This window comes from Eriocheir sinensis, unplaced genomic scaffold, assembly GCF_024679095.1.
Source record: "Eriocheir sinensis breed Jianghai 21 unplaced genomic scaffold, ASM2467909v1 Scaffold219, whole genome shotgun sequence".
NCBI lineage: Eukaryota > Metazoa > Arthropoda > Malacostraca > Decapoda > Varunidae > Eriocheir > Eriocheir sinensis.
This window is the reverse complement of record NW_026111520.1, coordinates 79,401-223,579: the sequence shown is the minus strand read 5'-3', so window position 1 is coordinate 223,579 and position 144,179 is coordinate 79,401.

Here is a 144,179-nt window from a genome sequence, read left to right as displayed (position 1 = left end):
CTTTTATCGGAATTTTATTTATTTATTTTTATACGAATTTTCTTTTTTTTTAGGAGTATTTGATATATATATTTTTATACTTATTTACATAATTTTATATGTATTTTGAATATATATTTTCATAGAAATTTACTTTATATGTATATGTATAGAAAATACACATGAAATAATCTAAATTCGTATCGAAATAAATGACCAAAATACCGATAAAATAATATAATTTTGAATGAAAATATATATAGAAAATACACATAAAATAACGTAAATACAAATAAATATATACACATAAAATGATTTGAATTTCAATGAAAATAGATATAAAAATAAACTTAAAATAAGGCAAATTTATAATGAAATATATATACAAAATGCAAATAAAATAATGTAGATTTCTTTCAAAATACATTTACGAATACACATAAAATAACGTAGATTTCTATAGAAATATATATACAAAATACACATGAAATGTTGTATATACGTATAAAAATATATATACAAAATACACATTAAATAATGTAAATTCGTGTCAAGATAAATAATTAAAATATCAATAAAAGAATGTGTATTTGTATGAAAATACATATACAAAATACAAATAAAATAACGTAAATTTGTATAAAACTATATATAAAAATACACAAAAATGAGTTAAATTTGTATGAAAATAAATATACAAAATACACATAAAATTAGGTAAATTTGTAAAGAAATACATATACAAAATACACATAAAATAAAGTAAATTTGAATGAAAATATATAAACAAATACACTTAAATTGACATAACTTTGTATAAAATATATATAAAAAATACTCATTAAATAATGTAAATATGTATAAAAAATATATATACAAAACACAAGTAAAATAATGTAAAATCGTATTAAAATAAATACACAGAATGTAAATGGCTGGAGTAGGTAGGAAGACACCTACCGAACGGGCGCAAGCCACTCCCGGTGAGGTATATATGGGAGGTGAGAAGGGAGCTGAAGCCCTCCAAAGACCCTTCCCATGTCCTCACTAACCGTTTCCCTATTGTCTCACCAACACCGGAGTAGTTCAGCATGCTCTCTAAAGACAGATCCTCTCTTTATCCACACCACACTACATTCACATAACATATACACCTTTTTCCAAAATTCAAAATTCAAAATGGCTCAATTAAGCAATGCCTCGGAGTCCCCGCCTGGGGGGGGGACCACAAATTCCCCCAGGGAGGACTCCCCTTCTGGTTGCCGACCCGAGAGGTGTCTTGATAACTCCTCGAACCTCTTTCTTCTCAATTTCTGCAACATTCGCGGTCTTCGCTCTAATTTTCATTCTGTGGAACATCATCTCTCCTCCTCTAAACCTCACCTTCTCTTCCTTACCGAAACACAGGTTTCTGAGGCTACTGACAGCAATCTCTACTCTGGTCCCTCCTACTCTCTCTATCCTAAATTTCAATCCAAAGCTGGATGTTGCGCCTACGTGCGCAACGACATCACTTGCTCTCGTGCCCACGACCTTGACTCTTCTGAATTTTCCACCATCTGGTTAAGACTTCACTGTCATTCTATTACTAAATACATCTGTGCTGTTTATCTCTCACCTAGCTCTACCAACTATGTAAAATTCTTTGACTATTTGAATTCTAAAGTGGAGCACATCTTGACCCACTCTCCCTTCGCTGAAATCTCCATCCTAGGAGATTTCAATCGTCCCCACCAGCTTTGGCTTTCATCCTCTTTCACTGACCATCCTGGTGAACAAGCCTACAACTTTGCTATCCTCAACGACCTAGAGCAGTTGGTCCAGCACCCTACACGTATTCCTGACCGTCTTGGAGATCGGCCCAACATTCTAGACCTCTTCCTTACCTCAAACCCTTCTGCTTATTCTGTCAAACTGTTCTCTCCGTTAGGCTCCCCTGATCACAACCTTATTTCTCTGTTATGTCTTATCGTTCCTGCACAGCCTCTGGGCCCACCGAAGAGGGCGATATTTTTGGCATTTTGCTTCAGGTTAGTGGGATTACCTGAGGATGTGCTTTTCCGATTTCCGTGGAAAGACTACGACTTCCAGGAGAGAGACCCCTCTGTGTGTGCTCAGCGCATCACAGAAGTGATTGTCTCTGGAATGGAGGCATACATTCCTCGTTCTTTCTCTACTCCTCACGCTAAAAAGCCTTGGTTTAATCACGCTTGTTCTCGTGCTGTCAATGATAGAGAGGTAGCTCACAAAAGATACCAGAGCCTTCAAACTAATGCTAATTATGAACTTTACATTTCTGCCCGAAATCGTGCCAAATCTATTCTCCGACTAACCAAAAATTCTTTCATTAATAGAAAATGTCAAAACCTTGCTTTCTCTAACTCTTCCCGTGACTTCTGGCATCTAGCCAAAAACATCTCCTCCAACTTCACTTCTTCATCTTTCCCTCCACTCCTCAGTCCTGACGGCAACACTGCCGTCTCATCTATCTCGTAGGCTGAACTCTTCTCTCAAACTTTTTCTAAAAACTCCACTCTGGACGATTCTGGGCATATTCCTCCTACTCATCCCCCCTCTGACTCCTTTATGCCTGTTATAAAGATTCTTCAAAATGATGTTTTCTATGCCCTCTCTGGCCTCAAACCTCAGAAGGCTTATGGACCTGATGGAGTGCCTCCTATTGTCCTTAAAAACTGTGCCTCCGTGCTGTCACCCTGCCTGGTCAAACTCTTTCGCCTCTGCCTGTCAACATCTACCTTTCCTTCTTGCTGGAAGTATGCCTTCACACAGCCTGTACCTAAGAAGGGTGACCGCTCCAATCCATCAAACTACCGTCCTATTGCTTTACTTTCTTGTCTATCTAAAGCTTTTGAATCAATCCTTAACCGTAAGATTCAAAAGCACCTTTCCACTTCTGACCTTCTATCTGATCGCCAGTATGGGTTCCGCAAGGGGCGTTCTACTGGTGATCTCCTAGCCTTCTTAACTGACTCTTGGTCATCCTCTCTTAGCCGTTTCGGTGAAACTATTGCTATTGCGCTGGACATATCAAAAGCTTTTGATAGGGTCTGGCACAAATCTTTGCTTTCTAAACTACCCTCCTACGGTTTCTATCCTTCTCTCTGTACCTTTATCTCCAGTTTCCTTTCTGACCGTTCTATTTCTGCCGTGGTAGACGGTCACTGTTCTTCCCCTAAATCTATTAACAGTGGTGTCCCACAGGGTTCTGTCCTATCTCCCACTCTTTTTCTGTTGTTCATTGATGATCTTCTTTCCAAAACGAACTGTCCTATCCATTCCTACGCCGATGATTCCACTCTGCATTATTCAACTTCTTTTAATAGAAGACCCACCCTTCAGGAACTTAACGACTCAAGGCTGGAGGCTGCAGAACGCTTATCCTCAGACCTTACTATTATTTCCGATTGGGGCAAGAAGAACCTGGTGTCCTTCAACGCCTCAAAAACACAGTTTCTCCACCTATCCACTCGACACAATCTTCCAAACAACTATCCCCTATTCTTTGACAACACCCAGCTATCACCTTCCTCAACACTAAACATCCTCGGTCTATCCTTAACTCAAAATCTCAACTGGAAACTTCATATCTCATCTCTTACTAAATCAGCTTCCTCGAGGCTGGGCGTTCTGTACCGTCTCCGCCAGTTCTTCTCCCCTGCACAGTTGCTGTCCATATACAGGGGCCTTGTCCGCCCTCGTATGGAGTATGCATCTCATGTGTGGGGGGGCTCCACTCACACAGCTCTTCTGGACAGAGTGGAGGCAAAGGCTCTTCGTCTCATCAGCTCTCCTCCTCATACTGATAGTCTTCTACCTCTTAAATTCCGCCGCAATGTTGCCTCTCTTTCTATCTTCTATCGATATTTCCACGCTGACTGCTCTTCTGAACTTGCTAACTGCATGCCTCCCCCCCTCCCGCGGCCCCGCTGCACTCGACTTTCTACTCATGCTCATCCCTATACTGTCCAAACCCCTTATGCAAGAGTTAACCAGCATCTTCACTCTTTCATCCCTCACGCTGGTAAACTCTGGAACAATCTTCCTTCATCTGTATTTCCTCCTGCCTACGACTTGAACTCTTTCAAGAGGAGGGTATCAGGACACCTCTCCTCCCGAAACTGACTTATCTTTCGGCCACCTCTTTGGATTCTTTTTAGGAGCAGCGAGTAGCGGGCTTTTTTTTTTTATTAATGTTTACTTTTTTGTGCCCTTGAGCTGTCTCCTTTGCTGTAAAAAAAAAAAAAAAATAATAATGTAAATTTGTATAAAAATAAAGATGCAAAATACCCATAAAATAACGCATTTTTTATACATATACAAAATACACATGAAAGGATGTAAATACGTATAAAAATATATATACAAAATACACATTAAATAATGTAAATTCGCGTCAAAATAAATAAACAAAATGTCAATAAATGAATGTGTATTTGTATGAAAATAAATATACAAAATACACATAAAACAACCTAAATTTGTATCAAACTATATACAAAAATACACAAAAATAATTTAAATTTGTATGAAAATAAATATACAAAATACACATAAAATTAGGTAAATTTGTATTGAAATACATATACAAAATACACCTAAAATACTGTAAATTTGAATGAAAATACATAAACAAATACACTTAAAATAACGTAAATTTGTATAAAAAAAAATATATACAAAACACAAATAGAATAATGTAAAATCGTATCAAAATAAATACACAGAATATTAATAAAATAATGTAAATTTGTATGAAAATAAAGAAGCAAAATACCCATAAAATAACGCATTTTTTTAAATATATATACAAAAATACACAAAAAATTTTTACTTGTATTAAAATAAATATACAAAATACACATACAATAAAGTAAATCTGTATTGAAATAGATATGCAAAATACATACAAAACAATGTAAATTTGTTTCAAAATATATATACGAATACACATAAAATAACGTAGATTTGTATAAAAATATATATAAAAAATACACGTAAAATTAAGTAAATACGTATAAAAAAAGTATACAAAATACACATAAAATAATGTAAATTCGTATCAAATTAAATAAACAAAATATCAATAAAAGAATGTGTATTTGTATAAATATAAATATACAAAATACACATAAAATAACGTAAATTTGTTTAAAACTATATACAAAAATACACAGAAGTAATTAAATTCGTATGAAAATAGATATACAAAATACAGATAAAATAAGCTAAATTTGAATTGAAATGTATATACAAAATACATAAAATAATGTAAATTTGTATCAAAATATTAAAAAAAATACATATAATAACGTAAATTTGTTTAAAAATATATAAACAAAATACACATAAGTAATGTAAATACGTATAAAAAATATGTACAAAATACACATATAATCATGTAATTCGAATCAAACTAAATAAACAAAATAGCAATAAAATAATGTAAATGTGTATGAGGAAACATATACAAATACATATAAAATAACGCTAATTTCTATAAAAATATAAGTCCAAAAATGAACGTAAAATAAATTAATTTTGGATAAAAATAAATATACAAAACACACATTAAATAATGTAAATGCGTACATAAAATAACCTAAATTTGTATAAAACTATATACAAAAATACACAAAAATAATTTAAATTTGTATGAAAAGAAATATACAAAATACACATAAAATTAGGTTAATTTCTATTGAAATACATATACAAAATACACATAAAATAATGTAAATTTGAAAGAAAATATATAAACAAATACACATATATTAACGTAAATTTGTATGAAATATATATATACAAAATACATGTTAAATAATGTAAATATGTATAAAAAAATATATACAAAACACAAATAGAATAATGTAAAATCGTATCAAAATAGATACACAGAATATTAATAAAATAATGTAAATTTGTATGAAAATTAAGATGCAAAATACCTATAAAATAATATTTGAATTTGTATCAAAATAAATATACAAAATGCACATACAATAAGGTAAATTTGTATTGAAATAGATATGCAAAATACATATAAAATATTGTAAATTTGTTTCAAAAAATATATGCGAATACACATAAAATAACGTAGATTTCTATAAAAATACATATACAAAATACACATAAAATTAAGTAAATACGTATAAAAAAAGTATACAAAATACACATAAAATAAGGTAAATTCGTATAAATATAAATAAACAATATAGCAATAAATGAATGTGTATTTGTATAAATATAAATATACAAAATGCACATAAAATAACGTAAATTTATATAAAACTATATACATAAGATAACGCAAAATTCTATAAAAATATATGTACAAAAATGAACATAAAATAAATTTGCATAAAAATATATATACAAAACACACATTAGATAATGTAAATGAGTATTAAAATATGTATACAAAATACCTATGAAATAATCTAAATTCGTATCGAATTATATGAAGAAAATACCAATATAATAATGTAATTTTGGATGAAAATATATATACAAAATACACAAACTAACCTAAATACAAATACAAATATACACATAAAATAATTTAAAATTGAATGAAATAAATATACAAAATAAACATAAAATAAGGTAAATTTGTAATGAAATATATGAAAAATACACATAAAATAATATAAATTTGTATGAAAATATATATACAAATACACATTAAATAAAATGAGTTTGTATAAAATTTGTATCAAAATATATACGAATACACACAATAAAAAAACGTAATTTTTTTTATGAAAATGTATATACAAAATACACATAAAATAATGTAAATTTGTATAAAAATATATAAACAAATACACATAAAATAATGTAAATTTGGATAAAATATATATACAAAATAAACCTTAAATAATGTAAATATGTATAAAAACTATATACAAAATACATATAGAATAATGTTAAATCGTATCAAAATAAATAAAGAGAATATCAATAAAATAATGTAAATTTGTATGAAAATAAAGCTGCAAAATATCCTTATAATAACGCATATTTGCATAAAAATATATATACAAAAATGCATATAAAATAATTAAATTTGTATTAAAATAAATATACAAAATGCACGTACAATAAAGAAAATTAGTATTGAAATAGATATGCAAAATACACATCAATAATGTAAATTTGTATCAAAATATATATACGAATACTCATTAAATAGAGTAAATTTCTATGAAAATATACATACAAAATAGATATACAAAATACACATATAACTAGTTAAATTTGTATTTAAATACATGTACAAAAACACATAAAATAATGTAGATTTGTATGAAATGAAAACAAATACATTTTATATAAAATATATATACAAAATACATAGAATAATGTAAAATCATACCAAATAAATACACATAATATCAATAAAATAATGTAAATTTGTATGAAAATAAAGATGCAAAATACACAAATAAAGCATATTTTATAAAAATACATACACAAATACACATAGATTAATCAAATTTGTATTAAAATTAATATACAAAATGCACATACAATAATGTAAATTTGTATTGAAAAAATATGCAAAATACACATAAGACAATGTAAATTTGTTTCAAAATATATATACGAATACACATAAAATAACATAGATTTCTATAGAAATATATATACAAAATACACTTGAAATAATGTAAATACGTATAAAAATATATATACAAAATACACATTAAATAATGTTAATTCGTGTCAGAATAAATAAAAAAAATATCATGAAAAGAATGTGTATTTGTATGAAAATAGATATACAAAATACACATAAAATAACCTAAATTTATATAAAACAATATACAAAAATAAACAAAAATAATTTAAACTTGTATGAAAATAAATATACAAAAAACATAAAATTAGATAAATTTGTATTGAAATACATATACAAAGTACACATAAAATAATGTAAATTTGAATGAAAATATATAAACATACAGACTTAAAATAACGTAAATTTGTATCAAATATATATACAAAAAACACATTAAATAATGTAAATATGTATAAAAAATATATATACAAAACACAAATAAAATAATGTAAAATCGTATCAAAATAAATACAAAAAATATTAATAAAATAATGTAAATTTGTATGAAAATTAAGATTCAAAATACCCATGTCATTTGTATTCGTATATATATTTTGAAACAAATTTACATCGTTTATATGTATTTTGAATATCTATTTTTGTGTATTCTGTATTTATTTTTGTTATACATAGAATAATGTAAAATCGTATCAAAATAAGTACACAGAATATCAATAAAATAATTTAAATTTGTATGAAAACAAAGATGCAAAATACCCATAAGATAAGCATATTTTTTTTTAAAAATACATATACAAAAATACACATAGAATAATTAAATTTGTATTAAAATTAATATACAAAATGCACACATACAATAAGGTAAATTTGTATTGAAAAAAAACGCAAAATACAAATAAAACATTGTAAATTTGTTTCAAAATATAAATACGAATACACATAATATAACGTAGATTTGTATAGAAATATATATAAAAAATACACATGAAATTATGTAAATAAAATATATATATATATATATATATATATATATATATAAATATAAATAAATATATAAAAATATATATATATATATATATATATATATATATATATATATATATATATATAATACATATTAAGTAATGTAAATTCGTGTCAAAATAAATAAACAAAATATCATGAAAAGAATGTGTATTTGTATGAAAATAAATAATATATAATAGATTTGTATGAAATATATATGCAAGATATACATTAAATAATGTAGATACGTATATAAAAAAATATATACAAAAAACAAATAGAATAATGTAAGATCGTATCAAAATAAAAACACCGAATATTAATAAAATAATGTAAATTTGTATGAAAATAAAGATGCAAAATTCCCATCAAATAGCGCATTTCTTATAAAAATATATACCAAAACACACAAAAAATATTTAAATTTGTATTGAAATAAATATACAAAATGCACATACAATAAGGTAAACTTCTATTGAAAGAGATATGCAAAAATACATATAAAACAAAGTAAATTTGTTTCAAAATATATATACGAATACACATAAAATAACGTAGATTTCTATAAAAATATATATACAAAATACACATAAAATTAGGTAAATACGTATAAAAAAATGCAAACAAAATACACATAAAATAATATAAATTCGAAACAAAATAAATAAACAAAATACCAATTAAAGAATGTGTATTTGTATAAATATAAATGTACAAAATACACATACAAAATAAACATAAAATAAGGTAAATTTGTAATGAAATATATGTACAAAATACACATAAAATAATGTAAATTTATATGAAAATATATATACAAATACACATAAAATACCATGAATTTGTATAAAATTATATATTCAAAAAAATATTAAATAATGTAAATGCGTATGAAAATATATAAAAAAGTACATATAAAATAATGTAAATTCCTATCAATATAAATCAACAAAATACCAATAAAATAATATATATTTGAATGAAAATAGATGTACAAAATACACATAACATAACTAAAATTTGTATTGAAATATATACAAAAATACATAAAAATAAACTAGGTAAATTTCTTTTGAAATATATATACAAAATACCCATAAAATATTGTAAATTTGTGTCAGAATATATATACAAATACACATAAAATAACGTAAATTTGTTTGAAAAATATATACAAAATATACATAGAATAATGTCAAAACGTATCAAAATGAATGAGCAGAATATCAATAAAATAACGTAAATTTGTATGAAAATAAAGATACAAAATACCCATAAAATAAAGCATATTTTTATAAAAATACATATAGAAAAATACACATAGAATAATTAAATTTGTATTAAAATTAATATACAAAATGCATATACAATAAGGTAAATTTGTATTGAAAAAATATGCAAAATATACATAAAATTGTAAATTTGTTTCAAAATATATATTCGAATACACATAAAATAACGCAGATTTCTAGAGAAATATATATACAAAATACACTTGAAATAATGTAAATACGTATAAAAAATATAATACAAAATACACATTAAATAATGTTAATTCGTGTCAAAATAAAAATAAAAAATATCATGAAAAGAATGTGTATTTGTATGAAAATAGATATACAAAATACACATAAAATAACCTAAATTTGTATAAAACTATATACAAAAATACACAAAAATAATTTAAACTTGTATGAAGATAAATATACAAAAAACATATAAAAATAGGTAGATTTGTATTGAAATACATATACAAAATACACATAAAATAATGTAAATTTGAATGAAAATATATAAACATATAGACATAAAATAACGTAAATTTGTATCAAATATATATACAAAAAAACATTAAATAATGTAAATATGTTTTAAAAAAATATATACAAAACACAAATAAAATAATGTAAAATCGTCTCAAAATAAATACAGAAACTATTAATAAAATAATGTAAGTTTGTATGAAAATTAAGATGCAAAATACCGATAAAATAACGCATTTTTTATAAAAATACATATACGAAAAAACATAAAATATTTCATTTTGTATAAAAATAAATAGATATACAAAATACACATAAAATAAGCTAAATGTGAATTAAAATATATATACAAAATACATAAAATAATGTAAATTTGTATCAAAATACCTATACAAATACACATATAATAACGTAAATTTGTATAAAAATATATAAACAAAATACACATTAAATAATGTAAATACGTATAAAAAAATGTAAAAAATACACAAATAATCATGTAATTCGTATCAAAATAAATAGACAAAATACCAATAAAATAATGTAAATTTCTATGAGAAAACATATACAAAATACACATAAATAACGCAAATATCAATAAAAATATATATAATATAATATATTTTTATACATATTTAAAATATTTAATGTATATTTTGTATATATATATTTTATCCAAATTTACGTGATTTTATATGTATTTGTTTATATATTTTCATACAAATTTACATTACTTTATGTGAGTTTTGTGTATGTATTTCAATACAAATTTGCCTAACTTTATGTGTATTTTGCATATCTATTTTCAAACAAATTTAAATTATCTTTGTGTATTTTTGTATATATTTTTATACAAATTTTAGTTATTTTATTTGTTTTTTGTATATATATTTTCCTACAAATATACTTCTTTTATTGGAATTTTGTGTATTTAATTTTTTACATTATTTTATGTGTATTTTGTATATATATTTTCTACGTATTTAAACTATTTTATGTGTATTTTATATATACATTTTCATAAAAATTTACGTTATTTTATTGTGTGTATTCGTATATATTTTGAAACATTTTATACAAATTCATGTTATTTTATGTGTATTTGTATATGTATTTTCATACAAATTTATATTATTTTATGTGTATTCTTACATATATTTTATTACAAATTTACCTTATTTTATGTTTATTTTCTATATTTATTTCATTCAATTTTAAATTATTTAATGTGTATATTTGTATTTGTATTTAGGTTATTTTATGTGTGTTTTCTATATATATTTTCATCCAAAATTACATTATTTTATTGATATTTTCTTAATTTAACTCGATTCGAATTTAGATTATTTCATAGGTATTTTGTATACATATTTTTATACTCATTTATATTATCTAATGTGTGTTTTGTATATATTTTTTTATGCAAACTTATTTTATGTGCATTTTTGTACATATATTTTTATAGAAACTTAAAACGTTATTTTATGTGTATTTTGTATATGTTTTCTCATACAAATTTACATTATTTAATTAGGTTTTTGCTTATTTATTTTGATACGAATGACTTGATTATTGGTGTATTTTGTAAATATTTTTTTATACGTATTTATATTACTTAATGTGTATTTTGTTTATATATTTTTTTTACAAATTTACGTTATTATATGTGTATTTGTTAAAAATATTTTAAACGAATTTACTTTATTTTATGTATTTTGTATATATATTTCAATTCAAATTTAGCTTATTTTGTGTGTATTTTGTATATATATTTTCATGCAAATTTAATTACTTCTGTGTATTTTTTAATATAGTTTTATACAAATTTACGTTATTTTATGTGCATTTTGTATATTTATATTTATACAAATACACATTCTCTTATTGGTATTTTGTTTATTTATATTTATACGAATTTACATTATTTTATGTGTAATTTGTATACATTTTTGTTTCGTATTTACTTAATTTTATTTGTATTTTGTATATATATATTTATAGAAATCTACGTTATTTTATGTGTATTCGTATATATATTTTGAAACTAATTTATATTGTTTTATATGTTTTTTGCATATCTATTTCAATACAAATTTACCTTATTGTATGTGCATTTTCTATATTTATTTTAATACAAATTCAAATATTTTATGAGTATTTTGGTATATATAATTTATAAAAAATGCGTTATTTTATAGGTATTTTGCATCTTAGTTTTCATACAAATGTACATTTTTTTATTAATATTCTGTGTATATATTTTGATACGTTTTTATATTATACTATTTGTGTTTTGTATATATTTTTTTATACATATTTTCATTATTTAATGTGTATTTTTTATATATATTTTATACAAATTAACGTCATTTTAAGTGTATTTGTTTATATAATTTCATTTAAATTTACATTATTTTAAGTTTATTTTGTATATGTATTTCAATACAAATTTACCTTATTTTATGTGTATTTTGTATATTTATTTTCATACAAATTTAAATAATTTTTGTGTTTTTTTATATATACATATAGAGTAAATTTCTATGAAAATATATATTCAAAATACATATAAAATTATGTAAATAAGTATAAAAATATATATATCAAATACACCTAAAACAAAAGAAAATTCGTATCAAAATAAATAAACAAAATTCCGATAAAAGAACGTATATATGTAGGAAAATAAATATACAAAATACACATAAAATTACGAAAATTTGAATAAAAATATATACAAAAAACAAAAAATTAAATTTCAATTTGTATGAAAATAGATATACAAAATACACATATAATTAGTTAGATTTGTATTTAAATACATGTACAAAATACACATATAATTAGTTAGATTTGTATTTAAATACATGTACAAAATACACATAAAATAATGTAAATTTGTATGAAATGAAAACAAATTCACATAAAATTACGTACATTTGTATAAAATAGATATACAAAATATACATTGAACAATGTAAAATCGTATCAAAATAAATACACAGAATATCAACAAAATAATGTAATTTTGTATGAAAATAATGATGCAAAATACCCATAAAATAAAGCATATTACTTTAAAATACATATACAAGAATACACATAGAATAATTAAATTTGTATTAAAATTAATATACAAAATGCACGTACAATAATGGAAATTTGTATTGAAAAAATGTACTAAATGCACATAAAACAATGTATATTTGTTTCAAAATATATATACGAATACACATAAAATAACGTATATTTCTATAGAAATATATATACAAAATACACATGAAATGACGTAAATACGTCTAAAAATACATATACACAATACACATTAAATAATGTAAATTCGCATCAAAATAAATAAACAAAATATCAATAAAAGAATGTGTATTTGTAGGAAAATAGATATACAAAATACACATAAAACATTGTAAATTTGTATAAAACTCTATTAAAAAAATACACAAAAATAATTTAAATTTGTATAAAAATATATATACAAAATACATATAAAACTAGTTTAATTTCTATTGAAATACATATACAAAAAACACATAAAATAATGTAAATTTGAATGAAAATATATAAACAAATACACTTAAAATAACGTAGATTTGAATGAAATATATATAGAAAATACACATTAAATAATGAAAATATGTATAAAAATATATACAAAACACAAATAGAATAATGTAAAATAGTATCAAAATAAATACACATAATATTAATAAAATAATGTAAATTTGTATGAAAATAAAGATGCAAAATACCCATAAAACAACGCATTTTTTTATAAAAAAAATATATATACCAAAATACACATAAAATATTTAAATTTGTATTACAATAAATATACAAAATGCACATACAATAAGGTAAATTTGTATTGAAATAGATATGCAAAATACACATAAAACAATGTAAATTTGTTTCAAAAAATATATACGAATACACATAAAATAACGTAGATTTCTATAAAAATATATATACAAAATACACATAAAATGAAGTAAATACGTATAAGAAAATGTATACAAAATACACATAAAATAATGTAAATTCGTATCAAAATAAATAAACTAAATGCCAATAAAAGAATGTTTACTTGTATAAATATAAATATACAAAATACACATGAAATAACGTAAAATTGTATAAAACTATATACAAAAATAAACAAAAATAATTAAATTTGTATGAAAATATATATATACAAAAGACACATAAAATAAGCTAAATTTGAATTGAAATAAATATAGAAAATACATAAAATAATGTAAATTTGTATCAAAATATATACTCAAATACACATATGTTAAAATTAATATACAAAATGCGTATATAATAAGGTAAATTTGTATTGAAAAAATATGCAACATACACGTTTACTCATACAAATTTATGTTATTTTATTGGTATTTTGTTTTATTATTTTGATACGAAATACATGATTATATGTGTATTTTGTACATATTTTTTTAATACGTATTTACATTATTTAATGTGTATTTTGTTTATATATTTTCATACAAATTTACGTTATTATATGAGTATTTGTATAAATATTTTGATACAAATTTACTTTATTTCATGTATTTTGTATATATATTTCAATTCAAATTTAGCTTATTTTGTGTGTATTTTGTATATATTTTCATGCAAATTTAATTACTTCTGTGTATTTTTGTATATAGTTTTATATAAGTTTACGTTATTTTATGTGTATTTTGTATATTTATATTTATACAAATACACATTCTATTATTGCTATTTTGTTTATTTATTTTGATACGAATTTACATTATTTTATGTGTATTTTGTATACATTTTTTTTATACGTATTTACTTCATTTTATGTGTATTTTGTATATATATTTTTTATAGAAATCTACGTTATTATATGTGTATTCGTATATATATTTTGAAACAAATTTGCATTGTTTTATATGTATTTTGCATATCTATTTCAATACAAATTTACCTTATTGTATATGTTTTTTGTATATTTATTTTAATACAAATTTAATTTTTTGATGTGTATTTTGGTATATATATTTTTATAAATAAAAAAATGCGTTATTTTATGGGTATTTTGCTTCTTTATTTTCATACAAATTTACATTATTTTATTAATATTCTGTGTATTTATTTTGATACGATTTTACATTATTCTCTTTGTGTTTTGTACATATTATTTTATACAAATTTACGTTATTTTAAGTGTATTTGTTTATGTATTTTCATTCAAATTTACATTATTTTATGTGTATTTTCTGTATGTATTTCAATACAAATTTACCTAATTTTATGTGTATTTTGTATATTTATTTTCATACAAATTTAAAATATTTTTGAGTACTTTTGTATATAGTTTGATACAAATTTAGGTTATTTTATGTGTACTTTGTATATCTATTTTTATACGTATTTACATCATTTCATGTGTATTTTGTATAGTTTTAAACAAATTTATATTATTTAATGTGTATTTTGTATATTATATTTATACAAATACACATTCTTTTATTGGTATTTTGTTTATTTATTTTTTTACTAATTTACATTATTTTATGTGTATTTTGCATGCATTTTTTATACGTATTTACTTAATTTTATGTGTATTTTGTATATATATTTTTATAGAAATCTACCTTATTTCATGTGTATTCGTATATATATTTTGAAACAAATTTACATTGTTTATATGTGTTTTGCATATCTATTTTTGTGTATTCTGTATTTATTTTTGTTATACATAGAATAATGTAAAATCGTATCAAAATAAGTAGACAGAATATCAATAAAATAATTTAATTTTGTATGAAAATAAAGATGCAAAATACCCATAGGATAAAGCATTTTTTTTTTAAATACATTTACAAAAATACACAAAGAATAATTAAATTTGTATTAAAATTAATATACAAAATGGACACATACAATAAGGAAAATTTGTATTGAAAAAAAACGCTAAACACAAATAAAACAGTGTAAATTTGTTACAAAATCTATATATACGAATACACATAAAATAACGTAGATTTCTATAGAAATATATATACAAAATACACATGAAATTATATAAATACGTATAAAAATATATATATATATATATATAAAATACATATTAAGTAATGTAAATTCGTGACAAAATAAATAAACAAAATATCATGAAAAGAATGTGTATTTGTATGAAAATAAATAATAGATAATAAATTTGTATGTAATATATATGCAAGATACATTTAAATAATGTAAGTATAAAAAAAATATATACAAAAAACAAATAGAATAATGTAATATCGTATCAAAATAAATACACCGAATATTAATAAAATAATGTAAATTTGTATGAAAATAAAGAAGCAAAATTCCCATCAAATAGCGCATTTCTTATAAAAATATATATACCAAAATACACATAAAATATTTAAATTTGTATTGAAATAAATATACAAAATGCACATACAATAAGGTAAACTTCAATTGAAAGAGATTTGCAAAAATACATATAAAACAATGTAAATTTCTTTCAAAGTATATATACGAATATACATAAAATAACGTAGATTTCTATAAAAATATATATACAAAATACACATAAAATTAAGTAAATACGTATGAAAAAATGTAAACAAAATACACATAAAATAATGTAAATTCGAAACAAAATAAATCAACAAAATACCAATAAAAGAATGTATATCAATTTATTTTAATACAAAATCAAATATTTTGTGTTTTTTCGTATATATATTTTTATAAAAAATGCGTTATTTTATGGGTATTTTGCATCTTAGTTATCATACAAATTTACATTATTTTATTAATATTTTCTGTATTTATTTTGATACGATTTTACATTATTTTATTTATGTTTTGTATATATTTTTTTATACATATTTATATTATTTAATGTGTTTTTTGTATATATATTTGATACATATTTATGTTATTTTATGTGTATTTGTTTATATATTTTGACACAAATTTACAATATTTTATGGGTATTTTGTATATATATTTCAAAAGAAATTTACCTAGTTTTATATGTATTTTGAATATCTATTTTCATACAAACTCAAATTATTTTTATGAATTTTTGTATATATTTCAATACAAATTTTAGTTATTTTAAGTGTATTTTGTAAATCTATTTTCATTCATATATATATTATTTTATTGGTGTTTTGTTGATTTATATTGATATGAATTTACATTATTTTATATGTACTTTCTATATATATTTTTATACGCATTTACATTATTTAATATTTATTTTAGATATATAATTTTATACAAATTCATGGTATTTTATGTGTATTTGTATATATATTTTCATACAACTTTTCATTATTTTATGTGTATTTTGTACATATTTCATTACAAATTTACCTTATTTTATGTTTATTTTGTATGAGTATTTTGTACATTTATATTTATACATATACACATTCTTTTATTGGTATTTTGTTTATTTATTTTGTTTCGAATTTACATTATTTTATGTGTATTTTGTTTACATTTTTTTATACGTATTTACTTAATTTTATGTGTATTTTGTATATATATTTTTATAGAAATCTACGTTATTTTATGTGTATTCGTATATATATTTTGAAACAAATTTACATTGTTTTATATGTTTTTTTGCATATCTCTTTCAATAGAAGTTTACCTTATTGTATGTGCATTTTGTATATTTATTTCAATACAAATTTTAATATTTTATGTGTATACATGTACAAAAAATACATAAAATAATGTAGATTTGTATAAAATGAAAACAAATACATTTTATATAAAATATATATACAAAATACACATAGAATAATGTAAAATCATATTAAAATTAATACACAGAATATCAATAAAATAATGTAAATTTGTATGAAAATAAAGATGCAAAATACCCATAAAATGAAGCATATTTTTATAAAAATACATATACAAAAATACACATAGATTAATCAAATTTGTATTAAAATTAATATACAAAATGCACATACAATGAGGTAAATTTGTATTGAAAAAATATCCAAATACACATCAAACAATGTAAATTTGTTTCAAAATATATATACGAATACACATAAAATAACGTATATTTCTATAGAAATATATATAAAAAAAAACAACATGAAATGACGTAAATACGTATAAAAATATATATACACAATACACATTAAGTAATGTAAATTCGTGTCAAAATAAATAAACAAAATATCATGAAAAGAATGTGTATTTGTATGAAAATAGATATACAAAATACACATAAAATAACCAAAATTTTTATTAAACTATAAACAAAAATACACAAAAATAATTTAAACTTGTATGAAAATAAATATACAAAAAACATATAAAATTAAGTAAATTTGTATTGAAATACATATACAAAATACACATAAAATAATGTAAATTTGAATGAAAATATATAACCATATAGACTTATAATAACGTAAATTTGTATCAAATATATATACAAAAAACATATTAAATAATGTAAATATGTATAAAAAATATATATACAAAACACAAATAAAATAATGTAAAATCGTATCAAAATAAATACAGAAAATATTAATAAAATAATGTAAATTTGTATGAAAATTAAGATGCAAAACACCCATAAAATAACGCATTTTTTATAAAAATAGATATACGAAAAAACATAAAATTTTTGATTTTGTATTAAAATAAACAGATATACAAAATACACATAAAATAAGCTAAATTAAATGAAAAATATATACAAAATACACATAGAATAATGTAAAATCGTATCAAAACAAATACACAGAATATCAATAAAATAATGTAATTTTGTATGAAAATAAAGATGCAAAATACCCATAAAGTAAAGCATATTTTTTTAAAAAATACATATACAAGAATACACATAGAATAATTAAATTTGTATTAAAATTAATATACAAAATGCACGTACAATAAGGTAAATTTGTATTGAAAAAATATACAAAATGCACATTAAAGCGTAAATTTGTTTAAAAATCTATATACGAATACACATAAAATAACGTAGATTTCTATAGAAATATATATACAAAATACACATGAAATGATGTAAATGCGTATAAAAATATATATATACAAAATACACATTAAATAATTTAAATTCTCGTCAAAATAAATAAACAAAATATCAATAAAAGAATGTGTATTTGTATGAAAATAGATATACAAAATACTCATAAAATAATCCAAGTTTGTATAAAACTATATACAAAAATACACAAAAATAATTTAAATTTGTATGAAAAAAATATACAAAATACACATAAAATTAGGTAAATTTATATTGAAATACATATACAAAATACACATAAAATATTGGAAATTTGAATGAAAATATATAAACATATAGACTTAAAATAACGTAAATTTGTATCAAATATATATATACAAAATACTAATTAAATAATGTAAATATGTATAAAAAAATATATACAAAACACAAATAGAATAATGTAAAATCGTATCAAAATAAATACACAGAATATTAATTAAATAATGTAAATTTGTATGAAAATAAACATGCAAAATAGCCATAAAATAGCGTATTTTTTTTAAATATATATATTCCAAAATACACATAAAATACTAAAATTTGTATTAAAATATATATAAAAAATGCACATACTGTAAGGTAAATTTGTATTGAAATAGATATGGAAAATACATATAAAACAATGTAAATTTGTTTCAAAATATATATACGAATACACATAAAATAACGTTGATTTCCATAAAAATATATACAAAATAGACATAAAATGAAGTAAATACATAAAATTAGGTAAATTTGTATTGAAATACATATACAAAATACACTTAAAATAATGTAAATTTGAATGAAATTATTAAAACAAATACACTTAAAATGACGTTAACTTGTTTAAAATATATATAAAAAAATACACATTAAATAATGAAAATATGTATAAAAAATATATACAAAACACAAATAGTATAATATAAAATCGTATCAAAATATATACACAGAATATTAATAAAATAGTGTACACTTGTATGAAAACTAAGATGCAAAATACCTATAAAATAACGCATTTTTTATAAAATTATATATGCCAAAATACACATAAAATATTTGAATTTGTATTAAAATAAATATACAAAATTCACATACAATAAGGTAAATTTGTATTGAAATAGATATGCAAAAAACATATAAAACAATGTAAATTTGTTTCAAAATATATATACGAATACAAATAAAATAACGTAGATTTCTATAAAAATATATATACAAAATACAAATAAAATTAAGGAAATACGAGTCAAAAATGTATACAAAATACACATAAAATAATGTAAATTCGTATAAGTATAAATAAACAAAATACCAATAAGAGAATGTGTATTTGTATAAATATAAATATACAAAATGCACATAAAATAACGTAAATTTGTATAAAACTATATACAAAAATACACAGAAGTAATTAAATTTGTATGAAAATAGATATACAAAATACACACAAAATAAGCTAAATTTGCATTATTTTATGTATTTTGTATATATATTTCAATTCAAATTTAGCTTATTTTATGTGTATTTTGTATATCTATTTATTTTAATACAAAATCAAATATTTTATGGTTTTTCGAATATATATTTTTATAAAAAATGCGTTATTTTATGGGTATTTTGCATCTTAATTTTCATACTAATTTACATTATTTTATTAATATTTTCTGTATTTATTTTGATACGATTTTACATTATTTTATTTGTGTTTTGTATATATTTTTTTATACATATTTACATTATTTAATGTTTTTTTTTATATATATTTGATACAAATTTACGTTATTTTATGTCTATGTGTTTATATATTTTCATTCAAACTTACATTATTTTAATGTGTATTTTGTATATGTATTTCAATACAAATTTACCTATTTTTATATGTTTTTTGTATATTTATTTTCATACAAGTTTTTTAATTATTTTTGTGTATTTTTGTATATAGTTTTATACAAATTTAGGTTATTTTATGTGTATTTTGTATATCTATTTTCATACAAATACACACTCTTTTCATGATATTTTGTTTATTTATTTTGACACGAATTAACATTATTTAATGTGTATTTTGTATATATATTTTTATACGTATATACATCATTTCAATTTGTATATATATTTCTAGAAAATCACGTTATTTTATGTGTATATATATATATTTTGAAACAAATTTACATTATTTTATACAATTTTATTTATTGTATTTTTGTATGTGCATTTATATGTAAAATATTATTAATCTATGTGTATTTTTTTTATGTATTTTTATAAAAATATGCTTTATTTTATGGGTATGCATCTATTTTCATACACATTTACATTATTATATGGATATTCTGTGTATTTATTTTAATATGATTTTACATTATTCTATGTGTATTTTGTATATATATTTTATATAGAATGTATTTGTTTTCATTTCATACAAATCTACATTATTTTATGTATTTTTTGTACATGTATACACATAAAATATTTAAATTTGTATTGAAATAAATATACAAAATGCACATACAATAAGGTAAACTTCTATTGAAAGAGATATGCAAAAATACACATCAAACAATGTAAATTTGTTTCAAAATATATATACGAATACACATAAAATAACGTAGATTTCTATAAAAATATATATACAAAATAAACATAAAATTAAGTAAATACGTATAGAAAAATGAAAACAAAATACACATAAAATAATGTAAACTCGAAACAAATAAATAAACAAAATACCAATAAAAGAATGTGTATTTGTATAAATATAAATGTACAAAATACACATACAAAATAAACAAAAAATAAGGTAAATTTGTAATGAAATATATGTACAAAATACATATAAAATAATGTAAATTTATATGAAAATATATATACAAATACACATAAAAAACCATGAATTTGTATAAAATTATATATTCAAAATAAATATTAAATAATGTAAATGCGTATAAAAATATATATACAAAGTACATATAAAATAATGTAGATCCGTATCAATATAAATCAACAAAATACCAATAAAATAGTACATATTTGAATGAAAATAAATTTACAAAATACACATAACATAACTAAAATTTGTATTGAAATATATACAAAAATACATAAAAATAATTTGAGTTTGTATGAAAATAGATATTCAAAATACATATAAAACAAGGTAAATTTCTTTTGAAATATATATACAAAATACCCATAAAATATTGTAAATTTGTGTCAAAATATATAAACAAATACACATAAAATACCTTAAAATAACGTAAATATGTATCAAGTATATATACAAAAAACACATTAAATAATGTAAATATGTATAAAAAAATATATACAAAACATAAATAAAATAATGTAAAATCGTATCAAAATAAATACAGAAAATATTAATAAAATAAGGTAAATTTGTATGAAAATTAAGATGCAAAATAAACATAAAATAACGTATTTTATAAAAATATATATACGAAAAAACATAAAATATTTGATTTTGTATTAAAATAAATAGATATACATTCTTTTATTGGTATTTTGATTATTTATTTTGTTTCAAATTTACATTATTTTATGTGTATTTTGTTTACATTTTTTGTATACGTATTTACTTAATTTTATGTGTATTTTGAATATATTATTTTATAGAAATCTACGTTATTTTATGTATATTCGTATATATATTTTGAAACAAATTTACATTGTTTTATATGTATTTTTGCATATCTCTTTCAATAGAAGTTTACCTTATTGAATGTGCATTTTGAATATTTATTTCAATACAAATTTAAATATTTTATGTGTATTTTGGTATATATATTTTTATAAGAAATGCGCTATATAATGGGAATTTTGCATCTTTATTTTCATACAAATTTACATTATTTTATTAATATTCAGTGTATTTATTTGATACGATTTTATATTATTCTATTTGTTTTTTGTATATATTTTTTTTATACATATTTACATTATTTAAATGTATTTTGCATATATATTACATACAAATTTATTATCTATTATTTATTTTCATACAAATACACATTCTTTTCATGACATTTTGTTTATTTATTTTGTCACGAATTTACATTACTTAATATGTATTTTATATATATATTTTCATACGTATTTACATAATTTCATGTGTATTTTTTATATATATTTCTATAGAAATCTACGTTATTTTATGTGTATTCGTATATATATTTTGAAAAAAAATTACACTGTTTTATTTGTATTTTGCGTTTTTTTTCAATACAAATTTACCTTATTGTATGTGTGCATTTTCTATATTAATTTTAATACAAATTTAATTATTCTTTGTTAATTTTTGAATATGTATTTTTAAAAAAAATATGCTTTATCTTATGGGTATTTTGCATCTTTATTTTCATACAAATTTAAATTATTTTATTGATATTCTGTGTACTTATTTTGATACGATTTTACATTATTCTATGTATAACAAAAATAAATACAGAATACACAAAAATAGATATGCAAAATACATATAAACAATGTAAATTTGTTTCAAAATATATATACGAATACACATGAAATAAGGTAGATTTCTATAAAAATATATATACAAAATACACATAAAATTAAGTAAATACGTATAAAAAATATATACAAAATTCAAATAAAATAATGTAAATTAGTATCAAAATAAATAAACAAAATACCAATAAAAGAATGTGTACTTGTATAAATATATATATACAAAATACACATTAAATAATATAAATTTGTTTAAAACTATACAAAATACACATGAAATGATGTAAATACGTATAAAAATATATATACAAAATACACATTAAATAATGTAAATTCGCGTCAGAATAAATAAAAAAAATATCAATAAAAGAACGTGTATTTGTATGAAAATAGATATACAAAATACACATAAAATAACCTAAATTTGTATCAAACTATATACAAAAATACACAAAAATATTTTAAATTTGTATGAAAATAAATATACAAAACACACATAAAATTAGGTAAATTTGTATTGAAATACATACACAAAATACACATAAAATAATGTAAATTTGAATAAAAATACATAAACAAATACACTTAAAATAACATAAATTTGTATAAGAAAATATGTACAAAACACAAATACAATAATGTAAAATCGTATCAAAATAAATACACAGAATATTAATAAAAAAATGTAAATTTGTATGAAAATAAAGAAGCAAAATACCCATAAAATAACGCATTATTTTTATTTATAAAAATATATATACCAAAATACACATAAAATAATTAAATTTGTATTAAAATAAATATACAAAAAACACATACAATAAGGTAAATTTGTATTGAAATAGATATGCAAAATACATATAAAACAATGTAAATTTGTTTGAAAATATATATACGAATACACATAAAATAATGTATATTTCTATAAAAATATATATACAAAATACACATAAAATGAAGTAAATACGTATAAAAAAATGTATACAAAATACACATAAAATAATGTAAATTCGTATCAAAATAAATAAACAAAATACCAATAAAAGAATTTGTATTTGTATGAATATAAATATACAAAATACACATAACATAACGTAAATTTATATAAAACTATATACAAAAATACACAGAAGTAATTAAATTTGTATGAAAATATATACAAAATACACACGAAATAAGCTAAATTTGAATTGAAATATATATACAAAATATTTGAAATAAAGTAAATTTGTATCAAAATATTTATACAAATACACATATAATAACGTAAATTTGTATGAAAATATATAAACAAAATACACATTAAATGATGTAAATACGTATAAAAAATATGTACAAAATACACATATAATCATGTAATTCGTATCAAAATAAATAAACAAAATACCAATAAAATAATATAAATTTGTATGAGTAAACGTGTATGTTGCATATTTTTTCATAACAAATTTTCCTTATATACGCATTTTGTATATTAATTTTAATACAAATTTAATTATTCGATGTGTATTTTTGTATCTGTATTTTTATAAACATATGCTTTATTTTTTGGGTATTTTGCATCTTTATTTTCATACAAATTTACATTATTTTATTGATATTCTACTCATTCATTTTGATACGAATTGACATTATTCTATGTGTATTTTGTATATATTTTTCATACAAATTTACGTTATTTTATGTGTATTTGTTTATATATTTTGACACAAATTTACAATATTTCATGGGTATTTTGTATATACATTTCAAAAGAAATTTACCTAGTTTTATGTGTATTTTGTAAATCTATTTTCATAGAAACTCAAATTATTTCTATGTATTTTTGTATATATTTTAATACAAATTTTAGTTATGTTATGTGTATTTTGTAAAGTTATTTTCATTCAAATATATATTATTTTATTGGTGTTTTGTTGATTTATATTGATACGAATTTACATTATTTTATATGTACTTTGTATATATATTTTTATACGCTTTTCCATTATTTAATATTTATTTTGAATATATATTTTTATACAAATTCATGGTATTTTATGTGTATTTGTATATATATTTTTATATAAATTTACATTATTTTATGTGTATTTTGAACATATATTTATTTACAAATCTACCTTATTTTATGTTTATTTTGTATGTGTATTTTGTATATTTATATTTATCCAAATACACATTCTTTTTTTGGTATATTGTTTATTTATTTTAATTCGAATTTACGTTATTTTATGTGTATTTTGTATACATTTTTTTATACGTATTTACTTAATTTTAAGTGTATTTTGTATATATATTTTTATAGAAATCTACGTTTTTTTTATTTGTATTCGTATATATATTTTGAAACAAATTTACATTGTTTTATATGTATTTTTGCATATCTCTTTCAATACAAATTTACCTTATTGAATGTGCATTTTGTATATTTATTTCAATGCAAATTTAAATATTTTATGTGTATTTTGGTATATATATTTTTTATAAGATTACGAAAATTTGAATAAAAATATATACTAAAAACAAAAAAATAAATTTCAATTTGTATGAAAATAGATATACAAAATACACATATAATTAGTTAAATTTGTATTTAAATACATGTACAAAATAAACATAAAATAATGTAAATTTGTATGAAATGAAAACAAATTCACATAAAATTCGCGTCTAAATAAATAAACAAAATATCAATAAAAGAATGTGTATTTGTATGAAAATAGATATACAAAATACATATAAAATATCCTAAATTTGTATCAAACTATATACAAAAATACACAAAAATATTTTAAATTTGTATGAAAATAAATATACAAAATACACATAAAATTAGGTAAATTTGTATTGAAATACATACACAAAATACACATAAAATAATGTAAATTTGAATGAAAATACATAAACAAAAACACTTAAAATAACGTAAATTTGTATAAAAAAAATATGTACAAAACACAAAAAGAATAATGTAAAATCGTATCAAAATATATACACAGAATATTAATAAAACAATGTAAATTTGTATGAAAATAAAGAAGCAAAATACCCATAAAATAATGCCTTTTTTTTATTTATAAAAATGTATATACCAAAATACACATCAAAAAATTAAATTTGTATTAAAATAAATATACAAAAAACACATACAATAAGGTAAATTTCTATTGAAATAGATATGCAAAATACATATAAAACAATGTAAATTTGTTTCAAAATATATATACGAATACACATAAAATAACGTAGATTTCTACAAAAATATATATACAAAATACACATAAAATGAAGTAATTACGTATTAAAAAATGTATACAAAATACACATAAAATAATGTAAATTCGTATCAAAATAAATAAACAAAATACCAATAAAAGAATGTGTATTTGTATGAATATAAATATACAAAATACACATAAAATAACGTAAATTTATATAAAACTATATACAAAAATACACAGAAGTAATTAAATTTGTATGAAAATATATACCAAATACACAGAAAATAAGCTAAATTTGAATTGAAATATATATACAAAATACACGAAATATAGTAAATTTGTATCAAAATATTTATACAAATACACTTATAATAACGTAAATTTGTATGAAAATATATAAACAAAATACACATTAAATAATGTAAATACGTATAAAAAATATGTACAAAATACACATATAATCATGTAATTCGTATCAAAATAAATAAACAAAATACCAATAAAATAATATAAATTTGTATGAGTAAACGTGTATGTTGCATATTTTTTTAATACAAATTTACCTTATTATATACGCATTTTGTATATTAATTTTAATACAAATTTAATTATTCGATGTGTATTTTTGTATCTGTATTTGTATATATATTTTTATACGCTTTTACATTATTTAATATTTATTTTGAATATATATTTTTATACAAATTCATGGTATTTTATTTGTATTTGTATATATATTTTTATATAAATTTACATTATTTTATGTGTATTTTGTACATATATTTTTTTACAAATCCATCTGATTTTATGTTTATTATGTATGTGTATTTTGTATATTTATATTAATCCAAATACACATTCTTTTATTGGTATTTTGTTTATTTATTTTAATTCGAATTTACATTATTTTATGTGTATTTTGTATACATTTTTTATACGTATTTACTTAATTTTATGTGTATTTTGTATATATATTTTTTATAGAAATCTACATTTTTTTTTATTTGTATTCGTATATATATTTTGAAACAAATTTACATTGTTTTATATGTATTTTTGCATATCTCTTTCAATACAAATTTACCTTATTGTATATGCATTTTGTATATTTATTTCAATGCAAATTTAAATATTTTATGTGTATTTTGGTATATATATTTTTATAAGATTACGAAAATTTGAATAAAAATATATACAAAAAAACAAAAAAATAAATTTCAATTTGTATGAAAATAGATATACAAAATACACATATAATTAGTTAAATTTGTATTTAAATATATGTACAAAATACACATAAAATAACGTAAATTTGTATGAAATGAAAACAAATTCACATAAAATTCGCGTCAAAATAAATAAACAAAATATCAATAAAAGAATTTGTATTTGTATGAAAATAGATATACAAAATACACATAAAATAACCTAAATTTGTATCAAACTATATACAAAAATACACAAAAATATTTTAAATTTGTATGAAAATAAATATACAAAATACACATAAAATTAGGTAAATTTGTATTGAAATACATACACAAAATAAACATAAAGTAATGTAAGTTTGAATGAAAATACATAAACTAATACACTTAAAATAACGTAAATTTGTATAAAAAAAATATGTACAAAACGCAAATAGAATAATGTAAAATCGTATCAAAATAAACACACAGAATATTAATAAAATAATGTAAATTTCTATGAAAATAAAGAAGCAAAATACCCATAAAATAACGCATTTTTATATAAAAATATATATACCAAAATACACATAAAAAATTAAATTTGTATTAAAATAAATATACAAAATACACATACAATAAGGTAAATTTGTATTGAAATAGATATGCAAAATACATATAAAACAATGTAAATTTGTTTCAAAATATATATACGAATACACATATAATAACGTAGATTTCTATAAAATTTATATACAAAATACACATAAAATAATGTAAATTCGTATCAAAATAAATAAACAAAATAGCAATAAAAGAATGTGAATTTGTATAAATATAAATATACAAAATACACATAAAATAACGTAAATTTATATAAAACTATATACAAAAATACACAGAAGTAATTAAATTTGTATGAAAATATATACAAAATACACACAAAATAAGCTAAATTTGAATTGAAATATATATATAAAATACATGAAATAAAGTAAATTTGTATCAAAATATTTATACAAATACACATATAATAACGTAAATTTGTATGAAAATATATAAACAAAATACACATTAAATAATGTAAATACGTATAAAAAAATATGTACAAAATACACATATAATCATTTAATTCGTATCAAAATAAATAAACAAAATACCAATAAAATAATATGAATTTGTATGAGTAAACGTGTATGTTGCATATTTTTTCAATAAAAATTTACCTTATTATATATGCATTTTGTATATTAATTTTAATATATGTGTATTTGAATATATGTTTTGATACAAATTTACATTATTTATATTTTCTATTTTATTTCAATTCAAATTTAGCTTATTTTATGTGTCTTTATCTATACATACAAATTTAATTATTTTGTTTATTTTGTATATAGTTTTACAAATTTACGTTATTTTATGTATTTTTATATATTATATTCATACAAGTAAACATTCTTTTATTGGCATTTAGTTTATTTATTTTGATACGAGTTTACATTATTTTATGTGTATTTTGTATACATTTTCTTATACGTATTTACTTCATTTTATGTGTATTGTGTATATATATATTTTTAGAAATCTACGTTATTTTATGTGTATTCGTATATATATTTTGAAACAAATTTACATTGTTTTATGTGTATTTTGCATATCTATATCAATACAAATTTACCTTATTGTATGTGCATTTTGTATATTTATTGTAATACAAATTTAAATATTTTATGTGTATTTTGGTATATATATTTTCATAAAAAATCCGTTGTTTTTATAGGTATTTTGCATCTTTATTTTCATACAAATTTACATAATTTTATTAATATTCTGTGTATTTATTTTGATACTATTTTACATTATTCTATTTGTGTTTTGTATATATTTTTTTATACATATTTACATTATTTAATGTGTATTTTCTATATATATTTCATACAAATTTACGTTATTTTAAGTGTATTTGGTTATATATTTTCATTCAAATTTACATTATTTTATGTGTATTTTGTATATGTATTTCAATAGAAATTTAACTAGTTTTATGTGTATTTTGTATATATATTTTTATACAAATTTAAATTATTTTTTGTGTATTTTTTTATAGAGTTTTATACAAATTTACAATATTTTATGTGTATTTTGTATATCTATTTTCATACAAATACACATTCTTTTATTGATATTTTGTTTATTTATTTTGATGCGAATTTACATTATTTAATGTGTATTGAGTATATATATTTTTATACGTATTTACGTCATTTCATGTGTATTTTTTATATATATTTCTATAGAAATATACGTTATTTTATGTGTATTCGTATATATATTTTGAAACAATTATACATTGTTTTATGTGCATTTTGCATATTTTTTCAATACAAATTTCCCTTATTGTACGTGCATTTTGTATATTAATTTTAATACAAATTTAATTATTCTATGTGTATTCTTATATATGTATTTTTAAAAAAATAAGCTTTATTTTATGGGTATTTTGCATCCTTATTTTCATACAAAACTACATTATTTTATTGATATTCTGTGTATTTATTTTGATACGATTTTACATTATTCTATGTATATTTTGTATATCTATTTTATACAAATGTACGTTATTTTATGTGAATTTGTTTTCATTTCATACTAATTTACATTATTTTATGTGTATTTTGTACATGTATTTAAATACAAATTTAACTAATTATATGTGTATTTTGTATATCTATTTTCATACAAATTGAAATTATTTATTTTGACACGAATTAACATTATTTAATGTGTATTTTGTATATATATTTTTATACGTATTTACATTATTTCAAGTGTATTTTGTATATATATTTCTATAGAAATCTGCGTTATTTTATGTGTATTCGAATATATATTTTAAAACAAATTTACATTGTTTGATGTGTATTTTGCATATTTTTTCAATACAAATTTACTTTATTGTATGTGCATTTTGTATATTAATTTTAATACAAATTTGATTAATCTATGTGTATTTTTGTATATGTATTTTTATAAAAATATGTAATTAGTTTAATTTGTATTTAAATACATGTACAAAATACACATAAAATAATGTAAATTTGTATGAAATGAAAACAAATTCACGTAAAATAACGAACATTTGTACAAAATAGATATACAAAATAATTTTATGTGTATTTTGTATATTTATTTTCATACAAATTTAAATTATTTTTCTGTATTTTTGTATATAGTTTTATACAAACTTAGGTTATTTTATGAGTATTTTGTATATCTATTTTCATACAAATACACATTCTTTTATTGATATTTTATTTATTTATTTTGACGAAAATTTAAATTATTTAATGTGTATTTTGTATATATATTTTTATACGTATTTACATCATTTCATGTGTATTTTGTATATATCTTTTTATAGAAATCTACGTTATATTATGTGTATTCGTATATAGATTTTCAAACAAATTTACACTTTTATGTGTATTTTTGGGTATTTTGCATCTTTATTTTCATATAAATTTACGTTATTTTATTGATATTCTGCTCATTCATTTTGATACGATTTGACATTATTCTATGTGTATTTTGTATATATTTTTCAAACAAATTTACGTTATTTTATGTGTATTTGTTTATATATTCTGACACAAATTTATAATATTTTATGGGTATTTTGTATATATATTTCAAAAGAAATTTACCTAGTTTTATGTGTATTTTGAATATCTATTTTCATATAAACTCAAATTATTTTTATGTATTTTTGTATATATTTCAATACAAATTTTAGTTATGTTATGTGTATTTTGTAAATCTATTTTCATTCAAATATATATTATTTTATTGGTATTTTGTTGATTTATATTGATACGAATTTCCATTATTTTATATGTACTTTTTATATATTTTTTTATACGCATTTACATTATTTAATATTTATTTTGAATATATAATTTTATACAAATTCATGGTATTTTATGTGTATTTGTATATATATTTTCATATAAATTTACATTATTCTATGTGTATTTTGTACATATATTTCATTACAAATTTACCTTATTTTATGTTTATTTTGTATGTGTATTTTGTACATTTATATTTATACAAATACACATTCTTTTATTGGTATTTTGTTTATTTATTTTTTTTCTAATTTATATTATTTTATGTGTATTTTCTTTACATTTTTTTATACGTATTTACCTAATTTTAAGTGTATTTTGTATATACATTTCTATAGAAATCTACGTTATTTTATGTGTATTCGTATATATATTTTGAAACAAATTTACTTTGTTTTATATGTATTTTTGCATATCTCTTTCAATAGAAGTTTTCCTTATTGTATGTGCATTTTGTGTATTTATTTCAATACAAATTTAAATATTTTAGGTGTATTTTGGTATATATATTTTTATAAAAAAAATGCGCTATTTGATGCGAATTTTGCATCTTTATTTTCATACAAATTTACATTATTTTATTAATATTCGATGTATTTATTTTGATACGATCTTACAATATTCTATTTGTTTTTTGTATATATATTTTTAATACATATTTCCATTATTTAATGTATATATTGCATATATATTTTATACAGATTTATTATCTATTATTTATTTTCATACAAATACGCATTCTTTTCATGATATTGTGTTTATTTATTTTGAGACGAAGTTCCATTACTTAATTTGTAATTTATATATATATTTTTATACGTATTTACATGATTTCATGTGCATTTTGTATATATATATTTATATAGAAATCTACGTTATTTTATGTGTATTCCTATATATATTTTGAAACAAATTTACAATGTTTTATTTGTATTTTGCGTTTTTTTTCAATACAAATTTACCTTATTGTATGTGTGCATTTTGTATATTAATTTTAATACAAATTTAATTATTCTATGTGTATTTTTGTATACGTATTTTTAAAAAAAAAATATGCTTTATCTTATGGGTATTTTGCATCTTTGTATTCATACAAATTTAAATTATTTTAATGATATTCTGTGTACTTATTTTGATACGATTTTACATTATTCTAAGTATAACAAAAATAAATACAGAATACACAAAAATAGATATGCAAAATACATATAAACAATGTAAATTTGTTTCAAAATATATATACGAATACACTTGACATGGGTATTTTGAATCTTAATTTTCATACAAATTTACATTATTTTATTAATATTTTCTGTATTTATTTTGATACGATTTTACATTATTTTATTTGTGTTTTGTATATATTTTTTTATACATATTTACATTATTTAATGTGTTTTTTGTATATATATTTGATACAAATATACGTTATTTTAAGTCTATATGTTTATATATTTTCATTTAAAATTACATTATTTTATGTGTATTTTGTATGTGTATTTCAATACAAATTTACCTAATTTTATGTTTTTTGTATATTTATTTTGATACAAGTTTAAATTATTTTTATTTATTTTTGTATATAGTTTTATACAAATTTAGATTCTTTTATGTGTATTTTGTATATCTATTTTCATACAAATACACATTCTTTTCATGATATTTTGTTTATTTATTTTGACAAGAATTAACATTATTTAATGTGTATTTTGTATATATATTTTTATACGTATTTACATTATTTCAAGTGTATTTTGTATATATATTTCTATAGAAATCTACGTTATTTTATGTGTATTCGTATATATATATTTTGAAACAAATTTACATTGTTTTATGTGTATTTTGCATATTTTTTCAATACAAATTTACATTATTGTATGTGCATTTTGTATATTAATTTTAATACAAATTTCATTAATCTATGTGTATTTATGTGTATGTATTTTTATAAAAATATGCTTTATTTTATGGGTATTTTGCATCTTTATTTTCATACAAATTTACATTATTTTATTGATATTCTGTGTATTTATTTGGTATGATTTTACATTATTCTCTGTGTATTTTGTATATATATTTTATATAAAATGTATTTGTTTTCATTTCATACAAATCTACATTATTTTATGTGTTTTTTATATATGTATTTAAATACAAATTTAACTAGTTATATGTGTATTTTGTATATCTATTTTGTATGTATATTTTCATAGAAATTTACTCTATTTTATGAGTATTCGTATATATATTTTGATACAAATTTACATTATTGATGTGTATTTTGCATATCTATTTCAATACAAATTTTCTTTATTGTACGTGCATTGAGTATATTTATTTTAATACAAATTTAATTATTTTATATGTATTTTTTTATATATATTTTTATGCAAATATGCGTTATTATATGGATATTTTGCAGCTTTATTTTCATACAAATTTACATTATTTTATTGATATTCTCTTTATTTATTTTGATACGATTTAACACTATTCTATGTGTATTTTGTATATATTTTTTATACATATTTACATTATTTAAGGTTTATTTTGTATATATATTTTATCCAAATTTACATTATTTTATGTGTATTTGTTTATATATTTTTATACAAATTTACATTATTTTATGTGAATTTTGTATATACATTTTCATAAAAAAATTAAATTATTTTATTGTGTGTATTCGTATATATTTTGATACAAATTTTATACAAATTCATGTTATTTAATGTGTATTTGTATATATATTTTCATACAAATATATATTATTTTATGTGTATTTTTTCATATATTTCATTACAAATTTACCTTATTTTATGTTTATTTTATATATTTATTTCATTCAATTTTAAATTATTTTATGTGTATATTTGTATTTGTATTTAGGTTATTTTATGTGTATTTTGTACATATATTTTCATCCAAAATTACATTATTATATTGGTATTTTCTTAATTTAATTCGATACGAGTTTAGATTATTTCATAGGTATTTTGTATACATATTTTTATACTCATTTACATTATCTAACGTGTGTTTTGTATATATATTTTTATGCAAATTTATTTTATGTTCATTTTTGTACATATATTTTTATAGAAATTTGTGTTATTTTATGTATATAGTTTTATATAAATTAACGTTATTTTATGTGCATTTTGTATATTTATATTTATACAAACACACATTCTTTTATTGCTATATTGTTTATTTATATTTATACGAATTTACATTATTTTATGTGTATTTTGTATACATTTTTTTATACGTATTTACTTAATTTTAAGTGTATTTTGTATATGTATTTTTATAGAAATCTACGTTATTTTATGTGTATTCGCATATATATTTTGAAACAAATTTACATTATTTTATATGTATTTTGCATATCCATTTCAATACAAATTTACCTTATTGTATGTGCATTTTGTATATTTATTTTGATACAAATTCAAATATTTTATGTGTATTTTGGTATAAAAAATGCGTTATTTTATAGGTATTTTGCATCTTAATTTTCAAACAAATTTACATTATTTTATTAATGTTCTGTGTATATATTTTGATACGATTTTACATTATTCTATTTGTGTTTTGTATATATTTTTTTATACATATTTACATTATTTAATGTGTATTTTGTATATATATATCATACAAATTTACGTTATTATATGTGTATTTGGTTATATATTTTCTTTCAAATTTACATTATTTTATGTGTATTTTGTATATGTATTTCAATAGAAATTACCCTAATTTTATGTGTATTTTGTATATTTCTTTTCATACAAATTTAAATTATTTTTGTGTATTTTTGTATATAGTTTTATACAAATTTAGGTTATTTTATGTACGCATTTACATTATTTAATGTGTGTTTTGTATATATATTTTTATCCAAAGTTAATTTATTTTACGTTCATTTTTGGACATATATTTTTATAGAAATTAGCGTTATTTTATATGTATTTTTATATGTTTTCTCATACAAATTTACATTATTTTATTGCTATTTTGTTTATTTAGTATGATACGAATTACATGATTATATGTGTATTTTGTACATATTTTTTATACGCATTTACATTACTTAATGTGTATTTTGTTTATATATTTTTATACAAATTTACGTTATTATATGTATTTTTATAAATATTTTGATACAAATTTACATTATTTTATGTATTTTGTATATACATTTCAATTCAAATTTAGCTTATTTTATCTGTATTTTGTATATCTATTTTCAAACGAATTTAATTACTTCTGTTTATTTTTGTATATAGGTTTATACAAATTTAAGTTCTTTTATTTGTATTTTGTATATTTATATTTATACAAATACACATTCTTTTATTATTTTGTTTATTTATTTTGATGCAATTTACATTATTTTATGTGTATTTTGGATACATTTTTTATACGTATTTTCTTCATTTTACGTGTATTTTGTATATATTTTTATACAAATCTACGTTATTTTATGTGTATTCGTATATATATTTTGAAACAAATTTACATTGTTTTATATGTATTTTGCATATCTATTTCAAAACAGATTTACTTTATTGTATGTGTATTTTGTATATTTATTTTATTACAAATAATTTTTTTACGTGTATTTTTGTATATATATTTAAAAAAATGCGTTATTTTATGGGTATTTTGCTTCTTTATTTTCATATAAATTTACATTATTTTATTAATATTCTGTGTATTTATTTTGATACTATTTTACATTATTCTATTTGTGTTTTGTATATATTTTTTTTATACAAATTTACGTTATTTTAAGTGTATTTGTTTATGTATTTTTATTCAAATTTACAGTATTTTATGTGTATTTTGTATATGTATTTCAATACAGATTTACCTGATTTTATGTGTATTTTGTATATTTATTTTCATACAAATTTAAATTATTTTTGTGTATTTTTGTATATAGTTTTATACTAATTTATGTTATCTTATGTGTATTTTGTATATTTATTTTCATACAAATACACATTCTTTTATTGACATTTTGTTTGTTTATTTTAACGCGAATTTACATTATTTAATGTGTATTTTGTATATATATTTTTATACGTATTTACATCCTTTCATGTGTATTTAGTATATTTATAAAAAATGCGTTATTTTATGGGTATTTTGCATCTTTATTTTCATACAAATTTACATTATTTTATTTACATTCTGTGTATTTACTTTAATTCGATTTTACATTATTCTATTTGTGTTTTGTATATATTTTTTTATACATAGTTACATTATTTAATGAGTATTTTTTATATATATATTTTATACAAATTTATGTTAATATAAGTGTATTTGTTGATATATTTTCATTCAAATTTACATTATTTTATATGTATTTTGTATATGTGTTTCTTTACAAATTTACCTAATTTTATATGTATTTTGTATATTTATTTTCATACAAATTTAACTTTTTTTTGTGTATATTTATATATAGTTTTATACAAATTTACGTTATTTTATGTGTATTTTGTATATGTATTTTCATACAAATACACATTCTTTTATTGATATTTTAATTATTTATTTTGACACGAATTTACTTTATTTAATGTGTATTTTGTATATATATTTTTATACGTATTTACAACATTTCATGTGTATTTTGTATATATATTTCTATAGAAATCTACGTTTTTTTATGTGTATTCGTATATATATTTTGAAACAAATCTTCATTATTTTATATGTATTTTGTATATATATTTCATTTTAAATTTGCCTTATTTTAGGTTTATTTTTATATCTATTTTCATTCAAATTCAAATCATTTTATGTGTATATATTTATTTGTATTTACGTTATTTTATGTGTATTTTCTATATATATTTTCATTCAAAATTACATTATTTTATCGGTATTTTGTTCATTTATTTCGATACGAATTTAGATTATTTCATGTGTATTTTCTATACATATACATATAGAGTAAATTTCTATGAAAACATATATTCAATATACATATAAAATTATGTAAATAAATATAAATATATATATATATATATATATATATATATATATATATATATATATATATATATATATATATATATATATATATATATATATATATATATATATATATATATATATATATATATATATATATATATATATATATATATATATATATATATATATATATATATATATATACTAAAAATGAAAAATTCGTATCAAAATAAATAAATAAAATTCCGATAAAAGAACGTATATTTGTAGGAAAATAAATATACAAAACACACATAAAATTACGAAAATTTGAATAAAAATATATACAAAAATACTCAAAAATTAATTTCAATTTCTATGAAAATAGATATACAAAATACACATATCATTAGTTAAGTTTGTATTTAAATACATGTACAAAATTCACATAAAATAATGTAAATTTGTATGAAATGAAAACAAATTCACATAAAATAACGTACATTGGTATAAAATAGATATACAAATTATACATAGAATAATGTAAAATCGTTTCAAAATAAATACACAGAATATCAATAAAATAATGTAATTTTGTATGAAAATAAAGATGCAAAATACAAATAAAATGAAGCATATTTTTATAAAAATACATATACAAAAATACACATAGAATAGCTAAATTTGTATTAAAATTAATATACAAAATGCACGTACAATAAGGTAAATTTCTATTGAAAAAATATGCAAAATGCACATAAAACAATGTATATTTGTTTCAAAATATATATACGAATACACATAAAATGACGTATATTTCTATATAAATATATATACAAAATACACATGAAATGACGTAAATACGTATAAAAAATATATACACAATACACATCAAATAATGTAAATTCGCATCAAAATAAATAAACAAAATATCAATAAAAGAATGTGTATTTGTATGAAAATAGATATACAAAATACACATAAAATATTGTAAATTTGTATAAAACTCTATACAAAAATACACAAAAAATAATTTAAATTTGTATAAAATATATATACAAAATACACATGAAATTAGGTAAATTTCTATTGAAATACATATACAAAATACACATAAAATAATGTAAATTTGAATAAAAAAATATAAACAAATACACTTAAAATAACGAAAATTTGTATAAAATATATATAGAAAATACACTTTAAATAATGTAAATATGTATAAAAAAGTATATACAAAACACAAATAGAATAATGTAAAATAATATCAAAATAAATACACAGAATATTAATTAAATATTGTAAATTTGTATGAAAATAAAGATGCAAAATACCCATAAAACAACGCATTTTTTATGAAAATATATATACCAAAATGCACATAAAATATTTAAATTTGTATTACAATAAATATACAAAATGCACATACAATAAGGTAAATTTGTATTGAAATAGATATGCAAAATACATATAAAACAATGTAAATTTGTTTCAAAATATACATACGAATACACATAAAATTACGTAGATTTCTATAAAATACATATACAAAATACACATAAAATGAAGTAAATACGTATAAGAAAATGTATACAAAATACACATAAAATAATGTAAATTCGTATCAAAATAAATAAACTAAATGCCAATAAAAGAATGTTTACTTGTATAAATATAAATATACAAAATACACATAAAATAACGTAAAATTGTATAAAACTATATACAAAAATCAATAAAAATAATTAGATTTGTATGAAAATAGATATACAAAAGACACATAAAATAAGCTAAACTTGAATTGAAATATATAGAAAATACATAAAATAATGTAAATTTGTATCAAAATATATATTCAAATACACAAATAATAACGTAAATTTGTATAAAATATATAATCAAAATACACATTAAATAATGTAAATACGTATAAAAGATATGTACGTAATGTAAAATTTATAAAATTAAAGATGCAAAATACCCATAAAATATCTCACATTTAAAAAAATATATACAAAATACACATAAAATAATTAAATTTGTATTAAAATAAATATACAAAATACACATACAATAAGGTAGATTTTATTGAAATAGATATGCAAAAACACATAAAATAATGAAAATTTTATCAAAATATATGAATACACACAATAAAATTACGTAAATTTTTATGTATATATATTTACAAAATACACATAAAATAATGTAAATACAAAGAAAAATATATATACAAATAACACATAATATAATGTAAATTCGTATCAAAATAAATAAAAAAATTTCCTCTAAAGAATGTATATGTGTAGGAAAATATATATACAAAATACAAATAAAAAAAATTGTATAAAACAATACAAAAATACACAAAAATAATTTAAATTTGTTTGAAAATAGATATGCAAAATACAAATGAAATTAGGCAAATTTTTATTGAAATACATATACAAAATACACATAAAATAATGTAAATTTGTATGAAAATATATAAACAAATACACATAAGATAACGTAAATTTCCATAAAATATATGTACAAAATATACATTAAATAATGTAAATATGTTTAAAAATATATATACAAAATACACTGAATAACGTAAAATCGTATCAAAATAAATAAACAGACAAATAATAAAATAACGTAAATTTGTATGAAAATAAAGATGCAAAATACCCATATAATAACGCATATTTGTTTAAAAATATATATACAAAAATACACATAAAATAATTAAATTTGCATCGAAATAAATATACAAAAGGCACATACAATAAAGAAAATTTGTATTGAAATAGATATGCGAAATACACATAAATAATGTAAATTTGTATCAAAATATATATACGAATACACATAAAATAGAGTAAATTTCTATGAAAATATATATTCAAAATACATATAAAATTATGTAAATAAGTATAAAAATATATATATCAAATACACCTAAAATAATGAAAACTCGTATCAAAATAAATAAACAAAATTCCGATAAAAGAACGTATATTTGTAGGAAAATAAATATACAAAATTCACATAAAATTACGAAAATTTGAAAAAAAATATATACTAAAATACACAAAATTAATTTCAATTTATATGAAAATAGATATACATAATACACATATAATTAGTTAATTTGTATTTAAATACATGTACAAAATACACATAAAATAATGTAAATTTGTATGAAATGAAAACAATTTCACATAAAATAACGTTCATTTGTATGAAATATATATACAAAATATACATAGAATAATGTAAAATCGTATCAAAATAAATACACAGAATATCAATTAAATAATGTAAATTTGTATGAAAATAAAGATGCAAAATACCCATAAAATAAAGCATTTTTTTATGAAAATACATATACAAAAATACACATAGAATAATTAAATTTGTATTAAAATTAATATACAAAATGCACGTACAATAAGGTAAATTTATATTGAAAAAATATGCAAAATGCACATAAAACAATGTATATTTGTTTCAAAATATATATACGAATACACATAAAATAACATATATTTCTATAGAAATATATATCCAAAATACACATGAAATGACGTAAATACGTATAAAAATATATATACACAATACACATTAAATAATGTGAATTCGCGTCAAAATAAATAAACAAAATATCAATGAAGAATGTGTATTTGTATGAAAATAGATATACAAAATACACATAAAATATTTTAAATTTATATAAAACTCTTTTTATAAAAATATATATACCAAAATAATAAAAATTTTAAATTTGTATTACAATAAATATACAAAATGCACATACAATAAGGTAGATTTATATTAAAATAGATATGCTAAATACATATAAAACAATGTAAATTTGCTTCAAAATATATATACCAATACACATAAAATAACGAAGATTACTATGAAAATATATATACAAAATACACATTAAATGAAGTAAATACGTATAAGAAAATGTATACAAAGTACACATAAAATAATTGAATTTGTATTAAAATAAATATACAAAATACACATACAATAAGGTAAATCTATATTGAAATAGATATGCAAAATAAACATAAAATAATGTAAATTTGTATCAAATCATATACGAATACACACAATAAAATAACGTAAATTTTTATGAAAATATATATAAAAAATACACATAAAATAATGTAAATACGTAGAAAAATACACATAAAATTATGTAAATTCTTATGAAAATAAATGAACAAAATTCCACTAAAAGAATGTATATTTGTAGGAAAATATAAATACAAAATACAAATAAAATAACTAAAATTTGTATAAAAATATATAAAAATACATAAAAATAATATAAATTTGTTTGAAAATATATATGCAAAATACACATAAAATTAGGCAAATCTGTATTGAAATACATACACAAATTACACATAAAATATTGTAAATTTGTATGAAAATATATAAACAAATACACATAAAATAGCGTAAATTTATATAAAATATACGTACAAAATATACATTAAATAATGTAAATGTGTATAAAAATATATATACAAAATACACATAGAATAATGTAAAATCGTATCAAAATAAATAAACAGAATATCAATAAAATAATGTAAATTTGTATGAAAATAAAAATGCAAAATACCCAAATAATAACGCATATTTTTACAAAAATACACATAAAATAATTAAATTTGTATTAAAATAAATATATAAAATACACATACAATATGGTAAATTTCTATTAAAATAGATAAACATAAATAATGTAAATTTCTATCAAAATATATATACGAATACCCATAAAATAGAGTAAATTTCTATGAAAATATATATTCAAAACACAAATAAAATGATATAAATAAGTATAAAAATATACATATCAAATACACCTAAAATAATGTAAATTCGTATAAAAATAAATAAACAAAATTACGATAAAAGATGCAAGATACACATTAAATAATGTAAATATGTATAAAAAAATATATACAAAAAACATATAGAATAATGTGAAATCGTATCAAAATAAATACACCGAATATTAATAAAATAATGTAAATTTGTATGAAAATAAAGATGCAAAATTCCCATCAAATAGCGCATTCCTTATTAAAATATATATACCAAAATACACATAAAATATTTAAGTTTGTATTGAAATAAATATACAAAATGCACATACAATAAGGTAAATTTGTATTGAAAGAGATATGTAAAAACACATATAAAACAATGTAAATTTGTTTCAAAATATATATACGAATACACATAAAATAACGTAGATTTCTAAAAAAATATCTATACAAAACACACATAAAATTAAGTAAATACGTATAAAAATAGATATACAAAATACACATAGAATAATGTAAAATTGTTTAAAAAAAAAAAAAACAGAATATAAATAAAATAATGTCAATTTGTATGAAAATAAAAATGCAAAATACCCATAAAATAAAGCATATTTTTATAAAAATACATATACAAAAATACACATAGCACAATTAAATTTGTATCAAAATTAATATACAAAATGCATATACGATAAGGTAAATTTGTATTGAAAAAATATGCAAAATACACATAAAACAGTGTAAATTTATTTCAAAATCTATATACGAATACTCATAAAACAACGTAGATTTCTATAGAAATATATATACAAAATACACACCAAATGATGTAAACACGTATAAAAAAAAAAATATATATATATATATATATATATATATATATATATATATATATATATATATATATATATATATATATATATATATATATATATATATATATATATATATATATATATATATATATATATATATATATATATATATATATATATGTATAAATATATATACATATATACATAAAATATATATATATATATATATATATATATATATAAATATATATATAAATATATATATATATATATAAAACTATATATATATTGATATATATACAAAATACACATAAAATAATGTAAATTTGAATGAAAATATATAAACAAATACACTTAAAATAACGTAAAGTTGTATAAAATATATATAAAAAATATACATTAAATAATGTAAATATGTATAAAAGAATATATACAAAACACAAATAGAATAATATAAAATCGTATCAAAATAAATACATAGAATATTAATAAAATAATGTATATTTGTATGAAAATTAAGATGCAAAATACCCATAAAATAACGCATTTTTTCCCAAAAAAAATTATACCAAGACACACATAAAATATTTGAATTTGTATTAAAATAAATATACAAAATGCACATACAATAAGGTAAATTTGTATTGAAATAGATATGCAAAATACATATAAAACCATGTAAATTTTTTTAAAAATATATATACGAATACACATAAAATAACGTAGATTTCTATGAAAATAAATATACAAAATACACATAAAATGAAGTAAATACGTATAAAAAAAGGTATACAAAATACACATAAAATAATGTAAACTCGTATCAAAATAAATAAACAAAATACTAATAAAAGAATGTGAATTGTATATATATATATATAAATATACAAAATACAAATAAAATAACGTAAATTTATATAAAACTATATGGAAAAATACACAAAAGTAATTAAATTTGTATGAAAATATATATACGAAATACATGTGTATTTTGTATATTTATTTTCATACAAATTGAAATTATTTTTGTTAATTTTTTTATATATTTTCATACAAATTTTCGTTATTTAATGTGTGTTTTGTATATTTATTTTTTCTACAAATATACGTTCTTTTATCTGAACTTTGTTTATTGAATTTGAAACGAGTTTACCTTATTTTGTATATCTATTTTCATACAAATTAAAATACTTCTGAGTATTTTTGTATATAGTTTTATATAAATTTACGTTATTTTATATGTATTTTGTATATTTATATAGATACAAATACACATTCTTTTATTGGTATTTTGTATATTTATTTAAATACGAATTTACATTATTTTATGTGTATTTTGTATACATTTTTTTATACGTATTTACTTCATTTTATATGTATTTTCTCTATATATTTTTATAGAAATCTACGTTATTTTATGTGTATTCGTATATATATTTTGAAACACATTTACATTGTTTTATATGTATTTTGCATATCTATTTCAATACAAATTTACCTTATTGTATGTGTTTTTTGTATATTTATTTTAATACATATTTATTTTTTTGATGTGTATTTTGGTATATATATTTTTATAAATAAAATCTACATTATTTTATGTATTTTGTATATACATTTCAATTCAAATTTAGCTTATTTTATCTGTATTTTGTATATCTATTTTCATACGAATTTAATTACTTCTGTGTATTTTTGTATATAGTTTTATACAAATTTACGTTATTTTATGTGTATTTTGTATATTTATATTTATACAAATACACATTCTTTTATTGGTATTTTGTTTATTTATTTTGATACGAATTTACATTATTTTATGTGTATTTTGTATTCATTTTCTTATACGTATTTACTTCATTTTATGTGTATTTTGAATATATATTTTTATAAAAATCTACGTTATTTTATGTGTATTCCTATATATATTTTGAAACAAATTTACATTGTTTTATATGTATTTTGCATATCTATTTCAATACAGATTTACCTTATTGTATATGTATTTTGTATATTTATTTTAATACAAATTAATTTCTTCATGTGTATTTTGGTATATATATTTTTATAAAAAAATGCGTTATTTAATGGGTATTTTGCATCTTTATTTTCATACAAATTTACATTGTTTTATTAATATTCTGTGTATTTATTTTGATACGATTTTACATTATTCTATTTGTGTTTTATATATTTTTTATACATATTTACATTATTTAATGTGTATTTTGTATATTTTAAAACAAATTTACGTTATTTTATGCGCATCTGTTAAAATATTTTGATACAAATTTACATTATTTTATGTATTTTGTATATATATTTCAATACAAATTTAGTTTATTTTATGTATATTTTGTATATCTATTTTCATTTGTATCAAAATAAATAAACAAAATAGCAATAAAATAATGTAAATTTGTATGAGAAAACATATACAAATACACATAAAATAACACAAATTTCTAAAAAAATATATGTACAAAAATGCACATAAAATAAAGTAAATTTGCAAATTTGTATTGAAATAGATATGCAAAATACATATAAAACAATGTAAATTTTTTTCAAAATATATAATACGAATACTCATAAAATAACGTAGATTTCTATAAAAATATATACAAAATACACATAAAATGAATAAATACGTATAAAAAAATGAATACAAAAAATATATAAAAATCGTATCAAAATAAATAAACAATATACCAGTAAAAGAATGTGTATTTGTAAAAATATAAATATACAAAATACACATAAAATATCGTAAATTTGTATAAAACTATATACAAAAATACACAGAAGTAATTAAATTTGTATGAAAATATATATACAACATACAGATAAAATAAGCTAAATTTGAATTGAAATGTACATACAAAATACATAAAATAATGTAAATCTGTATCAAAATATTTATACAAATACATATAATAACGTAGATTTGTTTAAAAATTTATAAACAAAATACACATTAAGTAATGTAAATACGTATAAAAAATATGTACAAAATACACATATAATCATGTAATTCGTATCAAAATAAATAAACAAAATAGCAATAAAATAATGTAAATTTGTATGAGAAAACATATACAAAGAAGGCAAATTTCTATAAAAATATATGTACAAAATGCACATAAAATAAAGTAAATTTGCAAAAAAAATATATATATATATATATATATATATATATATATATATATATATATATATATATATATATATATATATATATATATATATATATATATATATATATATATATGTATATATATATATATATATATATATATATATATATATATATATATATATATATATATATATATATATATATATATATATAAAACACACACTAAATAATGTTAATGCGTACATAAAATAACCTAAATTTGTATAAAACTAATACAAAAATACAAAAAATAATTTAAATTTGTTTGAAAAGAAATATACAAAATACTTATACAAAATACACATCAAATAATGTAAATTTGAATGAAAATATATAAACAAATACACTTAAAATAACGTAAATTTGTATAAAAAATATATGCAAGATACACATTAAATAATGTAAATGTGTATAAAAAATATATATACAAAAAACAAATAGAATAATGTAAAATCGTATCAAAATAAATACGCAGAATATCAATAAAATAATGTAAATATTTATGAAAATAAAGATACAAAATTCCCAAAAATTATCGCATTTTTTATAAAAATATATTTACCAAAATACACATAAATTATTTAAATTTGTATTGAAATAAATATACAAAATGCATAAACAGTAAGGTAAATTTGTATTGAAAGAGATATTCAAAAATACATATAAAACAATGTAAATTTGTTTCAAAATATATATACGAATACACAGAAAAATAAAGTAGATTTCTATAGAAATATATATACAAAATACATATGAAATTATGTAAATACGTATAAAAATATATATACAAAATACATATCAAATAAAGTAAATTCGTGTCAAAATTAATAAACAAAATATCATGAAAAGAATGTGTATTTGTATGAAAATAGATAATAGATAATAAATTTCTATAAAATATATATGCAAGATACACATTAAATAATGTAAATATGTATAAAAAAGTATATACAAAAAACAAATAGAATAATGTAACATCGTATCAAAATAAATACACCGAATATTAATAAAATAATGTAAATTTGTATGAAAATAAAGATGCAAAATTCCCATAAAATAGCGCATTTTTTATAAAAATATATATACCAAAATACACATAAAATATTTAAATTTGCATTGAAATAAATATACAAAATGCACATACAATAAGGTAAATTTGTATTGAAAGAGATATGCAAAAATACATATAAAACAATGTAAATTTGTTTCAAAATATATATACGAATACAAATAAAAAAACGTAGATTTCTATTAAAATATATATACAAAATACACATAAAATTAAATAAATACGTATAAAAAAATATATACAAAATACACATAAAATAATGTAATTTCGAATTAAAATAAATGTAAATTTGAATGAAAATATAAAAACAAATATAAAATAACGTAAATTTGTATAAAATATATATAAAATACACATTAAATAATGTAAATGTGTATAAAAAATATATATAAAAAATAAAATAATGTAAATTCGTATCAAAATAAATACAGAGAATATCAATAAAATAATGTAAATTTGTATGAAAATAAATATGCAAAATACATAAAATTATTGCATTTTTATAAAAATATATATACAAATACACATAAAATATTTAAATTTGTATTGATATAAGTATACAAAATACATATTAAGTAAGGTAAATTTGAATTAAAAGATATTCAAAATACATATAAAACAATGTAAATTTGTTTCAAAATATATAAACAAATACACATAAAATAAAGTAGATTTCTATTGAAATATATATACAAAATACATATGAAATTATGTAAATACGTATAAAAATATATATACAAAATACATATCAAATAAATTTTTGTATATGTATTTTATAAAATATGCTTTATTTTATGGGTATTTTGCATCTTTATTTTCATACAAATTTAGATTATATGATTGATATTCTACTCATTCATTTTGATACGATTTGACATTATTCTATGTGTATTTTGTATATATTTTCCTACAAATTTACGTTATTTTATGTGTTTTTGTTTATATATTTTGACACAAATTTACAATATTTTATGGGTATTTTATATATATTTCAAAAGAAATTTACCTAGTTTTATGTGTATTTTGAATATCTATTTTCATACAAACTCAAATTATTTATATGTATTTTGTATATATTTCAATACAAATTTTAGTTATGTTATGTATTTTGTAAATCTATTTTCATTCAAATATATATTATTTTATTGGTATTTTGTTGATTTATATTGATGCAATTTACATTATTTTATATGTACTTTTATATATATTTTTATACGCATTTACATTATTTAATATTTATTTTGAATGTATAATTTTATACAAATTCATGGTATTTTATGTGTATTTGTATATATATTTTCATATAAATTTACATTATTTTATGTGTATTTTGTACATATATTTCATTACAAATTTACTTTATTTTATGTTTATTTTGTATGTGTATTTTGTACATTTATATTTATACACGTTTACTCATACAAATTTATATTATTTTATTGGTATTTTGTTTATTTATTTTGATACGAATTACATGATTATATGTGTATTTTGTACACATTTTTTATACGTATTTACATTATTTAATGTGTATTTTGTTTATATATTTTCATACAAATTTACGTTATTATATGTGTATTTGTATAAATATTTTGATACAATTTACTTTATTTCATGTATTTTGTATATATATTTCAATTCAAATTTAGCTTATTTTGTGTGTGTTTTGTATATATTTTCATACAAATTTAATTACTTCTGTGTATTTTTTATATAGTTTTATATAAATTTACGTTATTTTATGTGTATTTTGTATATTTATATTTATACAAATACACATTCTTTTATTTGTATTTTGTTTATTTATTTTGATACGAATTTACATTATTTTATGTGTATTTTGTATACATTTTTTATACGTATTTACTTCATTTTATGTGTATTTTGTATATATATTTTTATAGAAATCTACGTTATTTTATGTGTATTCGTATACATATTTTGAAACAAATTTACATTGCTTTATATGTATTTTGCATATCTATTTCAATACAAATTTACCTTATTGTACATATAAAACAATGTAAATTTGTTTCAAAATATATATACGAATACAAATAAAATAACGTAGATTTCTATAAAAATATATATACAAAATACACATAAAATTAAGTAAATACGTATAAAAAAATGTAAACAAAATACACATAAAATAATGTAAATTCGAAACAAAATAAATAAACAAAATACCAATAAAAGAATGTGTATTTGTATAAATATAAATGTACAAAATACACATACAAAATAAACATAAAATAAGGTAAATTTGTAATGAAATATATGTACAAAATACACAAAATAATGTAAATTTATATGAAAATATATATACAAATACACATAAAATACCATGAATTTGTATAAAATTATATACTCAAAATAAATATTAAATAACGTAAATGCGTATAAAAATATATATACAAAGTACATATAAAATAATGTAAATTCGTATCAATATAAATCAACAAAATACCAATGAAATAATATATATTTGAATGAAAATAGATTTACAAAATACACATAACCTAACTAAAATTTGTATTGAAATATATACAAAAATACATACAAATAATTTGAGTTTGAATGAAAATAGATATTCAAAATACACATAAAACTAGGTAAATTTCTTTTGAAATATATATACAAAATACCCATAAAATATTGTAAATTTGTGTCAAAATATATAAACAAATACACATAAAATAACGTAAATTTGTATGAAAAATATATACAAAATACACATAGAATAATGTCAAATCGTATCAAAATGAATGAGCAGAATATCAATAAAATAACGTAAATTTGTATGAAAATAAAGATGCAAAATACCCATAAAATAAAGCATATTTTTATAAAAATACATATAGAAAATACACATAGAATAATTAAATTTGTATTAAAATTAATATACAAAATGCATATACAATAAATTTAAATTTGATTATATTAAATGAAATAAATATACAAAATAAACATAAAATAAGGTAAATTTGTAATAAAATATATGTAAGAATACACATAAAATAATATAAATTTGTATGAAAATATATATACAAATACACATAAAATAACATGAATTTGTATAAAATTTGTTTCAAAATATATACGAATACACAATAAAATAACGTAAATTTTTATAAAACTGTATATATAAAATACACATAAAATAATTTAAATACGTAGAAAAATATATATACAAAATACACATAAAATAATGTAAATTCGTAAAAAATTAAATACACAAAATTCCAATAAAAGAATGTATATTTGTAGGAAAATATATATATAAAAAACAAAATAACTAAAATTTGTATAAAAATATATACAAAAATACACAAAAATAATTTAAATTTGTTTGAAAATAGATATGCAAAATACACATAAAGTTAGGCAAATTTGTATTGAAATACATACACAAAACTCACATAAAATAATGTAAATTTGTATGAAAATATATAAACAAATACATATAAAATAACGTAAATTTGGATAAAATATATATACAAAATATACATTAAATATTTTAAATATGTTTAAAAATATTATATTATATATATTTTTATTGATATTTGCGTTATTTATGTGTATTTTGTATATGTTTTCTCATAGAAATTTACATAATTTTATTGGTATTTTGTCTATTTATTTTGATACGAATTACATGATTATTTGTGTATTTTGTACATTTTTTTATACGTATTTACATTATTTAATGTGTATTTTGTTTATATATTTTTTACAAATTTACGTTATTATATGTGTATTTGTAAAAGTATTTTGATACAAATTTACATTATTTTATGTATTTTGTATATATATTTCAATTCAAATTTAGCTTATTTTATGAGTATTTTGTATATCTATTTATTTTAATACAAAATCAAATATTTTGTTTTTTCGTATATATATTTTTATAAAAAATGCATTATTTTATGGGTATTTTGCATCTTCAATTTCATACAAATTTACAATATTTTATTAATATTTTCTATATCTATTTTGATACAATTTTACATTATTTTATTTGTGTTTTGTATATATATTTTTTATACATATTTACATTATTTAATGTTTTTTTTTTGTATATATATTTGATACAAATTTACGTTATTTTAAGTCTATATATTATATATTTTCATTCAAATTTACATTATTTTCAGTGTATTTTGTATATGTATTTCAATACAAATTTACCTAATTTTATATGTTTTTTGTATATTTATTTTCATACAAGTTTAAATTATTTTTGTGTATTTTTGTATATAGTTTTATACAAATTTAGGTTATTTTATGTGTATTTTGTATATCTATTTTCATACAAATACACATTCTTTTCATGATATTTTGTTTATTTATTTTGAAACGGATATATATTTATATATATATTTATATATATATTTTTATACGTATTTACATTATTTCAAGTGTATTTTGTATATATATTTCTATAGAAATCTGCGTTATTTTATGTGTATTCGTATATATATTTTGAAACAAATTTACATTGTTTTATGTGTATTTTGCATATTAATTTTAATACAAATTTGATTAATCTATGTGTATTTTTGTATATGTATTTTTATAAAAATATGCTTTATTTTATGTGTATTTTGCATCTTTATTTTCATAAAAATTTACATTATTTTATTGATATTCTGTGTATTTATTTTGATATGATTTTACATTATTCTATGTGTATTTTGTATATATATTTTATATAAAATGTATTTGTTTTCATTTCATACAAATCTACATTATTTTTTGTGTTTTTTGTACATGTATTTAAATACAAATTTAACTAGTTATATGTGTATTTTGTATATCTATTTTGTATGTATATTTTCATAGAAATTTACTCTATTTTATGAGTATTCGTATATATATTTTGATAAAAATTTACATTATTAATGTGTATTTTGCATATCTATTTCAATACAAATTTACTTTATTTTACGTGCATTTTGTATATTTATTTTAATACAAATTTAATTATTTTATATGTATTTTTGTATATATATTTTTATGCAAATATGCGTTATGAATATTTTACATCTTTTATTGATATTCTCTTTATTTATTTTGATACGATTTAACATTATTCTATGTGTTTACGATATATATTTATATATATATATATATATATATATATATATATATATATATATAGATATATATATATATATATATATATATATATATATATATATATATATATATATATATATATATATATATATATATATATATATATATATATATATATATATATATATATATATATATATATATATATATATATATATATATATATATATATATATATATATATATATACATTATTTAATGTTAATTTTGTATATATTTTTTGTCCAAATTTACATTATTTTATGTGTATTTGTTTATATATTTTCATACATATTTACACTATTTTATGTGTTTTTTGTATATATATTTTTCTACGTATTTAAATTATTTTATGTGTATTTTGTATATACATTTTCATAAAAAATTACGTTATTTTATTGTGTGTATAAGTATATATTTTGATACAAATTTTATACAAATTCATGCTATTTAATGTGTATTTGTATATATATTTTCATACATTTTTATATTATTTTATGTGTATTTTTTCATATATTTCATTACAAATTTACCTTATTTTATGTTTATTTTGTATATTTATTTCATTCAATTTTAAATTATTTCATGTGTATATTTGTATTTGTATTTAGGTTATTTTATGTGTATTTTGTATATATATTTTCATCCAAAATTACATTATTTTATTGGTATTTCTTAATTTAATTCGATACGAATTTAGATTATTTTATAGGTATTTTGTATACATATTTTTATACTCATTTACATTATCTAATGTGTGTTTTGTATATATATTTTTATGCAAATTTATGTAATGTTCATTTTGTACATATATTTTATAGAAATTTGCGTTATTTTATGTATATAGTTTTATATAAATTTACGTTATTTTATGTGCATTTTGTATATTTATATTTATACAAATACACATTCTTTTATTGGTATATTGTTTATTTACATTTATACGAATTTACATTATTTTATGTGTATTTTGTTTACATTTTTTTATACGTATTTATTTAATTTTATGTGTATTTTGTATATGTATTTTTATAGAAATCTACGTTATTTTATGTGTATTCGTATATATATTTTGAAACAAATTTACATTATTTTATATGTATTTTCCATATCTATTTCAATACAAATTTACCTTATTGTATGTGCATTTTGTATATTTATTTTAATACAAGTTCAAATATTTTATGTGTATTTTGGTATCAATAATTTTATAAAAAAATGCGTTATTTTATAGGTATTTTGCATCTTAATTTTCATTTTATATGTACTTTGTATATATATTTTTATACGCTCTTACATTATTTAATATTTATTTTGAATATAATTTTTTATACAAATTCATGGTATTTTATGTGTATTTATATATATATTTTCATATAAATTTACATTATTGTATGTGTATTTTGTATATATATTTTATTACAAATCTACCTTATTTTATGTTTATTTTGTATGTGTATTTTGTATACTTTTATTCATCCAAATACACATTCTTTTATTGGTATTTTGTTTATTTATTTTAATTCGAATTTACATTATTTTATGTGTATTTTGAATACATCTTTTTATACGTATTTACTTAATTTTATGTGTATTTTTTATGTATATTTTTATAGAAAACTACGTTTTTTTTATTTGTATTCGTTTATATATTTTGAAACAAATTTACATTGTTTTATATGTATTTTTGCATATCTCTTTCAATACAAATTTACCTTATTGTATATGCATTTTGTATATTTATTTCAATACAAATTTAATTATTCTATGTGTATTTTGTATATATATATTTATAGAAATCTACGTTATTTTATGTGTATTCGTATACATATTTTGAAACAAATTTGCTTTGCTTTATATGTATTTTGCGTATCTATTTCAATACAAATTTACCTTATTGTATGTGTTTTATATATATATATATATATATATATATATATATATATATATATATATATATATATATATTTTAATAAAAATCTAATTTTTTTATGTGTATTTTGGAATATATATTTTTATAAAAAATGCGCTATTTTATGGGAATTTTTCATCTTTATTTTCATACAAATTTATATTATTTTATTAATATTCGGTCTATTTATTTTGATACGATTTTACATTATTCTATTTGTTTTTTGTATATACTTTTTTATACATATTTACATTATTTAATGTGTATCTTGCATATATATTTTATACAAATTTATTATCTATTATCTATTTTCATACAAATACACATTCTTTTCATGATATTTTGTTTATTTATTTTTACAAGAATTTACATTATTTGATATATATTTTGTATATATATTTCATACGTATTTACATAGTTTCATATGAATTTTGTATATATATTTAATAGATATTCAAAAAACACATAAAATAACCTAAATTTGTATCAAACTATAAATTATACAAAAATACACAAAAATATTATAAATTTGTATGAAAATAAATATACAAAATACACATAAAATTAGGTAAATTTTTATGGAAATACATATACAAAATACACATAAAATAATGTAAATTTGAATGAAAATACATAAACAAATACACTTAAAATAACGTATATTTGGATAAAAACTATATATATACGAAACACAAATAGAATAATGTAAAATCGTATAAAAATAAATACACAGAATATTAATAAAATAATGTAAATTGTATGAAAATAAAGAGGCAAAATACCCGTAAAATAAGGCATTTTTTTTATTTATAAAAATATATACCAAAATACATAAAAAATAAGATTTGTATTAAAATAAATATATAAAAACACTTACAATAAGGTAAATTTGTATTGAAATAGATATAAAATACATATAAAGCAATGTAAATTTGTTTATATATATATATATATATATATATATATATATATATATATATATATATATATATATATATATATATATATATATATATATATATATATATATATATATATATATATATATATATATATATATATATATACAAAATACATAAAATTAAGTAAATACGTATAAAAAAATGTATACAAAATACACATAAATAATGTAAATTGTATCAAAATAAATAAACAAAATACCAATAAAAGAATGTGTATTTGTATAAATATAAATATACAAAGTACACATAAAATAACGTAAATTTATATAAAACTATATACATAAATTTACAGAAGTAATTAATTTGTATGAAAATATATACAAAATACACACAAAATAAGCTAAATTTGAATTGAAATATATATACAAAATACATGAAATAAAGTAAATTTGTATCAAAATATTTATACAAATACACATATAATAACGTAAATTTGTATGAAAATATAACAAAATACACATTAAATAATGTAAATACGTATAAAAAATGTGTACAAAATACACATATATCATGTAATTCGTATCAAAATAAATAACCAAATACCAATAAAATAATATAAATTTGTATGAGTAAACGTGTATGTTGCATATTTTTTCAATACAAATTTACCTTATTATATACGCATTTTGCATATTAATTTTAATACAAATTTAATTCTTCGATGTGTATTTTTGTATCTATATTTTTTTAAACATATGCTTTATTTTTTGGGTTTTTTGCATCTTTATTTTCATACAAATATACATTATTTTATTGATATTCTGCTCATTCATTTTGATACGAATTGACATTATTCTATGTGTATTTTGTATATATTTTTCATAAAAATGTACGTTATTTTATGTGTATTTGTTTATATATTTTGACACAAATTTACAATATTTTTTGGCTATTTTGTATATACATTTCAAAAGAAATTTACCTAGTTTTATGTGTATTTTGAATATCTATTTTCATACAAACTCAAATTATTTCTATGTATTTATATATATTTTATATATTTTATATATATTATATATATATATATATATATATATATATATATATATATATATATATATATATTTATATATATATATATATATATATATATATATATATATATATATATATATCTATATATATATATAAATCTATATATATATATATATATATATATATATATATATCTATATATATTATTTTATTGGTGTTTTGTTGATTTATATTGATACGAATTTACATTATTTTATATGTACTTTGTATATATATTTTATACGCTTTTACATTATTTAATATTTATTTTGAATATATATTTTATTCAAATTCATGGTATTTTATGTGTATTTGTATATATATTTCATATAAATTTACATTATTTTATGTGTATTTTGTACATATATTTTATTACAAATCTACCTTATTTTATGTTTATTTTGTATATGTATTTTGTATATTTATATTTATCCAAATACACATTCTTTTATTGGTATTTTGTTTATTTATTTTAATTCGAATTTACATTATTTTATGTGTATTTTGTATACATTTTTTTATACGTATTTACATAATTTCATGTGTATTTTGTATATATATTTCTATAGAAATCTACTTTATTTTATGTGTATTCGTATATATATTTTGAAACAAATTTACATTGTTTTATATGTGTTTTTGAATATCTCTTTTAATACAAATTTACCTTACTGTATATGCATTTTGTATATTTATTTCAATACAAATTTAAATATTTTATGTGTATTTTGGTATATATATTTTTATAAAAAATGCGATAATTTTTGGGAATTTTGCATCTTTATTTTCATACAAATTTACATTATTTTATTGATATTCTGTGTATTTATTTTGATACGATTTTACATTATTCTATTTGTTTTTTGTATATATTTTTTATACACATTTACATTATTTAATGTGTATCTTGCATATATATTTTATACAAATTTACGTTATTTTAAGTGTATTTGTTTTTATATTTTCATTCAAATTTACATTTATTTTAATTGAAATTACATTATTTTATGTGTATTTTGTATACATTTTTATACGTATTTACTTAATTTTATGTATTTTGTATATATATTTTATAGAAATCTACGTTTTTTTATTTGTATTCGTATATATATTTTGAAACAAATTTGCATTGTTTTATATGTATTTTTGCATATCTCTTTCAATACAAATTTACCTTATTGTATGTGCATTTTGTATATTTATTTCAATGCAAATTTAAATATTTTATGTGTATTTTGGTATATATATTTTATAAGAAATGCGCTATTTTATGGGAATTTTGCATCTTTATTTTCATACAAATTTACATTATTTTATTAATATTCGGTGTATTTATTTTGATACGATGTTACATTATTCTATTTGTTTTTTGTATATACTTTTTATACATATTTACATTATTTAATGTGTATCTTGCATATATATTTTATACAAATTTATTATCTATTATCTATTTTCATACAAATACACATTCTTTTCATGATATTTTGTTTATTTATTTTGACACGAATTTACATTATTTGATATGTATTTTGTATATATATTTTTATACGTATTTACATAATTTCATATGTATTTTGTATATATATTTCTATAGAAATCTACTTTATTTTATGTGTATTCGTATATATATTTTGAAACAAATTTACATTGTTTTATATGTATTTTTGAATATCTCTTTCAATACAAATTTACCTTACTGTATATGCATTTTGTATATTTATTTCAATACAAATTTAAATATTTTATGTGTATTTTGGTAAATATATTTTTATAAAAAAATGCGATAATTTTAGTGAATTTTGCATCTTTATTTTCATACAAATTTACATTATTTTATTGATATTCTGTGTATTTATTTTGATACGATTTTACATTATTCTATTTGTTTTTTGTATATATATTTTTATACACATTTACATTATTTAATGTGTATCTTGCATATATATTTTATACAAATTTACGTTATTTTAAGTGTATTTGTTTATATATTTTCATTCAAATTTACATTATTTGATGTGTATTTTGTATATGTATTTCAATACAAATTTACCTAATTTTATGTGTATTTTGTATATTTCTTTTCAAACAAATTTAAATTATTTTGTGTATTTTTGTATATAGTTTTATACAAATTTAGGTTATTTTATGTACGCATTTACATTATTTAGTGTGTGTTTTGTATATATATATTTATGCAAATTTACTTTATTTTATGTGCATTTTTGTACATATATTTTTATAGAAATTTGCGTTATTTGTATATGTTTTCTCATACAAATTTACATTATTTTATTGCTATTTTGTTTATTTATTTTGATACGAATTACATGATTATATGTGTATTTTGTACATATTTTTATACGTATTTACATTACTTAATGTGTATTTTGTTTATATATTTTTAAACAAATCTACGTTATTATATGTATTTGTATAAATATTTTGATACAGATTTACATTATTTTATGTATTTTGTATGTACATTTCAATTCAAATTTAGCTTATTTTAGCTGTATTTTGTATATATATTTTCATACAAATTTAATTACTTCTGTGTATTTTTGTATATAGTTTTATACAAATTTACGATATTTTTTATGTATTTTGTATATTTATATTTATACAAATAGACATTCTTTTACTGGTATTTTGTTTATTTATTTTGATACGATTTTTATGTGTATTTTGTATTCATTTTTTTATACGTATTTACCTCATTTTATGTGTATTTTGTATATATTTTTATTGAAATCTACGTTATTTTATGTGTATTCGTACATATATTTTGAAACAAATTTACATTGTTTTATATGTATTTTTGAATATCTCTTTCAATACAAATTTACCTCTCCATATATACCAAAATACACATAAAAAAATTAAATTTGTATTAAAATAAATATTAAAAAACAAATACAATCAGGTAAATGTGTATTTAAATATATATGCAAAATATATAAACAATGTAAATTTGTTTCAAATATATATACGAATACACATAAAATAACGTATTTCTATAAAATATATATAAAATACACATAAAATGAAGTAAATACGTATAAAATGTATACAAAATACATAAAATAATGTAAATTCGCATCAAGATAAAAATACAAAATACCAATAAAGGAATGTGTATTTGTATAAATATAAATATACAAAATACACATAAAATAGCGTAAATTTATATAAAACTATATACAAAAATACACAGAAGTATTTTAATTTGTATGAAAATAGATATACAAAATAAGGTAAATTCGTTTCAAATTCAATAAACAAAATTCAGATTTTATATAAATAATATAAAATCAGATTATCAGATTTTGGTATCTATTTTCATACAAACTCAAATTATTTCTATGTATTTTTGTGTATATTTTAATACAAATTTTAGTTATGTTATGTGTATTTTGTAAATTTATTTTCATTCAAATATATATTATTTTATTGGTGTTTTGTTGATTTATATTGATACGAATTTACATTATTTTATATGTACTTTGTATATATATTTTTATACGCTTGTACATTATTTAATATTTATTTTGAATATATATTTTTATACAAATTCATGGTATTTTATGTGTATTTGTATATATATTTCATATAAATTTACATTATTTTATGTGTATTTTGTACATATATTTTATTACAAAGCTACCTTATTTTATGTTTATTTTGTATATGTATTTTGTATATTTATATTTATCCAAATACACATTCTTTTATTGGTATTTTGTTTATTTATTTTAAATCGAATTTACATTATTTTATGTGTATTTTGTATACATTTTTTTTATACGTATTTACTTAATTTTATGTGTATTTTGTATATATTTTTATAGAAATCTACGTTTTTTTATTTGTATTCGTATATATATTTTGAAACAAATTTACATTGTTATATATGTATTTTTGCATATCTCTTTCAATACAAATTTACCTTATTGTATGTGCATTTTGTATATTTATTTCAATGCAAATTTAAATATTTATGTGTATTTTGGTATATATATTTTTATAAGAAATGCGCTATTTTATGGGAATTTTGCATCTTTATTTTCATACAAATTTACATTATTTTATTAATATTCGGTGTATTTATTTTGATACGATGTTACGTTATTCTATTTGTTTTTTGTATATACTTTTTATACATATTTACATTATTTAATGTGTATCTTGCATATATTTTATACAAATTTATTATCTATTATCTATTTTCATACAAATACACATTCTTTTCATGATATTTTGTTTATTTATTTTGACACGAATTTACATTATTTGATATGTATTTTGTATATATATTTTTATACGTATATACATAATTTCATATGTATTTTGTATATATATTTCTATAGAAATCTACTTTATTTTATGTGTATTCGTATATATATTTTGAAACAAATTTACATTGTTTTATATGTATTTTTGAATATCTCTTTCAATACAAATTTACCTTACTGTATATGCATTTTGTATATTTATTTCAATACAAATTTAAATATTTTATGTGTATTTTGGTAAATATATTTTTATAAATATATTTTGTATCTTTATTTTCATACAAATTAACATTATTTTATTGATATTCTGTGCATTAATTTTGATACGATTTTACATTATTCTATTTGTTTTTTGTATATATATTTTTTATACACATTTACATTATTTAATGTGTATCTTGCATATATATTTTATACAAATTTACATTATTTTAAGTGTATTTGTTTATATATTTTCATTCAAATTTACATTATTTGATGTGTATTTTGTATATGTATTTCAATACAAATTTACCTAATTTTATGTGTATTTTGTATATTTCTTTTCAAACAAATTTAAATTATTTTTGTGTATTTTTGTATATTGTTTTATACAAATTTATGTTATTTTATGTACGCACATACATTATTTAGTGTGTGTTTTGTATATATATTTTTTTGCAAATTTACTTTATTTTATGTGCATTTTTTTACATATATTTTTATAGAAATTTGCGTTATTTGTATATGTTTTCTCATACAAATTTACATTATTTTATTGCTATTTTGTTTATTTATTTTGATACGCATTACATGATTATATGTGTATTTTGCACATATTTTTTATACGTATTTACATTACTTAATGTGTATTTTGTTTATATATTTTTAAACAAATCTACGTTATTATATGTATTTGTATAAATATTTTGATACAGATTTACATTATTTTATGTATTTTGTATGTACATTTCAATTCAAATTTAGCTTATTTTAGCTGTATTTTGTATATATATTTTCATACAAATTTTATTACATCTGTGTATTTTTGTATACAGTTTTAAACAAAAAATGTATTTTGTATATTTATATTTTTACAAATACACATTTTTTATACGTATTTACTTAATTTTATGTGTATTTTGTATATATATTTTTATAGAAATCTACGTTTTTTTATTTGTATTCGTATATATATTTTGAAACAAATTTACATTGTTTTATATGTATTTTTGCATATCTCTTTCAATACAAATTTACCTTATTGTATGTGCATTTTGTTTATTTATTTCAATACAAATTTAAATATTTTATGTGTATTTTGGTATATATATTTTTATAAGAAATGCGCTATTTTATGGGAATTTTGCATCTTTATTTTCATACAAATTTACATTATTTTATTAATATTCGGTGTATTTATTTTGATACGAATTTACATTATTCTATTTGTTTTTTGTATATACTTTTTATACATATTTACATTATTTAATGAGTATCTTGCATATATATTTTATACAAATTTATTATCTATTATCTATTTTGTATACAAATACACATTCTTTTCATGATATTTTGTTTATTTATTTTGACACGAATTTACATTATTTGATATGTATTTTGTATATATATTTTTATACGTATTTACATAATTTCATATGTATTTTGTATATATATTTCTAAAGAAATCTACTTTATTTTATGTGTATTCGTATATATATTTTGAAACAAATTTACACTGTTTTATATGTATTTTTGAATATCTCTTTCAATACAATTTTACCTTACTGTATATGCATTTTGTATATTTATTTCAATACAAATTTAAATATTTGATGTGTATTTTGGTAAATATATTTTTATAAAAAATGCGATAATTTTTGGGAGTTTTGTATCTTTATTTTCATACAAATTTACATTATTTTATTGATATTCTGTGTATTTATTTTGATACGATTTTACATTATTCTATTTGTTTTTTGTATATAATTTTTTATACACATTTACATTATTTAATGTGTATCTTGCATATATATTTTATACAAATTTACGTTATTTTAAGTGTATTTGTTTATATATTTTCCTTCAAATTTACATTATTTGATGTGTATTTTGTATATGTATTTCAAAACAAATTTACCTAATTTTATGTGTATTTTGTATATTTCTTTTCAAACAAATTTAAATTATTTTTGTGTATTTTTGTATATTGTTTTATACAAATTTAGGTTATTTTATGTACGCATTTACATTATTTAGTGTGTGTTTTGTATATATATTTTTTTGCAAATTTACTTTATTTTATGTGCTTTTTTGTAAATATATTTTTATAGAAATTTGCGTTATTTGTATATGTTTTCTCATACAAATTTACATTATTTTATTGCTATTTTGTTTATTTATTTTGATACGAATTACAGATTATATGTGTATTTTGTACATATTTTTTATACGTATTTACATTACTTAATGTGTATTTTGTTTATATGTTTTTAAACAAATCTATATTTATATTGTATATTTATTTTAATACAAATTTCATTATTTTATGTGTATATTTGTAAAAATATGCGTTATTATTTGGGTATTTTGCATCTTTATTTTCATACAAATTTACATTATTTTATTGATATTCTGTTTATTTATTTTGATACGATTTTACATTATTCTATGTGTATTTTGTATATATATTTTTATACACATTTATATTATTTAATGTATATTTTGTATATATATTTTATATAAATTTACGCTATTTTATGTGTATTTGTTTATATATTTTCATACAAATTTACAATATTTTATGTGTAATTTGTATATGTATTTCAATACAGATTTGCCTAATTTTATGCGTATTTTGCATATCTATTTTCAAACAAATTTAAATTATTTTTATGTATTTTTTATATATTTTTATACAAATTTTAGTTATTTTATTTGTATTTTGTATTTATAGTTTCCTACAAATATACATTCTTTTAGTGGAATTTTGTTCATTTATTTTCATAAGAATTTACATAATTTTATGTGTATTTTGTATATATATTTTTCTACGTATTTACATTATTTTATGTGTATTTTTTATATACATTTTCATAAAAATTTACGTTATTTTATTGTGTGTATTCGTATATGATTTGATACAAATTTACATTATTTTATGTTTATTTTGCATATCTATTTCAATATAGATTTACCTTATTGTATGTGTATTTTGTATATTTATTTTAATACAAATTTAATTATTTTATGTGTACTTTGTATACATTTTCTTATACGTATTTACTTCATTTAATGTGTATTTTGTATATATATTTTTATAGTAATCTACGTTATTTTATATGTATTGGTATATATATATTGAAGCAAATTTACATTGTTTTATATGTATTTAGCATATCTATTTCAATATAAATCTACCTTATTGTATGTGCATTTTGTATATTTATTGTAATACAAATTTTAAAATTTTATTATTTTGGAATATATATTTTTATAAAAAGAGTTTTATATAAATTTAAAATATTTTATGTGTATTTTGTATATCTATTTTCATACAAATACACATTTTTTATTGATATTTTGTTTATTTATTTTGACGTGAGTTCACATTATTTAATGTGTATTGTGTATATATATTTTTATACGTATTTACGTCATTTCATGTGTATTTTGTATATATATTTCTATAGAAATATATGTTATTTTATGTGTATTCGTATATATATTTTGAAACAAATTTACATTGTTTTATGTGCATTTTGCATATTTTTTCAATATAAATTTACCTTATTGTACGTGTTTTTTGTATATTAATTTTAATACAAATTTAATTATTCTATGTGTATTTTTGTATATGTATTTTCATAAAAAAATGCTTTATTTTATGGGTATTTTGCATCTTTATTTTCATACAAATTTACATTATTATATTGATATTCTGTGTATTTATTTTGATACGATTTTACATTATTCAATGTATATTTTGTATATATATTTCATACAAATGAACGTTATTTTATGTGAATTTGTTTTCATTTCATACAAATTTACATTATTTTATGTGTATTTTGTACATGTATTTAAATACAAATTTAACTAATTATATGTGTATTATGTATATCTATTTCCATACAAATTGAAATTAATTTTGTGTATTTTAGTATATATTTTTATTCAAATTTTCGTAATTTTATGTGAATTTTGTATATTTATTTTCCTACAAATATACGTTCTTTTATCGGAATTTTGTTTATTTATTTTGATGCGAGTTTTCATTATTTTAGGTGTATTTGATATATATATTTTTATACTTATTTACATAATTTTATATGTATTTTGAATATATATTTTCATAGAAATTTACTCTATTTTATGTGTATTCGTATATATATTTTGATACAAATTTACATTATTTATGTGTATTTCGCATATCTATTTCAATACAAATTTTCTTTATTGTATGTGCCTTTTGTATATTTATTTTGATGCAAATTTAATTATTTTATGTGTATTTTTGTATATATATTTTTAAACAAATATGCGTTATTATATGGGTATTTTGCATCTTTATTTTCATACAAATTTATATTATTTTATTGATTGTCTGTTTATTTATTTTGATACGATTTTACGTTATTCTGTGTATTTTGTATATATATTTTTAGACATATTTACATTATTTAATGTATATTTTGTACATATATTTTATGGAAATTTACGTTATCTTATGTGTATTTGTTTATATTTCATACAAATTTACATTATTTTATGTGTATTTTGTATATGTATTTCAATAAAAATTTGCCTAATTTCATTTGTATTTTGCATATCTATTTTCAAACAAATTTAAAATATTTTTGTGTATTTTTGTATTATTTTTATACAATTTTTTTTTTATTTGTATTTTGTATATATATTTTCCTACACATATACTTTATTTTAGAGGAAATTTTGTTTATTTATTTTGATACGAATTTACATTATTTTATGTGTATTTTGCATATCTATTTCAATACAAATTTACCTGATTGTATGTGCATTTTGTATATTTATTTTAATACAAAATCAAATATTTTATGTGTATTTTGGTATCAATATTTTTATAAAAAATGCGTTATTTTATAGGTATTTTGCATCTTAATTTTCATACAAATTTACATTATTTTATTAATATTCTGTGTATATATTTTGATACGATTTTACATTATTCTATTTGTGTTTTGTATATATATTTTTTATACATATTTGCATTATTTAATGTGTATTTTGATTATATATTTCAAACAAATTTACGTTATTATATGTGTATTTGTTTATATATTTTCTTTCAAATTTACATTATTTTATATGTATTTTGTATATGTATTTCAAGACAAATTAACCTAATTTTATGTGTATTTTGTATATTTCTTTTCATACAAATTTAAATTATTTTTGTTTTATACAAATTTAGGTTATTTTATGTACGGATTTACATTATTTAATATGTGTTTTGTATATATATTTTTATCCAAAGTTACTTTATTTTACGTTCATTTTTGGACATATATTTTTATGGAAATTAGCGTTATTTTATATGTATTTGTATATGTTTTCTCATACAAATTTACATTATTTTATTGATATTTTGTTTATTTAGTTTGATACGAATTACATGATTATATGTGTATTTTGTACATATTTTTTATACGTATTTACATTACTTAATGTGTATTTTGTTTATATATTTTTAAACAAATTTGCGTTATTATAAGTATTTTTATAAATATTTTGATACAAATTTACATTATTTTATGTATTTTCTATATACATTTCAATTCAAATTTAGCTTATTTTATCTGTATTTTGTATATCTATTTTCATACGAATTTAATAACTTCTGTGTATTTTTGTATATAGTTTTATAAAAAATTACGTTATTTTATGTGTATTTTGTATATTTATATTTATACAAATACACATTCTTTTATTGGTATTTTGTTTATTTATTTTGATACGAATTTACATTATTTTATGTGTATTTTGTATACATTTTCTTATACGTATTTACTTCATTTTATGTGTATTTTGTATATATATTTTTATACAAATCTACGTTATTTTATGTGTATTCGTATATATTTTGAAACAAATTTACATTGTTTTATATGTATTTTGCATATCTATTTCAATACAGATTTACCTTATTGTATGTGTAATTTGTATATTTATTTTTAATACAAATAAATTTTTTCAAGTGTATTTTGGTATATATATTTTGATAAAAAAATGCGTTATTTAATGGGTATTTTGCATCTTTATTTTCATACAAATTTACATTGTTTTATTAATATTCAGTGTATTTATTTTGATACGATTTTACATTATTCTATTTGTGTTTTGTATATATTTTTTTATACATATTTACATTATTTAAATGTGTATTTTGTATATTTTAAAACAAATTTACGTTATTTTATGCGCATCTGTTAAAATATTTTGATACAAATTTACATTATTTTATGTATTTTGTATATATATTTCAATACAAATTTAGTTTATTTTATGTATATTTTGTATATCTATTTTCATTCGTATCAAAATAAATAAACAAAATAGCAATCAAATAATGTAAATTTGTATGAGATAACATATACAAATGCACATAAGATAACGCAAATTTCTAAAAAAATATATGTACAAAAATGCACATAAAATAAAGTAAATTTGCATAAAAATATATATACAAAACACACATTAAATAATGTATATGCGTACATAAAATAACCTAAATTTGTATAAAACTATAAACAAAAATACACAAAAATATTTAAAATTTGTATGAAAAGAAATATACAAAATACACATAAAATTAGGTAAATTTGTATTGAAATACATATACAAAATACACATAGAATAATGTAAATTTGAATGAAAATATATAAACAAATACACTTAAAATAACGTAAATTTGTATAAAATATATATGCAAGATACACATTAAATAATGTAAATGTGTATAAAAAAATATTTACAAAAAAGAAATAGAATAATGTAAAATCCTATCAATATAAATACACAGAATATCAATAAAATAATGTAAATTTGTATGAAAAGAAAGATGCAAAATTCCCATAAAATAGCGCATTTTTTATAAAAATATATATACCAAAATACACATAAAATATTTAAATTTGTATTGAAATAAATATACAAAATGCATATACAGTAAGGTAAATATGTATTGAAAGAGATATTCAAAAATATATATAAAACTAAGTAAATTTGTTTCAAAATATATATACGAATACACATAAAATAACGTAGATTTCTATAGAAATATATATACAAAATACACATGAAATTATGTAAATATGTATAAAAATATATATACAAAATACATATCTAATTAAATTCGTGTCAAAATAAATAAACAAAATATCATGAAAAGAATGTGTATTTGTATGAAAATAAATAATAGATAATAAATATGTATGAAATATATATGCAAGATACACATTAATTAATGTAAATATGTATAAAAAATATATATACAAAAAACAAATAGAATAATGTGAAATCGTATCAAAATAAATACACCGAATTTTAATAAAATAATGTAAATTTGTATGAAAATAAAGATGCAAAATTCCCATCAAATAGCGCATTTCTTATAAAAATATATATACCAAAATACACATAAAATATTTAAATTTGTATTGAAGTAAATATACAAAATGCACATACAATAAGGTAAACTTGTATTGAAAGAGATATGCAAAAAAATATATAAAACAATGTAAATTTGTTTCAAAATATATACGAATACATATAAAATAACGTAGATTTCTATAAAAATATATATACAAAATACACATAAATTAAGTAAATACGTATAAAATAGATATACAAAATACACATAGAATAATGTAAAAATGTTTCAAAAAAAATAAACAGAATATAAATAAAATAATGTAAATTTGTATGAAAATAAAAATGCAAAATACCCATAAAATAAAGCATATTTTTATAAAAATACATATACAAAAATACACATAGCATAATTAAATTTGTATTAAAATTAATATACAAAATGCATATACAATAAGGTAAATTTGTATTGAAAAAATATGCAAAATACACATAAAACAGTGTAAATTTATTTCAAAATCTATATACGAATACTCATAAATCAACGTAGATTTCTATAGAAATATATATACAAAATACACATCAAATGATGTAAACACGTATAAAATATATATATAAAATACACATTAAATAATGTAAATTCGCGTCAAAATAAATAAACAAAATATCAATAAAAGAATGTGTATTTGTATGAAAATAGATATACAATATACACATAAAATCACCTAAATTTGTATAAAACTATATACAAAAATACACAAAAATAATTTTAATTTGTATGAAAATAAATATACAAAATACACATAAAATTAGGTAAATTTGTATTGAAATACATTTACAAAATACACAAAAATTAATGTAAATTTGAATGAAAATATATAAACAAATACACTTAAAATAACGTATATTTGTATAAAAATTATAATAAAATACACATTAAATAATGTAAATATGTATAAAAATATATACAAAACACAAATAGAATAATATAAAATCGTATCAAAATAAATACACAGAATATTAATAAAATAATGTAAATTTGTATGAAAATTAAGATGCAAAATACCCATAAACTAACGCATTTTTTATAAAATCATTTATACCAAGACACACATAAAATATTTGAATTTGTATTAAAATAAATATACAAAATGCAAACACAATAAGGTAAATTTGTATTGAAATAGATATGCAAAATACATATAAAACCATGTAAATTTTTTTAAAAATATATATACGAATACACATAAAATAACGTAGATTTCTATGAAAATAAATATACAAAATACACATAAAATGAAGTAAATACGTATAAAAAGGTATACAAATACACATAAAATAATGTAAACTCGTATCAAAATAAATAAACAAAATACTAATAAAGAATGTGTATAATATAAATACAAAATACAAATAAAATAACGTAAATTTATATAAAACTATATGCAAAAATACACAAAAGTAATTAAATTTGTGTGAAAATAGATATACAAAATACATGTGTATTTTGTATATTTATTTTCATACAAATTTAAATTATTTTTGTTTATTTTTTTATATATTTTCAAACAAATTTTCGTTATTTTATGTGTATTTTGTATATTTATTTATTCTACAAATACACTTTCTTTTATCTGAATTTTGTTTATTGAATTTGAAACGAATTTACCTTATTTTGTATATCTATTTTCATACAAATTAAAATACTTCTGTGTATTTTTGTATATAGTTTTATATAAATTTACGTTATTTTATGTGTATTTTGTATATTTATATTTATACAAATACACATTCTTTTATTGGTATTTTGTATATTTATTTTGATACGAATTTACATTATTTTATGTGTATTTTGTATACATTTTTTTATACGTATTTACTTCATTTTATGTGTATTTTGTATATATATTTTTATAGAAATCTACGTTATTTTATGTGTATTCGTATATATATTTTGAAACAAATTTACATTGTTTTATATGTATTTTGCATATCTATTTCAATACAAATTTACCTTATTGTATGTGTTTTTTTATATATTTATTTTAATTCAAATTTAATTTTTTTTATGTGTATTTTGGTATATATATTTTTATAAATAAAAAAAAATGCGTTATTTTATGGGGATTTTGCCTCTTTATTTTCATACAAATATACATTATTTTATTAATATTCTGTGTATTTATTTTGATACGATTTTACATTATTCTATTTGTGTTTTGTATATATTTTTTTATACAAATTTACGTTATTTTAAGTGTATTTGTCTATGTCTTTTCATTCAAATTTACATTATTTTATGTGTATTTTGTATATGTATTTCAATACAAATCTACCTAATTTTATGTGTATTTTGTATATTTATTTTCATACAAATTTAAAATATTTTTGTGTATTTTAGAATATAGTTTGATACAAATTTAGGTTATTTTATGTGTATTTACTATATCTATTTTCATACAAATACACATTCTTTTATTGATATTTTGTTTATTTATTTTGACGCGAATTTACAGTATTTAATGTGTATTTTGTATATATTTTTATACGTATTTACATCATTTCATGTCTATTTTGTATATATATTCCTATAGAAATCAACGTTATTTTATGTGTATTCGTATATATATTTTGAAACAAATTTACACTGTTTTATGTGTATTTTGCTTTTTTTTTTCAATACAAACTTACCTTATTGTATGTGCATTTTGTATATTAATTTTAACACATTTAATTATTCTATGTGTATTTTTGTATATGTATTTAAAAAAAAATGCTTTATTTTATAGGTATTTTGCATCTTTATTTTCATACAAATTTAAATTATTTTATTGATATTCTGTGTACTTATTTTGAAACGATTTTACATTATTCTATGTATAACAAAAATAAATACAGAATACACAAAAATAGATATGCAAAATACATATAAACAATTTAAATTTGTTTCAAAATATATATACGAATACACATGAAATAAGGTAGATTTCTATAAAAATATATATACAAAATACACATAAAATACACATAAAATAATATAAAACGTATAAAATGTATACAAAATAAATAAATATATATATATATATATATATATATATATATATATATATATATATATATATATATATATATATATATATATATATATATATATATATATATATATATATATATATATATATATATATATATATATATATATATATATATATATATATATATATATATATATATATATATATATATATATATATATATATATATATATATATATATATATGTATATACATATATATATATATATATATATATATATATATATATATATATATATATATATATATATATATAGATATATACAAATACACATTAAATAATGTAAATTCGCGTCAAAATAAATAAACAAAATATAAATAAAAGAATGTGTATTTGTATGAAAATAGATATACAAAATACACATAAAATAACCTAAATTTGTATCAAACTATATACAAATATAAACAAAAATATTTTAAATTTGTATAGAAATAAATATACAAAATACACATAAAATTAGGTAAATTTGTATTGAGATACATACACAAAATACACATAAAATAATGTAAATTTGAATGAAAATACATAAACAAATACACTTAAAATAACGTAAATTTGTATGAAAAAATATGTACAAAACACAAATAGAATAATGTAAAATCGTATCAAAATAAATACACAGAATATTAATAAAATAATGTAAATTTGTATGAAAATAAAGAAGCAAAATACCCATAAAATAACGCATTTTTTTATTTATAAAAATATATATACCAAAATACACATCAAAAAATTAAATTTGTGTTAAAATAAATATACAAAAAACACATACAATAAGGTAAATTTGTATTGAAATAGATATGCAAAATACATATAAAACAATGTAAATTTGTTTCAAAATATATATACAAATACACATAAAATAACGTAGATTTCTATAAAAATATATATACAAAATACACACAAAATGAAGTAAATACGTATAAAAAAATGTATACAAAATACACATAAAATAATGTAAGTTCGTATCAAAATAAATAAACAAAATACCAATAAAAGAATGTGTATTTGTATAAATATAAATATACAAAATACACATAAAATAACGTAAATTTATATAAAACTATATACAAAAATACACATAAGTAATTAAATTCGTATGAAAATAGATATACAAAATACAGATAAAATAAGCTAAATTTGAATTGAAATGTATATACAAAATCCATAAAATAATGTACATTTGTATCAAAATATTTATAAAAATACATATAATAACGAAAATTTTGATACGATTTTACATTATTCTATTTGTGTTTTGTATATATTTTTTATACATATTTACATTATTTAATGTGTATTTTGTATATATATTTCATACAAATTTACGTTATTATATGTGTATTTGTTTATATATTTTCTTTAAAATTTACATTATTTTATGTGTATTTTGTATATTTCTTTTCATACAAATTAAAATTATTTTTGTGTATTTTTGTATATAGTTTTATACAAATTTAGGTTATTTTATGTACGCATTTACATTATTTAATGTGTGTTTTGTATATATATTTTTATCCATAGTTACTTTATTTTACTCTAATTTTTGGACATATATTTTTATAGAAATTAGCGTTATTTTATATGTATTTGTATATGTTTTCTCATACAAATTTACATTATTTTATTGATATTTTGTTTATTTAGTTTGATACGAATTAAATGATTATATGTGTATTTTGTACATATTTTTTATACGTATTTACATTACTTAATGTGTATTTTGTATTTACGTTATTTTAAGTGTATTTGTTTATGTATTTTCATTCAAATTTACAGTATTTTATGTGTATTTTGTATATGTATTTCAATAAAAATTTACCTATTTTTATGTGTATTTTGTATATTTATTTTCATACAAATTTAAATTATTTTTGTGTATTTTTGTATATAGTTTTTTACAAATTTATGTTATCTTATGTGTATTTTGTATATTTATTTTCATACAAATACACATTCTTTTATTGACATTTTGTTTATTTATTTTGACGTGAATTTACATTATTTAATGTGTATTTTGTATATATATTTTTATACATATTTACATCCTTTCATGTGTATTTTGTATATTTATAAAAAATGCGTTATTTTATGGGTATTTTGCATCTTTATTTTCATACAAATTTACATTATTTTATTTACATTCTGTGTATTTATTTTAATACGATTTTACATTATTCTATTTGTGTTTTGTATATATATTTTTTTATACATATTTACATTATTTAATGAGTATTTTTTTATATATTTTATACAAATTTATGTTAATTTAAGTGTATTTGTTTATATATTTTCATTCAAATTTACATTATTTTATGTGTATTTTGTATATGTATTTCTTTACAAATTTACCTAATTTTATGTGTATTTTGTATATTTATTTTCATACAAATTTAACTTATGTTTGTGTATTTTTATATATAGTTTTATACAAATTTACGTTATTTTGTGTATTTTGTATATGTATTTTCATACAAATACACATTCTTTTATTGATATTTTAATTATTTATTTTGACACGAATTTACATTATTTAATGTGTATTTTGTATATATATATATATTTTTATACGTATTTACAACATTTCATGTGTATTTTGTATATATATTTCTATAGAAATCTGCGTTATTTTATTTGTATTCGTATATATATTTTGAAACAAATCTACATTATTTTATGTGTATTTTGTATATATATTTCATTAAAAATTTGCCTTATTTTAAGTTTATTTTTATATCTATTTTCATTCAAATTCAAATCATTTTATGTGTATATATTTATTTGTATTTACGTTATTTTATGTGTATTTTCTATATATATTTTCATTCAAAATTACATTATTTTATCAGTATTTTGTTCATTTATTTCGATACGAATTTAGATTATTTCATGTGTATTTTCTATACATATACATATAGAGTAAATTTCTATGAAAATATATATTCAAAATACATATAAAATTATATTAATAAGTATAAAAATATATATATCAAATACACCTAAAAAAATTGAAAATTCGTATCAAAATAAATAAATAAAATTCCGATAAAAGAACGTATATTTGTCGGAAAATAAATATACAAAATACACATAAAACTACGAAAATCTGAATAAAAATATATACAAAAATACACAAAATTAATTTCAATTTGTATGAAAATAGATATACAAAATACACATATAATTAGTTAAATTTGTATTTAAATACATGTACAAAATTCACATAAAATAATGTAAATTTGTATGAAATGAAAACAAATTCATATAAAATAACGTACATTGGTATAAAATAGATATACAAAATATACATAGAATAATGTAAAATCGTATCAAAATAAATACACAGAATATCAATAAAATAATGTAATTTTGTATGAAAATAAAGATGCAAAATACCCATAAAATAAAGCATATTTTTATAAAAATACATATACAAAAATGCACATAGAATAGCTAAATTTGTATTAAAATTAATATACAAAATGCACGTACAATAAGGTAAATTTGTATTGAAAAAATATGCAAAATGCACATAAAACAATGTATATTTGTTTCAAAATATATATACGAATACATATAAAATAACGTATATTTCTATAGAAATATATATACAAAATACACTTGAAATGACGTAAATACGTATAAAAATATATATACACCATACACATTAAATTATGTAAATTCGCATCAAAATAAATAAACAAAATATCAATAAAAGAATGTGTATTTGTATGAAAATAGATATACAAAATACACATAAAATATTGTAAATTTGAATAAAACTCTATACAAAAATACACAAAAAATAATTTAAATTTGTATAAAATATATAAACAAAATACACATGAAACTAGGTAAATTTCTATTGAAATACATATACAAAATAGACATAAAATAATATAAATTTGAATAAAAATATATAAACAAATACACTTAAAATAACGAAAATTTGTATGAAATATATATAGAAAATACACATTAAATAATGTAAATATGTATAAAAAAATATATACAAAACTCAAATAGAATAATGTAAAATAGTATCAAAATAAATACACAGAATATTAATAAAATAATATAAATTTGTATGAAAATAAAGATGCAAAATACCCATAAAACAACACATTTTTTATGTAAATATATATACCGAAATGCACATAAAATATTTAAATTTGTATTACAATAAATATACAAAATGCACATACAATAAGGTAAATTTGTATTGAAATAGATATGCAAAATACAAATAAAACAATGTAAATTTGTTTCAAAATATACATACGAATACACATAAAATAACGTAGATTTCTATAAAATATATATACAAAATACACATAAAATGAAGTAAATACGTATAAGAAAATGTATACAAAATACACATAAAATAATGTAAATTCGTATCAAAATAAATAAACTTAATGCCAATAAAAGAATATTTACTTGTATAAATATAAATATACAAAATACACATAAATTAACGTAAAATTGTATAAAACTTAATACAAAAATAAACAAAAATAATTAAATTTGTATGAAAATAGATATACAAAAGACACATAAAATAAACTAAATTTGAATTGAAATAAATATAGAAAATACATAAAATAGTGTAAATTTGTATCAAAATATATATTCAAATACACATATAATAACGTAAATTTGTATAAAAAAATATAAACAAAATACACATTAAATAATGTAAATACGTATAAAAGATATGTACGTAATGTAAAAATTTATAAAATTAAAGATGCAAAATACCCATAAAATATCTCATATTTAAAAAAAATATATACAAAAATACACATAAAATAATTAAATTTGTATTAAAATAAATATACAAAATACACATACAATAAGGTAGATTTTTATTGATATAGATATGCAAAAAACACATAAAATAATGAAATTTTTTTATCAAAATATATACATATACACACAATAAAATTACGTAAATTTTTATGAAAATATATATACAGAGTACACATAAAATAATGTAAATACATAGAAAAATATATATAAAAAATGCACATAAAATAATGTAAATTCGTATCAAAATAAATAAACAAAATTTCCTCTAAAACAAGGTATCTGTGTAGAAAAATATATATACAAAATACAAATAAAAAAAAATTGTATAAAAATAATACAAAAATACACAAAAATAATTTAAATTTGTTTGAAAATAGATATGCAAAATACAAATGAAATTAGGCAAATTTTTATTGAAATACATATACAAAATACACATAAAATAATGTAAATTTGTATGAAAATATATAAACAAATACACATAAGATAACGTAAATTTCCATAAAATATATGTACAAAATATACATTAAATAATGTAAATATGTTTAAAAATATATATACAAAATACACAGAATAACGTAAAATCGTATCAAAATAAATAAACAGACAATCAATAAATTATTTTTTTTTATTTGTATTTTGTATATATATTTTCCTACACAGATACATTCTTTTAGAGGAAATTTTGTTTATTTATTTTGATACGAATTTACATTATTTTATGTGCATTTTTTATATATATTTTTCTATGTATTTACATTATTTTATGTGTAATTTGTATATATATTTTCATAAAAATTTACGTAATTTTATTGTGTGTATTCGTATATATTTTGATAAAAAATTTCTTTATTTTATGTGTTTTTTGCATATCTATTTCAATAAAAATCTACCTTATTGTATGTGTATTTTGTATATTTATTTTAATACAAATTTAATTATTTTATGTGTATTTTTGTATATATTTTTTTTTAAATATCTGATATTTTATGGGTATTTTGCATCGTTAATTTTATAAATTTTTACATTACGTACATATCTTTTATACGTATTTACATTATTTAATGTGTATTTTTTTATTTTTTTATACAAATTTACGTTATTATATGTGTATTTGAATATATATTTTGATACAAATTTACACTATTTTATGTATTTTCTATATTTATTTCAATTCAAATTTAGCTTATTTTATGTGTCTTTTGTATATCTATTTTCATACAAATTTAATTATTTTTGTTTATTTTTGTATTAAGTTTTATACAATTTTACGTTAATTTATGTGTATTTTGTATATTTATATTTATACAAGTAAACATTTTTTATTGGCATTTAGTTTATTTATTTTGATACGAATTTACATTATTTTATGTGTATTTTGTATACATTTTCTTATACGTATTTACTTCATTTTATGTGTATTTTGTATATATATTTTATAGAAATTACGTTATTTTATGTGTATTCGTATGTATATTTTGAAACAAATTTACATTGTTTTATATGTATTTTGCATATCTATTTCAATACAAATTTACCTTATTGTATGTGCATTTTGTATATTTATTGTAATACAAATTTAAATATTTTATGTGCATTTTGGTATACATATTTACATAAAAAATGCGTTGTTTTATGGGTATTTTGCATCTTTATTTTCATACAAATTTACATTATTTTATTAATATTCTGTGCATTTATTTTGATACTATTTTACATTATTCTATTTGAGTTTTGTATATATTTTTTTATACATATTTAGATTATTTAATGTGTATTTTCTATATATATTTCATACAAATTTTCGTTATTTTAAGTGTATTTGTTTATATATTTTTATTCAAATTTATATTATTTTATGTGTATTTTGTATATGTATTTCAATAGAAATTTACCTAATTTCATGTGTATTTTGTATATATATTTTATACAAATTTTAATTATTTTTTGTGTATTTTTGTATAGAGTTTTATTCAAATTTACAATATTTTATGTGTATTTTGTATATCTATTTCATACAAATACACATTCTTTTATTGATATTTTGTTTATTTATTTTGATGCGAATTTACATAATTTAATGTGTATTGTGTATATATATTTTTATACGTATTTACGTCATTTCATGTGTATTTTGTATATATATTTCTAAAGAAATATACGTTATTTTATATGTATTCGTATATATATTTTTAAACAAATATACATTGTTTTATGTGCATTTTGCATATTTTTTCAATACAAATTTACCTTATTGTATGTGCATTTTGTATATTAATTTTAATACAAATTTAGCTATTCTATGTGTATTTTTGTATATGTATTTTTATAAAAATATGCTTTATTTTATGGGTATTTTGCATCTTTATTTTCATACAAAATTACATTATTTTATTGATATTCTGTGTATTTATTTTGATACGATTTTACATTATTCTATGTATATTTTGTATATCTATTTTATACCAATGTACGTTATTTTATGTGAATTTGTTTTCATTTCATACAAATTTACATTATTTTATGTGAATTTTGTACATGTATTTAAATACAAATTTAACTAATTATATGTGTTTTGTATATCTATTTTCATACAAATTGAAATTAATTTTGTGTATTTTTGTATATATTTTTATTCAAATTTTCGTAATTTTATGTGTATTTTGTATATTTATTTTCCGACAAATATACGTTCTTTTATCGGAATTTTATTTATTTATTTTGATACGAATTTTCATTTTTTTTAAGTGTATTTGAAAAATATATTTTTATACTTATTTACATAATTTTATATGTATTTTGAATATATATTTTCATAGAAATTTACTCTATATGTATATGTATAGAAAATACACATCAAATAATCTAAATTCGTATCGAAATAAATGAACAAAATACAGATAAAATAATGTAATTTTGAATGAAAATATATATAGAAAATAAACATAAAATAACGTAAATACAAATAAATATATACACATAAAATGATTTGAATTTGAATGAAAATAGATATAAAAATAAACTTAAAATAAGGCAAATTTATAATGAAATATATATACAAAATACACATAAAATAATGTAGATTTGTTTCAAAATATATATACGAATACACATAAAATAACGTAGATTTCTATAGAAATATATATACAAAATACACATGAAATGTTGTAAATACGTATAAAAATATATATACAAAATACACATTAAATAATGTAAATTCGTGTCAAAATAAATAATTAAAATATCAATAAAAGAATGTGTATTTGTATGAAAATACACATAAAATAACGTAAATTTGTATAAAACTATATATAAAAATACACAAACATAAGTTAAATTTGTATGAAAAAAATATACAAAATACACATAAAATTAGGTAAATTTGTAAAGAAATACATATACAAAATACACATAAAATAATGTAAATTTGAATGAAAATATATAAACAAATACACTTAAATTAACATAAATTTGTATAAAATATATATATAAAAAATACTCATTAAATAATGTAAATATGTATAAAAAATATATATACAAAACACAAATAGAATAATGTAAAATCGTATTAAAATAAATACACAGAATGTAAATAAAATAATGTAAATTTGTATGAAAATAAAGATGCAAAATACCCATAAAATAACGCATTTTTATATATATACAAAATACAGATGAAAGGATGTAAATATGTATAAAAATATATATACAAAATACACATTAAATAATGTAAATTCACGTCAAAATAAATAAACAAAATGTCAATAAAAGAATGTGTATTTGTATGAAAATAAATATACAAAATACACATAAGATAACATAAATTTGTATAAAACTATATACAAAAATACACAAAAATAATTTAAATTTGTATGAAAATAAATATACAAAATACACATAAAATTAGGTAAATTTTTATTGAAATACATATACAAAATACACATAAAATACTGTAAATTTGAATGAAAATACATAAACAAATACACTTAAAATAACGTAAATTTGTATAAAAAATATATACAAAACACAAATAGAATAATGTAAAATCGTATCAAAATAAATACACAGAATATTAATAAAATAATGTAAATTTGTATGAATATAAAGATGAACAAAATACCGATAAAATAATGTAATTTTGAATGAAAATATATATAGAAAATAAACATAAAATAACGTAAATACAAATAAATATATACACATAAAATGATTTGAATTTGAATGAAAATATATATAAAAATAAACTTAAAATAAGGCAAATTTATAATGAAATATATATACAAAATACACATAAAATAATGTAGATTTGTTTCAAAATATATATACGAATACACATAAAATAACGTAGATTTCTATAGAAATATATATACAAAATACACATGAAATGTTGTAAATACGTATAAAAATATATACACAAAATACACATTAAATAATGTAAATTCGTGTCAAAATAAATAATTAAAATATCAATAAAAGAATGTGTATTTGTATGAAAATACACATAAAATAACGTAAATTTGTATAAAACTATTTATAAAAATACACAAACATAAGTTAAATTTGTATGAAAAAAAATATACAAAATACACATAAAATTGAGTAAATTTGTAAAGAAATACATATACAAAATACACATAAAATAATGTAAATTTGAATGAAAATATATAAACAAATACACTTAAATTAACATAAATTTGTATAAAATATATATATAAAAATACTCATTAAATAATGTAAATATGTATAAAAAATATATATACAAAACACAAATAGAATAATGTAAAATCGTATTAAAATAAATATACAGAATGTAAATAAAATAATGTAAATTTGTATGAAAATAAAGATGCAAAATTCCCATAAAATAACGCATTTTTTATAAATATACAAAATACACATGAAAGGATGTAAATATGTATAAAAATATATATACAAAATACACATTAAATAATGTAAATTCACGTCAAAATTAATAAACAAAATGTCAATAAAAGAATGTGTATTTGTATGAAAATAAATATACAAAATACACATAAGATAACATAAATTTGTATAAAACTATATACAATAATACACAAAAATAATTTAAATTTGTATGAAAATAAATATACAAAATACACATAAAATTAGGTAAATTTTTATTGAAATACTTATACAAAATACACATAAAATACTGTAAATTTGAATGAAAATACATAAACAAATACACTTAAAATAACGTATATTTGTATAAAAAAATATATACAAAACACAAATATAATAATGTAAAATCGTATCAAAGTAAATACACAGAATATTAATAAAATAATGTAAATTTGTATGAAAATAAAGAAGCAAAATACCCATAAAATAACGCATTTTTTTTAAATATATATACAAAAATACACATAAAAAAATTTATTTGTATTAAAATAATTATACAAAATACACATACAATAAGGTAAATCTGTATTGAAATAGATATGCAAAATACATATAAAACAATGTAAATTTGTTTCAAAATATATATACGAATACACATAAAATAACGTAGATTTGTATAAAAATATATATACAAAATACACGTAAAATGAAGTAAATACGTATAAAAAAATGTATACAAAATAAACATAAAATAATGTAAATTCGTATCAAAATAAATAAACAAAATACCAATAAAAGAATGTGTATTTGTATAAATATAAATATACAAAATACACATAAAATAACATAAGTTTTTATAAAACTATATACAAAAATACACATAAGTAATTAAATTCGTTTGAAAATAGATATACAAAATACAGATAAAATAAGGTAAATTTGAATTGAAATGTATATACAAAATACATAAAATAATGTAAATTTGTATTAAAATATTTAAAAAAAATACATATAATAACGTAAATTTGTTTAAAAATATATAAACAAAATACACATTAAGTAATGTTAATACGTATAAAAAATTTGTACAAAATACTCATATAATCATGTAATTCGTATCAAACTAAATAAACAAAATAGCAATAAAATAATGTAAATTTGTATGAGAAAACATATACAAATATATATAAAATAACGCTAATTTCTATAAAAATATATGTCCAAAAATGAACGTAAAATAAATTATTTTTGGATAAAAATATATATACAAAACACACTTTAAATAATGTAAATGAGTACATAAAATAACCAAATTTGTATAAAACTATATACAAAAATACACAAAAATAATTTAAATTTGTATGAAAAGAAATATACAAAATACAAATAAAATTAGGTTAATTTCTGTTGAAATACATATACAAAATACACATAAAATAATGTAAATTTGAAAGAAAATCTATAAACAAATACACATATAATAACGTAAATTTGTATGAAATATATATACAAAATACACATTAAATAATGTAAATATGTATAAAAAATATATATACAAAACACAAATAGAATAATGTAAAATCGTATCAAAATATATACACAGAATATTAATAAAATAATGTAAATTTGTATGAAAATTTAGATGCAAAATACCTATAAATAATGCATTTTTTATAAAATTATTCATACCAAAATACACATAAAATATTTGAATTTGTATCAAAATAAATATACAAAATGCACATACAATAAGGTAAATTTGTATTGAAATAGATATGCAAAATACATATAAAATAATGTAAATTTGTTTCAAAATAAATATGCGAATACTCATAAAATAACGTAGATTTCTATAAAAATGCATATACAAAATACACATAAAATTAAGTAAATACGTATAAAAAAATGTATACAAAATACACATAAAATAATGTAAATTCGTATAAATATAAATAAACAATATAGCAATAAAAGAATGTGTATTTGTATAAATATAAATATACAAAATGCACATAAAATAACGTAAATTTATATAAAACTATATATATAAAATAACGCAAATTTCTATAAAAATATATGTACAAAAATGAACATAAATAAAATTTGCATAAAAATATATATACAAAACACACATTAGATAATGTAAATGAGTATAAAAATATGTATACAAAATACCTATGAAATAATCTAAATTCGTATCGAATTAAATTAAGAAAATACCAATATAATAATGTAATTTTTGATGAAAATATATATACAAAATACACATAAAATAACCTAAATACAAATACAAATATACACAAAATAATTTAAAATTGAATGAAATAAATATACAAAATAAACATAAAATAAGGTAAATTTGTAATGAAATATATGAAAAAATACACATAAAATAATATAAATTTGTATAAAAATATATATACAAATACACATTAACTAACATGAATTTGTATAAAATTTGTATCAAAATATATACTTATACACACAATAAAATAACGTAATTTTTTTTATGAAAATGTATATACAAAATATACAAAATAATTTAAATACGTAGAAAAATATATATACAAAAAACACATAAAATAATTAAATTTGTATTAAAATAAATATACAAAATGCACGTACAATTAAGAAAATTTGTATTGAAATAGATATGCAAAATACACATCAATAATGTAAATTTGTATCAAAATATATATACGAATACTCATAAAATAGAGAAAATTTCTATGAAAATATACATACAAAACAGATATACAAAATACACATATAACTAGTTAAATTTGTATTTAAATACATGTACAAAAAACACATAAAATAATGTAGATTTGTATGAAATGAAAACAAATACATTTTATATAAAATATATATACAAAATACACATAGAATAATGTAAAATCATACCAAATAAATACACAGAATATCAATAAAATAATGTAAATTTGTATGAAAATAAAGATGCAAAATACCCATAAAATAAAGCATATTTTTATAAAAATACATACACAAAAATACACATAGATTAATCAAATTTGTATTAAAAATAATATACAAAATTCACATACAATAATGTAAATTTGAATTGAAAAAATATGCAAAATACACATAAAACAATGTAAATTTGTTTCAAAATATATATACCAATACACATAAAATAACGTAGATTTCTATAGAAATATATATACAAAATACACTTGAAATAATGTAAATACGTATAAAAATGTATATACAAAATACACTTTAAATAATGTTAATTCGTGTCAAATAAATTAAAAAAATATCATGAAAAGAATGTGTATTTGTATGAAAATAGATAAAATAATGTAAAATCTTATCAAAATAAATACAGAAAATATTGATAAAATAATGTAAATTTGTATGAAAATTAAGATTCAAAATACCCATGTCATGTTTATTCGTATATATATTTTGATACAAATTTACATTGTTTATATGTATTTTGCATATCTATTTTTGTGTATTCTGTATTTATTTTTGTTATACATAGAATAATGTTAAATCGTATCAAAATAAGTACACAGAATATCAATAAAATAATTTAAATTTGTATGAAAACAAAGATGCAAAATACCCATAAGATAAAGCATTTTTTTTTTAAATACATATACAAAAATAAACATAGAATAATTAAATTTGTATTAAAATTAATATACAAAATGCACACATGCAATAAGGTAAATTTGTATTGAAAAAAAACGCAAAATACAAATAAAACATTGTAAATTTGTTTCAAAATATATACGAATACACATAAAATAACGTAGATTTCTATAAAATATATATACAAAATACACATGAAATGAAATTATAAAATATATATATATATATATATATATATATATATATATATATATATATATATATATATATATATATATATATATATATATATATATATATATATATATATATATATATATATATATATATATATATATATATATATATATATATATATATATATATATATATATATATATAAAATACAAATTAAGTAATGTAAATTCGTGTCAAGATAAATAAACAAAATATCATGAAAAGAATGTGTATTTGTATGAAAATAAATAATAGATAGTAAATTTGTATGAAATATATATGCAAGATATACATTAAATAATGTAAATATTTATAAAAAATATATATACAAAAAACAAATAGAATAATGTAAGATCGTATCAAAATAAATACACCGAATATTAATAAAATAATGTAAATTTGTATGAAAATAAAGATGCAAAATTCCCATCAAATAGCGCATTTCTTATAAAAATATATATACCAAAATACACATAAAATATTTAAATTTGTATTGAAATAAATGTACAAAATGCACATACAATAAGGTTAACTTCTATTGAAAGAGATATGCAAAAATACATATAAAACAAAGTAAATTTGTTTCAAAATATATATACGAATACACATAAAATAACGTAGATCTCTATAAAAATATATATATATATACAAAATACACATAAAATTAGGTAAATACGTATAAAAAAATGTAAACAAAGTACACATAAAATAATATAAATTCGAAACAAAATAAATAAACAAAATACCAATAAAAGAATGTGTATTTGTATAAATATAAATGTACAAAATACACATACAAAATAAACATAAAATAAGGTAAATTTGTAATGAAATATATGTACAAAATACACATAAAATAATGTAAATTTATATGAAAATATATATACAAATACACATAAAATACCATGAATTTGTATAAAATTATATATTCAAAATAAATATTAAATAATGTAAATGCGTATAAAAATATATATAAAAAGTACATATAAAATAATGTAAATTCTTATCAATATAAATCAACAAAATACCAATAAAATAATATATATTTGATTGAAAATAAATTTACAAAATTCACATAACATAACTAAAATTTCTATTGAAATATATACAAAAATACATAAAAATAATTTGAGTTTGTATGAAAATAGATAATCAAAATACACATAAAAATAGGTAAATTTCTTTTGAAATATATATACACAATACCGATAAAATATTGTAAATTTGTGTCAGAATATATAAACAAATACACATAAAATAACGTAAATTTTTTTGAAAAATATATAAAAAATACACATAGCATAATGTCAAATCGTATCAAAATGAATGAGCAGAATATCAATAAAATAACGTAAATTTGTATGAAAATAAAGATGCAAAATACCCATAAAATAAAGCATATTTTTATAAAAATACATATACAAAAATACACATAGAATAATTAAATTTGTATTAAAATTAATATACAAAATGCATATACAATAAGGTAAGTTTGTATTGAAAAAATATGCAAAATACACATAAAAGTGTAAATTTGTTTAAAAATCGATATACGGATACACATAATATAACGTAGATACACATGAAATGATGTAAATACGTATAAAAATATATATACAAAATACACATTAAATAATTTAAATTCTCGTCAAAATAAATAAACAAAATATCAATAAGAGAATGTGTATTTGTATGAAAATAGATATACAAAATACTCATAAAATAACCTAAATTTGTATAAAACTATATACAAAAATACACAAAAATAATTTAAATTTGTATGAAAATAAATATACAAAATACACATAAAATTATTTTGTATATCTATTTTATACAAATGTACGTTCTTTTATGTGAATTTGTTTTCATTTCATACAAATTTACATTATTTCATGTGTATTTTGTACATGTATTTAAATACAAATTTAACTAATTACATATTTTTATAAAAATACATATACAAAAATACACATAGATTAATCAAATTTGTATTAAAATTAATATACAAAATACACATACAATAAGGTAAATTTGTATTGAAAAAATATGCAAAATACACATAAAACAATGTAAATTTGTTTCAAAATATATATACGAATACACATAAAATAACGCAGATTTCTATAGAAATTTATATTCAAAATACACTTGAAATAATGTAAATACGTAAAAAAATATATATACAAAATACATATTAAATAATGTTAATTCGTGTCAAAATAAATAAACAAAATATCGTGAAAAGAATGTGTATTTGTATGAATATAGATATACAAAATACACATAAAATAACCTAAATTTGTATAAAACTATAAACAAAAATACACAAAAATAATTTAAACTTGCATGAAAATAAATATAGAAAAAACATATAAAATTAGGTAAATTTGTATTGAAATACATATACAAAATACACATAAAATTATGTATATTTGAATGAAAATATATAAACATATAGACTTAAAATAACGTAAATTTGTATCAAATATATATACAAAAAACACATTAAATAATGTAAATATGTATAAAAATATATATACAAAACACAAATAAAATAATGTAAAATCGTATCAAAATAAATACAGAAAATATTAAAAAAATAATGTAAATTTGTATGAAAATTAAGATGCAAAATACCCATAAAATAACGCACTTTTTATAAAAAATATATATACGAAAAAACATAAAATATTTGATTTTGTATTAAAATAAATAGATATACAAAATACACATAAAATAAGCTAAATTTGAATTGAAATATATATACAAAATACATAAAATAATGTAAATTTGTATCAAAATACCTATACAAATACACATATAATAACGTAAATTTGTATAAAAATATATAAACAAAATACACATTAGATAATGTAAATACGTATAAGAAAAATGTAAAAAATACACAAATAATCATGTAATTCGTATCAAAATAAACAGACAAAATACCAATAAAATAATGTAAATTTCTATGAGAAAACATATACAAAATACTCATAAATAACGCAAATATCAATAAAAATATATATAATATAATATATTTTTATACATATTTAAAATATTTAATGTATATTTTGTATATATATTTTATCTAAATTTACGTGATTTTATATGTATTTGTTTATATATTTTCAAACAAATTTATATTATTTTATGTGAGTTTTGTATATGTATTTCAATACAAATTTGCCTAACTTTATGTGTATTTTGCATATCTATTTTCAAACAAATTTAAATTATTTTTGTGTATTTTTGTATATATTTTTATACAAATTCTAGCTATTTTATTTTTTTTGTATATATATTTTCCTACAAATATACATTCTTTTATTGGAATTTTGTGTATTTAATTTTTTACGAATTTACATTATTTTATGTGTATTTTGTATATATATTTTTCTACGTATTTAAACTATTTTATGTGTATTTTATATATACATTTTCATAAAAATTTACGTTATTTTATTGTGTGTATTCGTATATATTTTCAAACATTTTATACAAATTCATTTTATTTTATGTGTATTTGTATATATATTTTCATACAAATTTATATTATTTTATGTGTATTCTTACATATATTTTATTACAAATTTACCTTATTTTATGTTTATTTTGTATATTTATTTCATTCAATTTTAAATTATTTAATGTGTATATTTGTATTTGTATTTAGGTTATTTTATGTGTGTTTTCTATATATATTTTCATCCAAAATTACATTATTTTATTGTTATTTTCTTAATTTAACTCAATACGAATTTAGATTATTTCATAGGTATTTTGAATACATATTTTTATACTCATTTACATTATCTAATGTGTGTTTTGTATATATTTTTTATGCAAACTAATTTTATGTGCATTTTTGTACATATATTTTTATAGAAACTTAAAACGTTATTTAATGTGTATTTTGTATATGTTTTCTCATACAAATTTACATTATTTAATTAGTATTTTGTTTATTTATTTTGATACGAATGACTTGATTATTGGTGTATTTTGTAAATATTTTTTTATACGTATTTACATTACTTAATTTGTATTTTGTTTATATATTTTTTTTACAAATTTACGTTATTATATGTGTATTTGTTAAAAATATTTTGAAACGAATTTACTTTATTTTATGTATTTTATATATATATTTCAATTCAAATTTAGCTTATTTTGTGTGTATTTTGTATATCTATTTTCATGCAAATTTAATTACTTCTGTGTATTTTTGTATATAGTTTTATACAAATTTACGTTATTTTATGTGCATTTTGAATATTTATATTTATACAAATACACATTCTCTTATTGGTATTTTGTTTATTTATATTTATACGAATTTACATTATTTTATGTGTATTTTGTATACATTTTTGATTCGTATTTACTTAATTTTATTTGTATTTTGTATATATATATTTATAGAAATCTACGTTATTTTATGTGTATTCGTATATATATTTTGAAACAAATTTACACTGTTTTATATGTTTTTTGCATATCTATTTCAATACAAATTTACCTTATTGTATGTGCATTTTGTATATTTATTTTAATACAAATTCAAATATTTTATATGTATTTTGGATATATAATTTTATAAAAAATGCGTTATTTTATAGGTATTTTGCATCTTAGTTTTCATACAAATGTACATTATTTTATTAATATTCTGTGTATATATTTTGATACGATTTTATATTATACTATTTGTGTTTTGTATATATTTTTTTATACATATTTTCATTATTTAATGAGTATTTTTTATATATATTTTATACAAATTACCGTCATTTTAAGTGTATTTGTTTATATAATTTCATTCAAATTTACATTATTTTAAGTGTTTTTTGTATATGTATTTCATTACAAATTTACCTAATTTTATGTGTATTTTGTATATATATTTTCATACAAATTTAAAATATTTTTGTGTTTTTTTGTATATACATATAGAGTAAATTTCTATGAAAATATATATTCAAAATACATATAAAATTATGTAAATACGTATAAAAATATATATATATCAAATATACCTAAAAAAATGAAAACTCGTATCAAAATAAATAAACAAAATTCCGATAAAAGAACGTATATTTGTAGGAAAATAAATATACAAAATACACATAAAATTACGAAAATTTGAATAAAAATATATACAAAAAAAACAAAAAAATAAATTTCAATTTATATGAAAATAGATATACAAAATACACAGATAATTAGTTAAATTTGTATTTAAATACATGTACAAAATACACATAAAATAATGTAAATTTTTATGAAATGAAAACAAATTCACATAAAATAACGTACATTTGTATAAAATAGATATACAAAATATACATAGAATAATGTAAAATCGTATCAAAATAAATACACAGAATATCAATAAAATAATGTTATTTTGTATGAAAATAAAGATGCAATATACCCATAAAATAAAGCATACTTTTTTAAAAATACATACACAAAAATACACATAGAATAATTAAATTTGTATTAAAATTAATATACAAAATGCACGTACAATTAGGGAAATTTGTATTGAAAAAATATACAAAATGCACATAAATCAATGTATATTTGTTTCAAAATATATATACGAATACACATAAAATAACGTATATTTCTAAAGAAATATATATAAAAAATACACATGAAATGACGTAAATACGTACAAAAATATATATACACAATACATATTAAATAATATAAATTCGCATCAAAATAAATAAACAAAATATCAATAAAAGAATGTGTATTTGTATGAAAATAGATATACAAAATACACATAAAATATTGTAAATTTGTATAAAACTCTATTAAAAAAATACACAAAATAATTTAAATTTATATAAAAATATATATACAAAATGCACATAAAACTAGTTAAATTTCTATTGAAATACATATACAAAATACACATAAAATAATGTAAATTTGAATGAAAATATATAAACAAATACACCTAAAATAACGTAAATTTGTATGAAATATATATAGAAAATACACATTAAATAATGTAAATATGTATAAAAAAATATATACAAAACACAAATAGAATAATGTAAAATAGTAAATACACAGAATAGTAATAAAATAATGTAAATTTGTGAAAAAATAAACATAAAATACCCATAAAACAACGCATTTTTTATGAAAATATATATACCAAAATACACAAAATATTGAAATTTGTATTTCAATAAATATACAAAATGCACAAACAATAAGGTAAATTTGTATTGAAATAGATATGCAAAATACACATAAAACAGTGTAAATTTGTTTCAAAATATATATACGAATACACATAAAATAACGTAGATTTCTATAAAAATATATATACAAAATACACATAAAATGAAGTAAATACGTATAAGAAAATGTATACAAAATACACATAAAATAATGTAAACTCGTATCAAAACAAATAAACTAAATGCCAATAATAGAATGTTTACTTGTATAAATATAAATATACAAAATACACATAAAATAACGTAAAATTGTATAAAACTATATAGAAAAATAAACAAAAATAATTAAATTTGTATGAAAATAGATATACAAAAGACACATAAAATAAGCTAAATTTGAATTGAAATAAATATAGAAAATACATAAAATAATGTAAATTTGTATCAAAATATATATTCAAATACACATATATTAAAATTAATATACAAAATGCGTATATAATAAGGTAAATTTGTATTGAAAAAATATGCAACATAAACGTTTACTCATACAAATTTAAATTCTTTTATTGGTATTTTCTTTATTTATTTTGATACGAATTACATGATTATATGTGTTTTTTGTACATATTTTTTTATACGTATTTACATTATTTAATGTGTATTTTGTTTATATATTTTCATACAAATTTACGTTATTATATGTGTATTTGTATAAATATTTTGATACAAATTTACTTTATTTCATGTATTTTGTATATATATTTCAATTCAAATTTAGCTTATTTTGTGTGTATTTTCTATATATTTTCATACAAATTTAATTACTTCTGTGTATTTTTGTATATAGTTTTATATAAATTTACGTTATTTTATGTGTATTTTGTATATTTATATTGATACAAATACACATTCTTTTATTGGTATTTTGTTTATTTATTTTGATACGAATTTACATTATTTTATGTGTATTTTGTATACATTTTTTTATACGTATTTACTTCATTTTATGTGTATTTTGTATATATATTTTTATAGAAATCTACGTTATTATATGTGTATTCGTATATATATTTTGAAACAAATTTACATTGCTTTATATGTATTTTGCATATCTATTTCAATACAAAATTACCTTATTGTATGTGTTTTTTTTGTATATTTATTATAATACAAATTTAATTTTTTTATGTGTATTTTGGTATATATATTTTTATAAATAAAAAAATGCGTTATTTTATGGGTATTTTGCTTCTTTATTTTTATACAAATTTACATTATTTTATTAATATTCTGTGTATTTATTTTGATACGATTTTACATTATTCTATTTTTGTTTTGTACATATTTTTTTGTACAAATTTACGTTATTTTAAGAGTGTTTCTTTATGTATTTTCATTCAAATTTACATTATTTTATGTGAGTTTTGTGTATGTATTTCAATACAAATTTACCTAATTTCATGTGTATTTTGTATATTTATTTTCATACAAATTTAAAATATTTTTGTGTATTTTTGTATATAGTTTGATACAAATTTAGGTTATTTTATGTGTATTTTGTATATCTATTTTCATACAAATACACATTCTTTTACTGATATTTTGTTTATTTATTTTGACGCGAATTTTATGTGAATTTGTTTTCATTTCATACAAATTTACATTATTTTATGTGTATTTTGTTCATGTATTTAAATACAAATTTAACTAATTATATGTGTATTTTGTATATCTATTTTCATATAAATTGATTTTTTTTTTGTATATATTTTTATTCAAATTTTCGTAATCTTATAAAAATATATATACCAAAATACACATAAATTATTTAAATTTGCATTGAAATAAATATAAAAAATGCACATACAATAAGGTAAATTTGTATTGAAAGAGATATGCAAAAATACATATAAAAGAATGTAAATTTGTTTCAATATATATATACGAATACAAATAAAAAAACGTAGATTTCTATAAAAATATATATACAAAATACACATAAAATTAAGTAAATACGTATAAAAAAATGGATACAAAATACACATAAAATAATGTAAATTCGAATTAAAATAAATAAACAAAATACCAATAAAAATGTGTATTTGGATAAATATAAATATACAAAATACACATACAAAATAAACATAAAATAAGGTAGATTTGTAAAAAAAATATATGTGCAAAATACACATAAAATAATGTAAATTTATAAAAAAATATATATACAAATACACATAAAATACCATGAATTTGTATAAAAATATATATTCAAAATAAATATTAAATAATGTAAATGCGTATAAAAATATATATACAAATACAGATACAAAAATACACATCGAATAATTAAATTTGTATTAAAATTAATATACAAAATGCGTATATAATAAGGTAAATTTGTATTGAAAAGATATGCAACATACACGTTTACTCATACAAATTTATATTATTTTATTGGTATTTTGTTTATTTATTTTGATACGAATTACATGATTATATGTGTATTTTGTACATATTTTTTATACGTATTTACATTATTTAATGTGTATTTTGTTTATATATTTTCATACAAATTTACGTTATTATATGTGTATTTGTATAAATATTTTGATACAAATTTACTTTATTTCATGTATTTTGTATATATATTTCAATTCAAATTTAGCTTATTTTGTGTGTATTTTGTATATATTTTCATACAAGTTTAATTACTTCTCTGTATTTTTGTATATAGTTTTATATAAATTTACGTTATTTTATGTGTATTTTGTATATTTATATTTATACAAATACATTTTTTGATACGTATTTACTTCATTTTATGTGTATTTTGTATATATATTTTAATAGAAATCTACGTTATTTTATGTGTACTCGCATATATATTTTGAAACAAATTTACATTGTTTTATATGTATTTTGCATATCTATTTCAATACAAATTTACCTTATTGTATGTGTTTTTTTAATATTTATTTTAATACAAATTAAATTTTTTGATGTGTATTTTGGTGTATATATTTTTATAAATAAAAAAAATGCGTTATTTTATGGGTATTTTGCTTCTTTATTTTCATACAAATTTACATTATTTAATGTGTATTTTGTATATATATTTTTATACGTATTTACATCATTTCATGTGTATTTTGTATAGTTTTAAACAAATTTATATTATTTAACACATTCTTTTATTGGTATTTTCTTTATTTATTTTGATACTAATTTACATTATTTTATGTGTATTTTGTATACATTTTTTATACGAATCTACTTAATTTTATGTGTATTTTGTATATATATTTTTATAGAAATCTACCTTATTTCATGTGTATTCGTATATATATTTTGAAACAAATTTACAATGTTTATATGTATTTTGCATATCTATTTTTGTGTATGTATTTATTTTTGTTATACATAGAATAATGTAAAATCGTATCAAAATAAGTACACAGAATATCAATAAAATAATTTAAATTTTTATGAAAATAAAGATGCAAAATACCCATAAGATAAAGCATATTTTTTTTAAAAAATACATATACAAAAATACACATAGAATAATTAAATTTGTATTAAAATTAATATACAAAATGCACACATACAATAAGGTAAATTTGTATTGAAAAAAAACGCAAAATACAAATAAAACAGTGTAAATTTGTTTCAAAATATATATACGAATACACTTAAAATAACGTAGATTTCTATAGAAATATATATACAAAATACACATGAAATTATGTAAATACGTATAAAAATATATATATAAAATACATATTAAGTAATGTAAATTCGTGACAAAATAAATAAACAAAATATCATGAAAAGAATGTGTATTTGTATGAAAATAAATAATAGATAATAAATTTGTATGTAATATATATGCAAGATACATTTAAATAATGTAAATATGTATAAAAAAATATATACAAAAAACAAATAGAATAATGTAAAATCGTATCAAAATAAATACACCGAATATTAATAAAATAATGTAAATTTGTATGAAAATAAAGATGCAAAATTCCCATCAAATAGCGAATTTTTTATAAAAATACATATACCAAAATACACATAAAATATTTAAATTTGTATTGAAATAAAAATACAAAATGCACATACAATAAGGTAAACTTCTATTGAAGGAAATATGCAAAAATACATATAAAACAATGTAAATTTGTTTCAAAATATATATACAAATACACATAAAATAACGTAGACTTCTATAAAAATATATATACAAAATACACATAAAATGAAGTAAATACGTATAAAAATGTAAACAAAATACACATAAAATAATGTAAATTCGAAACAAAATAAATAAACAAAATACCAATAAAAGAATGTATATCTATTTATTTTAATACAAAATCAAATATTTTATGTTTTTTCGTATATATATTTTTATTAAAAAATGCGATATTTTATGGGTATTTTGCATCTTAATTTTCATACCAATTTACATTATTTTATTAATATTTTCTGTATTTATTTTGATACGATTTTACATTATTTTATTTATGTTTTGTATCTATATTTTTATACATATTTACATTATTTAATGTGTTGTTTGTATATATATATGATACATATTTACGTTATTTTAAGTTATTTTATGTGTATTTGTTTACATATTTTGACACAAATTTACAATATTTTATGGGTATTTTGTATATATATTTCAAAAGAAATTTACCTAGTTTTATATGTATTTTGAATATCTATTTTCATACAAACTCAAATTATTTTTATGTATTTTTGTATATATTTCAATACAAATTTTAGTTATGTTATGTGTATTTTGGAAATCTATTTTCATTCAAATATATATTATTTTATTGATATTTTGTTGATTTATATTGATACGAATTTACATTATTTTATATTTACTTTGTATATATATTTTTATACGCATTTAAATTATTTAATATTTATTTTCAATATATAATTTAATACAAATTCATGGTATTTTATGTGTATTTGTATATATATTTTCATATAAATTTACATTATTTTATGTGTATTTTGTACATATATTTCATTATAAATTTACCTTTTTATATGTTTATTTTGTATGTGTATTTTGTACATTTATATTTATACAAATACACATTCTTTTATTGGTATTTTGTTTATTTATTTTGTTTCCAGTTTACATTATTTTATGTGTATTTTGTTTACATTTTTTTATACGTATTTACTTAATTTTATGTGTATTTTGTATATATATTTTTATAGAAATCTACGTTATTTTATGTGTATTCGTATATATATTTTGAAACAAATTTACATTGTTTTATATGTATTTTGCATATCTATTTCAATACAAATTTACCTTATTGTATGTGTTTTTTATATATTTATTTTAATTCAAATTTATTTTTTTATGTGTATTTTGGTATATATATTTTTATAAATAAAATAAAAAATGCGTTATTTTATGGGTATTTTGCCTCTTTATTTTCATATAAATACACATTCTTTTATTGATATTTTGTTTATTTATTTTGACGCGAATTTACAGTATTTAATGTGTATTTTGTATATATTTTTATACGTATTTACATCATTTCATGTGTATTTTGTATATATATTCCTCTAGAAATCAATGTTATTTTATGTGTATTCGTACATATATTTTGAAACAAATTTACACTGTTTTATGTGTATTTTGCTTTTTTTTTCAATACAAACTTACCTTATTGTATGTGCATTTAGTATATTAATTTTAACACATTTAATTATTCTATGTGTATTTTTGTATCTGTATTTAAAAAAAAAAAATGCTTTATTTTACAGGTATTTTGCATCTTTATTTTCATACAAATTTACATTATTTTATTGATATTCTGTGTACTTATTTTGATACGATTTTACATTATTCTATGTATAACAAAAATAAATACATACACAAAAATAGATATGCAAAATACATATAAACAATGTAAATTTGTTTCCAAATATATATACGAATACACATGAAATAAGGTAGATTTCTATAAAAATATTTATACAAAATACACATAAAATTAAGTAAAACGTATAATAAATGTATACAAAATACACATAAAATAATGTAAATTAGTATCAAAATAAATAAACAAAATACCAATAAAAGAATGTGTATTATATATATATATATATATATATATATATATATATATATATATATATATATATATATATATACATATATATATATATATATATATATATATATATATATATATATATATATATATATATATATATATATATATATATATATATGTATATATATATATATATATATATATATATATATATATATATATATATATATATATATATATATATATATATATATATATATATATACAAAATACACATTAAATAATATAAATTTGTTTAAAACTATACAAAATACACATGAAATGATGTAAATTCGTATAGAAATATATATACAAAATACACATTAAATAATGTAAATTCGCGTCAAAATAAATAAACAAAATATAAATAAAAGAATGTGTATTTGTATGAAAATAGATATACAAAATACACATAAAATAACCTAAATTTGTATCAAACTATATACAAAAATACACATATGTATTTTTGCATATCTCTTTCAATAGAAGTTTACCTTATTGTATGTGCATTTTGTTTATTTATTTCAATACAAATTTAAATATTTTATGTGTATACATGTACAAAAAATACATAAAATAATGTAGATTTGTATGAAATGAAAACAAATACATTTTATATAAAATATATATACAAAATACACATAGAATAATGTAAAATCATATTAAAATAAATACACAGAATATCAATAAAATAATGTAAATTTGTATGAAAATAAAGGTGCAAAATACCCATAAAAAAAGAATATTTTCTAAAATACATATACAAAATACACATAGATTAATCAAATTTGTATTAAAATTAATATACAAAATGCACATACAATAAGGTAAATTTGTATTGAAAAAATATGCAAAATACACATAAAACAATGTAAATTTGTTTCAAAATATATATACGAATACACAAAAAATAACGCAGATTTCTATAGAAATATATATACAAAATACAATTGAAATAATGTAAATACGTATAAAAATATATATACAAAATACACATTAAATAATGTTAATTCGTGTCAAAATAAATAAGAAAATATCATGAAAAGAATGTGTATTTGTATGAAAATATATATACAAAATAAACATAAAATAACCTAAATTTGTATAAAACTATAAACAAAAATACACAAAAATAATTTAAACTTGTATGAAAATAAATATACAAAAAACATATAAAATTAGGTAAATTTGTATTGAAATACATATACAAAATACACATAAAATAATGTAAATTTGAATGAAAATATATAAACATATAGATTTAAAATAACGTAAATTTGTATCAAATATATATACAAAAAACACATTAAATAATGTAAATATGTATAAAAAATATATACTAAAAACAAATAAAATAATGTAAAATCGTATCAAAATAAATACAGAAAATATTAATAAAATAATGTAAATTTGTATGAAAATTAAGATGCAAAATACCCATAAAATAACGCATTTTTTATAAAAATATATATACGAAAAAACAAAAAATATTTGATTTTGTATTAAAATAATTAGATATACAAAATACACATAAAATAAGCTAAATTAAATGAATAATGTAAAATCGTATCAAAATAAATACACAGAATATCAATAAAATAATGTAATTTTGTATGAAAATAAAGATGCAAAATACCCATAAAATAAAGCATATTTTTTCAAAAATACATATACAAAAATACACATAGAATAATTAAATTTGTATTAAAATTAATATACAAAATGCACGTACAATAAGGTAAATTTGTATTGAAAAAATATACAAAATGCACATTAAAGCGTAAATTTGTTTAAAAATCTATATACGAATACACATAAAATAACGTAGATTTCTAAAGAAATATATATACAAAATACACATGAAATGATGTAAATACGTATAAAAATATATATACAAAATACACATTAAATAATTTAAATTCCCGTCAAAATAAATAAACAAAATATCAATAAAAGAATGTGTATATGTATGAAAATAGATATACAAAATACTCATAAAATAACCTAAGTTTGTATAAAACTATATACAAAAATACACAAAAATAATTTAAATTTGTATGAAAATAGACATACAAAATACACATAAAATAAGGTAAATTTGTTTTGAAATACATATACAAAATACACATAAAATAGTGGAAATTTGAATGAAAATATATAAACATATACACTTAAAATAACGTAAATTTGTATCAAATATATATACAAAATACTAATAAAATAATGTAAATATGTTTAAAAAAATATATACAAAACAAAATTGAATAATGTAAAATCGTATCAAAATAAATACACAGAATATTAATTAAATAATGTAAATTTGTATGAAAATAAAGGTGCAAAATAGCCATAAAATAACGCATTTTTTATAAAAATATATATACCAAAATACACATAAAATATTAAAATTTGTATTAAAATAAACATAAAAAATGCATATACTGTAAGGTAAATTTGTATTGAAATAGATATGCAAAATACATATAAAACAATGTAAATTTGTTTCAAAATATATATACGAATACACATAAAATAACGTTGATTTCTATGAAAATATATACAAAATACATAAAATGAAATAAATACGTATTAAAAAATGAATACAAAATACACATAAAAATCGTATCAATATAAATAAACAAAATACCAGTAAAAGAATCTGTATTTGTATAAATATATATATACAAAATACACATAAAATATCGTAAATTTGTATAAAACTATATACATAAATACACAGAACAAATACACATTCTTTTATTGGTATTTTGTTTATTTATTTTGTTTTGATTTTATATTATTTTATGTGTATTTTGTATATATATTTTTATAGAAATCTACGTTATTTTATGTGTATTCGTATATATATTTTGAAACAAATTTACAGTTTTTTATATGTATTTTTGCATATCTCTTTCAACAGAAGTTTACCTTATTGTATGTGCATTTTGTATATTTATTTCAATACAAATTTGAATATTTTATGTGTATTTTGGTATATATATTTTTATAAGAAATGCGCTATTTGATGGGAATTTTGCATCTTTATTTTCATACAAATTTACATTATTTTATTAATATTCGGTGTATTTATTTTGATACGATTTTACATTATTCTATTTGTTTTTTGTATATATATTTTTTTTATACATATTTACATTATTTAATGTGTATCTTGCATAAATATTACATACAAATTTATTATCTATTATTTATTTTCATACAAATACACATTCTTTTCATGATATTTTGTTTATTTATTTTGTCACGAATTTACATTACTTAATATGAATTTTATATATATATATATTTTTATACGTATTTACATAATTTCATGTGTATTTTGTATATATATTTCTATAGAAATCTACGTTATTTTATGTGTATTCGTATATATATTTTGAAACAAATTTACAGTTTTATTTGTATTTTGCGTTTTTTTTCAATACAAATTTACCTTATTGTATGTGTGCATTTTGTATATTAATTTTAATACAAATTTAATTATTCTATGTGTATTTTTGTATATGTATTTTTAAAAAAAATATGCTTTATCATATGGGTATTTTGCATCTTTATTTTCATACAAATTTCTATTATTTTATTGATATGCTGTGTACCTATTTTGATACGATTTTACATTATTCTATGTATAACAAAAATAAATTCAGAATGCACAAAAATAGATATGCAAAATACATATAAACAATGTAAATTTGTTTCAAAATATATATACGAATACACATGAAATAAGGTAGATTTCTATAAAAATATATACAAAATACACATAAAATTAAGTAAATACGTATAAAAAATGTATACAAAATACACATAAAATAATGTAAATTAGTATCAAAATAAATAAACAAAATACCAATAAAAGAATGTGTATTTGTATAAATATATATATACAAAATACACATTAAATAATATAAATTTGTTTAAAACTATACAAAATACACATGAAATGATGTAAATTCTTATAAAAATATATATACAAAATACATTAAATAATGTAAATTATGTCAAAATAAATAAACAAAATATAATAAAAAGAATGTGTATTTGTATGAAAATAGATATACAAAATACACATAAAATCACCTAAATTTGTATCAAACTATATACAAAAATTCACAAAAATATTTTAAATTTGTATGGAAATAAATATACAAAATACACGTAAATTAGGTAAATTTGTATTAAAATACATACACAAAATACACATAAAATAATGTAAATTTGAATGAAAATCCATAAACAAATACTCTTAAAATAACGTAAATTTGTATAAAAAAATATGTACAAAACACAAATAGAATAATGTAAAATCGTATAAAAATAAATACACAGAATATTAATAAAATAATGTAAATTTGTATGAAAATAAAGAAGCAAAATACCCATAAAATAACGCATTTTTTTATTTATTAAAATATATATATCAAAATACATTTCAAAAAATAAAATTTGTATTAAAATAAATATACAAAAAACACATACAATAAGGTAGATTTGTATTGAAATATATATGCAAAATACATATAAAATAATGTAAATTTGTTTCAAAATATATATACAAAAAACACATATAATATAGTGAATTCGTATCAAAATAAATAAACAAAATACCAATAAAAGAATGTGTATTTGTATAAATATAAATATACAAAATACACATAAAATAACGTAAATTTATATAAAACTATATACAAAATACACAAGTAATTAAATTCGTATGAAAATAGATATACAAAATACAGATAAAATAAGCTAAATTTGAATTGAAATGTATATACAAAATACATAAAATAATGTAAATTTGTATCAAAATATTTATAAAAATATAGTTTTATTTTATTTGTATTTTGTATATTTATATTTATACAAAACACATTCTTTTATTAGTATTTTGTTTATTTATTTTAATACAATACTATTTTTTTTTATTTTTTGTTTACCTTTTTTTTTATATACGTTTTTTCATTTTATGTGTATTTGTATTTGTATTTTATTTCTGCCGTTATGCATGCACTTCTATAGCATGTTGTATATTTATTTTCATAGAAATCTACGTTATTTTATGTATTCGTATATATATTTTGAAAAAATTTACATGGTTTTATATGTATTTTGCATATCTATTTCAATACAAATTTACCTTATTGTATGTGCATTTGTATATTTATTTTAATATAAATTCAAATATTTTATGTGTCTTGTATAAATATTTTTATAAAAATGCGTTATTTTATGGGTATTTTGCATCCTAATTTTCATACAAATTTACATTATTTTATTAATATTCTGTGTATTTATTTTGATACGATTTTATATTATTCTATTTGTGTTTTGTATATATTTTTATACATATTTACATTATTTAATGTGTATTTTATATATATTTTATACAAATTTACGTTATTTTAAGTGTATTTGTTTATATATTTTCATTCAAATTTACATTATTTTATGTATTTTGTAAATGTATTTCAATACAAATTTACCTAATTTTATGTGTATTTTGTATATTTATTTTCATACAAATTAAAATTGTTTTTGTGTATTTTGTATATAGTTTTATACAAATTTAGATTATATATATATATATATATATATATATATATATATATATATATATATATATATATATATATATATATATATATATATATATATATATATATATATATATATATATATATATATATATATATATATATATATATATATATATATATATATATATATATATATATATATATATATATATATATATATATATATATATATATTTATATATATATATATATATATATATATATATATATATATATATATATATATATATATTTTTTTTTTATTGGTGTTTACATCAGTTGATGTGTATTTTGTATATATATTTCTATAGAAATCTACGTTGATTTATGAGTATTCGTATATAGATTTTGAAATAAATTTACACTGTTTTATGTGTATTTTGCATATTTTTTCAATACAAATTTACCTTATTGTATATGCATTTTGTATATTAATTTTAATACAAATTTAATTATGCTATGTGTATTTTTGTATATGTATTTTTATAAAAATATGCTTTATTTTATGGGTATTTTGCATTTTTATTTTCATACAAATTTACATTATTTTATTTATATGCTGTTTATTTTTTTTTAAACATTTTTACATTATTCTATGTGTATATTGTATGTCTATTTTTATACGTATTTACTCAATTTATGTGTATTTTGTATATATATTTTTATAGAAATTTACGTTATTTTATGTGTATTCGTATATATTTTGAAACAAATTTACATTGTTTTATATGTATTTTTGCATATCTCCTTCAATGCAAGTTTACCTTATTGTATGTGCATTTTGTATATTTACTTCAATACAAATTTAAATATTTCATGTGTATTTTGGTATATATATTTTTATAAGAAATGCGCTATTTGATGGGAATTTTCCATCTTTATTTTCATACAAATTTACATTATTTTATTAATATTCGGTGTATTTATTTTGATACGATTTCACGTTATTCGATTTGATTTTTGTATATATAAAATAATGTAGATTTGTATGAAATGAAAACAAATACATTTTATATAAAATATATATACAAAATACACATAGAATAATGTAAAATCATATCAAAATAAATACACAGAATATCAATAAAATAATGTAAATTTGTATGAAAGTAAAGATGCAAAATACCCATAAAATAAAGCATATTTTTCTAAAAATACATATACAAAAATACACATAGATTAATTAAATTTGTATTAAAATTAATATACAAAATGCACATACAATAAGGTAAATTTGTATTGAAAAAATATGCAAAATACACATAAAATAATGTAAATTTGTTTCAAAATATATATACGAATAAACATAAAATAACGCAGATTTCTATAGAAATATATATACAAAATACACTTGAAATAATGTAAATACGTATAAATATATATATACAAAATACACATTAAATAATGTTAATTCGTGTCAAAATAAATAAACAAAATATCATGAAAAGAATGTGTATTTTTATGAAAAAAGATATACAAAATACACAGTATGTGTATTTTGTATATTTATTTTAACACAAATTTAATTATTTTATGTGTACTTTGTATACATTTTCTTATACGTATTTACTTCATTTAATGTGTATTTTGCATATATATTTTTATAGTAATCTACGTTATTTTATGTGTATTGGTATATATATTTTGAAGCAAATTTACATTGTTTTATATGTATTTAGCATATCTATTTCAAAATAAATCTACCTTATTGTATGTGCATTTTGTATATTTATTGTAAGACAAATTTAAATATTTTATTATTTTGGTATATATATTTTCATAAAAAGAGTTTTATATAAATTTAAAATATTTTATGTGTATTTTGTATATCTATTTTCATACAAATACACATTTTTAATTGATATTTTGTTTATTTATTTTGACGCGATTTCACATTATTTAATGTGTATTGTGTATATATATTTTTATATGTATTTACGTCATTTCATGTGTATTTTGTATATATATTTCTATAGAAATATATGTTATTTTATGTGTATTCATATATATATTTTGAAACAAATATACATTGTTTTATGTGCATTTTGCATATTTTTTCAGTATAAATTTACCTTATTGTACGTGCATTTTGTATATTAATTTTAATACAAATTTAATTATTCTATGTGTATTTTTGTATATGTATTCTCATAAAAGAAATGCTTTATTTTATGGGTATTTTGCATCTTTATTTTCATACAAATTTACCTTATTTTATTGATATTCTGTTTATTTATTTTGATACGATTTTACATTATACTATGTATATTTTGTATATATATTTCATACAAATGAACGTAATTTTATGTGAATTTGTTTTCATTTCATACAAATTTACATTATTTTATTTGTATTTTGTACATGTATTTAAATACAAATTTAACTAATTATATGTGTATTATGTATATCTATTTTCATACAAATTGAAATTAATTTTGTGTATTTTAGTATATATTTTTATTCAAATTTTCGTAATTTTGTGAATTTTGTTTATTTATTTTCCTACAAATATACGTTCTTTTATCGGAATTTTTTTTATTTTTATTTTGATACGAATTTTCATTATTTTAGGTGTATTTGATATATATATATATATATATATATATATATATATATATATATATATATATATATATATATATATATATATATATATATATATATATATATATATATATATTTATACTTATTTACATAATTTTATACGGATTTGGAATATATATTTTCATAGAAATTTACTCTATTTTATGTGTATTCGTATATATATTTTGATACAAATTTACATTATTTATGTGTATTTCGCATATCTATTTCAATTCAAATTTTCTTTATTGTATGTGCCTTTTGTATATTTATTTTGATGCAAATTTAATTATTTTATGTGTATTTTTGTATATATATTTTTAAACAAATATGCGTTATTATATGGGTATTTTGCATCTTTATTTTCATACAAATTTACATTATTTTATTGATTGTCTGTTTATTTATTTTGATACGATTTTACGTTATACTGTGTATTTTGTATATATATTTTTAGACATATCTACATTATTTAATGTATATTTTGTACATATATTTTATGGAAATTTACGTTATCTTATGTGTATTTGTTTATATATTTTCATACAAATTTACATTATTTTATGTGTATTTTGTATATGGATTTCAATAAAATTTGCCTAATTTCATTTGTATTTTGCATATCTATTTTCAAACAAATTTTAATTATTTTTGTGTATTTTTGTATTATTTTTATACAATTTTCTTTTTATTTGTATTTTGTATTTATATTTTCCTACACAGATACATTCTTTCAGAGGAAATTTTGTTTATTTATTTTGATACGATTTTACATTATTTTATGTGCATTTTTTATATATATTTTTCTATGTATTTACATTATTTTATGTGTATTTTGTATATATATTTTCATAAAAATTTACGTAATTTTATTGTGTGTATTCGTATAGATTTTGATAAAAAATTTCATTATTTTATGTGTTTTTTGCATATCTATTTCAATAAAAAATCTACCTTATTGTATGTGTATTTTGTATATTTATTTTAATACAAATTTAATTATTTTATGTGTATTTTTGTATATATTTTTTTTTAAATATGAGATATTTTATGGGTATTTTGCATCTTTAATTTTATAAATTTTTACATTACGTACATATCTTTTATACGTATTTACATTATTTAATGTGTATTTTGTTTATATATTTTTATACAAATTTACGTTATTATATGTGTATTTGAATATATATTTTGATACAAATTTACACTATTTTATGTATTTTCTATATTTATTTCAATTCAAATTTAGCTTATTTTATGTGTCTTTTGTATATCTATTTTCATACAAATTTAATTATTTTTGTTTATTTTTGTATTAAGTTTTATACAATTTTACGTTAATTTATGTGTATTTTGAATATTTATATTTATACAAGTAAACATTCTTTTAATGGCATTTAGTTTATTTATTTTGATACGAATTTACATTATTTTATGTGTATTTTGTATACATTTTCTTATACGTATTTACTTCATTTTATGTGTATTTTGTATATATATTTTATAGAAATCTACGTTATTTTATGTGTATTCGTATGTATATTTTGAAACAAATTTACATTGTTTTATATGTATTTTGCATATCTATTTCAATACAAATTTACCTTATTGTATGTGCATTTTGTATATTTATTGTAATACAAATTTAAATATTTTATGTGCATTTTGGGTATATATTTACATAAAAAATGCGTTGTTTTATGGGTATTTTGCATCTTCATTTTCATACAAATTTACATTATTTTATTAATATTCTGTGTATTTATTTTGATACTATTTTTCATTATTCTATTTGAGTTTTGTATATGTTTTTTTATACATATTTACATTATTTAATGTGTATTTTCTATATATATTTCATACAAATTTTCGTTATTTTAAGTGTATTTGTTTATATATTTTTATTCAAATTTATATTATTTTATGTGTATTTTGTATATGTATTTCAATAGAAATTTACCTAATTTCATGTGTATTTTGTATATATATTTTATACAAATTTAAATTATTTTTTGTGTATTTTTGTATAGAGTTTTATTCAAATTTACAATATTTTATGTGTATTTTGTATATATATTTTCATACAAATACACATTCTTTTATTGATATTTTGTTTATTTATTTTGATGCGAATTTACATAATTTAATGTGTATTGTGTATATATATTTTTATACGTATTTACGTCATTTCATGTGTATTTTGTATATATATTTCTATAGAAATATACGTTATTTAATATGTATTCGTATATATATTTTGAAACAAATATACATTGTTTTATGTGCATTTTGTATATTTTTTCAATACAAATTTACCTTATTGGACGTGCATTTTGTATATTAATTTTAATACAAATTTAGCTATTCTATGTGTATTTTTGTATATGTTTTTTTATAAAAATATTCTTTATTTTATGGGTATTTTGCATCTTTATTTTCATACAAAATTACATTATTTTATTGATATTCTGTGTATTTATTTTGATACGATTTTACATTATTCTATGTATATTTTGTATATCTATTTTATACCAATGTACGTTATTTTATGTGAATTTGTTTTCATTTCATACAAATTTACATTATTTTATGTGAATTTTGTACATGTATTTAAATACAAATTTAACTAATTATATGTGTATTTTGTATATCTATTTTCATACAAATTGAAATTAATTTTGTGTATTTTTGTATATATTTTTATTCATATTTTCGTAATTTTATGTGTATTTTGTATATTTATTTTCCGACAAATATACGTTCTTTTATCGGAATTTTATTTATTTATTTTGATACGAATTTTCATTTTTTTTAGGTGTATTTGATATATATATTTTTATACTTATTTACATAATTTTATATGTATTTTGAAAATATATTTGTATAGAAATTTACTCTATATGTATATGTATAGAAAATACACATGAAATAATCTAAATTCGTATCGAAATAAATGAACAAAATACCGATAAAATAATGTAATTTTGAATGAAAATATATATAGAAAATACACTTAAAATAACGTAAATACAAATAAATATATACACATAAAATGATTTGAATTTGAATGAAAATAGATATAAAAATAAACTTAAAATAACACAAATTTATAATGAAATATATATACAAAATACACATAAAATAATGTAGATTTGTTTCAAAATATAAATACGAATACACATAAAATGACGTAGATTTCTATAGAAATATATATACAAAATACACATGAAATGTTGTAAATACGTATAAAAATATATATACAAAATACACATTAAATAATGTAAATTCGTGTCAAAATAAATTATTAAAATATCAATAAAAGAATGTGTATTTGTATGAAAATACATATACAAAATACACATAAAATAACGTAAATTTGTATAAAACTATATATAAAAATACACAAACATAAGTTAAATTTGTATGAAAATAAATATACAAAATACACATAAAATTAGGTAAATTTGTAAAGAAATACATATACAAAATACACATAAAATAATGTAAATTTGAATGAAAATATATAAACAAATACACTTAAATTAACATAAATTTGTATAAAATATATATAAAAAATACTCATTAAATAATGTAAATATGTATAAAAAAATATATATACAAAACACAAATAGAATAATGTAAAATCGTATTAAAATAAATACACAGAATGTAAATAAAATTAAGGAAATTTGTATGAAAATAAAGATGCAAAATACCCATAAAATAACGCATTTTTTATAAATATACAAAATACAGATGAAAGGATGTAAATATGTATAAAAATATATATATAAAATACACATTAAATAATGTAAATTAACGTCAAAATAAATAAACAAATGTCATAAAAGAATGTGTATTTGTATGAAAATAAATATACAAAATACACATAAGATAACATAAATTTGTATAAAACTATATACAAAAATACACAAAAATAATTTAAATTTGTATGAAAATAAATATACAAAATACACATAAAATTAAAAATTTTATTGAAATACATACAAAATACACATAAAATAATGAAAATTTGAATGAAAAGTCATAAACAAATACACTTAAACTAACGTAAATGTGTATAAAAAAAAATATATACAAAACACAAATAGAATAATGTAAAATCGTATCAAAATAAATACACAGAATATTAATAAAATAATGTAAATTTGTATGAAAATAAAAAGCAAAATACCCATAAAATAACGCATTTTTTTTAAATATATATACAAAAATACACATAAAAAAATTTATTTGTATTAAAATAAATATACAAAATACACATACAATAAGGTAAATCTGTATTGAAATAGATATGCAAAATACATATAAAACAATGTAAATTTGATTCAAAATATATATACGAATACACATAAAATAATGTAGATTTGTATAAAAATATATATACAAAATACACGTAAAATGAAGTAAATACGTATAAAAAAATGTATACAAAATACACATAAAATAATGTAAATTCGTATCAAAATAAATAAACAAAATACCAATAAAAGAATGTGTATTTGTATAAATATAAATATACAAAATACACATAAAATAACGTAAATTTGTATAAAACTATATACAAAAATACACAGAAGTAATTAAATTCGTTTGAAAATAGATATACAAAATACAGATAAAATAAGCTAAATTTGAATTGAAATGTATATACAAAATACATAAAATAATGTAAATTTGTATCAAAATATTTAAAAAAATACATATAATAACGTAAATTTGTTTAAAAATATATAAACAAAATACACATTAAGTAATGTAAATACGTATAAAAAATATGTACAAAATACACATATAATCATGTAATTCGTATCAAACTAAATAAGCAAAATAGCAATAAAATAATGTAAATTTGTATGAGAAAACATATACAAATACATATAAAATAACGCTAATTTCTATAAAAATATATGTCCAAAAATGAACGTAAAATAAATTAACTTTGGATAAAAATATATATACAAAACACACATTAAATAATGTAAATGCGTACCTAAAATAACCTAAATTTGTATAAAACTATATACAAAAATACACAAAAATAATTTAAATTTTTATGAAAAGAAATATACAAAATACACATAAAATTAGGTTAATTTCTATTGAAATACATATACAAAATACACATCAAATAATATAAATTTGAAATAAAATCTATAAACAAATACACATATAATAACGTAAATTTGTATGAAATATATATACAAAATACACATTAAATAATGTAAATATGTATAAAAAAAATATATACAAAACACAAATAGAATAATGTAAAATCGTATCAAAATATATACACAGAATATTAATAAGATAATGTAAATTTGTATGAAAATTAAGATGCAAAATACCTATAAAATAACGCATTTTTTATAAAATTATTGATACCAAAATACACATAAAATATTTGAATTTTTATCAAAATAAATATTCATACGAATACACATAAAATAAAATTGATTTCTATAGAAATATATATACAAAATACATATGAAATTATGACAATATTTTATGGGTATTTTGTATATATATTTCAAAAGAAATTTACCTTGTTTTATGTGTATTTTGAATATCTATTTTCATTCAAACTCAAATTATTTGTATGTATTTTTGTATATATTTCAATACAAATTTTAGTTAGGTTATGTGTATTTTGTAAATCTATTTTCATTCAAATATATGTTATTTTATTGGTATTTTGTTGATTTATATTGATACGAATTTACATTATTTTATATGTACTTTGTATATATATTTTTATACGCATTTACGTTATTTAATATTTATTTTGAGTATATAATTTTATACAAATTCATGGTATTTTATGTGTATTTGTATATATATTTTCAAATAAATTTACATTATTTTATGTGTATTTTGTACATATATTTCATTACAAATTTACCTTATTTTATGTTTATTTTGTATGTGTATTTTGTACATTTATATTTATACAAATACACATTCTTTTATTGGTATTTTGTTTATTTATTTTGTTTCGAATTTACATTATTTTATGTGTTTTTTGTTTACATTTTTTTATACGTATTTACTTAATTTTATGTGTATTTTGTATATATATTTTTATAGAAATCTACGTTATTTTATGTGTATTCGTACATATATTTTGAAACAAATTTACATTGTTTTATATGTACAATAAGGTAAATTTGTATTGAAATAGATATGCAAAATACATATAAAGCAATGTAATTTTGTTTCAAAATATGTATACGAATACACATAAAATAACGTAGATTTCTATAAAAATATATATACAAAATACACATAAAATGAAGTAAATACGTATAAAAAAATGTATACAAAATACACATAAAATAATGTAAAATTGTATCAAAATAAATAAACAAAATACCAATAAAAGAATGTGTATTTGTATAAATATAAATATACAAAAAACACATAAAATAACGTAAATTTATATAAAACTATATACAAAAATACACAGAAGTAATTAAACTTGTATGAAAATATATACAAAATACACACAAAATAAGCTAAATTTGAATTGATATATATATACAAAATACATAAAATAAAAGTAAATTTGTATCAAAATATTTAAACAAATACACATATAATTACGTAAATTTGTATGAAAATATATAAACAAAATACACATTAAATAATGTAAATACGTATAAAAAATATGTACAAAATACACATATAATCATGTAATTCGTATCAAAATAAATAAACAAAATACCAATAAAATAATATAAATTTGTATGAGTAAACGTGTATGTTGCATATTTTTTCAATACAAATTTACCTTATTATATACGCATTTTGTATATTAATTTTAATACAAATTTAATTATTCGATGTGTATTTTTGTATCTGTATTTTTATAAACATATGCTTTATTTTTTGGGTATTTTGCATCTTTATTTTCATACAAATTTACAATATTTTATTGATATTCTGCTCATTCATTTTGCTACGAATTGACATTATTCTATGTGTATTTTGTATATATTTTTCATACAAATTTACGTTATTTTATGTGTATTTGCTTATATATTTTGACACAAATTTACAATATTTTATGGGTATTTTGTATATACATTTCAAAAGAAATTTACCTAGTTTTATGTGTATTTTGTATATCTATTTTCATACAAACTCAAATTATTTCTATATATTTTTGTATATATTTTAATACAAATTTTAGTTATGTTATGTGTATTTTGGAAATTTATTTTCATTCAAATATATGTTATTTTATTGGTGTTTTGTTGATTTATATTGATACGAATTTACATTATTTTATATGTACTTTGTATATATATTTTTATACGCTTTTACATTATTTAATATTTATTTTGAATATATATTTTTATACAAATTCATGGTATTTATGTGTATTTGTATATATATTTTTATATAAATTTACATTATTTTATGTGTATTTTGTACATATATTTTTTTACAAATCTACCTTATTTTATGTTTATTTTGTATGTGTATTTTCTATATTTATATTTATCCAAATACACATTCTTTTATTGGTATTTTGTTTATTTATTTTAATTCGAGTTTACATTATTTTATGTGTATTTTGTATACATTATTTTATACGTATTTACTTAATTTTATGTGTGTTTTGTATATATATTTTTATAGAAATCTACGTTTTTTTATTTGTATTCGTATATATATTTTGAAACAAATTTATATTGTTTTATATGTATTTTTGCATATCTCTTTCAATACAAATTTACCTTATTGTATGTGCATTTTGTATATTTATTTCAATGCAAATTTAAATATTTTATGTGTTTTTTGGTATATATATTTTTATAAGATTACGAAAATTTGAATAAAAATATATACAAAAAAACAAAACAAAAAATTTCAATTTGTATGAAAATAGATATACAAAATACACATGTAATTAGTTAAATTTGTATTTAAATACATGTTCAAAATACTCATAAAATAATGTAAATTTGTATGAAATGAAAACAAATTCACATAAAATTCGCGTCAAAATAAATAAACAAAATATCAATAAAATAATGTGTATTTGTATGACATTAGATATACAAAATACACATAAAATAACCTAAATTTGTATCAAACTATATAAAAAAATAGACAAAAATATTTTAAATTTGGCTGAAAATAAATATACAAAATACACATAAAATTAGGTAAATTTGTATTGAAATATATACACAAAATACACATAAAATAATGTAAATTTGAATAAAAATACATAAACAAATACACTTAAAATAACGTAAATTTGTATAAAAAAAATATATACAAAACACAAATAGAATAATGTAAAATCGTATCAAAATAAATACACAGAATATTAATAAAATAATGTAAATTTGTATGAAAATAAAGAAGCAAAATACCCATAAAATAACGCATTTTTAAAAATATATATACCAAAATACACATCAAAAAACTAAATTTGTATAAAAATAAATATACAAAAAGCATATCACAATAAGGTAAATTTGTATTGAAATAGAAATGCAAAATACATATAAAACAATGTAAATTTGTTTCAAAATATATATACGAATACACATAAAATAACGTAGATTTCTATTTAAATATATATACAAAATACACCTAAAATGTAGTAAATACCTATAAAAAAATGTATACAAAATACACATAAAATAATGTAAATTCGTATCAAAATAAATAAACAAAATACCAATAAACACATAAAATAATGTAAATTTATATAAAACTATATACAAAAATACACAGAAGTAATTAAATTTGTATGAAAATATATACAAAATACACACAAAATAAGCTAAATTTGAATTGAAATATATATACAAAATCCATGAAATAAAGTAAATTTGTATCAAAATATTTATACAAATACACATATAATAACGTAAATTTGTATGAAAATATATAAACAAAATACACATTAAATAATGTAAATACGTATAAAGAAATATGTACAAAATACACATAATCATGTAATTCGTATCAAAATAAAAAAACAAAATACCAATAAAATAATATAAATTTGTATGAGTAAACGTGTATGTTGCATATTTTTTCAATACAAATTTACCTTATTATACACGCATTTTGTATATTAATTTTAATATATGTGTATTTGAATATATATTTTGATACAAATTTACATTATTTTATGTATTTTGTATATTTATTTCAATTCAAATTTAGCTTATTTTATGTCTTTTGTATATCTATTTTCATACAAATTTAATTATTTTTGTTTATTTTTGTATATAGTTTTATACAATTTTACGTTATTTTTTGTGTATTTTGTATATTTATATTTATACATTCTTTTATTGGCATTTAGTTTATTTATTTTGATACGAATTTACATTATTTTATGTGTATTTTGTATACATTTTCTTATACGTATTTACTTCATTTTATGTGTATTTTGTATATATATTTTTATAGAAATCTACGTTATTTTATGTGTATTCGTATATATATTTTGAAACAAATTTACATTGTTTTATGTGTATTTTGCATATCTATTTCAATACAAATTTACCTTATTGTATGTGCATTTTGTATATTTATTGTAATACAAATTTAAATATTTTGTGTATTTTGGTATATATATTTTCATAAAAAATGCGTTGTTTTATGGGTATTTTGCATCTTTATTTTCATACAAATATACATTATTTTATTAATATTCTGTGTATTTATTTTGATACTATTTTACATTATTCTATTTGTGTTTTATATATACTTTTTATACATATTTACATTATTTAATGTGTATTTTCTATATATATTTCATACAAATATTTGTTTATATATTTTCATTTAAATTTACAGTATTTTATGTGTATTTTGTATATGTATTTCAATAGAAATTTAACTAGTTTTATGTGTATTTTGTATATATATTTTTATACAAATTTGAATTATTTTTGTGTATTTTTTTAATAGAGTTTTATACAAATTTACAATATTTTATGTGTATTTTGTATATCTATTTTCATACAAATACACATTCTTTTATTGATATTTTGTTTATTTATTTTGATGCGAATTTACATTATTTAATGTGTATTGTGTATATATATTTTTATACGTATTTACGTCATTTCATGTGTATTTTGTATATATATTTCTATAGAAATATACGTTATTTTATGTGTATTCGTATATATATTTTGAAACAAATATACATTGTTTTATGTGCATTTTGTATGTTTTGTATATGCAAAATACACATAAAGTTAGGCAAATTTGTATTAAAATACATATTCAAAACTCACATAAAATAATGTAAATTTGTATGAAAATATATAAACAAATACATATAAAATCACGTAAATTTGGATAAAATATATATATATATATATATATACAAAATATACATTAAATATTTTAAATATGTATAAAAATATATTATATTATATATATTTTTATTGATATTTGCGTTATTTATGTGTATTTTGTATATGTTTTCTCATAGAAATTTACATTATTTTATTGGTATTTTGTCTATTTATTTCGATACGAATTACATGATTATTTGTGTATTTTTTACATTTTTTTATACGTATTTACATTATTTAATGTGTATTTTGTTTATATATTTTTATACAAATTTACGTTATTATATGTGTATTTGTATAGGTATTTTGATACAAATTTACATTATTTTATGTATTTTGAATATATATTTCAATTCAAATTTAGCTTATTTTATGTGTATTTTGTATATCTATTTATTTTAATACAAAATCAAATATTTTATGTTTTTTCGTATATATATTTTTATAAAAAATGCGTTATTTTATGGGTATTTTGCATCTTAATTTTCATACAAATTTACATTATTTTATTAATATTTTCTGTATTTATTTTGATACGATTTTACATTGTTTTATTTGTGTTTTGTATATATTTTTTTATACATATTTACATTATTTAATGTTTTTTTTTGTATATATATTTGATACAAATTTACGTTATTTTAAGTCTATATGTTTATATATTTTCATTCAAATTTATATTATTTTATGTGTATTTTGTATATGTATTTCAATACAAATTTACCTATTTTTATATGTTTTTTGTTTATTTATTTTCATACAAGTTTAAATTATTTTTGTGTATTTTTGTATATAGTTTTATACATATTTAGGTTATTTTATGTGTATTTTGTACATCTATTTTCATACAAATACACATTCTTTTTATGATATTTTGTTTATTTATTTTGACACGAATTAACATTATTTAATGTGTATTTTTTATATATATTTTTATACGTATTTACATTATTTCAAGTGTATTTTGTATATATATTTTTATAGAAATCTGCGTTATTTTATGTGTATTCGTATATATATTTTGAGACAAATTTACATTGTTTTATGTGTATTTTGCATATTTTTTCAATACAAATTTACCTTATTGTATGTGCATTTTGTATATTAATTTTAATACAAATTTGATTAATCTATGTGTATTTTTGTATATGTATTTTTATAAAAAATATGTAATTAGTTAAATTTGTATTTAAATATGTACAAATACATAAAATAATGTAAATTTGTATGAAATGAAAAAATTCAAATAAAATTACGTTCATTTTTTTAATATATATATAAATAATAATTTTATATTATTTTATTAATATTTTCTGTATTTATTTTGATAAGATTTAACATTATTTTATCTATTTTCATACAAATACACATTCTTTTCATGATATTTTTTTAATTTATTTGACACGAATTAACATTATTTAATGTGTATTTTGTATATATATTTTTATACGTATTTACATTATTTCAAGTGTATTTTGTATATATATTTCTATAGAAATCTACGTTATTTATGTATATTGGTATATATATTTTGAAACAAATTTACATTGTTTTATGTGTATTTTGCATATTTTTTCAATTCAAATTTACATTATTGTATGTGAATTTTGTATATTATTTTTAATACAAATTTGATTAATCTATCTGTATTTTTGTGTATGTATTTTTATAAAAATATGCTTTATTTTATGGGTATTTTGCATCTTTATTATCATACAAATTTACATTATTTTATTGATATTCTGTGTATTTATTTGGTATGATTTTACATTATTGTATGAGTATTTTGTATATAAATTTTACATAAAATGTATTTGTTTTCATTTCATACAAATCTACATTATTTTATGTGTTTTTTGTATATGTATTTAAATACAAATTTAACTAGTTATATGTGTATTTTGTATATCTGTTTTGTATGTATATTTTCATAGAAATTTTCTCTATTTTATGAGTATTCGTATATATATTTTGATACAAATTTACATTATTGATGTGTATTTTGCATATCTATTTCAATACAAATTTTCTTAATTGTACGTGCATTTTGTATATTTATTTTAATACAAATTTAATTATTTTATATGTATTTTTGTATATAAATTTTTATGCAAATATTCGTTATTATATGGATATTTTGCATCTTTATTTTCATACAAATATACATTATTTTATTGATATTCTTTTTATTTATTTTGATACGATTTAACATTATTCTATGTGTTTTTTGTATATATTTTTTATACATATTTACTTTATTTAATGTTTATTTTGTATATACTTTTTATCCAAATTTACATTATTTTATGTGTATTTGTTTATATATTTTCATACATATTTACATTATTTGATGAGTTTTTTGTATATATATTTTTCTACGTATTTAAATTATTTTATGTGTATTTTGTATATACATTTTCATAAAAAAATTACGTTATTTTATTGTGTGTATAAGTATATATTTTGATACAAATTTTATACAAATTCATGTTATTTAATGTGTATTTGTATATATATTTTCATACAAATTTATATTATTTTATGTGTATTTTTTCATATATTTCATTACAAATTTACCTTATTTTATGTTTATTTTGTATATTTATTTCATTCAATTTTAAATTATTTTGTGTATATTTGTATATGTATTTAGGTTATTTTATGTGTATTTTGTATATATATTTTCATCCAAAATTACATTATTATATTGGTATTTTCTTAATTTAATTCGATACGAATTTAGATTATTTCATAGGTATTTTGTATACATATTTTTATACTCATTTACATCATCTAATGTGTGTTTTGTATATATATTTTTATGCAAATTTATTTTATGTTCATTTTTGTACATATATTTTTATAGAAATTTGCGTTATTTTATGTATATAGTTTTACATAAATTTACGTTATTTTATGTGCATTTTGTATATTTATATTTATACAAATACACATTATTTTATTGCTATATTGTTTATTTATATTTATGCGAATTTACATTATTTTATGTGTATTTTGTATACATTTTTTTATACGTATTTACTTAATTTTATGTGTACTTTGTATATATATTTTCATCCAAAATTACATTATTATATTGGTATTTTCTTAATTTAATTCGATACGAATTTAGATTATTTCATAGGTATTTTGTATACATATTTTTATACTCATTTACATCATCTAATGTGTGTTTTGTATATATATTTTTATGCAAATTTATTTTATGTTCATTTTTGTACATATATTTTTATAGAAATTTGCGTTATTTTATGTATATAGTTTTACATAAATTTACGTTATTTTATGTGCATTTTGTATATTTATATTTATACAAATACACATTATTTTATTGCTATATTGTTTATTTATATTTATGCGAATTTACATTATTTTATGTGTATTTTGTATACATTTTTTTATACGTATTTACTTAATTTTATGTGTACTTTGTATAGAAATCTACGTTATTTTATGAGTATTCGCATATATATTTTGAAACAAATTTACATTATTTTATATGTATTTTGCATATCTATTTCAATACAAATTTACCTTATTGTATGTGCATTTTGTATATTTATTTTGATACAAATTCAAATATTTTATGTGTATTTTGGTATGAATAATTTTATAAAAAATGCGTTATTTATAGGTATTTTGCATCTTAATTTTCATACAAATTTACATTATTTTATTAATATTCTGTGTATATATTTTGATACGATTTTACATTATTCTATTTGTGTTTTGTATATATTTTTTTATTTATATTTACATTATTTAATGTGTATGTTGTATATATATATCATATAAATTTACGTTATTATATGTGTATTTGTTTATATATTTTATTTCAAATTTACATTATTTTATGTGTATTTTGTATATGTATTTCAATAGAAATTAACCTAATTTTATGTGTATTTTGTATATTTCTTTTCATACAAATTTTAAATTAATTTTGTGTATTTTTGTATATAGTTTTATACAAATTTAGGTTATTTTATGTACGCATTTACATTATTTAATGTGTGTTTTGTATATATATTTTTATCCAAAAATAATTTATTTTACGTTCATTTTTGGACATATATTTTTATAGAAATTAGCGTTATTTTATATATATTTGTATATGTTTTCTCATACAAATTTACATTATTTTATTGCTATTTTGTTTATTTAGTTTGATACGAATTACATGATTATATGAGTATTTTGTACATATTTTTTATACGTATTTACATTACTTACTGTGTATTTTGTTTATATATTTTTAAACAAATTTACGTTATTATATGTATTTTTTTAAATATTTTGATACAAATTTACATTATTTTATGATGTAAAAACGTATAAAATATATATACAAAATACACATTAAATACTGTAAATTCGCGTCAAAATAAATAAACAAAATATCAATAAAAGAATGTATTTGTGAAAATAGATATACAAAATACACATAAAATAACCTAAATTTGTATCAAACTATATTCAAATACACAAAATATTTTAAATTTATATGAAAATAAATATACAAAAATACATAAAATTAGGTAGATTTGTATTGAAATACATATACAAAATACACATAAAATAATGTAAATTTGAATGAAAAGACATAGACAAATACACTTAAAATAACGTAAATTTGTATAAAAAAATATATACAAAACACAAATAGAATAATGTAAAATCGTATCATAATAAATACACAGAATATTAATAAAATAATGTATATTTGTATGAAAATAAAGAGGCAAAATACCCATAAAATAACGTATTTTTTTTTATTTATAAAAATATATTTAACAAAAGACACAGACAAAATAAAATGTGTATTAAAATAAATATACAAAAAACATATGCAATAAGGTAAATTTATTGAAATAGATATGCAAAATACATATAAACAATGTAAATTTCTTTCAAAATATATATATACGAATACACATAAAATAACGTAGATTTCTATAAAATATATATACAAAATACACATAAAATGTAAATACGTATAAAATGTATACAAAATACACATAAAATAATGTAAATTTGTATCAAAATAAATATACCTAATAAAAGAATGTGTATTTGTATAAATATAAATATACAAAATACACATAAAATAACGTAAATTTATATAAAACTATATACAAAATACACAGAAGTATTATTAAATAGATGTGAAAATAAATAAGGTAAATTGTTTCAAATCAATAAAACAAAATTCAGAAGAAAGTGTATTTGAATAAATAAATATACAAAATACATAAAATAACAAAATTTGTTTGAAATATTTAAAAATAAACAAAATAATTTCAATTTGTATGAAAATAAATATACAAAATACACATGTATTTTCTATATCTATTTTCACACAAATTTAATTACTTTTGTGTATTTTTGCAAATAGTTTTATAAACTTACGTTATTTTATTTGTATTTTGTATATTTATATTTATACAATACACATTCTTTTATTAGTATTTTGTTTATTTATTTTGATACGAGTTTACATCATTTTATGTGTATTTTGTATACCTTTTTTTATACGTATTTACTTCATTTTATGTGTATTTTGTATATATATTTTTATAGAAATCTACGTTATTTTATGTGTATTCGTACATTTATTTTGAAACAAATTTACATTGTTTTATATGTACAATAAGGTAAATTTGTATTGAAATAGATATGCAAAATACATATAAAGCAATGTAATTTTGTTTCAAAATATGTATACGAATACACATAAAATAACGTAGATTTCTATAAAAATATATATACAAAATACACATAAAATGAAGTAAATACGTATAAAAAAATGTATACAAGATACACATAAAATAATGTAAAATTGTATCAAAATAAATAAACAAAATACCAATAAAAGAATGTGTATTTGTATAAATATAAATATACAAAAAACACATAAAATAACGTAAATTTATATAAAACTATATACAAAATACAGAAGTAATTAAACTTGTATGAAAATATATACAAAATACACAAAATAAGCTAAATTTGAATTGATATATATACAAAATACATAAAATAAAAGTAAATTTGTATCAAAATATTTAAACAAATACATATAATTACGTAAATTTCTATGAAAATATAAACAAAATACACATTAAATAATGTAAATACGTATAAAAAATATGTACAAAATACACATATAATCATGTAATTCGTATCAAAATAAATAAACAAAATACCAATAAAATAATATAAATTTGTATGAGTAAACGTGTATGTTGCATATTTTTTCAATACAAATTTACCTTATTATATACGCATTTTGTATATTAATTTTAATACAAATTTAATTATTCGATGTGTATTTTTGTATCTGTATTTTTATAAACATATGCTTTATTTTTTGGGTATTTTGCATCTTTATTTTCATACAAATTTACAATATTTTATTGATATTCTGCTCATTCATTTTGCTACGAATTGACATTATTCTATGTGTATTTTGTATATATTTTTCATACAAATTTACGTTATTTTATGTGTATTTGCTTATATATTTTGACACAAATTTACAATATTTTATGGGTATTTTGTATATACATTTCAAAAGAAATTTACTAGTTTTATGTGTATTTTGTATATCTATTTTCATACAACCTCAAATTGTTTCTATATATTTTTGTATATATTTTAATACAAATTTTAGTTATGTTATGTGTATTTTGGAAATTTATTTTCATTCAAATATATGTTATTTTATTGGTGTTTTGTTGATTTATATTGATACGAATTTACATTATTTTATATGTACTTTGTATATATATTTTTATACGCTTTTACATTATTTAATATTTATTTTGAATATATTTTTATACAAATTCATGGTATTTTATGTGTATTTGTATATATATTTTTATATAAATTTACATTATTTTATGTGTATTTTGTACATATATTTTTTTACAAATCTACCTTATTTTATGTTTATTTTGTATGTGTATTTTCTATATTTATATTTATCCAAATACACATTCTTTTATTGGTATTTTGTTTATTTATTTTAATTCGAGTTTACATTATTTTATGTGTATTTTGTATACATTATTTTATACGTATTTACTTAATTTTATGTGTGTTTTGTATATATATTTTTATAGAAATCTACGTTTTTTTATTTGTATTCGTATATATATTTTGAAACAAATTTATATTGTTTTATATGTATTTTTGCATATCTCTTTCAATACAAATTTACCTTATTGTATGTGCATTTTGTATATTTATTTCAATGCAAATTTAAATATTTTATGTGTTTTTTGGTATATATATTTTTATAAGATTACGAAAATTTAAATAAAAATATATACAAAAAAACAAAAAAAAATTTCAATTTGTATGAAAATAGATATACAAAATACACATGTAATTAGTTAAATTTGTATTTAAATACATGTTCAAAATACTCATAAAATAATGTAAATTTGTATGAAATGAAAACAAATTCACATAAAATTCGCGTCAAAATAAATAAACAAAATATCAATAAAATAATGTGTATTTGTATGACATTAGATATACAAAATACACATAAAATAACCTAAATTTGTATCAAACTATATAAAAAAATAGACAAAAATATTTTAAATTTGGCTGAAAATAAATATACAAAATACACATAAAATTAAGTAAATTTGTATTTAAATATATACACAAAATACACAAAAAAATGTAAATTTGAATGAAAATACATAAACAAATACACTTAAAATAACGTAAATTTGTATAAAAAAAATATATACAAAACACAAATAGAATAATGTAAAATCGTATCAAAATAAATACACAGAATATTAATAAAATAATGTAAATTTGTATGAAAATAAAGAAGCAAAATACCCATAAAATAACGCATTTTTAAAAATATATATACCAAAATACACATCAAAAAATTAAATTTGTATTAAAATAAATATACAAAAAGCACATCACAATAAGGTAAATTTGTATTGAAATAGATATGCAAAATACATATAAAACAATGTAAATTTGTTTCAAAATATATATACGAATACACATAAAATAACGTAGATTTCTATTTAAATATATATACAAAATACACATAAAATGTAGTAAATACCTATAAAAAAATGTATACAAAATACACATAAAATAATGTAAATTCGTATCAAAATAAATAAACAAAATACCAATAAAAGAATGTGTATTTGTATAAATATAAATATACAAAATACACATAAAATAACGTAAATTTATATAAAACTATATACAAAAATACACAGAAGTAATTAAATTTGTATGAAAATATATACAAAATACACACAAAATAAGCTAAATTTGAATTGAAATATATATACAAAATCCATGAAATAAAGTAAATTTGTATCAAAATATTTATACAAATACACATATAATTACGTAAATTTGTATGATAATATATAAACAAAATACACATTAAATAATGTAAATACGTATAAAGAAATATGTACAAAATACACATAATCATGTATTTCGTATCAAAATAAATAAACTAAATACCAATAAAATAATATAAATTTGTATGAGTAAACGTGTATGTTGCATATTTTTTCAATACAAATTTACCTTATTATACACGCATTTTGTATATTAATTTTAATATATGTGTATTTGAATATATATTTTGATACAAATTTACATTATTTTATGTGTTTTGTATATTTATTTCAATTCAAATTTAGCTTATTTTATGTGTCTTTTGTATATCTATTTTCATACAAATTTAATTATTTTTGTTTATTTTTGTATATAGTTTTATACAATTTTACGTTATTTTATGTGTATTTTGTATATTTATATTTATACATTCTTTTATTGGCATTTAGTTTATTTATTTTGATACGAATTTACATTATTTTATGTGTATTTTGTATACATTTTCTTATACGTATTTACTTCATTTTATATGTATTTTGTATATATATTTTTATAGAAATCTACGTTATTTTATGTGTATTCGTATATATATTTTGAAACAAATTTACATTGTTTTATGTGTATTTTGCATATCTATTTCAATCCAAATTTACCTTATTGTATGTGCATTTTGTATATTTATTGTAATACAAATATAAATATTTTGTGTATTTTGGTATATATATTTTCATAAAAAATGCGTTGTTTTATGGGTATTTTGCATCTTTATTTTCATACAAATATACATTATTTTATTAATATTCTGTGTATTTATTTTGATACTATTTTACATTATTCTATTTGTGTTTTTTATATACTTTTTATACTTATTTACATTATTTAATGTGTATTTTCTATATATATTTCATACAAATATTTGTTTATATATTTTCATTTAAATTTACAGTATTTTATGTGTATTTTGTATATGTATTTCAATAGAAATTTAACTAGTTTTATGTGTATTTTGTATATATATTTTTATACAAATTTGAATTATTTTTGTGTATTTTTTTAATAGAGTTTTATACAAATTTACAATATTTTATGTGTATTTTGTATATCTATTTTCATACAAATACACATTCTTTTATTGATATTTTGTTTATTGATTTTTATGCGAATTTACATTATTTAATGTGTATTGTGTATATATATTTTTATACGTATTTACGTCATTTCATGTGTATTTTGTATATATATTTCTATAGAAATATACGTTATTTTATGTGTACTCGTATATATATTTTGAAACAAATATACATTGTTTTATGTGCATTTTGTATATTTTGTATATGCAAAATACACATAATGTTAGGCAAATTTGTATTAAAATACATATACAAAACTCACATAAAATAATGTAAATTTGTATGAAAATATATAAACAAATACATATAAAATCACGTAAATTTGGATAAAATATATATATATATATATATATCTATATATATATATAGATATATATATATATATATATATATATATATATATATATATATATATAGATATATATATATATATATATATATATATATATTAAATATTTTAAATATGTAAAAATATATTATATTATATACATTTTTATTGATATTTGCGTTATTTATGTGTATTTTGTATATGTTTTCTCATAGAAATTTACATTATTTTATTGGTATTTTGTCTATTTATTTTGATACGAATTACATGATTATTTGTGTATTTTTTACATTTTTTTATACGTATTTACATTATTTAATGTGTATTTTTTATATATTTTATACAAATTTACGTTATTATATGTGTATTTGTATAGGTATTTTGATACAAATTTACATTATTTTATGTATTTTGAATATATATTTCAATTCAAATTTAGCTTATTTTATGTGTATTTTGTATATCTATTTATTTTAATACAAAATCAAATATTTTATGTTTTTCTTATATATATTTTTATAAAAAATGCGTTATTTTATGTGTATTTTGCATCTTAATTTTCATACAAATTTACATTATTTTATTAATATTTTCTGTATTTATTTTGATACGATTTTACATTGTTTTATTTGTGTTTTGTATATATATTTTTTATACATATTTACATTATTTAATGTTTTTTTTGTATATTTGATAGAAATTTACGTTATTTTAAGTCTATATGTTTATATATTTTCATTCAAATTTATATTATTTTATGTGTATTTTGTATATGTATTTCAATACAAATTTACCTATTTTTATATGTTTTTTGTTTATTTATTTTCATACAAGTTTAAATTATTTTTGTGTATTTTTGTATATAGTTTTATACATATTTAGGTTATTTTATGTGTATTTTGTACATCTATTTTCATACAAATACACATTCTTTTTATGATATTTTGTTTATTTATTTTGACACGAATTATCATTATTTAATGTGTATTTTTTATATATATTTTGATACGTATTTACATTATTTCAAGTGTATTTTGTATATATATTTTTATAGAAATCTGCGTTATTTTATGTGTATTCGTATATATATTTTGAGACAAATTTACATTGTTTTATGTGTATTTTGCATATTTTTTCAATACAAATTTACCTTATTGTATGTGCATTTTGTATATTAATTTTAATACAAATTTCATTAATCTATGTGTATTTTTGTATATGTATTTTTATAAAAATATGTAATTAGTTAAATTTGTATTTAAATACATGTACAAAATACACATAAAATAATGTAAATTTGTATGAAATGAAAAAAAATTCACATAAAATAACGTACATTTGTATAAAATAGATATACAAAATAATTTTACATTATTTTATTAATATTTTCTGTATTTATTTTGATAAGATTTAACATTATTTTATCTATTTTCATACAAATACACATTCTTTTCATGATATTTTTTTAATTTATTTGACACGAATTAACATTATTTAATGTGTATTTTGTATATATATTTTTATACGTATTTACATTATTTCAAGTGTATTTTGTATATATATTTCTATAGAAATCTACGTTATTTATGTATATTGGTATATATATTTTGAAACAAATTTACATTGTTTTATGTGTATTTTGCATATTTTTTCAATTCAAATTTACATTATTGTATGTGAATTTTGTATATTATTTTTAATACAAATTTGATTAATCTATCTGTATTTTTGTGTATGTATTTTTATAAAAATATGCTTTATTTTATGGGTATTTTGCATCTTTATTATCATACAAATTTACATTATTTTATTGATATTCTGTGTATTTATTTGGTATGATTTTACATTATTGTATGAGTATTTTGTATATATATTTTATATAAAATGTATTTGTTTTCATTTCATACAAATCTACATTATTTTATGTGTTTTTTGTACATGTATTTAAATACAAATTTAACTAGTTATATGTGTATTTTGTATATCTGTTTTGTATGTATATTTTCATAGAAATTTTCTCTATTTTATGAGTATTCGTATATATATTTTGATACAAATTTACATTATTGATGTGTATTTTGCATATCTATTTCAATACAAATTTTCTTAATTGTACGTGCATTTTGTATATTTATTTTAATACAAATTTAATTATTTTATATGTATTTTTGTATATAAATTTTTATGCAAATATTCGTTATTATATGGATATTTTGCATCTTTATTTTCATACAAATATACATTATTTTATTGATATTCTTTTTATTTATTTTGATACGATTTAACATTATTCTATGTGTTTTTTGTATATATTTTTTATACATATTTACTTTATTTAATGTTTATTTTGTATATACTTTTTATCCAAATTTACATTATTTTATGTGTATTTGTTTATATATTTTCATACATATTTACATTATTTGATGAGTTTTTTGTATATAAAATTATATTTTTCTACGTATTTAAATTATTTTATGTGTATTTTGTATATACATTTTCATAAAAAAATTACGTTATTTTATTGTGTGTATAAGTATATATTTTTATACAAATTTTATACAAATTCATGTTATTTAATGTGTATTTGTATATATATTTTCATACAAATTTATATTATTTTATGTGTATTTTTTCATATATTTCATTACAAATTTACCTTATTTTATGTTTATTTTGTATATTTATTTCATTCAATTTTAAATTATTTTGTGTATATTTGTATATGTATTTAGGTTATTTTATGTGTATTTTGTATATATATTTTCATCCAAAATTACATTATTATATTGGTATTTTCTTAATTTAATTTGATACGAATTTAGATTATTTCATAGGTATTTTGTATACATATTTTTATACTCATTTACATTATCTAATGTGTGTTTTGTATATATATTTTTATGCAAATTTATTTTATGTTCATTTTTGTACATATATTTTTATAGAAATTTGCGTTATTTTATGTATATAGTTTTACATAAATTTACGTTATTTTATGTGCATTTTGTATATTTATATTTATACAAATACACATTATTTTATTGCTATATTGTTTATTTATATTTATGCGAATTTACATTATTTTATGTGTATTTTGTATACATTTTTTTATACGTATTTACTTAATTTTATGTGTATTTTGTATATGCATTTTTATAGAAATCTACGTTATTTTATGAGTATTCGCATATATATTTTGAAACAAATTTACATTATTTTATATGTATTTTGCATATCTATTTCAATACAAATTTACCTTATTATATGTGCATTTTGTATATTTATTTTGATACAAATTCAAATATTTTATGTGTATTTTGGTATGAATAATTTTATAAAAAATGCGTTATTTATAGGTATTTTGCATCTTAATTTTCATACAAATTTACATTATTTTATTAATATTCTGTGTATATATTTTGACACGATTTTACATTATTCTATTTGTGTTTTGTATATATTTTTTTATACATATTTACATTATTTAATGTGTATGTTGTATATATATATATCATACAAATTTACGTTATTATATGTGTATTTGGTTATATATTTTATTTCAAATTTACATTATTTTATGTGTATTTTGTATATGTATTTCAATAGAAATTAACCTAATTTTATGTGTATTTTGTATATTTCTTTTCATACAAATTTTAGATTAATTTTGTGTATTTTTGTATATAGTTTTATACAAATTTAGGTTATTTTATGTACGCATTTACATTATTTAATGTGTGTTTTGTATATATATTTTTATCCAAAAATAATTTATTTTACGTTCATTTTTTGACATATATTTTTATAGAAATTAGCGTTATTTTATATATATTTGTATATGTTTTCTCATACAAATTTACATTATTTTATTGCTATTTTGTTTATTTAGTTTGATACGAATTACATGATTATATGAGTATTTTGTACATATTTTTTATACGTATTTACATTACTTACTGTGTATTTTGTTTATATATTTTCAAACAAATTTACGTTATTATATGTATTTTTTTAAATATTTTGATACAAATTTACATTATTTTATGATGTAAAAACGTATAAAATATATATACAAAATACACATTAAATACTGTAAATTCGCGTCAAAATAAATAAACAAAATATCAATAAAAGAATGTGTATTTGTATGAAAATAGATATACAAAATACACATAAAATAACCTAAATTTGTATCAAACTATATTCCAAAATACACAAAAATATTTTAAATTTATATGAAAATAAATATACAAAATACACATAAAATTAGGTAGATTTGTATTGAAATACATATACAAAATACACATAAAATAATGTAAATTTGAATGAAAAGACATAGACAAATACACTTAAAATAACGTAAATTTGTATAAAAAAATATATACAAAACACAAATAGAATAATGTAAAATCGTATCATAATAAATACACAGAATATTAATAAAATAATGTATATTTGTATGAAAATAAAGAGGCAAAATACCCATAAAATAACGCATTTTTTTTTATTTATAAAAATATATTTACCAAAATACACATAAAAAAATTAAATTTGAATTAAAATAAATATACAAAAAACATATGCAATAAGGTAAATTTGTATTGAAATAGATATGCAAAATACATATAAAACAATGTAAATTTCTTTCAAAATATATATACGAATACACATAAAATAACGTAGATTTCTATAAAAATATATATACAAAATACACATAAAAGGAAGTAAATACGTATAAAAAAATGTATACAAAATACACATAAAATAATGTAAATTCGTATCAAAATAAATATACAAAATACCAATAAAAGAATGTGTATTTGTATAAATATAAATATACAAAATACACATAAAATAACGTAAATTTATATAAAACTATATACAAAAATACACAGAAGTATTTTAATATGTATGAAAATAGATGTACAAAATAAGGTAAATTCGTTTCAAATTCAATAAACAAAATTCAGATAAAAGAAAGTGTATTTGTAGAATAAATAAATATACAAAATACACATAAAATAACAAAAATTTGTTTGAAAATATTTAAAAAAATAAACAAAAATAATTTCAATTTGTATGAAAATAAATATACAAAATACACATGTATTTTCTATATCTATTTTCACACAAATTTAATTACTTTTGTGTATTTTTGCAAATAGTTTTATAAACTTACGTTATTTTATTTGTATTTTGTATATTTATATTTATACAATACACATTCTTTTATTAGTATTTTGTTTATTTATTTTGATACGAGTTTACATTATTTTATGTGTATTTTGTATACCTTTTTTTATACGTATTTACTTCATTTTATGTGTATTTTGTATATTTATTTTCATAGAAATCTACGTTATTTTATGTGTATTCGTATATATATTTTGAAACAAATTTACATGGTTTTATATGTATTTTGCATATCTATTTCAATACAAATTTACCTTATTGTATGTGCATTTTGTATATTTATTTTAATACAAATTCAAATATTTTATGTGTGTCTTGGTATAAATATTTTTATAAAAAATGCGTTATTTTATGGGTATTTTGCATCTTAATTTTCATACAAATTTACATTATTTTATTAATATTCTGTGTATTTATTTTGATACGATTTTATATTATTCTATTTGTGTTTTGTATATATTTTTTTTATACATATTTACATTATTTAATGTGTATTTTTTATATATATTTTATGCAAATATACGTTATTTTAAGTGTATTTGTTTATATATTTTCATTCAAATTTACAATATTTTATGTGTATTTTGTAAATGTATTTCAATACAAATTTTCCTAATTTTATGTGTATTTTGTATATTTATTTTCATACAAATTAAAATTATTTTTGTGTTTTTTTGTATATAGTTTTATACAAATTTAGGTGATTTTATGTGTATATTGTATATCTATTTTCATACAAATACACATTCTTTTATTGATATTTTGTTTATTTATTTTAACGCGAATTTACATTATTTAATGTGTATTTTATATATATATTTTTATACGTGTTTACATCATTTGATGTGTATTTTGTATATATATTACTATAGAAATCTATGTTGATTTATGAGTATTCGTATATAGATTTTGAAATAAATTTACACTGTTTTATGTGTATTTTGCATATTTTTTCAATACAAATTTACCTTATTGTATACGCATTTTGTATATTAATTTTAATACAAATTTAATTATGCTACGTGTATTTTTGTATATGTATTTTTATAAAAATATGCTTTATTTTATGGGTATTTTGCATTTTTTTTTTCATACAAATATACATTATTTTATTTATATTCTGTTTATTTTTTTGGAAACATTTTTACATTATTCTATGTGTATTTTGTATATCTATTTTATACGTATTTACTTAATTTATGTGTATTTTGTATATATATTTTTATAGAAATCTACGGTATTTTATGTGTATTCGTATATATTTTGAAACAAATTTACATTGTTTTATATATATTTTTGCATATCTCTTTCAATACAAGTTTACCTTATTGTATGTGCATTTTGTATATTTACTTCAATACAAATTTAAGTATTTTATATGTATTTTAGTATATATATTTTTATAAGAAATGCGCTATTTGATGGGAATTTTGCATCTTTATTTTCATACAAATTTACATTATTTTATTAAAATTCGGTGTATTTATTTTGATACGATTTCACATTATTCTATTTGTTTTTTGTATATATATTTTTTATACATATTTACATTATTTAATGTGTATCTTGCATATATATTTCATACATATTTATTATCTATTATTTATTTTCATACAAATACACATTCTTTTCATGATATTTTGTTTATTTATTTTGACACGAATTTAATTAGATATGTATTTTGTATATATATTTTTATACGTATTTACATAATTTCATGTGTATTTTGTATATATATTTCTATAGAAATCTACGTTATTTTATGTGTATTCGTATATATATTTTGAAACAAATTTACTTTGTTTTATATGTATTTTTGAATATCTCTTTCAATACATATTTACCTTACTGTATATGCATTTTGTATATTTATTTCAATACAAATTTAAATATTTTATGTGTATTTTGGTATATATATATTTTTATAAAAAATGCGCTATTTTATGGGAATTTTGCGTCTTTCTTTTCATACAAATTTACATTATTTTATTGATATTCTGTGTATTTATATTGATAGGACTTTACATTAATCTATTTCTTTTTTGTAAATATTTTTTTATACACATTTACATTATTTAATGTGTATCTTGCATATATATTTTATACAAATTTACGTTATTTTAAGTGTATTTGTTTATATATTTTCATTCAAATTTACATTATTCTATGTGTATTTTGTATATGTATTTCAATACAAATTTACCTAATTTTATGTGTATTTTGTATATTTCTTTTTATACAAATTTTAAATATTTTTGTGTATTTTTGTATATAGTTTTATGCAAATTTAGGTTATTTTATGTACGCATATACATTATTTAATGTGTGTTTTGAATATATATTTTTATGCAAATTTACTTTATTTTATGTGCATTTTTGTACATATATTTTTTTAGAAATTTGCGTTATCTTATGTGCATTTGTATATGTTATCTCATAAAAATTTACATTATTTGATTGCTATTTTGTTTATTTATTTTGATACGAATGAAAATAGATATACTAAATATACATAAAATAAACTAAATTTGTATTGAAATATATATACAAAATACATAAAATAATGTAAATTTGTATCAAAATATTTTAACAGATGCGCATAAAATAACGTAAATTTGTTTTAAAATATACAAAATACACAATAAATAATGTAAATATGTATAAAAAAATATATACAAAACACAAATAGAATAATGTAAAATCGTATCAAAATAAATACACTGAATATTAATAAAACAATGTAAATTTGTTTGAAAATAAAGATGCAAAATACCCATTAAATAACGCATTTTTTTTATAAAAATATATATACCAAAATACACTTGAAAAAATTTATTTGTATTAAAATAAATATACAAATTACACATACAATAAGGTAAATCTGTATTGAAATAGATATGCAAAATACATATAAAACAATGTAAATTTGTTTCAAAATATATATACGAATACACATAAAATAACGAAGATTTGTATAAAAATATATATACAAAATACACATAAAATGAAGTAAATACGTATAAGAAAATGTATACAAAATACACATAAAATAATGTAAATTCGTATCAAAATAAATAAACAAAATACCAATAAAAGAATGTGTATTTGTATAAATATAAATATACAAAATACACATAAAATAACGTAGATTTTTATAAAACTATATCCAAAAATACACAGAAGTTATTAAATTCGTATGAAAATAGATATACAAAATACAGATAAAATAAGCTAAATTTGAATTGAAATGTATATACAAAATACATAAAATAATGTAAATTTGTATCAAAATATTTATAAAAATACTTATAATAACGTAAATTTGTTTAAAAATATATAAACAAAATACACATTAAGTAATGTAAATACGTTTAAAAAATATGTACAAAATACACATATAATCATGTAATTCGTATCAAACTAAATAAACAAAATATCAATAAAATAATGTAAATTTGTATGAGAAAACATATACAAATACATATAAAATAACGCTAATTTCCATAAAAATATATGTCCAAAAATGAACATAAAATAAAGTAACTTTGGATAAAAATATATATACAAAACACACATTAAATAATGTCAATCCGTACATAAAATAACCTAAATTTGTATAAAACTATATACAAAAATACACAAAAATAATTTAAATTTGTATGAAAAGAAATATACAAAATACACATAAAATTAGGTTAATTTGTCTTGAAATACATATACAAAATACATATAAAATAATGTAAATTTGAAAGAAAATATATAAACAAATACACATATAATAACGTAAATTTGTATGAAATATATAATCAAAATACACATTAAATAATGCAAATATGTATAAAAAAATATATACAAAACACAAATAGAATAATGTAAAATCGTATCAAAATATATACACAGAATATTAATAAAATAATGTAAATTTGTATAAAAATTAAGATGCAAAATACCTATAAAATAACACATTTTTTATTAAAATTTTGATACCAAAATACACATAAAATATTTGATTTTGTATTAAAATAAATATACAAAATGCACATACAATCAGGTAAATTTGTATTGAAATAGATTTGCAAAATACACATAAAATAATGTAAATTCGTATCAAAATAAATAAACAAAATTTCCTCTAAAAGAATGTATATGTGTAGGAAAATATATATACAAAATACAAATAAAATAAAAAAAAATTGTATAAAATAATACAAAAATACACAAAAATATTATAAATTTGTTTGAAAATAGATATGCAAAATACAAATGAAATTAGGCAAATTTTTATTGAAATACATATACAAAATACACATAAAATAATGTAAATTTGTATGAAATATAAACAAATACACATAAGATAACGTAAATTTCCATAAAATATATGTACAAAATATACATTAAATAATGTAAATATGTCTAAAAATATATATACAAAATACACAGAATAACGTAAAATCGTATCAAAATAAATAAACAGACAATCAATAAAATAATGTAAATTTGTATGAAAATAAAGATGCAAAATACCCATATAATATCGCATATTTGTTTAAAAATATATATACAAAAATACACATAAAATAATTAAATTTGCATCAAAATAAATATACAAAAGGCACATACAATAAAGAAAATTTGTATTGAAATAGATATGCGAAATACACATAAATAATGTAAATTTGTATCAAAATATATATACGAATACACATAAAATAGAGTAAATTTCTATGAAAATATATATTCAAAATACATATAAAATTATGTAAATAAGTATAAAAATATATATATCAAAAACACCTAAAATAATGAAAACTTGCATCAAAATAAATAAACAAAATTCCGATAAAAGAACGTATATTTGTAGGAAAATAAATATACAAGATTCACATAAAATTATGAAAATTTGAATAAAAATATATACTAAAATACACAAAATTAATTTCAATTTGTATGAAAATAGATATACATAATACACATATAATTAGTTAAATTTGTATTTAAATACATGTACAAAATACACATAAAATAATGTAAATTTGTATGAAATGAAAACAAATTCACATAAAATAACGTTCATTTGTATGAAATATATATACAAAATATACATTGAATAATGTAAAATCGTATCAAAATAAATACACAGAAAATCAATAAAATAATGTAAATTTGTATGAAAATAAAGATGCAAAATACCCATAAAATAAAGCATTTTTTTATGAAAATACATATACAAAAATACACATAGAATAATTAAATTTGTATTAAAATTAATATACAAAAAACACGTACAATAAGGTAAATTTATATTGAAAAAATATGCAAAATGCACATAAAACAATGTATATTTGTTTGAAAATATATATACGAATACACATAAAATAACATATATTTCTATAGAAATATATATACAAAATACACATGAAATGACGTAAATACGTATAAAAATATATATACACAATACACATTAAATAATGTGAACTCACGTCAAAATAAATAAACAAAATATCAATAAAAAATGTGTATTTGTATGAAAATAGATATACAAAATACACATAAAATATTTTAAATTTATATAAAACTCTTTTTATAAAAATATATATTCCAAAATAATAAAATTTTAAAATTTGTATTACAATAAATATACAAAATGCACATACAATAAGGTAGATTTATATTGAAATAGATATGCTAAATACATATAAAACAATGTAAATTTGCTTCAAAATATATATACCAATACACATAAAATAACGTAGATTACTATGAAAATATATATACAAAATACACATTAAATGAAGTAAATACGTATAAGAAAATGTATACAAAGTACACATAAAATAATTAAATTTGTATTAAAATAAATATAGAAAATACACATACAATAAGGTAAATCTATATTGAAATAGATATGCAAAATAAACATAAAATAATGTAAATTTGTATCAAATCATATAGGAATACACACAATAAAAGAACGTAATTTTTTATGAAAATGTATATAAAAAATACACATAAAATAATGTAAATACGTAGAAAAATATATATACAAAATACACATAAAATTATGTAAATTCTTATGTATATTTGTAGGAAACTATAAATACAAATTACAAATAAAATAACTAAAATTTGTATAAAAATATATAAAAAAATACATAAAAATAATTTAAATTTGTTTGAAAATAGATATGCAAAATACGCATAAAATTAGGCAAATCTGTATTGAAATACATATACAAATTACACATAAAATATTGTAAATTTGTATGAAAATATATAAACAAATACACATAAAACAGCGTAAATTTATATAAAATATATATACAAAATATACATTAAATAATGTAAATGTGTATAAAAATATATATACAAAATACACATAGAATAATGTAAAATCGTATCAAAATAAATAAACAGAATATCAATAAAATAATGTAAATTTGTATGAAAATAAAGATGCAAAATACCCAAATAATAACGCATATTTTTACAAATATACACATAAAATAATTAAATTTGTATTAAAATAAATATACAATATAAATATAGATTTGTTTAAAAATATATAAACAAAATACACATTAAGTAATGTAAATACGTATAAAAAATATGTACAAAATACACATATAATCATGTAATTCGTATCAAAATATATAAACAAAATAGCAATAAAATAATGTAAATTTGTATGAGAAAACATATACAAATAACGCAAATTTCTATAAAAAAAAAATTTACAAAAATGCACATAAAATAAAGTAAATTTGCAAAAAAATATATATACAAAACACACACTAAATAATGTAAATCCGTACATAAAATAACCTTAATTTGTATATACAATATACAAAAATACACAAAAATAATCTAAATTTGTTTGAAAAGAAATATACAAAATACACATAAAATTAGGTAAATTTGTATTGAAATACATATACAAAATACACATCAAATAATGTAAATTTGAATGAAAATATATAAACAAATACACTTAAAATAACGTAAATTTGTATAAAATATATATGCAAGATACACATTAAATAATGTAAATGTGTATAAAAAATTATATACAAAAAACAAATAGAATAATGTAAAATCGTATCAAAATAAATACACAGAATATCAATAAAATAATGTAAATTTGTATGAAAATAAAGATACAAAATTCCCAAAAATTATCGCATTTTTTATAAAAATATATTTACCAAAATACACATCAAATATTTAAATTTGTATTGAAATAAATATACAAAATGCATATACAGTAAGGTAAAATTGTATTGAAAGAGATATTCAAAAATACATATAAAACAATGTAAATTTGTTTCAAAATATATATACGAATACACATAAAATAAAGTAGATTTCTATAGAAATATATATACAAAATACATATGAAATTATGTAAATACGTATAAAAATATATATACAAAATACATATCAAATAATGTAAATTCGTGTCAAAATAAATAAACAAAATATCATGAAAAGAATGTGTATTTGTATAAAAATAGATAATAGATAATAAATTTGTATCAAATATATATGCAAGATACTCATTAAATAATGTAAATATGTATAAAAAAAGTATATACAAAAAACAAATAGAATAATGTAACATCGTATCAAAATAAATACACCGAATATTAATAAAATAATGTAAATTTGTATGAAAATAAAGATGCAAAATTCCCATAAAATAGCGCATTTCTTATAAAAATATATATACCAAAATACACATAAAATATTTAAATTTGTATTGAAATAAATAAACAAAATGCACACACAATAAGGTAAATTTGTATTGAAAGAGATATGCAAAAATACATATAAAACAATGTAAATTTGTTTCAAAATATATATACGAATACAAATAAAAAAACGTAGATTTCTATAAAAATATATATACAAAATACACATAAAATTAAGTAAATAGAAGAATGTGTATTTGGATAAATATAAATATATAAAATACACATAAAATATCGTAAATTTGTATAAAACTGTATACAAAAATACACAGATGTAATAAAATTTGTATGAAAATATATATACAAAATACAGCTAAAATAAGCTAAATTTGAATTGAAATGTACATACAAAATACATAAAATAATGTAAATCTGTATCAAAATATTTATACAAATACATATAATAACGTAGATTTGTTTAAAAATATATAAACAAAATACACATTAAGTAATGTAAATACGTATAAAAAATATGTACAAAATACACATATAATCATGTAATTCGTATCAAAATAAATAAACAAAATAGCAATAAAATAATGTAAATTTGTATGAGAAAACATATACAAATAACGCAAATTCGTATAAAAATATATGTACAAATATGCACATAAAATAAAGTAAATTAGCATAAAAATATATATACAAAACACACTAAATAATGTAAATGCATGAAATAACCTAAATTTGTATAAAACTATATACAAAAATACAGAAAAATAATTTAAATTTGTTTGAAAAGAAATATACAAAATACACATAAAATTAGGTAAATTTGTATTGAAATACATATACAAAATACACATAGAATAATGTAAATTTGAATAAAAATATATAAACAAATACACTTAAAATAATATATGCAAGATACACATTAAATAATGTAAGTCTGTATAAAAAAATATATACAAAAAAAAATAGAATAATGTAAAATCGTATCAAAATAAATACACAGAATATTAATAAAATAATGTAAATTTGTATGAAAATAAAGATGCAAAATTCCCAAAAATTATCGCATTTTTTATAAAAATATATATACCAAAATACACATGAAATATTGAAACTTGTATTGAAATAAATATACAAAATGCATATACAGTAAGGTAAATTTGTATTAAAAGAGATATTCAAAAATACATATAAAACAATGTAAATTTGTTTCAAAATATATATACGAATACACATAAAAGAAAGTAGATTTCTATTAAAATATATATACAAAATATATATGAAATTATGTAAATACGTATAAAAATATATAAACAAAATACATATCAAATAATGTAAATTCGTGTCAAAATAAATAAACAAAATATCATGTAAAGAATGTGTATTTGTATAAAAATAGATAATAGATAATAAATTTGTATAAAATATATATGCAAGATACTCATTAAATAATGTAAATATGTATAAAAAAGTATATACAAAAAACAAATAGAATAATGTAAATTCGTATCAAAATAAATACACCGAATATTAATAAAATAATGTAAATTTGTATGAAAATAAAGATGCAAAATTCCCATAAAATAGCGCATTTCTTATAAAAATATATATACCAAAATACACATAAAATATTTAAATTTGTATTGAAATAAATATACAAAATGCACATACAATAAGATAAATTTGTATTGAAAGAGATATGCAAAAATACATATAAAACAATGTAAATTTGTTTCAAAATATATATACGAATACAAATAAAAAAACGTAGATTTCTATAAAAATATATATACAAAATACACATAAAATTAAGTAAATACGTATAAAAAAATGTATACAAAATACACATAAAATAATGTAAACTCGATTTAAAATAAATAAACAAAATATCATGTAAAGAATGTGTATTTGTATAAAAATAGATAATAGATAATAAATTTGTATAAAATATATATGCAAGATACTCATTAAATAATGTAAATATGTATAAAAAAGTATATACAAAAAACAAATAGAATAATGTAAATTCGTATCAAAATAAATACACCGAATATTAATAAAATAATGTAAATTTGTATGAAAATAGAGATGCAAAACTCCCATAAAATAGCGCATTTCTTATAAAAATATATATACCAAAATACATAAAATATTTGAATTTGTATTGAAATAAATATACAAAATGCACATACAATAAGGTAAATTTGTATTGAAAGAGATATGCAAAAATACATATAAAACAATGTAAATTTGTTTCAAAATATATATACGAATACAAATAAAAAAAACGTAGATTTATATAAAAATATATACAAAATACACATAAAATTAAGTAAATATGTATAAAAAATGTATACAAAATACACATAAAATAATGTAAAGTCGATTTAAAATAAATAAAGAAAATACCAATAAAAGAATGTGTATTTGGATAAATATAAATATACAAAATACATATACAAAATAAATATAAAATAAAATTTTGTAATGAAATATATGTACAAAATACATATAAAATAATGTAAATTTATGAAAATATAAATACAAATACATAAAATACCATGAATTTGTATAAAATATATATTCAAAATAAATATTAAATAATGTAAAAGTGTATAAAAATATATATACAAAGTACATATAAAATAATGTAAATTCGTATCAATATAAATCAACAAAACACCAATAAAATAATATATATATATGAATGAAAATAAATTTACAAAATACAAATAACATAACTAAAATTTGTATTAAAATATATACAAAATACATAGAAATAATATGAGTTTGTGAAAATAGATATACAAAATACACATAAAACTAGGTAAATTTCTTTTGAAATGTAGATACAAAATAATATAAAATATTGTAAATTTGTGTCAAAATATATAAACAAATACACATAAAATAACGTAAATTTGTATGAAAAATATATACAAAATACACTTAGAATAATGTAAATTCGCATCAAAATGAATGAGCAGAAATCAATAAAATAATGTATATTTGTATGAAAATAAAGATGCAAAATACCCAAAAAATAAAGCAAATGTTTATAAAAAATACAGATACAAAAATACACATCGAATAATTAAATTTGTATTAAAATTAATATACAAAATGCGTATATAATAAGGTAAATTTGTATTGAAAAAATATGCAACATACACGTTTACTCATACAAATTTATATTATTTTATTGGTATTTTGTTTATTTATTTTGATACGAATTACATGATTATATGTGTATTTTGTTCACATTTTTTTATACGTATTTACATTATTTAATGTGTATTTTGTTTATATTTTCATACAAATTTACGTTATTATATGTGTATTTGTATAAATATTTTGATACAAATTTGCTTTATTTCATGTATTTTGTATATATATTTCAATTCAAATTTAGCTTATTTTGTGTGTATTTTGTATATATTTTCATACAAATTTGATTACTTTTGTGTATTTATGTATATTTTTATATAAATTTACGCTATTTTATGTGTGTTTTGTATATTTATATTTATACAAATACACATTCTTTTATTGGTATTTTGTTTATTTATTTTGATACGAATTTACATTATTATTTATATACATTTTATATACGTATTCACTTCATTTTATGTGTATTTTGTATATATATATTTATAGAAATCTACGTTATTTTATGTGTATTCAAACATATTTTGAAACAAATTTGCTTTTATATGTATTTTTAGTATATATTTCAATACAAATTTACCTTATTGTATGTGTTTTTATATATGTATTTTAATACAAATCAAATTTTTTATGTGTATTTTGGTATATATATTTTTATAAATAAAAAAAATGCGTTATTTTATGGGTATTTTGCCTCTTTATTTTCATACAAATTTACATTATTTTATTAATATTCTGTGTATTTATTTTGATACGATTTTACATTATTCTATTTGTGTTTTGTATATATATTTTTATACAAATTTACGTTATTTTAAGTGTATTTGTTTATGTATTTTCATTCAAATTTACATTATTTTATGTGTATTTAGTATATGTATTTCCATACAAATTTACCTAATTTATGTGTATTTTGTATATTTATTTTCATACAAATTTAAAATATTTTTGTGTATTTTTGTATATAGTTTGATACAAATTTAGGTTATTTTATGTGTATTTTGAATATCTATTAAATATATATACAAAATACATGAAATTATGTAAATATGTATAAAAATATATATACAAAATACATATCAAATAATGTAAATTCGTGTCAAAATAAATAAACAAAATATCATGAAAAGAATGTGTATTTGTATGAAAATAGATAATAGATAATAAATTTGTATAAAATATATATGCAAGATACACATTAAATAATGTAAATATGTATAAAAAAGTATATACAAAAAACAAATAGAATAATGTAAAATCGTATCAAAATAAATACACAGAATATTAATAAAATAATGTAAATTTGTATGAAAATAAAGATGCAAAATTCCCATATAATAGCGCATTTCTTATAAAAATATATATACCAAAATACACATATAATTTTTAAATTTGTATTGAAATAAATATACAAAATGCATATAAAATAAGATAAATTTGTATTGAAAGAGATATGCAAAAATACATATAAAACAATGTAAATTTGTTTCAAAATATATATACGAATACAAATAAAAAAACGTAGATTTCTATAAAAATATATATACAAAATACATAAAATTAAATAAATAAGTATAAAAAAATGTATTCAAAATACACATAAAATAATATAAATTCGAATTAAAATAGATAAACAAAATTCCAATAAAAGAATGTGTATTTGGATAAATATAAATATACAAAATACACGTACAAAATAAACATA